Below are 144,179 nucleotides of genomic sequence, written 5' to 3'. Positions count from 1 at the left end.
GATTTTCGTTTAGTAAATGTCTATACATTAGTGAGAAAAATGGTCCAGCAATTGGCTAGTGTAAAGGTTCTATAGTGTTTTTGTTCTTATGTAGTGGTGTTAAAAGTGATCCAGCAATGCTTTTGTGTAATAGCATGAGGTTGTTTCAATATAGTGGTAATGAAAGTCGTCCAATACTTAACTTGAGGCTCATGGGAGTTATATAAGTTGAATCAATTAGTCAATCAATATTTTATGATTTGTTGGTGTCTTTGCCGATTTCACATTTAACGTGTGTTCCAGAACTCCCATTAGTCTCCTACGTGCATAACGAATAAACTCAACACAAGTTGAATTTTAATATTACAACGCTTGCTATTATCTTTAATATCGATGAAGATACAAGTGTAATTGAAAGTGAAAGTAGTAAATGTGTGTGTGCGTGCATGAATGTGTACTCAGTATTGTGCGTATGACTGGTGCATTTGTATCCTTCCAACAGAAGACCTTCAACAAAGTCTGCTACTATCTAGATCAGGATTGTACAAATTGGCTCCTCAAAAATGTGTGCGTAACTGGTATCTCAAGATGTGCCTTGCATCAGTCGTCACGAATACTTCAGCATCCTAGAATCCAATGGTATTCTTATGCGATAGCAAAACCAATTTTATTAATATAATGAGAAAGACAAAGAACAGACCGATTGAGGACGGACGGAACAACAGACATACCACTAATTTAAGAATATGCTTGCAGCGTGCAGATAAATTACACGAATAGCTATCAAATAGTTTTGTATCCTATCTAACGTTTCACTATCGTCGATGAACTGATGAGACAGCCTAATAAATTTAATGTGAAGACTACTTTAATCTTATTAATAATCTTTTGAATAATTGATAAAATTCATGTTGTCAATACCGTTTGAGAAAGGCTTAGATCATGAGTTCCAGACCCACATTAATAACACTCATGCTGCCAATACCGTTTGAGAAAGGCTTAGAGAAGTTTTCCAGACCCACATTAATAAAATGTATGTTGTCAACAAAGTTTTAGCTAGGCCTAGAAAACGCGATCCAATCCCACTTTAACAACACCACATAATCATTGTACCTGTTCAACATTTTTCCTCCATACAATTTCACTAGGAAAATATGACGACTATGTAATATCATAATAAATACAGGTGAACAGATTGGTTCAAAGAAGAGTGAAGTTTTATTACTTAAGGTATATATAATTTATATGGCAACGCACTTTTAATTGAATACAAGGTTACCATCTAACATTCTTCGAACACCATTAGATTAATAAATGATCATGTCCGGTTCCCATGACAGCTTGGTAAAATTAGTATGAGCAACAAATCTTTTTGGGTGCAGGTCATGTCTTATATATATATGTCATGTGGTTATCTGGGATACAGGTAGATTAAAATATCCTATGCATTTATTTCATGTGGTTGTTAGGGGTACAGTTAGATGGCCATGTCCCACGTATGTATTTCATGTGGCCGTGAGAGAGGAAGGTAGATGGCCATGCCCTACGTATTTGCTTCATGTGGTTGCTTGGGTTACAATGTAGATGACCATGTCTGACGTATTTATCTCATGTGGTCGCATGCAACTAAATATTCCAGGTCTCACTGGTGGTCTAGTAGATTGGTAAATTATCATTTGACGAATACAAACTTTAAAATAACATGATCACAATTTTCCATTGAAGATGCAACAAAAACTAACCAGACATGCGTGGAAGATTTTAATTTTTAGCAGAAATGACTATTTTTGTATGAACCAACTCTAGCCCAACCGCTATTTTATAGTGCTTGCTTCCGACATTTAAGACCTATTTTGAAATATTTTGTTCTGACACGGCGATTCAAACACACAATAAGGGACTTATGCACGATTACGGTTCGCTCTTATCATAACAAATTGGAAAGCTATACATTTACCAAAGTCAGTCGATATGGATATCATTTGTATATCATCTGGACCAAGTTAAGTTACCAACCCTTTATTTTAGTAGCCCTATATTTGTGCAAATATACATATGTTAAACATTCAGTTTTAACTGAAATTTACATCTAAATTTTAAGTGACCTTACGATACAGAATAAAGTACAGTTCAAAGGACATATATCCTTAAGAAACTAAGCATCGAATATTAAAATAACGTAAATTAACTCATTAGAGAAGAAAAAGGAAAGAGAACTGAATGTGGCAGTGGGAAAATAGTTCATTGAATCAATATATTTACACATCGCATTGTTCAGCACAACATTATTATAGTAGTCAGCAAATTAAATAAATTGGAGAATTGATTCCAGATTGAGAAATAAATAATTGATTTCCGTTACACTTACTCTGAAACTCGGTCGCCATAATTGGGCTAACTCGCTTTAATGTTGTCAACATATCAAATGAATTTCATGAGAGATAAAACATTACTATATTGAAACTCTTTTAACACATTCCAATGACTGATAATTTGTAAGAACTACATTTTTAATGTGATATTGATGACTGTCAAAAAATATATATATCAAGTTATGTTACAGTATTCTGGAATACGTGTGAATAGTTTGTCATTTTTGTAATGCATTCGCAGACATAGTACTGGAGAGCTGTACAAGCAAGCATGCAAATTTCCTTGTACTTTCCGGTGTAAAGAGGACACGTATACTTTTCCAGATATGACAATAGACGTAAATATAGAATATTGTTACCTGGTGTACAGCCATGGTTTATCAGGTATGATATAAATTGTAAATATAGAGTATTGTCACTTGGTGTATACATGTGCTTGGTCATATATGACATCGAACGTAAATGTATAATAATGTCACCAAAAAGGAACCAAGTTGCAATGCATATAAGACAAGCCAAATTTGAATTAAACCAGTAGATTATATGTAGTCTGCATCTTAGTTGCACATTCACAACATATAACATCTACTGAATAGGCTGTTTTGACATCCATTGCACAGTCTTCACTGACAGTATCGGACAAATAGAACATCCATTATTAATATGTTTAGATAGTATTTATCAGGCACTCACGTAAACGGGCCGTGGTTGACCAAGTAGTCAAAAGCGCTCACATTTATCGATCACTTCCAAGTAACTTCTATCAGCGTGTGTTCGAGTCTCAGGCTCAAACAAAGTGCGCATAAAGCTTGCCAGTAGTTTGCAGTGGGTAATTCGTTCTTACCGTGTTCTCACGGGTTGCTCCTTCACCAGTTTTACTGGCTGCCAAGTATATCTTATCGTGTGCTGAACAATGGCATTATAATCAGAAGAGTAGCACAACTAACTGTTACGTTGAATATACATTACACAGTTTGTTTGGACAATATCAGACGGTGTGAAAAAGAATGCTCATTAAACATTCTGTTTTGACATCATCAAACAAGTACCAGCTATAGTATCTATTATATTTTTCTTTCTTACTTTGATATAATGCGTACACATTAGCGAAGGATACACTAGTTTAAGTATTTCCTCGTTTATCCCCTATTTATTCACTCCTGTCAGTCAGAATATCATACGCTAATGTCCTAGCTCTAGTATTATTTATTTTGTTACCTTTGCAGTTAAGACAAAGTATTCCGGTTGTGTTCTGTCTTTCTATTCACTAGAGTTTTGCTCACGTTACACATGACGATATTCTGCAGTTTATTCTGTGTTTCTATGTGTATAACGAAAAGGACTGATATAGTATATATTTCCTAAATGCACAGTAGTTAAATGTCACAAAATTCACTTTTTATTGACCTTGGTGATGCAAAGTCCTTTTGGCAAATTATATCACCGTACCCTACTTTAAGTCTGGATGCATGGATAACCCTTACAATCTATATGCGTGTGCATACAATTTTGTCTCCAACAGTTCAACAGTGACATCTAAATAATTTGTTAAACTTAATCCTGTTGTTTTTGTATTCTGTTTCGTATGGTCATCATCAAAGCCATTAAAAAAGCTATCATTGATATTATATCATCATCAGCACGAACATAATATTATCATCACCATTATTAACAAAAGAAACACCATCACCACTATCGTAATCGGCAAGATTGCAGAATTTGTTGATTTCCAATAAACAATATGTAGGATTTGAAATTCTTACAGTTAAAAAATCATCTTTCTCCATCATTTTGCGTGTTATTTATTTAACGAAGGATTGTAGGAGTACATTGAGGAATTAAGCATAGCCATTGCGACGAGAAAAGGAAAATATGGAACCTGTGCAAACTTGATAGAAAATGTTGGATGAAAAGGACGAGAACCAGTCCTGGGGACATACGAAATATACATAGATGCTAGATTGGCCATGGCTTAATTTTTCAGAGAGTTTACCAAATTCTTACTTGGTACATGGTTTATATATACATTTTGGTACAAAATACAAATAACAAGCAAAGTAATGTCAAAACAAGCAAGAAAAAGGCATACTCAGAAACGAGAAACAAAGTGTCCAGCACAAACAAGCAATCGTCTTTTCTGACTGCCATCAGTCTAAGGAATCTATACTGCTCCTCATCTATGCTAACTCGAACAACTATTGGATTAGTTTACTTTCCTGTCCTTTCGAGATGGAGTAAAATAATTCAACTTTTATATTGTTATCTTTAATTATAAAGATGGTTCGGATGTTGCTCATGTTTATATATTATATAATGAGATGGCCATTATCAAAAGCACTAAGAACATGTTTTGGATTACATCCTTTCTTGCATTCAAATACATTTCCAATTATCTCTTACTACTAAGGAACGTTTTAATCCATTTTATATTTAACCTACGTAACATCTTAAACTCGTCAACTTTCCAAATCTCAGCATCAACTAAATGAATCATAGCGAAGACGAAAACAAGATAAAGCCATGATTAGCGAAGATCCTGTAAAGGTTATATCACACATAAGGATGTTAGGGTGGAACTGAATTTGGAAGACAATATTTAAAGCAATCACAGGAATTGTATGATGGCTGAAGATCCTGTAAAGGTTATATCACACAGAAGGAAGTTAGGGTAGAACTGATCGTGGAAGAAAACATGGAAAACATTCATAGGCATTGTATGATACCTGAAGATCCTATACAGGTTATATCACACAGAAGGGCATTAGGGTGGAACTGAACTTGGAAGACAAAATGGAACGCAATTTTAGGAATTGAATGATGCCTATGGCAAGATTTTAACGAATGCATCTGAGTAACACAAAATGGCGAGGCATTTTCAAAATGCAGCACCAGGTGCTGAATTAACGCAAAGTGGATGAAACTAAACGCTATTACACTATGTATTGCTTCGATAAATGCCTTTGCAGCAGGTTTAGGCATCTTATTTGCTGATCAATTAAGTTGTTTATTTCAATATCTTCAACGTTAGGTTGCAAACAAGTTAACAACAAACGATCGAGAAAATCAAAACATGTTATCCATAGAGGATATGTCAAGCGTTTGTCCACATGCAATCCCATGCCGGAAATTCGTTAGGAGAACTTTAAAATCTGCGTCAGCGTTCGCCGGAATTTCTGGCAAGATACATAAAGGAAGAAACCTTCACCAAAGAGAATGTGGAAATTACAAGTATTGTAACTTCGTTATGTCAATTCACAGTCGACAGACAGATAACGCATGGACTTTTACCTGTTAAAATTGTAAACAGCTGACAATTAATATAAAATCAAACATTAGCCTTTCACTATATATAACGGTACATGTACAAGAAAACGAAAAACATTACGAAAAACAATTAATCCGTAACATTATGCTGCCTACATTATACTTCATACAAACTATTTACTATTAAAAAAGAAACTGGTCTGCCAAAACGCTAGATACTGCATAATGAAAAAGTTCGTGGGTTTTACAACTGTTATACAACTTGGAACTGGTCTGCCATCAACAATAGTTCTTGAAGACGTTTTAAAGCGTGTAATTCCATTTTCATTTAGCCAGTTCACAATCGAGAATATGATAGCAAATGGACTTTTACATTGCATAACTGGGATTCGGTAACAGCTAAGGTAATTTTAAATATTTAAGCATCTATAATTTTAATGAGCGAAATTCAAATGGGACAATAACATAAGAATGCCTACAAAACCTTATAGCGATTACAAATATTTGATCCAAGGTCCATTATAAAGGCATGATAACTAAATATATAATTCTATGAAATTTACTCAGTATGAGGCTTTATGTACACAGGTTTAGTCTTGCTATATTTTCAGCAGCTGGCTGACATATTATAAAGATAATACAATTGTTATTCAACTAACACATACCAAATATGGTAAGTAAATATAAAATAGCCTTTGCATAACATTACCCATTTCACTTCTTTTCAAAATTCATTGTATCTTGTTATATTGACGAATTATCTCCGCTCAAATTTCTCTACCTCGTCGGATGTCTTTTCATTCAACTGATAGTTGAGTCCAGCTACAACTTTACTGAACTAATATATGTCATTTTTACGAATGATGATCTTCAATCTGATATGAATGAATTTCTAAGTCTTCAAGAAATTATTCTGTATTAACATGATGCTCTCCGTTATATATATATATATATATATATATATATATATATCATACTTTAAAATAACATGGCGTTTAAAGTGTTGGTATGAAGTCATTTGATATAGCAATGCTACTCTTATATCAGATTATGATCCGCCCATGAATAAAACGAATATACAACTATTCTAGAAACTGTGTGTTTTCATTTCTATCCTATATATCAAAGAAGAATTTCGACTCATTAATCACTGGTGAGGTATGAAAATAACGAGATAAAGTTACAATAATCCCCATTTTCTAAATGAATTTAAATGGTACACAATTTCATCGCAATTCTTTCTTTTCTCCCCCCCCCCCCGCCTTCGTGCATAAGGGACAAACTACGTAGAAATCTAGTGTGAGAGAGAAACAGTTATGGTCTGGATTATAACCTTAAAACTGAACTTGCACCACGTAACCGACACAAATATATTTTTTCGTACCATTATATATACACATTCCTTGGGATCTATCTCAAGTATTGATATAATCAATGATACAAAATTACAATAGCCTGAATTGGTTGCCGGGACACACGTAATGTAATGCATTTAATCCTTTGTTGTTGTTTTTGTTTCTGAAACCTATAATCAGGTTCTAAAAATCGATTATTAGCAATTAAATGGAGAACTTTCCAAAGGCCCCCATCTCTCTCTCCCCCTCTCTTTTAAACATCGTATCAAGATACGGATGAAAATAAATGAAGAGAGAGAGAGAATTTGTGGTCGGTAGTAATGTGAATAATATCAGAATAATGACTGTAAATATAATACAATATTTTGACAAGAGCTTGCTGGTTCGTCATTTTGTTTAGTTTATACTCCATACTCAAGTCCAAGCGCCTGTGAATGCCTGAGCGTTCAGTGTTCAAGCTTATAATGATGCGTTTGTAGTAATCTACATTCTTCATTAAAGCCATCTTTCAATTATAAATCATAAGTGTCTTATATTCATTAAATCAATGTGAATACAAATAGAAACTCTAAAAAGTCAATCAACTTATTAATATGCAATGGTGATTGTGAATAGCCATAAAATGCATAAAACTAAATTTTATCGCGGACACAGCAGGGATGAAAGTTTATTCACTCGTCAATATTAGAGTTGCCTGTAGAGTCTTAACTGCGTTCACAAGGCAAGTATGTATACTTGTATGTGAGAAAAATAAAATATATTCATAGTATATACGTTGCATCAAATATATACCAGTCGTTGCATAAATTATTCATTTAAAGTAAACTCGGTAAGCCTCGTTTCCTTTTAATGAAATGTGTATACATCACATGGTATATCAGTGATACAGCGTACATACTAGGCATATTTATGAAAGTGTTATTTTTGAATCTCAGAGCTTTAATATACATTCGGGAAAATGCTTGCCTCATTATCTAAATCTCTTGACATGGAGGTTGTATTTATTGGAACTAAACTACTTTCCTCAATATCTTAATCTGTTGACATAGAGGTTGTATTTATTGGAACTAAACTACTTTCCTCATTATATTAATCTCGCGCTACGGGTGCTGAATATTATTGATCTGAACCTTTGCCTCATTACCTAAATTTCCTATCATGAAACGGTTGTATGTATTAGAACTGACCCTTGCCGCATTATCTAAAATGCCCTGCCACAGGTTACGTGCTTTGGAACTGAAGTACATGCTAGTTTATAAATCTCAGTAAATTGCTACTCTCTAATTTCTGCGGTGTACAATGCGCACTCAACTACGAATCGAGCGACCTTACAAAATAAAGCACATTTACTTAACAGAGGGACACGATTGTCAGTTCCCTACTACTCCCAGTAAATCTACCGCTTATAACACTCACTGAACTATGCTATTATTTACGTTCTCACTGATTACGAATGCAAAAAGCTGACTGGGTGGTGAGTAACATGTACTCACTATCATTAGTAAGACGCGGTGAATGGCATTGTCTTTTCAAAACTTAATAGACATTTAATAATAGTATTAGAAAAAGTTTTAAGTGTATAGTACAGCCAGGACTGTAGAATGCGGTTTTGAACATTAGAAAAGTATTCAAGTGTATAGTATACAAACTACTGTGGAATACAATCTTAACTTTGAGAACGTTAAGTGCAAATTATAAACGCCAATATAGAATGAGGTCTTAAACTATAAAATGGTATTAATGTCTTAAATTCTGGAACATAATTTAAGTGTACAGTAGAGTCGGTGATACCAAACAAGGTCTTAAACAAGAGGGATAAACGGAGAATGAAGACCACGTACTCGCCCCAACAAAATGATGGAACACTTCAAAGTGCGCGAATGTGCAAACTCCCTCCATGGGTGACACTATGTTAGTGGTCATTACCTTTGACCTTATGCCAGTTGCCATTGATATATCTAGGGTAAGCGTTACTTTAACAATTCCACAGTAATATCGTTGTTCAAAGTGTATTTGTACCCAGCGTGTCCGCCTCTCCACAACAGGAACGTTTCTTTCTGGCGAGAGTGTGAAGCAATGTTAACCATATGGGCCTGTGACACATATACATCTTACATACATGTTTAGCATTAATGTCTCCTTGTATCCAGAGAGGTACAAGTCGAAATGGCGGTGAAGTTTTAAAACTTCTCCATGCGCCCAGGGAGAAAATACAGGTCCTTGCATCTACTTTTACATCTTTTTTTAATTTACGCATTTTTCATGATGACTTCTACAGGTAAATACTGTTTAAACCACACTGTAATAAGACTTTGTTCCTTACGTGTAATTAATAATGGCTGCTTCGGGACTTACACAGAGAGGAATTAGAACACAGCAGTATTTTGTTTGGTCCAATGTGGTCCCGCTTTGGTATTGAACACAATGTAGCATCAGTAGACACCCCACAACAAACATGCATGTATTGCAGTAATAGCAACACTAGACGCCACTCCCAACAAAGCGCATATACTACAGCATTAGCAACAATAAACAGCAATCCCACCAAAAGTGAATTTATTAAAGCAGCAGCAATACTGGCACCACCCGCAGCAATGCATGTATTATGACAGCTAGAAAGACAACAATTATACAGACTGCAGTCCCAGTAGTTGATGCATTTCCTTAAAATATAGAATTTTTATGTAAATTAGCGGTAGTAGTTGTACTAGTAATATCAGTAGTGTAGTCGCAATGGTAGTGATAGTGGTAGTAGTAGTTCTTGTTGTTGTAAAGTAGAAGTAGCAGCAGTAGTAGTAGTGGTAGTCGGGTATGTAGCTCTGAATGAAGAATGTATCGTACGGCAGGTAGTAAACACTTATTTTCTTCCTAATTCGTCTTCTGCAAATGCTGCACGATAACAACACAAACATTTTAGACGGTAAGACCCTACTCAAAATGACAGGTGTAAATATTGACTTGGTCATTAATCATAGTGTCTGATAAGGTTCTAAACGCGCACATACACAGAAAGCTCCCGTCTACAAGCAATTGGGTCTCAATGAAGCAAAAATGGGCAGACCAGATTATTATACCTCGGAACTTGTGCTCATCTTCATACAAATTAATTATCGAATCGAGCGGCAAATTGTTGTTACAAATACGCTGGACTTAAATCAGTGAAGTGCTTCTGGATGGTAATCATATAAATGTGCCATGGAATATATAGATATATGATAGGACAATAATATTATCATACCTTCAGAAGTTTGTCCCGCTTAGTCATTTATCCCACAAAGTCGTCTGTGTAATTTGTTGTAGATATTTGTTTGCCTCAAGGAGATGTACTGTAAGGTTCAAAATAAACAAAGAATATAGTTTAAAAGAAAAGACGAGTAATTATCTGCATATAATTAAAAATCTGACATTTTTTGAAATGTTTGAATGTGTCTGTGTGCCGAATGTGTTCCTTACGTGGATTTTGAAATCCAGTCGAAGTTAAGCTATATATATATATATATATATATATATATATATATATATATATATATATATGATTTATTTCAATGTGTGACAACACCATTTACAACATATTTTAATAATATTTATACTGAAGGTCACATAAATTCAAATAACACTTCAAGCCTAAATTCAAGCCACTAAACAATGTTAAGTGACCACGTAATAAAATTAAATTAAAAAAATGTCCTTATACAGAAGAGGTCATACAACATGACTCTTACATCAACCTCACCCACTAATGGAGTTCATCCCATGTCAGCGCCCCTTTATGATTTACCTAGTAAAACGAACGTGGTATAAAGTTTCTCTACCTTACGAAAGGCAATGTGTTACAAGTGCACTTTCTTCTATGTTTTCATGTAAATATACTGCGTTGCATTCCACATGTAATACGTTGACGACTTATAGATTTTTGTCCAAATGCCACCTGTTATAAAAGTGGCACGAAACGTGTGTAAAGTTTTGTCATAACTTGAGATCCAAAGTAGTATATTTAACTCTGATCTCTATACACACATCATTCAATATATGCTAACTAAAATAACCTAGAGAGCGAGGTGAGACTTTGTGTCTATCTAAATTCGATTCGCTTTTTCTTCGAGAGGCGGAATAAGGCCTTGGTATACAAAACCCGGCACAGAACTCTATTCAAAAGTACGTTTTTTTTAGCGTATTGGTTTCTAATTTGATTGCCGACAACACGACCTTATTTGAACCCATTGTTTTGGGTGCAATTCACAGTGTTTTAAACGAGTATGCGCTTTAACGAAGTAAAGTTGTATCTAGATTATTTACAGCATCATACACATAATCTTTTTAACCGATATGGACCTTGCGTGTCTTGAACATCAAATTAGCAACATAGGTAAATAAGTATTCTTTGTAACCGCTATGGCCCTTGTGTGTCTTGAATATCAGATTAGTAATAGAAGTGAATACGTATTCTTTGTAACCACTATGGCCCTTGTGTGTCTTGAATATCAGATTAGTAACATAAATGAATACGTATTCTTTGTAACCGCTATGGCCCTTGTGTGCTTTGAATATCCGATTAGTAACAGAAGTGAATACGTATTCTTTGTAACCACTATGGCCCTTGTGTGCTTTGAATATCAGATTAGTAACATAAGTGAATACGTAATCTTTGTAACCACTATGGCCCTTGTGTGCTTTGAATATTAGATTAGTAACAGAAGTGAATACGTAATATTTTCTTACGACGTCTTTTGTTGCAGCTGGTTCTGCCCATTCCATCCCGTTCCAGAAAAGAAACACCGTGGTGTCGTTCCTGTTGAGACAGCCTTCCATTCCTAATTTAGCGATAAAGACAAGCCGACATAATACTTTGAATATATTTGATCAAATTTGCCCACATTGTGAACCGAAATGTTTAAGAATTGTAGAAGATGAGCATCAGTTTCGTTTACTGTGGAATGCGTACGATGATCTGAGAAAAATTATTTACATAAAGATGGCTTAATAACACATCATTTATAGATTTTGTTAATCTTATATCCGATGTTAATCTTATGTCCGATGTAAATCTTATGTCCGACGTTAATCTGATGTCCGATGTTAATCTTATTTCCGATATTAATTTTATGTCCGACGTTAATCCAAGTACATTGACTAGTTTAGCTTATTTTCTGTAGTGTCTTCACAATATATAGTGCATGGTGTGTAATATGATCTAATATTCATATAGTTTAATTTAATTTTTAAATCTGAATTTTACATATAATGATAATTATTCTGCATTATCTACATTATTAGGAAAGGTGTCCCGAATGTATGTCATACACAAAGACACACACAATGTATGCCATACAAAAAGACATACACAATGTATGGCATACACAAAGACATACACAATGTATGGCATACACAAAGTGTCATATACAGTGACATACACAATACTTGACATACACAAAGACCCGAATGTATGGCATACACAAAGACATACACAATGTGTGGCATACACAAAGACATACACAATGAATGTCATGCACAAAAACACGAATCTATGGCATAAATAAAGACATACACGAAGAAAATTGTTACAACTCGGGTTCAGAATGACAGGTTAGACTGATGGCTGTCCAGCCAGGGCTAGCCTTTAAAGGATACTTGCATCTGGTCTGAGATTTTGAAGGTAATTTTGCAGTAAAACAAACAACCGGTATTACATTCTTCTAATGTTTTACGCTCTATCGTTATTTGTAGGGGCCACATTTGGCAAAAGGAAATGTTTGCGGAACAGTGATCTACCCGATACAGTCCTAAGTTTAGCTGGCAGCTGTATAAACTTGAGCCGACCGCTTCGGGGGCCTAAATGGTTAGAGCGTACGCCGCGGATGCGGAGGTTGCTGGTTTGAACCCGGGTCGAGTCATATAAAAGACCTTTCTAAAAAATGGCACAAGAAGCTGCCACTCTTGGCACTCATCGAGGTTAAGATGTTAGTGTTGGGACTTGTCGGCCTGGTGTCAGGATAATGTAACTGGGTGGACATGATGCTACATGTCTGCAACATGATGCCTGCATGCTAGACATCATTATTAATAAATGATGCCCCAGTGATAGACATAACTATAAGCTGTCACACTGCAGACATCAAAGCGATATGACTGAAAAATTGTTAAAACTAAGTTAACAATCCAAATCACACACACACACACACACACCCACGCACCAACCCACCGCACACACACACATACACTATCCGAACCGACGTAATAGACCAGTTCATATGACATATTCCTCCTGCTTTTGAAATAACTAACTCTATTCTCCATTATCCGTACCACGCAGACGTACATCCTGAGGCTGTAAGTTAAACTCTGGACGAATATGACAGGCTTTTATGTGCATCATGCCACCGCTGTCACAGTAAAAATATCGGATCGGTTCATGCAAACGGGAATGTCACTAATTCTGACAGGGTTCCCTACCATTGTACTTATCCCATTAAATGCATTTTACCCATCAAAGCGATCTGACGTTACCCTTGTCCGTCCGTCTATCAGTAAGTTACACTATCCTTAAATTTAGTTTTTAAGCCATTCTATGTACCGTTGTGGAGCAATCATGTTCCATGGACACATTTCTAATTATTGATCTACGGGTACCAAGACGGACCTCTACCAGTGTGGCTTCCACAAGATTTTCAATGCTGACTGATGATTGGTTTCTTCAGTACAAATTTATAATTGGGTTGTTCAGTACTGGCTTATGATCTGGTTGTTCGATACTGACGTATGATGAGGTTGTTCAGTACTGACGTACGCTTGAATTGTTTAATACTGTTGTATGATCGGGTGGTCCAGTACTGATTTATGACTGGGATGTTCAGTTCTGATGTATAATGGGATTATTTAGTACTGATGTATGATGGCGTTGTTCAAACTGACGTACGATGATGGTTAGAATGTAACGTTCGATAGATGTTCACCTTTGAAGAAAGGTAGGTGTGAATATTAAAAAGGGTGAAATGAATAGAGGAGAGTTCTTTCATTTAAATATTTTTTACATAGCTTATAAACATTAAAAGGTGTACAGCTAAGCGTCTGTTATCCGGACATCAAATATCCGGATTATTCTCTTAAGTGTTTTAGTGGCATCAACCGAAAGAAAAGTGCGAATGTGTCTCAGCTCCAGATATGCAGCCTTGCATATTTTCATTACATGTATGTGCATTGAGCGAGTACTGTTGAAAGTGATACATAGGTATCGTACTGGTTGTGTTAATATGTTTGATGTAAAGGATGTGAATCAGAAAGTTTGTGCCTGGTGATCCTAATGGCTTCAGTTTTATCGTCATTCATCTGCAACTTCACACATGTCATCGATGACTTCACATTGGAGATGCACCTTTCTACGACTTGGATGGTAGCCTCAACTTCATTTGGATAGCTACATTTGTGTATTTGAATGTCATCATCGTATAAATGGTGAGACACCGAATATCGCTCTGTGACACTTGAATGCGGCAGAGTGTATAGAATGAAGTGCACAGAACCTCGTGGGACACCACATCTCATTATCTGGGTTGGAATGTTTACCATTTACGGACACAAGTTGTGTCCTGTTGACCAAGTAGAACCTGAACTATAGCAAGGCTGTATTATGAATATCCAATGAATTCTGAAGACAGTGAAGTAATATATAATGGTCTATTGTGTCAAATGCCGTAGTCAATGAGTGTGAGGACAGTGATCTTTCCACCGTCCAGAGCTGAGAGAAAGTCATCCGAAGGGCAGTTTCAATACTAAGGCAGCGGTGATATGCAAGCTGTTTATTCCCCAAAAGACTATATTTGAATTCAGGTGAGATGCATGTTAGGATAGAACAAAACTTTCTATGAGACTTCTTAAACGAATGAGAGATTATAAACAAGGTGTTAGTTCTTGAAATCGTTAGGATCCAAGAGATGGTAGTTTACATCAGCGGTTTTACAATGGCAGCTTTGAAAAGTGACGGAATTTTCCAGACGAGAGAGCAGTATTGATAACATCAGTTAATGAAGGCAATATTGAATCTTAGCACTGGAGCAGCAATAATATCGGAATTGGATGGAGTTCATATGACTTTGGGGCGCTTTTTATCAAATCTGACTGTACCAGATCTATAGAGACAGGTTCAAGCGCTCTCACAAGCTGCAATCTATATTATGTGTCACAACTGTATGAGAACATTAAAATTGTTTTGTCAAGTTTAACTCTAATGGACTGAACTTTGTCACTGAAGAAATTTGCAAACAGGTCCTGAGGATCAACCAGAAAGAAGGTCGTGTACATGTACCTTGACATTTGGATGTTCCTAATCTCGAAGAGCTCTTTGCATTGTTAACCTTTAGTGATACTAGTCCTGTAGCCGACTGATTTTACTGCATGAACAATGTTTGTGGCATTCTTCTGTGCGGATCCATAGATCTGATCAAGAACAGTGAGGCTGGTTTTACTGTGAATGTTTCACTTGGATGGTTCCAGAGAATCGACGTTTTACTGTACATGTAGCATTGTAATAGGTTCAGATGATAAACGTTTTACTGTACATCTAGCACTGGGTTCAGATAATCGACCTTTATAGTGTACATGCAACCCTGTAATGGGTTCCGACAATAAACATATACATCAGTGTTTCCTAACACAGCGGCTTAGTTTGTGACAGAAGTGACATGTGTTCCATAACTGATGCTAAATCTCGTTAGTTGACAAAACGGTGTAGTTTCTTCACAGACCTAGAAAGTATTAAATGATTAATGTCAGCTCTTCTTAGCCGAGGGCGCTTTTGTTTCCGATAAAAACTATTAACCCATTTATGTTTGCAGAAGTGATGCTTACCAGTCACGACAATATTTCTTTATATTAAAAAACTGACTTGAGATTGTGTTATGTAATGAAGAATGATACCACAGGAGATTGTGACATGGTTTTGTCGCACATGATTATTACCATATGACATTATGACTTGGCTATGTCACGACGAATGATCACCATCAGAGATTGTGCCTTTGTCATCTCGCGTAAAATGTTTGCCATCTGAGATTGGCACATGGTTTAATCACGTAGAATTATTAACATGAGAGACTGTGACATGGACTAAGTCATGAAGAATACTGTGACACGGTTTTACAAAAGACTGATTACCATCTAATATTATTATTCGTGATAGTGAAATATATATGTGTGTGTGTGTGTGTGTGTGTGTGTTGTATGTAATTCTCGTTCTCGAGTGTTCTTTATACTTTAAGTATATACCACATAAAATATTTTGATATAAGGAAAACAGTTAAATGAAGGGAGGTTAAAGTTGCGCTGACTAAGTTCTCGGTTTTCTATATGTGCTATATGTGAGGGGAATCTTTCGATCGGGGTGGAATTAATGCCTTTTATGAGTCAAACGTCGTACTTGCACAGTTTCCAATGTGCTCTCTGAAGGTGGAATAATGCCTTCTAATGTACTCTCTGTAGGCCGGGGGAATGCCTCCCAATGTGCTCTATGTAGGTGGAGGAATGCCTCCCAATGTGCTCTATGTAGGTAGGGGGGATACATCCCAATGTGCTCTCTGTTGGGGGGGGGGGGTCTTTTAAGTCATATTTGAAATTATATCTTTTATGAGGTCAATGTAGGAAGGAGACCAACAAAACAACAATAAACGAAACTTTACAGGATACCATGCACGAAATGTTATTTTGTTTCAGACAGTGTTTAGCTAAAGTCTGAAATACAACATAGATTAAATCAGTGGTTACTACCCTTTTATTGGGCCGCGACCCTACAAATATTTTTTTGTGGTTAGCTTCACGAGCCACATTTCCACATTTTGATACACTTTACTGCCATCAAAAAGTCATGGCGACCGTCTGCGAGCCTCCAGAACGAACTCTTGACCCTGCCTTAAATGAATACGTCGTATGCTGGATAAATGCAAATTAGTGCATGATTTACATGCGAAACAATGCTATACACACCTCACGTGCGCCTTGCAAAAACTGCAGCAAGGGTGAAGTAGAAGGTAACGTTTTATGCGCTTGCCTTAAAGGTGAACGTATATTACTATAACCTCTGTGTGCGCCTGTCTGTCAATATTTATGCATGATACATTTAGTTTTTCGTCATCTACTATTCCAAACCTTTTGTATGACTTGCACTCGTGACAAGGGAGAGAACTGATTTGGTGGTCAAAAAGTTAAATAACACGGTCTCATTAATTGAATGAATTAAAATGATTTCTGCACAATAACACTAGTTCTACATCACATACCAAATGTCATACGCCTCCAACGGTATTTTTTCCAATACCGGAGAATGTAATTTAAATAGCTCCGAGCCTTCGGTCAGCAATTTCGATGATGTAGGTATATAAATAGTTCAAGGTGAAAAGTATAACAATTTAATAAATTATAGCAAATGTATTGAATAATTTCATCGACAAATTTCGTAAATGCACTTTTTTCGAACACTTACTATAAATGACCTATTCACAGTTGCCATCTATTAACCCATCACATTAAATTAAACGTCTTAAGTGAGAGTTTCCTTCCCGTGTTGTCTCTGTTACTCATCTGTCAATCCCTGTCCGCCTATAGTTTATCTTTGGTACTTCCGGTACCCTTAACAACGTGCTGTCCTGACGCTTCCGGATCTGTTCCTCTGACACTTTCAGTGCTTTATAGCAAGTGCTCCTTCTGACACTGCACCTACACACAAACTGCTGACGTCAATATAAACGTCTACCATGTGTTTTCCACGTCTCTTCCGTCGTCTCCAATCCTTAGGTGTCGAACTCTCACCTACCCGGAAAGCTTCCTGTAGAATTAGAATGGACATATATTCTTTTATTCTTACTCTAATCTCAGAAAATTTCACCACATTCTCACAGACCTTTCAAAAGAATAATGGCCAATACATTAACAGGTCAACTCACCCGTTCACATCTAAATAGTCCATATCCGTTTTGTTCTATAGTAATTGTGCTACAGTAATAGTAAGATTAACCAGTTCTACTACATGCATACACATCCTTAATTGTTAACTTCTCGATATAGTAAACTAGCATCATCAATAGCATTTCCTATGCATTTCCTACCTACGAATTATGAAAGACACATACAAATATACAAATATCTAATTATTTATGCATCAGTCCAACAATGACTGATTCCGCATAATTAATAATCTGTATATTCATTAACTGATGAAGCAATTACAAGTTCTAACACAATTCTCTAATAAATACAGTTATGCATTACGATGCAACATAATAGTAAATTACACAATCCATTTCGATTCTAATCCAACAATTTACATACGTTAAGATTGCATGCTAATGATTCGCTATATGCTACGTTACGAAATGTTGATAATTCAGCTATAAGTGGACGATTCCATCTTAATAAACTAACTGTACGTAATAAAGTATCAGTCTTGCCTGTTTATAAAAGTAAGACCAATTCTGACAAAGATATGCTATATCAAGAAGCCTTTGTCGGCAAATCCAAACCTAGAATTCCAACTAGAATTTCCTTTCCGCTTTTAACGGTTGCAAAACTTATACTGCTCGGAGTACAATCTAATGGCTCTCAACTTCTATATGATCCGCCCCTGGCGAGGATCCTACATGTGCTGAATGACAAATGGAATTAGTTCTAATATAAGCAGATGCTTGTTTTGCTTCTGCCCTAGATTTGAACATCTAAGCTTTGATTAGATACAGTCTGGTCTCTTTTAAATCTGCCTTGATTAGGTAAACACTTACCTGTCGCACTCAGGTTTCAGTTTCCCAAGCCTGAAAATGCTTTCAAGTCGATCGTAACATCACTGACGGATTGCAAAACAAACATCGGAGTCTCCACCTCATCGTTCGGGTTGTAGAATTCCTTTTTTTGAATTTACAGCGGACGAGTCGTTTCGTAATTGTTAACAATAGACATGTCTTTTCTTTGTCCAGAATCGGAACTATAGTCGCCATAGTACGTACTGACATTATCCAAGGTGTTCTCAGCTACAAATTAACTATAAGAAGATATGTATATTTGGAGCGTCAGCAAATGTTCCCACAACGTGACAGTAATTAATGCCTCATTCATGCCATTTATGAATTAAATTTACCTCTGGCTAGTCTGAAGAGGAGTCGAAATATAAAGGTTTTTGTTGTTGTTGTTTTGGGGTTTAACACCATTTTGCAGCACACGATAGGCTACGCATGGCGGCCAGTATTAATGGTGGAGGACGAACCCGGGAAAACCCCTGGAAGAACCACCGACCCACGAGAGACTACTGGCAAGCTTTCTCACATACCCACATTGGCCGAATCCTGGACTCGAACCCACGCAGACAGAGGTGAGATGGCAGTGATCCGTAAGGGAGAGCGCTTTAGACCACTCGGCCACTCGGGCCCCAAATATAAAGGTGTTTATCTACCTGCATACTCCTAGCAAACCACATTGCTGTATTTACTTGCACTTCAGTATGAGAGATCTATTAGCTGTAATGATTCTCCAGACATAGCAATATAGCCCTCCTCTTGTGACTTTTATTTTGGTTTTTAACGTTATCGTATTTGCATATTTCAAATGAAACAAAATTATTGGCCCATTACTGGCACACTTAGAAACATTATTGGCTATATGATTCAAAGGAAATGGGAGCCATGTTCCCTTCCAATAAAGATGAGGTCCACCTTGCCTCTCCGAATGAATGGTGTATCCATAGATAATCCATCAATGTTATAATGATATAACGTTTAGAACATAGGGTGGATAACTTTGATCTTACAAATGGACCTTAATGCCTTCAAAATTCAATTGCTTGCGTTATTCCATCCATTCGGATACACCATTACTACTACCACTACGAGTACGACTACAATAATAATAATAATAATAATAATAATAAATTTCAACGTGATGTAATTAATGTGTGTCATTAGTGCCATTTATGAATTAAAATTCTCTTTGAATAGTAGGAGGAGTAGCAGAAACCTAAAGGTGTTTATCTGCGCGCATACTCCTAGCAACCCACATTGCTGTATTTGCTTTCAGATCAGTATAAGAGGTCTAGTAATTTTAATTATTCTCTGAATATACCAAAGTAGTCCTCGTAGTAGTTGTAGTAGTAACTGTAGTGGTAGTGGTAGTAGTAGTAGTAGTAACAATAGTAGTAGTAGCAGCAGTAGTAGCACTAGTAGTAGTAGTAGTAGTAAGAGTGGTAGTAGCAGTAGTAGTAGTACTAGTTGCAGTAGTATTAATAGTACCAGTAGTAGTAACAAAAAAAGATAAAATTTGTGACCAAACATTCCCTTTCAAAAGGACAGAAAGAAGGAAAACTAAAAAAGAAGACCTACCAACCCTCCAAATATATCAAATTAAACAAGAATACCATGAACTGCACACTTTATGTCTGTCCCATGCATAACTGACCACAGCATGGAAACTGATAGGGCATGGCTAACTTGGGAGATTATTATGTCTGTCCCATGTATTATTGACTTCAGCATGGAAACTGATAGGGCATGGCTAACTTGGGAGACTATTATGTCTGTCCCATGTATTATTGTCTTCCGGGTGGAAACTGATAGGGCATGGCTAACTTGGGAGACTATTATATCTGTCCCATGTATTATTGTCTTCCGGGTGGAAACTGATAGGGCATGGCTAACTTGGGAGACTATTTTATCTGTCCCATGTATTATTGACTTCTGGGTGGAAACTGATAGGGCATGGCTAATTTGGGAGGTTACTATATGTTTGTCCTATGTATAATTGACCTCAGCATGGAAACTGGTAGGGCATGGCTAACGTGGGAGGTTACTGACCAGTGACTCTCAGTGACATAGACTTTTGGTCAAGGTATCTAGACTTGAGCTATAGGTACTGTGCAGAGCTATCTATCTATATAACTTACTTGACAGACACATAGACCAATGGACTTAGGTAACTACTATTACACGTGGATACTTGCATGCCAGCACTACATATTTCCGTTATTATTTGAATTTATTTTTCAGATTTATTCTCTCTATCAGCCATATTTTTTGTTCATGTACACCTGAAGAACAAGATATTCATGTCGTAACTAAAACCCTTTGAATATCCATTACAGTTGTCACGAAATTGTGTACGAGTGATATCAATATGTATATGTTGTCAAAATGTACTCGGGTTTCGTTGCCGCGTACAGCGTCACCCAAGGGTGGTATATTTTTTGGGCTCTAGTTATTTCGAAATCCTGAGCGAAATTCAGACGTGCAAATTACCTGCAGCGCGAAACCTTTAGTACCTAGCTGCGCATATCTGTCACAGCTAGTGCACATATAGTGCAGATTCTCTATAACCAAATCACATTACGCCGAGTCTTGTCAGGAAGCTTACCTCATTATGGAAGCAAATCTGCACGTGCAAATTACCTGCAGCGCGAAACCTTTAGTACCTAGCTGCGCATATCTGTCACAGCTAGTGCACATATAGTGCAGATTCTCTATAACCAAATCACATTACGCCGAGTCTTGTCAGGAAGCTTACCTCATTATGGAAGCAAATCTGCAGCTGTAGAGCTGCATTATACCTGTCTTATACATGCCGCCGTGCCTTATAACGGTTTGATGTGAAGTCACAGAACTATGTGTGGTTTCGTGTGACGTATACGCTGTGTTATAGTGACGTTGGATCGGAAGAGTATACTGGTTTTCTCGGTGCGAGGGACCAGGGCTTCGCGACCATCGGGTCCATAACTGATGTGAAGGCTCTCCATGGATCCTTCAACAGACTGAGAGGAGCGGACCGTGCATGGTTGCTTCTCTGGTCATTGACTAGAATGCGTGGAACCGGAACATCTTGGATGTCAAATGGGAGCCAAAATAATTATATAGTGTTCCACGTTATTTCCACAATTGCATTTCATAATTTCATTCATTCCTATTGTTATATCGTTATGTGAACGATGGATAGGTTCGTAATTTCATTCATTCCTATTGCTATATCGTTATGTGAACGATCGATAGGTTCGTAATTTATACTGCTTTTCAATATCGTTTTATGAACGATACGTTCATAATTACATTCTTTTCTAAATCGTTATTTGAACGATACATTCAAGACTTTCTTTATTTGGTGTGTAGATCACATTTATTTTGTTGATCGGTGTTAGGAATTCACGTTTGTTTTGAAATTCCATTTGTTAAATTCATGGTTTGAGTTTTTTCTCGTTGAGTTAATTGTTGTTGATAGTTCCATGTTATGAACTTTATAATAATTTTCTTTTCTTTTTGTTTATAATGGTGTCAGAATTGTTAATATTTAAATTGCGTTTATAAATAAACATCTTGTAAACGCAGTTGCTTTTGGGGTCTTCCCTAATCCAATCCCGACTCGGCTTCATCCTGTCACAAATGGGCATGGCATAAGGCAGCTCTACCGGGGCACATTATTTGCATGTACGAAAATGTCCTCAAAATAAAGCACAAGTACATATTTTCACTGAAATCTGAACAAGTTGTAGTTATGCGAGCTGTTTTGACCAAAAAGGATTGCTTCGGACTTTTACCTACTGGATTTGGAAAGACCATTTGCTACAGTCATCTGCCACTTTTACTGGACATTGTAATATCTCTCTCTCTCTCTCTCTCTCTCTCTCTCTCTCTCTCACATTAAGCCAAACTGATAACTTTATTTCATTAGACAAAATGCAAACCTTATATATTCTGTTAAAAATAAACATTAAAGCTGCTCTATATCAAACGCACACACGCATGCAAACGCATACAGATTCAACACGTTACGACTGTGATATTCGAATTTCCAACTTCTGTCAATCTGAAAATGTTATCTACATTTTGTGAGACAATCATTTAGTATGAAAGTGACATTCTTCTTGTCCATTGTTTATTTCTTATTTTCATTCAGATTGAACCTACCAAGAGGCACCTTTCCTTAGTGATTTCGCCTCTAGTAAGTCTCATCGCCGACCAGTGTCAAGATTTAGGCGAACATGGGACTGAGTGTGCCAGCATCTCAAACGAGCTGAAAGAAGGTGAGGTATCACATACAGGTATTATTGTCTGAACAACATAAACCAAGTTAATATGTAGATATAATCCAGCAACATGCGTCAAAACATTCGTCTGAATTATAAATCGCGGAAAATTCCAGATGATTTGGATTCATAAAAGTTGACATTATATAGCCCATATCAGACTGAACTATTAACTCATTTGTTTTGTTTCTTAATATGTTCAGGACTACATAGTTCTCTATACAGTTTGTTATAACGATTACTCAACTTGTAAACATTGTCTGACTAACTGTCGATTTCTAAGAGTAAAATGCTTACATTTTGTGTGCTTGTTTTTCTTAAGCTTTCTCTCCCAAGTTCATAGATTTCATTGTAGAGAAGACGCACACACGTACAAACACACACTTCATTTTAGATTATGCGCACAATTCACCAGTGATGAACTGTGCTAATGGTATACAGAGGAAAGAAATCCATCCAACGATATTTTAATAATGATGGAAACTTGGCAAAACAGGAGGTACATCCACTTGCTATATTTCGTTGCGAAATATTATTATTTTTTAAATATATGTTGCAGGTGAAAGTTTGGAAAAGGCCTCTGTCATATTTGCATCACTTGAAGCAATAATGTCCAGATCGTTACGGTTAGATGAGCCATATCGAGCTCAGTTATGTCTGATTGCTTGTGATGAAGCTCACTGCGTTTCAGAATGGTATGTAGTGTTTTGAATCGGTTGAAATTTAAAGCTAGAAATTTTAACCGACCAATCATCATGTTTAATCTTTTGTAGAAATGTGTAATCATTTTCATTTAAAATTAATTATATGTTATACGTCACCTAAAATATTGTACGGTGTCATGCTGGCTGATACTTGTAATGAACGAGTACATGAAGGCCATGGGTCGGAATGTATTGACACCCTTAAAAGTCAACACGCCCAATGACATTTTTTTCTAAGAGCTGAGCATAAATCATGTATCATCAATTTTATGGAAAATAACAACTGAACGTTTGATCCAATATAGTTCTTATCTTGTAGCCGGTTTTATTTTAATTGAATGTTAAGTTTTTACATTATTAACAAATTAATGATTATTTTTACCTCTACAATAATACAAAAATAAAACTAAACTAGAAAAAGAAAACAGACAAACCACAAACATAAAATCGTCCACAATTAATTTCAATTTCAATTTCAATAACGATCACTAAAAATGCTTCAACTCCATATGCTAAAACTCCTTCCCACGAAAGAAACTTACACGAGTGAAAACCTGGCATTGTAATACTGTATATACCAATGTTAAACTGGTATAGCTACCGGTCAGAATCTCTTTTTATCACAAGCCAGTTTCATGGTTTTAATGATTCAGTGTCCTGTATTGCTGTCACAAAACGAAAGACAAATTCGCAGACTATCAACACAGAAGACACCGAGACATCAAGCTTTCCATTCTGTGGAAAGTAATGTTTGTTCAGCAAAAACACAAAAATAAAAATGATTAATGTTGATCTTAGTTGATCTCTGAGAATTTTTGCCTTTATTATTACCATTCTTCGTGAACATGTAAATTATAATGTTATGTGCCTTGTACAAATATACGTGCGTACCTTTTTTAAAAATATTATCTCAATTTGTAGGATCGCTTTTATCACTGAAAATGAGTAACTCGTGAGCACGTGATTCAACGTAAATGAAACAGCTATTAAGGACTAGCTGATATGTTATCTGGAAGAATGCAATTTAGTCGAAACAATGAAAAAAGCGAAATCTTCATCTATGTTGGGGAATAAGTAAGGATTTAAGTGATGCAATGCACTCATTGCACTGTGTAAGTAATGTACTTTAAAGGTCAGCATGGTCTCCCTGGTAAACTCTACCAGCCTGCAAATTATAAAGTCTTTGTTTACATTCATTTAACTATGTGGTTGAGAAATCAGAAAATATGCACATGCAAAATAATAATAAAATCAAGCATAGTACTTTAAAACAATTTAATAATTGTTGGGTCACCGAAAGTTACAAGTTTTATACATGTATATGTCTTAAGACACATAACAAATTATTGTTTCGTGTTACAAGATTTGCAGACATTACATTAGTCAAAACAAAGACCTAAAAACTGTAAAGTTTACACACTGGCCCTTGGATAAGCCGACCCCCCCCCCCCTTCTTCCAGGCCTTTGTTTATTCTTAAATTATTCGGCTTATATGCGAGTATGTACGGTACACATTTGCTGTTGATACAATAAATAAAGTTTATACCCCATACCTATGTTATGAAATCTGACATTGTGTACATTATAATCAGCTTGATATGAATATCTTTTCAGTGACAGCTGGTTTTCAACTAACCAAAGACAATGTCCAACAAGGAGTCCATTATGACCGTGTGTGTGTGTGATTATGATTTGTAATGCAGCTTTAACAATAGTTCAGCCATATGACTACGATGTCTGCAGTATGGCAGTTTATAGTGATGTCTAGCACTGGGGCAATATGCCGTGGACATGTAGCATGATGTCTCACTCAGTCACATTATCCTAAGACCAGGCCGACCAGTCCTAATACTAACCACTTTATGCTGAGCGCCTAGCAAGGCGGCTGTTAGTACCATTTTTGTAAGTCTTTGGCATGACTCGGCTGGGGTTCGAACCCACAAACACCCGCTTCCAAGGTGGACGCTCTAACCACTAGGCCACGGTTTGTTGTCAGTCCGTTATGAGAACAACGAAGTCAGCAACCAAGCTTTACTTCTTATAGCAAGGGCATTTATCCGTTTTCACAGTAAAGCATAACGTGTATTCAGTACATCACCTATTATGAATAATTTGGACATAAACTGTCTTGCACACAATGAAATTAAATCTTAGCTGGCAGTCAATAACAGTGCTTTACTGCCTGTAATAAACTGGTTAAGAAACTAGCTTAAAAGCATGAAGTGCTGTTTTTGATTTTTCACTGGCATAACAAAATGTTAGCTGCCAAATCACACAGCTTACTCTATGACATCTGGATATTGTTTGCTTTGTGATGTTGCCAATGACAGCTTATACCACAATACACTCAACAACAAAAATTAAACTTTTTAATCTGTTAAATTAAATCTGACAAAATACACACACATATATGCTTGCAGAAACAGCTTTATAAGAATTATTGGTTCTCAAGCACTGGTGATGAATCCAGAAGTCTCCACACTGATCACAACCAATCAGTACATATCAAGATTTATAATATTCAGTCCACAAATATTCAAAACATCTTAAAGTTTTGTATTGTTCGAAAATTATCAGTGTTATAAAGGAAATAGCAAATGTGCATTAGACACTATCTGAAAAGATACTGTAAAAATGAAAATTGATATCAATATTAGTTCATGGAACTGACATATTCTCATTAAGCATCCTGAATTCTGTACGCACACAGTTACTGAAATTTGACAATTCCGTTGTCAGATACTAGGACAGAGCATATGATGGTAGCTGAATGACCTATTCCACCTGAGGATTCACAACATCAGCTTCTTCCTCCTAGTGGCCCTGACAGGTAACTGCTCAACTGGATCTTTCTCCAGGTGGATATGATGGGAGAAAGAGCTGGTTGCTCCATCTTTCCATTCTCTTTCACCATGTTACCCTGACATGTGGCAGCCTCATTATCATTCATGAACACTATAAATAAATACAACAGCTGATTGGCAATCTACTAGTTAAACAAAATAATACATTCTTAGACTTTGATAACTTATGAGCCATAACTGGAAGTAATTATGGATTACTTTAATATAAAAATACAGTAAAAGTCAATACCCCAGACCTGCCAGCACTGACAAGTCCGTCTAAGTAAGGCAGTAGATTTTTCCTTAAGTTTGAACAGTTTTCAGTACGGTGTAAAACAGTATCAAAAGCTGTTATTGTAAAGCTCAAAAACAGAATTAAAAATTAAGTATTTGAATCATGCAGCGAAAAGAAACATTATGTTCAACTGAAAAGTTTGTAAAGTAAACAGAGTAGTTGCTACTTGTACAGTTGCACTTACGCAAGTTCCAAACCCTATGCAGCTCAATGGCTTGTGACTATCTCGCAACCTGACCTAATTCTTATCTTTTTCAATTTCACATGATGATGGCAACCACATCTCTTGCCACAAGTGAAACTCAAATTGACATGTGATGTCCAATCAACGTAATTGTGTCCATTTCAGATTTTTATTCACAAAAATCTGAATAATCCTTTTTATTCTTTGGTGATGACAATTAACACTTTTCAAGAGGCTTATTTTCCCTTTTGTCTTAAACATTCATCTCTTTTAAAAATAAATTCTAAAATCAACAGTTTGATCATGACGACGCAGTTTAAAGCATCTGTAAAGTTAGTCAGGTTCGCTGAAAATTTGTACTAATTATAATATGAAACCCGGATCCAAATCAAACACAGATGAATAAATGTTCCGGAATTTTTGGCACTGATCATTTGCCATAGTGCTTGCTTGTATGGCCTAAATCTGTATTTTAAGGGTCATGTTTATAAGACTAACGACAAAATCGTAAGGGCTGGAAGGTGTGATACCCTACATGTAATTTAAATATGTTGTAAACTTTAAAGGAAATGGCTAAAGCGGACTGGTCATCACTAACCTGACTGATATTGCCATAGTAACAAGCAACACCTTTAAATGCATGGAATGCTTTCAATAAATGCTTTTGATTGAAATTTTTATGTAAACAATTATTTTCTGATAAAGTTGCATAATGGTCTTTCTATTTTTCCTAATGGTGGCGTCAGTAATATAAATGTGAAGGAACTTAAAGATTTAATAAATTCATAACATACATACAGACAGGATCCATTAAGTTATTTGGGAAAACGCTTCACCTACCACTAGTATATATAATAATTTGTATGATCGAGACACAAAATATATAGAAAATTATGTAATATATATTCAGCTGTTCCTATAATATGAATACCTGCATATCACACCAAATTTTAATTATAAATTCTTTATTAAACCATCATCCTGATGCTGGCCTTAATTGACTTTCTTTCTTGCACTTTGTACTCTGGTGTATACATGTATTTTATTTTAAGCTGCCAGCATCTTTTGTATTTTTATTGTTCATCGTCTGAACTTTTTAAACATGCTGCAACACGTTAGCAAATCTAAGAACTGAAGTATTGGCATGCCAACATTCGAACAGTACTTTGAAATAAACTGCTCTTGTAAGTATTAACAGTAAATGCAAATAATACACTAGAAGACTTTGCTATTCTGAGTACCACGCATCTCTTAAACTTAATATTTTTAAAAAAACATATACAAGGTTAACAATTAAATATTACCCTAGCCTTGATACTGCAATTGGCCATATGGCACAGCCAACTGATTATGCTTTGAATATATATTTCCACTTAAATAAATATAATTTATTTGAATCTTGTAAAGATTTCTGGCTTGGAAACATCAAATATCATGCAGCTATGTTTTTTCCTACATACTTATTAATCCATTAGCAAAACTGAGAAATAAGTCTCGATAGGTTTTCTAAATTTTCTAAATTTAAAGTTACATTAACCCACTGAGTACTGAGACCTCGGGATATGTCCACTAATCAACACAACTAGGTAGACACATACATGTATATACCAATCTGATGAAAATTCTTAAGTTTTATCATGCACATGCAATCTTATGTCATTGGAACTAACATGAATTCATTCATGATATCAATTTTAAATCTGATATTGTGCGAGCTAAGGAGACACGAATATCTCTATTATATAGATACACTTTTGACATTGTTTTCTCAGTACAATATACAAATTCAATGAAGAGTGTACAGTTAAGTCGAATTACTACTCTTGTGGGTTTAGTACCATTTTTCAGCACATGATATGCTATACATGACAACCAGTATTTACTGATTATTATTTGTTATTATGAATCACAAACTACTGAAACTTAATTTGTACATAAATACAATGTTAAATTAAGCTTTCTCATCATAACTACTTGGTTAGTACTGTCTCCAGAGATGTAATTTGATCAAAATTTACTCACTTAATTTTCAAAAGTCCCTTCTGAACTTGAAACAGGAGACAAGCACTATTTATCATGGACTTGAATACATATCTTTCAGTAACAGGATAAAATATAAACTTTAGACAATTATTATAAAAACTCATCATCTTTAGGCAAATTATCTGACAGAAACCACTCGATTTTATAAACTCAAAGCTGCTTGTGATGAAAAATTTCAATATCTGTAGCTATTTCAACTTTGAGCTATGAATTATAAAGATATTTGTTTATACCCGGTTCTTAAGGTGGCAACTATTTAACAAAAAAATCAACAGGATGATTATGACAACTTTTGTAATGCATACGGACTGGACAAAAGTACATTTCTATATTTAATGGGTCTATTCAACATGAAGACAAAATTCAATTGGATAATAGCTGTCAATCATTGGCTTTAGTAAATTAAGACATTATACATACTTCTGAATAGATAAATACTGCTTGGATATGAATGGTTAAGTGAATTTTAATAAAAATTAAAATATTGCCTTTCTCTTGTAAAAGTTTAAAATTTATCACTATATCAGAAATTTATCTGTAAATGAAAACAATAAAATAATACAACAGAAAAATATTTCCATTATTAAAGAAACAGTCTTATTCTGACTGTAGCTTGTTAATCATGCTTGTGTTGGCATTCAAAATCAACTAATACTAAGGAACAAGAAATACAAGAAAAAAGTATACAAACATAGTGTATTAATTTCTGCATTGTTCTAAAAATGACTTTAGAACCATTCGCATCTCTCAACGCTAAGTCACTTATTCACTAGAAACAGCAACATGTTTCTTTGAAATACACTATAACAACATATTGACCTAATGTATATGCATACTGTAAACACATAGCACGATAACTGTAGTAGACAAATAACAGCCAATACCATTACACGATAACTGTAATAGATAAATCACAGACAATATCATTACATGATAACTGTAATAGATAAATCACAGCCAAATCATTACAGCCTGCTAACTACAGCCATTGATAATGAAACATAACATTTATTCTTGCATGTAGGCAAAATAAAATGCATTTTTCAAACAATTCCTAAAAAAGTCTAGAAATTCAAGAAGGGTCAAAGTTTGATATCTATGTTTGCAATATGACAATGTACACATTTAAATAAAAAAGTTTATTGCATCTTTTTCTCGTAAAACAAAACAAATTAGGCTCTAATGATATGGTGATGCAAAACAAATTGCTCTCACCTACAGAACAACAGGAAATTTCTGAAGTAAGAGGACGATACATCTACAATGAAATTTTAAACATTGAAATCTATCTTTAACATGTGCTTGACTGATGGGTACAAATGAGAAAGGCAAATAAATGAAGGAATTCTTGAACAAAACAATGGTGGCAATGCAATAGGAAAATCAGTATTACCTTGGGTATCGCTGTTTGGAGAGGAAAAGTGAATATCTTTTGGCCACCATGAAGGTTGATTTTCTGGCCTATATGCTGCTTTTCCTGTAACAATTTAAGACAAAAACATTACCATAAAACAAAAAAGAAATTTACAAATCATAATACATGCATTTTGTTTGTGGGTACTCAATTAACATAAACTTTCATGTACATAAAAATCACCATGATGACTTTTTTTAAAGGCAGTGCTACAAAAATCTCATAGTCCGACGCCTGGGTCCCCTCTACTATCAGATCAGGCCTGTCCAGTATTATAAAAGAGGTGCACATTTGGGTTGTAATCAAATTTGTCAAAGAAAAATTTGAATTGATGATATGCAGAAATGTATTTTCAAGATGCTGACATACCTGCCACAAAGATTAAAATCAGATCGCTGCTGTCCTATGTGAAGTGTAGATCTGATTTTAATCAAATTGTTACTTGACATGTCATGCTAAAACATGATTTTTTGTCCCAAACCCCAACACTGATTTGTTTCGAGAAAACAATTTTCAGTAATCTTTGGAAATAAAATAAGGAAAATAACTACAACTCTCAGTAGATGCCCATTACAAGTAGCATATAAAACAGTAAACAGTCACAATTGGAGCTGATGTAAAACTATCATTTGGGCAGTTTAAAAGCGGTAATTAAAAGGCTGAGAGGTCAGGTTATACACCACCATTTCATATATTACTTAACAGGTTGACAATAGCTTGTGAGATGTGTTTGAACACTGCAGTGGGTGAGACCATTGTGCGATCTGCATAGGTATGCTCATTGCTCAGGACATGGAACAACGCAATAGGTAAATCAATGAGATGCTAGATGCATGTGATATAAAAAAGGTAATGTGTATCATGCCTTAAATGAAAATGTTTAAGCCATATATATTACAGGTTCTTGATATGTTTGTGAATAGTTGCAAATTTGAAGCCAGATTGTAATGCACAAATAACATGCAAAGCATGATCATTTCAACTGTCAGAATAATATTCAAGTGTGATTCATATCTAAAATTGATTTAAAAAGAAATTAGTTATCTATAGTATCAGCAAAGCCAAACAAAAATAAATTTAAGAACTTGCAGATGGAGTTTTAGCTTGTGAAACATGCTATTAAAAAATAAGGCAGGAGAGTAACAATGACTTCTTTGCTCATAATTTACACAATATATTTACATATATCAACTTGATTCTGACCATGATTGTCTAAGAGACACCAAAAGAGAAGTTTGAACACCAGGACAATCCAGTCTCTAGTGAATGTAGCGGGGAACACTAGCTACATCTGCATTACATTCAAAACCCCTACAAACTGCAGCAATTACAATTTTGTGTAACAAATAATATTAAAATAAGGGGAAATATTGGGTATATGGAAATTGGAGTTCAGGCTTGTTGAACGTCGGTCAGGGCTTGTGATTTTTTAAGTCTCTAGCCTTGGGTCTTGTCCAAATTTGTTTTCTTTGAGCATTGCAGGGTTGATTATAATCAATTTTTGTCGCCTTTTCCCCTGCAAAAATGTCAATATGTCACCAGCTAATGATATGCATATTTGTCATTAATAACTTCTGAATGACAGAAAAAATACGTTCTTATTGCCAAAAAGAGGACAAATTGCACACATAAAGCACATCTATGCTGTGCACATCTGGGCTTTCCCTCTATTCTTTGATCACCACACAAATTTATTCCAGGACTTAGAAATACAATTCCTTATACTCACCATAAATTCCATTTCTTCTAAGTATTGCTGGTAGTAAGAACACAAGCATATCCCAAGTGTACATTGATGACTCTGCATATGGCGATGCAAGAGGCTCCTCCTCAGTTTCTCTTGCAACAGCTATGAACATATATTTAAAACGTTTGATAAGTGCTGTACCAGACACTTCTTAAGGATTGAAATACTATTAACATGACATAACAAAAGGAACATTAAAGCACTGTAAACATGTTCAGCATCGATCTTTTAACTCGGCTTTGACAATAACCATTAACATTAAAAAAGTATGAAACTTTCAACCTACCGATTACAACAATAGTTATATCTCCATGAAGGATTAAATGGCAGTCACGTCTAGTGCAGGGCAATCAAGTTTCTAAAATTATTTTGAAGAAAACTAAATTGCAACCAACAGATAAAACATCATTTTCATAATTTTCTTTTATCTTTAAAGTAACTGTGCATGGTAAAAATATGTATGATTGCTAACCATTTCGTTGACTAAGCATGTACAGCCGACCCAAAGCAACCTCCTTGAATTTGTCCAATATGGTTTGGCTATGAACAAATGCACTCATCTGATCAGGTGCTGAAATAAAATGTATCAACAATTTAAAACAAAACAATAATGATTATATAAATCTCAAGCTAGATTTTGTATTAAAGTACTTTCTGCATCATTACTAAATTGAAAACAATGCCTCGCATCTTGTATTTTAAATCAAAGCCTAATAAATGTTATTGACCTTTATAGACCTGCCAGCACTGAAAAAATTAAATCAGGAATTTGCCCCCAAATCACAATTAAAAATCAGGAGACGGGGTAAAAAATGAGGGGGTACAATAGTAAGGTGTACATTTCATGACAAAGATGTTTACTTGTGTCATTTCAGTCTATTGTATGTTGCAGATTTACATTTCTGCAAAAGATTTTCATTTATTTGTCTTTTGGGGACAAATTTGCTAACAGGAATAGCTTTCAGTGTTGATGCTGACAGGCTGGCTCTTTGGCTGGTTCTGTTTTCTTCTGACCATTGAGAATGCTCCGTCAGCATTGCCGTATCTGTGCGGTGTTGCAAGTATTGATAGCATTACTGCCCCAAGAGTTGAAAACAACAGTTGGCCAGATTCATCCTTTCTTTCCCTGAGAGCAACCCACTAAAATATGACTTATTCATTCATGCGAGTATTGCAGATGTGTCTAAACAATCTGTAGTATCGTTTAAGGACCTGGCCTTTTTCTCCAACCGAATGGAAGAATCAATACTGATGATCTGCACTGATAATTTTAGTTTTACCAAATGTACATATTTGCAGAATTGAATGTGGAAAGAGCCAATCGTCAGTGGCAGAATGCATGATAGGCCCGGCAAGTTGATGGACGAATGAAAACAAACTGCTTCTCCCAAGCACTCCTATAGTTTTATCCGATTTCTTTTTTTTCTTGGCTGGTAAAAAGTCATCAGTTACTTCCTTTCCATCTTTTTTTCACTCCTTGCTGCGAAATGTATCCATTATCCGATTTGCTGATGGGATCAGATAAAGAGAACCATCTCTTTGTGAGAAAAGCTCTTTGCATTGGCGGATGAAAACCGAAATCAAGCCAGATATGGTAAAGTACCAAGAAATATGCCAGACCAAGAAAAGCCAGAAAAAGAAACAGGAAAATGAAGGTTTTGTATCAACAAATAAATTTTAATTTCTTTCTCAGGGAGTTGAAAAATCAGGATTTCATCTTACAAATCGTGGACTTAGGAGATAAGTCCATAAATCAGAATTTTCTTGATTTTTTCAGTATGTTTGGCAGGTCTGCTTTATATAAAATAACTTTTTGACAATTTATTATAACAAAAATATTTAATAAACGGTTTATAAAGCGATGTGCAAACTCAACAGTTACAGTTAAGTTGATAAAAAATCAAGAACTGGTAACCTACATTTGATAAACTAGGCAAAATGGATGAGATATGTACTAAAATTAAAATAAAATGGGATATCATTCATTAGGACCATTTTCAAATGCTAACTGCATAACAATCCAAATAAACAGACAAATTTACCATAGGAATAGTCTCTCTATGATGCTGCCAATCATTAGTCTTTCAAAAGTTTCAGCTTCCACGGGATACCTTGAAGGTGTGATAATGTTTTGTACAATTCTTTATTGGAAGATTTACTTATGTTTACCTTTTTCTCAGTTATTGTAGTTTTATCTACCATCCGGTACAGTAGTTATGACTAAAATTATTTTTACTGGGTTAGAAAATGTCATCAGTTGTTCTGTATCTATATTTTTGTGAAACTTTACAGATTTTACCAATGATAAATGGAGCTACATATGTAAATAGAACCTCTAAACATTTTACTTGCAGTCAAATATGAAAACAGAACAGGAGTTGATGTTAAGGAAAAGTGTTAAATTATTCTTAACCTCGCAATCCAGAAATATGGGACATATGCTTAGTATATGACTATTTTCTGTTCCAATGCTTGCTGTATATGGTATTAGGAAAATGGGAAAATAGTCAGAACATGGCAACCAGTGCAACAAAAAATCAATGCATGATGGATTGTGTTTCTATGCATAAAAACAACAATTGATCATATGGAGATTAAATGATTGCTTTCTGCACCTATATTTGATTTATGGTAATGACACACATTCTAGGTGTCTACTTTATGTAAACCCTGCAAGAACACATCCTGGCTAAAACTCTAACTCATGGGCATGAAAGTAATTCACTTAAGAAAAGCCCAAGAAATATATTTAAGAGCAGTTTTATTGAATAAAGGTGTTTATTAATAGTGAATATTTTGACAGAAATGGCTTATTAAGGAGGGATGCCTACAAAATGCATGAAACAAAAATCATATTTACATTCCACTCTATCTCCTCGCAAAACCATCATGAAAAATTTGGTGGCTGTTCAGATTCTTTGAACCATGCATCAGCCTAGGAAATGAAAAAAAAAAAGAAATAGGAGATCAGATAAAAGCATTTCTTATTGCAATTTCATTGGCATCATTTATTATTACAATTCATCTTCTGAAACACTTACAATGAATTACAAAAATCCTCTTTCAAAAGTCTACAAAATGCTCTCAGACAGCTCCGGTGGCCAAGTGGTTAGAGCGTCTGCCCAGGATGGGTGAGGTCGTGGGTTCAAATCGCCGTCGTGTTATATAAAAACTTCTAAAAATGGTACTAATAGCTGCCTCGCTAGGCACTCAACATTAAGAGTTAGTGTTAGGACTAGTCGGCCTGGTTTAAGAATAACATGACTGGGTGGGACTTCATGCTACATGTCTGCGTTGTGATGTTCCAGTGCTAGACATCACATTAAAATGCCATACTGCAGACATCGAAGTGATATGGCTGGAAAATTGTTAAAAGCTATGTTAAAAATCTAAATCACACACAAAATGCTTTCAAAGCCATATGCAACAAAAGCTTAATATAACTGGACCAAACGTACTTCCTTGCTGATGTATTTACCATATATCCTTGGACACAACAAAATAAATTATTTTATTCCTGTCCCAGAACATATGGTGAAATTTTGTCAACTAGGTCATATAGCCCCAGAATTAAGAAACAAAATAAATTTGTGTTGAATTTTTCGCCTGCCCTACCCACCACATGTTACAACAAAATAGATACACAAATTCATATTCAATAAGAAAATTAAAGAAACTTACCTTGTACTGTTAAAATGTATTATTCATCAACGATTTTTTAAAGACAAAATATGTCCAGGAACTCTGGTCATGTAATTTATGCACCCATACCATAAAGTATATAGCTTTAGAGAATATAAAATCATTTGATAAGTTCGTTAAGGACAGAAGAGAAAAAGCTGACAATTTGATCAAAAACATTGATGAAACAACAGTGTACTTTGATCATATTCACACAAAACGGTGGATCATATGTGTGTATGGGGTGCATAGGAAGGGTTTTGTTGATGAGAGGCAGATGGCATTCAGAATATAAATTGATTACACCTTTAGTTTGATTTTGTCCAGATATGGTGACGTACTTGAACAATGATATTACCTTATGTACTTCTCGGGTGTTAAATAATGACCTTTCAAAGGAATATTGTTGTAACAGGATCCAAATATAGTGAATAACTGTCATATAAATGCACTTTTATACAATTTTTAAAATAATTACACTCACCTACATGACCAGTACGACTTTTACTATAATTGAAAATACAATAATAAAATGGCAGCGACGGTGCAAAGAAATACATATCCTTTCACCAACAGATCCCACTGTCTCCTCAATTGTTTCTTCTTACTTTTTTTTTTAATTTCCTGCAAAAAGTGTGACGCATTAAAAATGTGTGTGAAATTCACTGTGCAGTAGTCTAACAATGCAATACTTATCATTGACCTGGAACCATATCATAAGCACACACAGACATGGAACCATTCCATAAGCACTATCAGACTTCAGTCTGGAAAATAGTCCTTATAATTAACACTGAAATAAATCAAAATATTTGACAAATCATACCACACTGATAAAATACCTCTGTTGACAATGGCTGACCCATAATGTCTGAATTATCCATCAATGTATGATGCACTGTCTCAGGGTCACATTTCTCAGAGGTGATAATCAATGCTGTCCATTCATCTTAGAATTTATAATAATAGTATTGAATACTCTCTAGCCCAAAATAAAATCCATATAAAATTATGAAACTGTAGTAAAGTTCTTTTCTCCACTACTAAATATACCATGATATTTCCATGACAACCATAGCAATTTATGTAAATACATCAACAATGTTATTGGTTAATGAATGGGAACTACAAAATAGTTATTACTGGTTAATGAATGGGACCACATCCTCATTATTACTGGTTAATGAATGGGGGCAATGGGTCATGTGCATTGTATCCAATGCCTCACTAATTCCTAATATCAGTAAAATAATCGTCCTGTCCTATACCTAACCAATTGCTAAAATCAGCAAAATATTTATACAGTCCTTTTCCTAACCAATTTCTAGCATCACCAACATAATTATAAAGCCTTACTCCTAATTCCTAAAATCACCAAAGTAATTATATTGCCCCATACCTAAGTAATTTTGAACATCAGCAAAGTAATTATACAGTTCTTTGTCTACTTCCTAACATTAGCAAAATAATCATCCTGCCCTATGCCTAAGTACTTTCAAATAGCAGCAAAATAATTATACAATGCTTTGAGATACCGAGGTTAAAGTCTATTAGTTTTAGAAATCAAGTATGTTCTAGGAGCAAGTTATTTATGAATTTGAGGAAAAACTGGCCATCATCCTGGTTGTTATTGTGTCTTAGCTTTTTATAAACAAAAGTTGTTTACTTCAAAATTACTCATTCGATATTGTAATATCAATATTAATGTAATCAAACTGTTTTCTGATGAGGGGATTTAATTTATCTATTTAAATTATTCATTAGAATTACAAAATGATCTTTGACATTAGGAACAAATTACATTCATGGAATTTATGTCAATTCATTCATGGACATTTTAGATTTTATCACTGTGATACATCAAGACTATTAGCAAATCAACACTATTCCAGGCTAATTACACATAACACATACAAGACTGGAATTCATTTGGAACATTGATGAAATGCATTCTGCATAATCTTTATTGTTGGACTTGTGATAAAACGTTTAGGACTATTTAAGATTTAATTCACAATACTGTTAGCTGCATTCTAAAGTTTCACTTTGTATTATATGGAAATAAATCATTTGTTGAATTTTACAAAACTTGATGGCATTTGTCTTTTTCTGTCACTTAGTTTAAGACCATAGACTCATACTAGGAAACAGTGCCATCACTGACATTTACCACATACTAACGTCTATGCAGTTTGTTGAATTGGAGGAGTGAAAATATAATTGTGTGATTTGATAAGAATTCTTCTCTTTTAGAATTATTTACCTTCAGCAACAACCTGTGCTGTACTTATATAATGATGTACTTTTTAACTAGTATTTACCTTTTGAAATAAATATATTTTTGCAAGTCATTATTTTTGTACGCAACTATTATGCGCAAATGATGAGACAGAAATAGTTTGCATTAATTTCCTTTCCACTGCAATATTATGATAAGAAAATATTACATTCTGATCAGTGAAAGATATAACAAAAATTAAATGGAAGTACTTCTTAATAGGAGTTAAGGATTTGCGAGGACATTGCATGTAAAAATGAGAGTAATGAAACAGGCAATTTTTCTAGTCTTTACGGTAATTTCACCCTGCCCAATTAGGACCAAGTCTCTTCGTCAATCACTACAATCAACGACTAACAAGATTACCACACATAACTACGTACCAGATTTTTGGAAATACCGTGAATCCGTCGCCAACCCCGTATAATGCGACCAGCAAAATCCGAGTCATGATACAGTAAGCATGACTTAATTTGATTTACAATGATTACGTTGATTATTGATATTGATTGCGGAATTAAATGAATCTTATTTCAATGCCGCGTCATTCTGGATGGCCTAACATATTTTTAAACGATAACAATTTTCTGATGGGAAGAAAAGATTTTTCAAATTACTCTAATAAAGATTGCCGGAAGTAAAGATCAGCTGATTATATATGCTTATACATGTACAGGAAACCTCCTGATGATTTCTAAAGACACAAAAGTCTGACATCATAAGGAGACATATTCTCGATGGGAACCGATTGCGGAGACAATGTGTGATCACCAGAGATGATATTTAATAGATGTCACAGCTTCTTATACAACATACTGGGTTTGATCAGATCGATCACTGCAGCTAGCCTTAATATGTCACATCCATCGCTGTTTATAGCTCATTGGACATGCGCAGGACAGGTCGAGTCTACTACGCCCGTACGGAAGGCGATACGAGTTACGAGAGTCCGGTTATGCATCGAATTGTGGATAAATTGTGAATAAAGTATTTTTCCCTGGTATTAGTTTCACCAAATATATCCCTTTCGTTGAAAATAATTTTCCTGTTTACACACGTTTATTGTCTTATGATGATTTAGTGTGGGCCTTTTTTTTATTATACCAAACTGTCCAATATTCTACACTTATTCCAAAACTCTTCAAAATTCCAAACCTTAGCTTTAGCTAAATTCTGAGTATGAAATATTTAAGGCCAGTGAATTTTCTATTGTGAATCGAACAAGCCGAATTAATGCTTTATATAAAGATAACCCTGCTAACCGTCGATTACATGTCGTCATCATTCTCCACCCTTTCTCTTTATTTGTATTAAAATAGAATAAGTATAGAACTAGTATGCATGTATCAGTTGTTAATTTCTATATGTAACCAACAGTGGTAAGAGCTGCAACAGCATCACATTATCAATACATTAATATTAATAGTAGTAGTTGTTGTAGTAATAGTGGTAATAGTTCAGACGTAGGAGTAGCAGCACGGTAGTGGTAGTAATAGTAGTAGCAGTAGTAAGATAGTAGCAGTAGTAAGAGTATATTGCAGTATTATAGCAGTACGGTGCTAGTATTAGTAGTTGTTGTTCTAAGGTTTAACACCATTTTTCAGCACAAGATAGGCTACATGGTGGCCAGTATAACTGGAGGAGGAAGTACCCTGGAAAACCCAGAGAAGAACCACCGACCCACGAGAAGCTACTGGCAAGCTTTCCAACGTCCCCACGCTAGCCGGGCCTTGGACTCGAACCCACGCAGACAGAAGTGAGATGGCAGTGATCCGGAACACTTAGCGCTTTAGACCACTCATCCACTCGGGGCCGCGCTAGTAGTAGTACTAATAGTAGCAATAGTTCATACTTAGGGGCATCAGTATGGTAGTAGTATTAGTAACAGCAGCAGTAAGATAGTAGTAGTAGTAACAGTATATAAGTATTATAGCAGTTCGGTACTAGTGGTAGTAGTAGCAAGAGTATATAAGTAGGAATAGCAGTAACGTAGTAGTATTAGTAGTGATGGTAGTAGTAGTAGTAGTAAACAGAATGATTGTGAGCTAGCTGGACGGCTCCAGTGGCTAGATGCCAGTGGTCGCGGGTTCGAACCCTGGCAGAATCAAACCATAGGTTTATAAAAGAAAGGTACTTAGCAGGTGCCTCTCACTAGCAGCTGCTACATGTCTGCTGCGTGATGCTAGGTATCACTTTAAACTGCCACACGGCATGATGCCCTAGTGCTAGACATCACTATAACCTGCCATACGTCTTAAATCGTTAAAGCTACGTTAAAATTCCATACCCCAAAACACACTCCCCTGAGTTACCTATCCAGGTAACCAAATTGACAAATACATAACCAATGGACTTAGGTAACTACTATTACACAGGGATACTTGCATGCCAGGACTACACATTTCCGTTATTATTTGAATTTATTTTTCAGATTTAAGCTCTCTATCAGCCATATTGTTTGCTCATGTAAACATGAAGAACAAGATATTCATGTCGTAACTAAAACCATTTGAATATCCATTGCAGTATTTGTCTGTACACGCCAATAGCTTGCTAGGTAAGGTCAACACTTAATAATATAGCTTGTTGTCATGCAATGATTGGTTGGTTTTGTGTGCGATAACAAGGCTTTGCTTGGAGACAAGTACAGTCATTACATAGACTACAGTCTGGTTAGAAAAGTTGTATTTTAATGGATTTATAGACATTCTGTAAGTATCAGCCTACCATTTACTTTTATGAAACATGAATACATTTTGAGTCAATGTATGAAAATAGAATAACGTTGTACTGAATGTGCAGAGTCCTACATTTACTCAAATCTAGGTCACAGAACACTTTCTGAGAGTTGTACAGTTGACGATACATCGGTAATTAAATTCACAGAGTTTTTAAATATTCAAAGATACTTTATTGATGATGCAGAGAGTTGTACAGTCTCAATGAGTCAGATGTTCACATATTGAATCAGTTAACTCAAACCTAGGTTATTTTATGCACGTAAAGTTGTTTATTTTTAGCGAGTGCGATTATAAGGTAAAACTATCATGTACACGTCATTTCCTGTGACTGTGAGGTCAATAGGAGTAGATGACTATTTAGTAGGAATCATTACTGGTATTTACACGGATTTCTAACCTCCACAATGATTATACTTACCAATAACACCCCATCTAAATTATTTACACATGCCACTAACTCCCATCTATAGATTTTAAACCCACCCCTAACTCTCCATGTACAATATTTACATCCACCACTATCTCCCCATTACATTACAAATTCCACTCACTACTCGTCTACATTATTTACAACTACCACTAATTAACTCATATAATTTAGCATTTACCCCTACAACTTATCTCCCCATTCACATCATTTACACCCGCTAACTCCAAATCTATAGTATTTTCCCACCTTTACCTCTCCATCTACAGTGTTTATACCCACAAGTAACCCCACACCTACATTATTAACACTAACCAATAAATCCCCAAACACAAAAGCACAATGCTTCGTCCAATCATTGTAACCATCAGCAACTCTGATATGCACAATATCACTAAGATCACACAACACCTCTGATATCACACCAAACCACTAAGATCACACAACACCTCTAAGATCACACAAAACCACTCAGATCACAGAACACCTCTAAGATCGGACACCGCCTCTAAGACCACATAAAACTACTAAGATCACACAAAACGAATAAGTTCATACAACACTTATATGATGGCACAAGACCTCTAAGATCACACGAAACTAATATGATCACACAAAATAAGTAAGATTACACAACATCTCTAAGATGCACAGGTTCATTAAGATCACACAACACTCTAAGACCGCACTACACCTCTAAGATCACACAAAAACACTAAGGTAACATTGCACCTTTAAGATCACACAACACCTCTAAGATTATATAGCACCTCTAAGATCACATACAACCACTAAGATCACACTACACCTCTAAGATCACACAAAACCACTAAGATTACACAACACCTCTAAAATGGCACAATATCACTAATATCACACAACTCTAAGATGACTAGGCAATTTAAAGATGATTACATTTTGCGTGTAAAATGAGTGTATGGAACTGCAGCTTTAATAAACTCTTTACACACTAACATGTTTATGCCATTTCATTTGCATAGATATTTCATTTTACAAGGAAGAATATATCTGTACATTAATTCATAAACTAAATATTAGTTTTGTATATTACATCGATACGGCTAGAATATTCCTGTTTGTATTTTGCAGCCCAGTCCTCGTGTTTGCATTGTGTTAGGTTGAAAACTCATTTCACTTGGAGTCATACCCTGAAGCACAATCATATATAAAGATAAAATGGCCACAGGAGGAGAGGAAAAAGTTGGGTATAGTCTTGCCAATGTTGGGACTCTGACACTAGAAAAAAACGGTAAGTGATCGATAAGTTACATAAACAAATCCAGTGGAGTTTGTCAGTGATCCATAAGTTACATATAAAAATCCAGTGGAGTTTGTTAGTGAATATTTTCATACTTTGCATGCTGATACTTGTACTACATTCATTACATGGAGGAGAATGTCAGTGTCTATTTTATACTCATTTGTGTTCTAAGGTCTGACATACCTAATGGAATGTGACAGTTAATAATTTAATATTTTCATAGTCTTTCTTAAATAAGTTTGGCATATTTATTCGAATATTTCAGTGAATATTTTGAATTTCGATCTTAGTTTCATGCTCTTTTTATCTAACGTCGGCCATACTTAATGGAATATGTCAGTAAATATTTTCATACCCTGCATACATATGCTTTTAATACATGTATTAGAAAGGAAACACAGGAAAGACCGTGTGTAATAGCAATGCAACAGTCAGTGGGAAACGTATCAGAGCTGGCTAAGCATAAATATGGAATTACTAAGTAACCTAAAAACTATAATGTAAAACCATAGGCTCAGGTTTTGGTAATTTGATATTCCGACTGGCTGCAATACAAGTCTTCATTGGTTATGCTTGTAAGCTTCCACCTTGACACCTATTGTACAGGCTTTCTGTAAGATGGTATAGTCAAATGGTTATACACAGAACTTGCAGTTAGAATTAACATTTTTATTTCGCTTTAAAGCGTCAAGTCATGTAGTGTCTCAAACAAACATACAAATATAGTATATACAAAGAACTAACCCAAAGACAGAGTCCGCGTCATAACAAATGCATTTTTTGTCTCTTATGAAAGAGATTAATAACTGACCCCACTCTTTGTTCAGTGTAGTGTGTGGCTACATAAAGTGTTTTCATATGCAATAGTAACCGACCGATAGCAATTGTGACTGCGTGGTGACAGATATGAACATACTCTTGTCACTGTTGGCAGGTAATCTTACCACCGCAATGCTAGGTTTTGTTTTTACCGAGCTTAAAGAATTATTTACCTTTATGTATAGCGCCAAAATGTCTGCCCTGTGGAGAGGTATTCGATTTTTGTAAGAAAAGGGTCAACTTTATATGCATTCTTTTTCTCGTACGGACGATGTACAGACTACTTTTCTTAATATGATCTCGATCTAGAAGCTGTTCTTGCGGAGCATAGATATTATGTACACAAAGACGACTGGTAACGATGACGACGATTTTGTTGATGATAGAGCATCCCCAGACAGATGTGTTGTTTGTCTCTGGCACAAAGTATATTCAAGAAAACAATGTTCCTTTTAATACAGATTTTATGCATGCGCTTTTTTAAAAGAATGGAAATTAGACGTCACAAGAATAAAACTTTGTGTACGTATTTCACCTGACGAACATCTAAACCGAAGCGTTTCATTTTGTTCATATTTGAGTAGAATTACGTTGAGGAATAATGTAGCCTTCTAGTTAAATTCTCCAAGAACATATTTTGCAAGATCATGCGTAAAATAAATCCTGTCATCCAAATCCCGTATAATTCAGTCTATAGTCAACTTTGTTTTCATAAATCTCAAATATTTATGTTAATAATATTTATTTATCACGAGCACGTGTCCTCAAGAATGCAACACAAGAATGCATTGATCGTGTAATCATATGAGGTGCCGTTTTATTATTGTATGTTGTATAATGCATTCGGTGTATAATATACGTAGTCTCGTGTATGAAAGCATAACTTCAAATTCATTACATTATTATTACTTTCAGTTTATTGTTTTATAAAATTAAATGCATGATATATTAAATTTGTCTAATGAATGATTTACATTCCGTCAGAACTGATTGAAGTGTGTTGGATATAGGCGATAGTTCCCAATATTAAAAAGAGAATTCAAGTGTGTAAAGCGGGGAGGGTATGAATGTTTTCTGGTGGTGACTTTTGCTGGGTTTTCCTTATAATTTTGGCTTTTCGTTATCTAGGGGTTGACTGCCCTCGATGTTATTGCCCGGTTCGAGTAAATGTAAATATAAGTGGTGAAACTTTTAGGTGAAATAGATAGAGATCTGAGCAGATATATGTAACAAACCAACAGAAGCCCCCGTACATGTAGACAAATTAATCAATTACATAAAACAACTGTGAAAATTCATTACATTAGGAATACACTCTGCTTTTAGAAATAAAACTTTCCCCGAATTACAACAAAACGAAAATAGGTTTAAATAAAATAGCCGATCTGTTTACTGATAGATTTAGTTCATCATAGGAGCGAGTGAACAATCGAAGTCAACGTCTTGTACGATTGCATAACCTGCTAGTCCCCAGTCTGTTCTGTTTCCACTGTAGTTGTTCAGAACCTTGGATCTCAGGATGATACTTTCCACCATCCGTCTCAGGATACTCGCAGAATACGTTGAGAGATTAATACGATGCAGGATTGCGTCACAGGATTATACGTCTCACTGCATTTCTCTCTATACTTCTCAGTATAAATCTCAGGGTAACGTCACATCATACGTCCCAGGAGCTATTTTCTCCCTTTGCTTTCAGCGTTCCTCCCTCTAATCGCCAAATTATTTCGTCGGTTCCTTTCGACAACAGTCCCCTTTTAACAGTTCTTTTTTACGGGGAATATCTCGCAAATCCCCGGAGCCTAATCTTGGGTTTCCTCTTACAGGAAAAGCTTACACTGATTAAGATTCGATGCAGTCGATATTAAAACCTATGAAATTTTGAGTGGGAAACACGCCCCTTAGCTAACGTAACCAATCAGAATTAAATATTTCTGCCGCCCTTTTTACCAGAGGCGCCAAAGTTGGGCACCTTGACCTGGTAGTTTGAGTTACAGAGTTTCTGCGATGCCTCAACTTTGACAACTTTTCCATGAAAATGAAGTTTACCGTGTCCCTAATAGTCCGTCTGGCTGCTGTATAAACAAATGCTTAATTAGGAACAAAATTATCCCTCTAAAGGACATTACCGAATACGGTAGTATGGCGATATGATACGCGCTTGTCTCCATAAATCTAATTAATGGTTATGTGGTCTCAACTACTGTATTCTTGTTAGGTCGCCAGAAATTTGCCCCTTCGCAACGTGGGAAGAAAAAACTCACAACTAAAACTTAAATTTAGAAATTTTCTGTACACTAATTACTTAAGATTATATTTTCGTCAAATATTAACTACAAGTACAGTTAACAGATATAATAAAATCAAATGATATCACAAGATAAATATAATATCATCAAATAAAGAAAAAAGAAAGTAAAATGGCGCCTCATATTGCCAGGTCTAATAATGTTCGATGACCAATACGCATTTAACACCATAACCCCCAGCCAGTTCGATGTCGGTTGGACTACAGAGTCTGACGTTTTATCATCAGGACGTCAGACTCCTGTAGTTGTATCATATCACACACACACACACACGTGTGTGTAAGTTATTGGTTTATTAAATTGTGATCCGCCCATGGCATTTAAAAACATTGTTTCGAATCTACGTCATCAATTCTATAGATCAGTCAATGATTTTCACTGATTAATCACTAGCGACGTAAGGAAATAGCGATACAAATATTAAGAATTCCCGCTCCCCCCTCCCACCTCTTGATGAAACCCTTGGAAAGGAAACGTACACCAAGTAGCCTACTATATATAACCTGGATCTTTGTAACGGCATGTGTACACTTTCCATGTGATTTTTATACAGTGTTCATAATATCAGTGATACAACATCGCAATAATCTGTCGAAATTATAAGGTATTTTTCTTGTTTATGGCACACACACACTGTAATCTATTTAATGCTTGTCTTTGTTGCTGTTTATTTCTTTCTTAAACCTATAATTAGGTTGTAAAACAAGATTATTTTTTAAATATCAAAATATCCGAAAGATGCCCCTCCCCAATATCTCTGTGTTGATTGGTCAGGCAGCAGACAAATTCACCAACAGAGTAACACATGGATTACCAAGAACAGAAATGCCCTTTGGTAATTATCCCTTACGATATCACGGTACCAATTGTTTTTCCATATTCCTCAATGCTAATGTTTTGTGAAATAAATATACTTTCTGTCGTACTTGGGCATGCATGTCACACACTGTCATATAGAACAATGCTAGATTGTCAATTTGACAATGACATAACCAGGTACTCCACTGCATTTAAGAGAGATAACTCTACTGGAACTAGACAGAGGTAACAGTTATCTAGTCACAACAAGCACATTTTCAGCCATGTGTACCATATTTTAAAAAAATCATAAAAAATACAAAATATGATCTAGATAGAAATTAACACAACTCACATGTTGCCAAGAGGCTCAACATTTTTTAAGCCAAACAGAAAGTACAACTCTTACATAATGCACCAATCACAGCTAGTGTTGTTCTTTAATTCTGAATGCAATGTTCCCTACACATTAAGCTACGCCCACCTGGACTTGCGCAATTGGTACCGTTATACCTTAAACCCCCCCCCCCTCTGGGCCACCGTAACACGCTATTTTTTAGACTGTGTCATGGGACGATGTCTTGTCCTATGAATGACGGTTAAGTTCAATGAAACTGACCAACGGAAACGGTAAAAAGAGCTATTGATGTAGGATAAGCCTCGTTTCCCTATTGGACACACGGTACTAATGATATGGAAAAGTGGGAACCAGTCTGGAAATGGGTGAAAATGGAGTATATTGGGTTTGGCTGACCAGGATTAGTTAATAATGTAAGTTATGTTTCAGGGAAAAGATTCTTTTTGAGAGCTTATCCTAGTTGTAAGTGAAAATGTTTAGAGACATTGTTTTATTGATGAAATTTCAGTCCTTTAACAGTCTTGATTTTGGAACACTCATTGTTAAAATTAGCACCTGACTCATTGGTGCGGAATTGAAAGCACATGTTTCAAACACATATAGGTCTAGAAAATGCCGCGGCTCATATCTGTTCTTTAATACAAAAGCTGACATCCATATAGGTTTGATCATGAGCACTCCAAAATTTTAAGTTATTGAATATTTAATATCATGTTGTTTGCATAGGTTTACTATGGGAACTGAATTAGTACAGTGAGTCCTTAAAGGAAAATTGATACATCTCTTGGTATATCAGTAATAAGGCGTACACACAATCTATCTCTGTCTCGGTCTGTCTGTCTGTCTGTTTGTCTATGTATGTATGCATGTATGTATGTATGTATTTATGTATGTATGTATGCTATTAAGCTGTTATCTTTGATGTACAAAGTAATGTATACATTGATCAATGAATGGAAACGAGGCTTGCTTTACTTACTATTGCTAATCATATTCAGACTGCTTTTATCACCTCTCTCTCTCTCTCTCTCTCTCTCTCTCTCTGCTGGTCTGTTTGTTGGTCAGTTTCATCGTCAGAGGTCCACATACATCGTAGCAAGCCACGGGTAAAAATCTGCTACGTTCCATTTTATGGATTTTTGCTTCTGTGTTTTGCAACTTTTCTCGATCGATAGATCCATCGAGAACTATTGAATGTAAACGAATGTGCGTGTAGACAAACCAAGGGTGGTGGAGTGGTTGGGAACTGACTGTAAGATTGGTATTGGTTCGTTGTCCATCTCGGTTTCTTTATTGGTGGAATATATATTTTTACTACCATAGAGAGAGAGAGAGAGAGAGAGAGAGAGAGAACGAAGAGTACAACAGTAGTATGTGTGTCACAGAGCGATAGACTGATTTAAGAGATTGTGTTTGTTTCGTAGAGTGACAGAAAAACTCTGGATTTTCACCCACCAGATAAAACATGTCCGTTACTCACTCGCTTCAACAAATTTAGTATATGCTCAAATGTATCAGTTAAAAATATGTTTCATAGACTGATAGCATATATCGTACTGTATCCATGGCAACAACCTCGGCGGTTTACAGTTTAAATTCTACTATGTTTTCTGCATATTTATACAGGAAATATCAGTAGAAATCTAATTCTCCTTCCTAATTCTAGGCAAAACAAATTAATACAAACAAAAACAATGAAGAAAAAATGTAAGCATATTAATTATATTTTGAATTTGGTTCTTCTGGTTGTTGTTCGTGCATGCCTACTGCTGCATTATTCAAGGACCGCTCCGGTGGCCTAGTGGTCAGAGCATCTGCCTCGGATGCTGGACGACGCGGGTTCGAACCCCGGCCCATTTATACCAAAGATTTATAAAAATGATGCAAACAACTGCCTCGCTAGGCGCTCAGCATTAAGAGGGTATTATTAGGACTGGTCAGCCTAGTGTCAGGATAATGTGACTGGGTTGGACATCGTGCTACATGTCTGCGGGATGATACCCCATTGCTAGACATCACTATAAACTGTCACACCGCAGACATCGTAGCGATATGACTGAAAAATTAGTAAAGCTACGCTAAAAATCCAAATCATACACACACACTTCAAGTTTAAAATATGAATATATATATATATATATATATATATATATATATATATATATATATATATATATATATATATTTCTGTTTTATTATTTTATAAATGATTTCATAAATGGAAATTCATAACTTATCAAGAGAAATAATCAAACGTGGAAACTATAATTATATGCGTAGTCATACTAACAGTATTGATATATCAAACTGCTTCACACCTACACTTTAAAAGTCAAGTTAATATTAATATATTTGATATATCTATGTATCTATCTATCCCGGCTTATTTCGATTTAGTACTTCTTTTATAATATATATCACGTAAAGCGCACCGTAGTTTTACAAACATATAGGTCAGAAAGATTTCGTATGCATAAGAAAAGAATCCGTGTCAGTTACCCTTTGTCGTGTGGATTCGGAACAGTGGCTATACCTGTTTGACAGCGTATTTACCGCAATGTAAAGCCGTAGATATTTAAACAGCTGTAAACAGATGACGTTTACATGTGCTCATTTCTCACGGGTTGCTCTACCCGAAATCGTAGCTTCCCCTTTTGTTGATCGATTTTACTATCTATTATATTGATGGAATCGGGGGATTAATATTGACAGATATATGGAGTAGCTCTTTACTGGAGACTGACAAAGAAACGAAAAAACAAATAGAATTATGTAGTGATATTTGCAGAATGCTCGGCAATATGGCAGGCAGGAAAACAAGTATCATCCATTATGTCATAAACTTCTTCAGCTGGAAATATGTTGTGTCAAAGGCTTATTTTGTATATTTTATTTTATATTTTGATTCTTTTATTATGGCGATATGACCTGTCACGAATCAAAAGAAAAAGTGTATCAGAATGTGATTTCATGCCTGGCTAAAATAAATTTGATCTAGAAGGGTCATTTGAACTTTATTTTAAAAGACAAGTTTAAATGTATATGGATGAAGATTATAATGGATTTGTTTAACGAGTCTAATCTTTGCTTGTACTATCGTTAACGGATAATGGAAAATAATGTACTTATGTATGATTTTTAAGTGTGTGTGTGTGTGTGTGTGTGTGATTAAGATCTTTAACATAGCTTAAAAGAATGTTTCAGTCATATCGCTACGATGTCTACACTGAAGTAGTTTATAGTGATGTCTAGTGCTGGGGCATAATGTTGCAGACATGTAGCATGATGTCCCACCCTGTTACATTATCCTGACACCAGGCCGACCAGTTAACACTAACCTTATAAAGCTGAGTGCCTAGCGAAGCAGCTGTTAGTACCATAGTTTTGGTAGGTTTTTGTTTTGACTCGTCCAGGGTTCGAACCCGCGAAATCCTGCATCAGATGTGGACACTCTAACCACTAGGCCACCACAGCGGTCAATGATTTTAAAGATATGATTTACTAACAAGATGTGATGCATGATGACAGTGGTTGTAGTATACGGTCAAATACCGCAGTGATAGGCACGACGCGGTAATAGGGCATCGTATTATCAATCGTATTCATTATTATCTGTAATTTCTGAGTTATGGGACGCGGTGGTAGCTTGACGCGGTAACAGGACGTCCTAGTCTCAATCGAATCAGCTTTTATCATTACCTTTGTTCCTGAGCTATGGGACTAGACATCCACATCCACGCCTAGGTCACGAAAACAATGACAAAATGACAACAATGACAAAATGTGTTTGCTTGGCTGTAAATTTCCTTCTCTGTTTGAAGTGTCTGGTTTAGGCTTTTGCCTAAATTTGGACATTGTTATTTTAATTTGCAATTTAACTTGTTTAAGTCGAAGTTTTGAAATTATGTACCCCGCAATATATTGCAAAACTTTACATTTATACCAAGACAGATTGTAATTTGCTGTAAAAATAGTTTGCTCATTTATAAAGCTTACCTAGAATGAACAATTCCAGCATAAAGTTTCTTAATCACAGTGTGTAGTTTTATGGAATTATTGTCTAACGTTGTGATTTAACTTGAAACAGGGCTATAACCCGTGGGATAAGTATGCTAGCGTCTCAATCGGATGATTATATCCCCATGAAATACTGTGTAATATCCAACTGGAATTTCAAAACCCTTATAAATGCCGTTGATAATACCTACTAATTTATATTTATGGTTCTGGCATCTTAATTACGGATATAAATGTTGACGCTTTTTTAGAGGACCTGTTAAAATGTATACAATGTAGCGTTACTGGAGACGATCCACTGGATCAGAGGGCATCTCAGAATTCTCTCTCTCTCTCTCTCTCTCTCTCCAAAGAATCTTGCAGACGCTGTTCACCTGTCAAAGAGCTACGGAATAATATGAAGAAAATGAAGAAAAAGAATATAATTGTTGGTAATAAAGTACCCACCATCAAATACGAACGTTGTTTTGTGAAGAAGAAAAAACTTCCCGAAAATTTGTTGCGATTTTTACATTAAAAAATAAAATAATGATAGTTCGTTTACTTTCTCTGGAGGCAATCTCTCACATATAAAATTAGGAGATGTCGCATGACTGGACTAAATGAAATAATGATCACATTGCTAAGCATTTGACATGCAAGGGACATTTGTTTATCACTGAATGTAAAATCACTTATTAGGATAACTGTGTTTGGTAAATTCTTGGCAAAGTATTTTTGTTATATTTTGCTTAATCGACATCGTTAATTTCATCAGCGTTAGTAATTTTCAGTTTCTTTTCTGAAAAGCGATTGGTTCGTGTCGATGCAATACACGTTGATACAGTCCTTTTTAAAAGAAAGTCTCTTTTCAGAAGAAAAGTGCAGTTTTCGTGTGGAATTACCTTATTTCAGAAAAAGAGCCCATAAACGTGGAAGAAAAATATTAATCTGCTTGAAAATGTGGAATTTTCATACAATGTAATTTCTGCACGAAAAGGTATTAATCTTCTGTAAGACCGGTGATTTATTTTCGTGAACATGGCGGACTCATCATAACAAGTTATTGATGAAAATCTTTTATGTTATATATATATATATATATATATATATATATATATATATATATATATATATATATATATATATATATATATATATATACCTCCAGGATGCACACGTTTAAAGTGAACGTAAGGCGATTACTTTCCTCCCAAGACAGTCACTTTCTTCGCGAAAAATTGCCTTCGTGAAGACTCACAAAGGCAATGACATGCACATTTGCTTAGTTGATTCTTTACTATTCACTGACATGATAAAATGGTGCAAGACTTTCCTTTATAGAGAAATGAAACTTGACACATATCGATAACTATATATCTGGAGTCCTTATTTTCAAGCTTGCGAGATATTTCTCATGGAAAAGGTTATAAATTCACACGAGACCACTACATACAAAGTGATAACCCCAGAGACATTCAAGGCGTCAACGTTTAAATGTCTTTGCAAATTATTACTTCGATCGTTTCAAAAGTTTACCAGGAGTTTGCACATAACAACAATGATAATATTTGGTTGAAAGCTGACGATGTATTCATGTTTTATATTCCCACAGAGTGATGTAGTTGCCGGAGTTTGTGTTATACAGTTGAAGACGCGCGTTCCTTTAAACCTCGACACAAACTCTGTCAGAATAATTCGCTACCGCTGTTTTGACCCCTGTGTCATGTAAACTTTAGTACATCGGGCTTCGTGGACTTGTAAATAAGTACTTTTCTCCATGTTTCATGTTTCCGCCAGCGTTCTTGTCAGTGCAGACGTCATAATCCAAGTCAAGCATCCCAATGTGAGAAAATGCAGCAGACAAGTAAATGGAATGAAGACATTTACTAACACGGATTTTCATTGAAATACTCAGGGTAGCACATACATGAAGAGTAACGACTAAACGTTGAGTATGTTGGGGAAATGTTAGATAAATGATTCATTATTATTATTATTATTATTATTATTTAGTGAATTTTGTTCACCTCTCCCTTTTCCCCGTTTGCATGGTCAACGATATGGTTAAACAACTTTTCAAAGAGTAAGAGAAATTACATTCATCAGGTTAAATGCTTTTTATTTTTGAGACTTTTTTCCCGGCCTTTATTTTAATTTGAAACAATATTGAAATTGAATGTTTAAGTGATGCTGTTATAGTTGTTAATTAGTGAAGTCTTTTTCTAGTTTTGTTATAATTTTGTTAAGAAATGGAAGTTAAGTATATTGTGTTTGATTTAGTGTGCGATCATTATTTATTATAAGTTGTGCTCGTTAAAATCGACAGCCATTATTCTGTTTGCAAAACAGGCCGTTTGTCCATCATTTCCTAGTTTTGGCTCAAATCCCGTTTTATTTTTTTTTGTTAGAAATATTAAAAAAAATATGTCCCCTCCTCATTTTGTTTTATGCCCGTTTTGTGTATAGTTGTTACGCGGTTGTCGAATGAAGACCTTTACTCTATAGCTTTCTAGAAATGACACTGAGATTGAGTTACTTAATGTAAGAATGGACCCAGTGTCTTAATTTCTCTTATCCATTTTGGAGGAGTATGCGAGTAATACACACGCACGATTGCACGTACGTAACATGATTAAAAAATGAGGGACAATAACAGTTTCCACACAGAACTTGTTAACACGCTATTGTTGGTCTCTTCAGTTTACTAAAATACTGTACAGAACTATAATAGTGTGATTACTGGGTCTATGTGATGTCTGCTGTAAATCTCTCTTGTAATAATAATATAATGATGACGCCATTACGACGATTGTAATGGTCAGTTATTTAGTATTTAAATTATACATTTATAGTATTTTTGTTTAGATGTTTGTCTACGTTTATATTATGCATTATTTTAATATTTATTTCACGTAAATGTACAAGGTTGTTTAGTATTTTAATATGAATATATCTATGCAAATTTAGTAATACACACGACGACAACCGCTACGACCATTGCAATTTTTTGACAGTTAAATTTAGAACAATAGGATAAGTATAATAAATTTAAAAGGAATTAATTTTTAAAGTAGTAAATATAATTAATTAAATTATTATTAACGTATTAATACTTGCACACTGCAAATGTAGATGTTATTTCATATTTTAATATAATTAGATATGTTTAATATTTTTGTGTAGATGTGTAATAATGTTTATATCACTTATTTCCACAGCCGACGAGTCCCCCTTGTACACCTCAATTGTCGTCTGCAAAGACAAGATAGTCGTCCTAGACGACATGGCGGATGAAGTCCGGATCCATCGACTCGAAGACGTAAAATTCCTGGCCACGTCAGGCAGACTGGAGTCATCGCCACGTGACATGTGTCTCATGGACGCCATGACAATTTGTGTCCTTCATGACGACGGTCTGATAAAAATGATGTCCATTGATTATACAGACATGTCACCTGTTATTAAAACGACCAGGAGTTTACGTTTACAGGGAGTATTGGATGGATATGATGGTGTTGTCAGATTCAAGGATAATCTTGTTGTCACTGGTGAAAAACAAGACAGGATGTACTGGTGCATCGTGTCACTTGATGACGGATATGTTGAGACGATTCACCAGATTTGTAAAGGGGACAGATGGAGTTCCTTGAGGGGATGGAGTAGGAGTAGAGTGACAACAAAAGACAACATTATTTATATCTCGTGTCATGCTGGTCTTTTATCCCCTGATAATGGCGTCTATGGATTCGACATTTTGAATCCCAGTAAATGTAAATATACATACAAACATCAACGTCTACAATACCTGACATCAATCGTTGTAAATGAAGACGGGAATATTTTCGTATGTAATGGATTCCGTGATTCCTGTATTCATCAACTTACAGCTTCATGTCAACTTGTTGCCATTTTCACACAGGGAATTCCACGGATTATCCAAGCCATATTCTGGGACGATGGACGTCTGTATACCACATGCAGGTGGAGTAGTGACATTACTGTATTCCAACCCGTGTATCAAGGTAATTCATATTTCTTATATTGTATTGAAATACATTTTTTCAATCACTTCGTAAATAAAATTACAATCTTCATTTATTGACAATTCTCAAAGATTTCATTTTAAATTTAGAAAGCAAAATTTAAATGACATTTTCGTCATGCAGAGCTGTCATGCTGACATGAAGTTAAATATAAATAAATAGTATTTGTTGTTATAAAATTTATATTAAGTTCACTTTAATACTCTTAAGTGATATACATTTATGTATACTATTTATTTATAATACATTCATTCATATGTAAATAAAAATAACACAGTTTTGGTAGACAAAATTTATCAACTGCTGAAGGACGACATTTTGTATCTAGTTTATCCACCAGATGTCGCTTTCTTTCCTAGCGCGTGCCATTCAGTCTGGCTTAATCTGGATTACAAAGATGGCCGTTGATGTCTTCACTTGTTCTGTAAACGGTCTTTCTTGACACGCTTTTAGAATCATTTACCAAGAATATTCATTTATATTGTTTAACCATGCTTACATGTTAACAATGTCTACAAATGCTTCCTTATTTTAAAAACGAATTCATATTTATTTATATTTTCTATTGATCAAATTTTCGTAATTGGAAATTTTTAGCACAACAACTGTCAGTGAACAAAACTGTTTTTAAAACACAGCGGAAGATGTTGCCAACAATCAGACAGCTACTCACTGTCCTTTCCGGGTTTCCGTTCGCAAGAAAAACTTCCAAAATTATGAATGCTTAGTTTTAATATTTCTAACATCATTTGTAACAAGAATTGAGCAAAAAGGAAAAAAAAAGTGGATTTGTATGAGCATGTACTAAAAGAATAAAATTCCCAAAGTTACGAAAACAAAAGAAATTATTTGTCTAAGATGGCGAACAATATGTCATTTGTCTGGTAAAATATGGACTCGACCACTTACGTATTAGGCCTTATTAGTAAGGAAGATCCTGTGTAGTGCTATGATGATGTCAGGGAGGTTTTAAATTTGAAATTAATGAATGGAATGAGCAAATTTTGTACATTTTTTTCTAAGACTATGACGTTTATTCTGCCCCTTCCCCTTTTTATTCAATGAAATGTGTAGTTGGATATAGAGGGAAATCATCTATACTTTTTAAACTTTTTCATCTTGTTACATTTTTGTCTAAAATAATCTGTTTCTGTGTGCATTGAAAATTGTGAAATAATAATTGACACTGTACTCGTGTCACATTACATAAGGAAAACGTAAGCTTCTAATTACCCAAAAACATTGCAATATGTTACTGGGGCAATTTAGTTTTCTGATGCGAAACATATATTGTTTAATTTTCATAAAGGACAAGAATAATTGTATTCAAGCTAGATGACAGCATTGTTTGTTACCCTTCACCCCAAACTGGACAACTATCATAATAATGCTGTGTGGTGGCAAAAAAAATGTTTGAAAATGTGGGGAATAACTTTATGTAAATAAAATAAACCTAAACGAAATACAGCAGCAGAAGAGGCGAATCAGACATTTTGTCCAAACGTCATTTGGTTTAATTAATACCTTCTGCACTCAGCGGATCCAGCATCGTCAGCGCCTGGTAAAAAAAAACGACGTCGTCGTCGGGGGGTAAATCGAACGTCATTTAGTTTAATTAATACTTTCTGCGCGCCGATCCCAGTGTCGTCAGCGTCCGGTAAAAAAGCGCGACGACCGCGTTGATGTCATCGCCCCTTCTGCTGCTAAGTGGCTATTTACAATGATCTTACAAACAGAGTGATCACTAACTCCTCCTCTTGTAGATCAGTTAGGTTATTTGACTGATCGGTAAGTCTGAAATTAATTCTTGTTAAAAACCGATTATGGCATCGCATATAGACCGGATTAATTGGACTCTCAACGATTAAAAATCCCGGAGGGGCTGTTGGTGAAAATGAATAAAGGATATACCCTTGTTGAGCCTGATTTGATTGCTTGGTATTCACCTGGTAACTCCATTCGATAACATCACACACTAGATTGATTGCTATCACAGACGTAATATTTACGTTGTATGGAGCAATATGCCTACCATCATCTCCGTTATCGTGTCTGAGGATAGTTGATGGGGCGAGAAAATCATTAAGAGATTTTCTTAGTTCTGGTGCGTTGTATCCTGGAAACTTGAAAATCGGGTAAATCGGCTTCTGTGATATTATACTCGGTTAGGAATTTTTGTTTATTATCATCGCTGTTAGCAGATGTTGTCTTAACGATTCGTTCATTAATATATTCCATGTCTGATATAAGTTGATTTAACACCTCAACGTGTTTTCGTGCTTTTGTTTTCCGTAGCTGTTCTAGTTGTGATTGGTAATTACGATTAATCTCGGCAAACGCACCAGTGATATCATTTAAACTAACTGTGACCACGGCGGACGATTCAGGAGTTTCCTTATACGGAAAATACCATTGCATGGTATTCCTGTCTTGAAATATAAACCTGCTGGGTAATAACGTGTTTTTTATAATAGACAAATCATCTCGATAACTGGGATTAATTTCATGATACGATTGCGCATTCGTGTGCAAGTCCGCGGAGATTTCATGAGGTGGATTCTTAGGCCATCCTAGCATGGTTCTTATTGAACTGTTATAAATATCAACCATATACCCCGGTGTGCTTATTTCAATCGTCGACGATAACGTCGGTTCATGAACCGTAATAGCGATTTTTGATTCTTTTCCTGTGATCGATTTTATCCTGCGTTGAAATTCTTTATTGATTTGTTCTATTTGGTATGACCCAGTTGGTATTGTAACCTCCTTCCAGTCTGGGGTTCCATCGGGTTTATTTGTCCATGCAAAAACCAGCGAGTTATTAGGTTGTTGTCCGTTAAATGCGTCCGCTCGGATATTAGGCCAACTGTGATATACTCGCAATTTTGTCAGTGCTATTTCCTTTACTGGAACCGATGATGGGAAGTTCACACTGAATTCGGGTTTCGTTGACGTTATGGATATCATACTTGTTTGTACCGGAGTGGTGTTCTCCGCGATCCGTTGAAGTAATTGAAACCCTTCGGGGTTCAGCGACATTATTATTATTCGCTGTTTTTAGTGTTTAATTTCAACACCGAATATTAACAACCTGCTTGTTTTCAGGAGAATTTTTAAGCCCATTGAAGTGGTTTCAGCGACGTGGTTTCCGGCTTCCAGTTGAAAATTTTCGATTTTTGACATCGCGGAGCCATACAACTGGACCATCGTGGAGAATTCAACATCGGATATGAACGAATTATCAATCGACAACGAGATCAACCCGGATAATTTCGAGTACGCGTCGGATACTATTTGATGTTTTACTGTATACTCGTTGAGTTTTTTCTGAGAACACGATGATATCTTTCTAGTGATTGCGTTGGCGACTCCAGCAATTGTTGTCGCCGCGGAGATAGTGATTGGAACAGCGATCGGGGCCATCATGGTCACCGTGGATAAAATGACACCGGTACCAGCTACTATACCGGACACCGAGTACACGGCCACGTCGATGGCGGTTATTTTTCGGCGGTATTTTTTTATTTTTGCGCGGTATTGTTCGGAAAGCGTTTTCAAGTTCGCGGAGAACTCTTTTACGGTGTCGAATCGATATTGATGTGACGTTGGTGATACCTCTGATTCAATTACCTTGGTGGTCATTTTTATTTTAAAAGAACTATTGTTTTCAATTACTTACTTAGATCCACTACAAATTCCACATACCATGTAATGTTTGTCCTAAATAGACCGCTATCAACGGCTCTAATTATAAACCGTTCGGTTGCATTTTTGTCAACGATTGTTGATATTGTGTTGTTAAACCCGGATGAACTCGACGATGATATACTGAACTGCATCGCTGAAATCAATGTCAATCGATAAATGCCCTTAACAGTTGCGGTGATATTTACTGTATTATGCGTAGGAGTCCAATCGAATGATCCGTGTTGAACCGTGTATACGCTATTGCCGATGCTCCCATGAGGTGTTTTCATTTTTTCGAGTTGCTCTGTCATTCTCGGTAGTCTGTCTTTAATCTCTGCAATATCAGTTTTGACTGTTTTTATTTCCTGTCCATGTGTGTCCATACTAGTCCTGATCGCTGTAATATCAGTTTTGACTGTTTTTATTTCCTGTCCATGTGTGCCCATCGATGCAACACTAACGCCGATTGTTTCTATTCTCCGTCCATGCGCGTCTACATTATTTATGATCGATGCAACACTAACGCCGATTGTTTCTATTCTCCGTCCATGCGCGTCTACATTATTTATGATCGATGCAACACTAACGCCGATTGTTTCTATTCTCCGTCCATGCGCGTCTACATTATTTATGATCGCTGCAACATCAGTTTCGATTGTTTTTATTTCCTGTCCATTCGCGTCTATATTCCTTTTGTTCGCTGCAACATCAGTTTTGATTGTTTTTATTTCCTGTCCATTCGCGTCTATATTCCTTTTGTTCGCTACAACATCAGTTTTGATTGTTTCTATTCTCCGTCCATTCGCGTCTATACTTTTTTTGTTCGCTGCAACATCAGTTTTGATCGTTCCTATTTCCTGTCCATTCGCGTCTATACTTTTTTGTTCGCTGCAACATCAGTTTTGATCGTTCCTATTTCCTGTCCATTCGCGTCTATACTTTTTTTGTTCGCTGCAACATCAGTTTTGATCGTTCCTATTTCCTGTCCATTCGCGTCTATACTTTTTTTGTTCGCTGCAACATCAGTTTTGATTGTTCTTATTTCCCCTCCATACGCGTCTATACTTTTTTTGTTCGCTGCAACATCAGTTTTGATTGTTTTTATTTCCCCTCTATACGCGTCTATACTTTTTTTGTTCGCTGCAATATCAGTTTTGATCGTTCTTATTTCCCCTGTATGCGCGTCTACATTATTCTTGTTCGCTTCAACATCAGTTTTGATTGTTTTTATTTCCTGTCCATACGCAGTGATATCATTTATAGTTGTTGTAATCTCATCCAGCTTGGTATTTTTTTTACCAAAGAATTTATCAAAGTTGTCATCGATCCTGTTAACATTTTTTCGTAACGTGTAAAATTGGCCCGACAGCGTTGTAAACTCCGAAATAGTATTTATTATCCCTGCAATATTCGGTTCGGTTACCGTCGGGGTCCCAAAAAAACTAGCGGTAGTGAGTTGTATATCGGTGACAGATTTTTTCACCTCGGTGACAGATTTTTTCACCTGCGCGTCAAGTTCGGTCGTCACTCTATCTAACCTTATAAAACCGTCTTGGATTAATGTTACCCTATCCGTTATCGTCAAGATGGATTCACCCGGTTTGAGTCGTCCGTCGCTGCAATACAGCGCGAAAGCGTTCTCGGCGGCATCACGCTGTCGTATTAAAACATCGTCGAGTGACACATTACTGGATTTTAATTTACCCTGGCGGTCTTGAAATACAACTATTTCGCCCGGGTCAACACTGGTTAGGTTCAATGTTTCAGCGATTTCATCCTCGATTAGTTTTTTATGTCATCGGTGGCGGGCGTTTCCGTGGATTCTTTCAGCGCCGAAATAGGTCGTCCCCAAATATCAATCATCGTTATTGTAAAAAAAAACAGTGTTCTTAATTAACCCGCCGGGCCTCTACGACCCCACTAGTGTATTCGTTTACAACCACATGAGGTGGTTTCCGCGATGATGAAATCGCCGCGAGTACGTTCAATACCTCCCGGCCACATATCGGTGGGTCACTTAATTGCTGTGTTGGCAGCGTGGAATAAAAAACCGGGGCTGAACACGCCCGGATATACCGCATGAACTCGTTCGGCGGGGCTAACCCGTATGAATCAAAATAGACGATCGCACGCGGATCAATCGCGTACGCAACCCAATGAGTTCCCGCTCCGGAGGATTTATCGAGGTTAATTATGCCGGTTTCAATATTCCTTGGTGCCGCCGGTAATTGATCCCTCATAAAAACACCTCTGAAGTTTTTTATCGCTAACACGTCGGCGGCATCTATTAAATCAAAATTAGACATAGGAGTCATAGACTCTTGCGTTAATAAACGGTTCCCGGTAGTCTTAGACCCTTTCCCGAATACCATGAATACGGGGTTCCCGGTAGTCTTAGACCCTTTCCGGCCACGGCTCGTCCTTGTTTCTTTTTTTTATAGCCTCTTCCGGTTGCCTTTTTCAATGCCATCCCCGCCGCGGTACCAACGGCCCCCAACGCCGCCGCCTTAGCCACTGCTGGTGCGGCCGCGGCAATCAACGCTGGAATCGCAGCTAACAGCGGAAATATCCCACCGGTCTTTTCCATGTTTTTAATCGCTGCGGATGAAAAATCTATTTGAATACCCTTTTTATTTTTCATTGCATCATTGAAATGTTTTATTTGACGCGCCGTCAACGATATCTTATGATTACCACCTGCCATCTGCGACGGCTTCAGCGTTATTGTGGTCCCGCATTGTTTAGCCGACTTTGATCGTATTTTTTTGACTTGACCATCAGTTAGTGTAACGCCGACAACACTATACGACATTTTATTGTAAACGCGTTTGTGTTTTCAATTACATGTTTTCCACTGGCGCATCAACGATTCTCATTCGTCCACCAACACCTTCTAGCAGCATTGATTTATCGCTGAGAATGACAGCAACCGCTCTATAATCGGCACCACACGGGGCTATACGAGCTCGGAAGTGTATATCAACGACGGATTGTCTCGTTAAATCAAGATGTTCCAACGAAAAATAATAAATCGGATACAGGTTTTTAAAATCAAGTTGTGATATTTGCAAACCAGTGTCGACGTTTTGATCACGACCCATATATGACAGCAATCGATGATACACACGTGCAATATGGTTGTCACCGTAATTAAGCTGTATATCCTGGATGGTTCCTGTTGTCCGTTTATTCTCAGCGAAACATCCCTGACTCCTAATTGATCAAATATCATATGGCTGCGTTCTTGATTACCCAATCGATTCCTATTCTGTAGCGCTATAAATATATGACGTGGGGCCGAAACGCCTTGTTTTGATGCCAAGTGCCATGTAAATGTATCAGCAACATTATCCTCTTTAGCATCAGTTGTTACCGCTAGCCAACTCAACAACGATTTCCCCCCCGTCCATAAATGATAACAATCGTGCCTCCGTGGTAACTGATGGAGTCAACACCGGCATCCACAATGCTGTTTTAGTTAAAACGACTTTACCGTTATCGACGCCAGCAGCACGCCATATTGCATTGTTATCATCGCCCGTTCGCGCTAGCACGATTGTATGCTTAGCCCCATAGATAACTTTTCTGACATTTCTATAAAATCCGAATATGTGATGGAGTGGAATCGCGCATGAAAACTGTCGGCGTGGTCCTTGCAACATCCCTACTCGTGTTGCGAATCCTAGATTAAAATTATCGTTAGTACTTTTTATAACAGTGAAATCAGCGCCTGGTTTTGCTCTGCGATCTGGATTGGCTGCTTCGGCCTGGTCAACTGCGGTATTTTCTTTCGTCAGCACGTTAATGTACTGAAGATGATCAGCGTTATTAGTGGTATCCTTTGCGAACATCATTGATGGGCCCGCCGATCTTGTATAATCATCCGAGTATCTCGCTAACCCAATTATCGTTGTTGCAACATCAACCTCGCTTTCTATTGATTCAATTTCTCGCCCGTCAATAAGATATCTGGCGCTCTCAAATAACGCCATGATACCGTTGTTGACGAAGCCAACTCGAACACGATGGTCATCTGCGTATGGTGTATTAGCGGCAACATTTGTCACGAGTTCTCCCTCAATTTCGATAAACGCTTCACACGGCAAAAAGTATTTACTGGTATCTTGGACTTGAAGTTCAATTCGCGATCGTAGGTCGGCTTGTGGTGGTTGATAGGAATAATATTGACAATCACGGACGGAATCATCCTTATCCACTGGGGCATCCATATCAAACGCCGGATCGGCTCTTCGTTTAAACATTTTTATTATTATTCATGTTGGTGTTTTCAATTGCGAAACTCTTTGAGTGGAAAATCTACGATTTTCATCAACGTCGTTTTCGTCGTAAATTCTTTGAATTTTGTTTAAGGCCACTTCCCGCTATCGCGTTCATGATAGCGCTGGTTGTTGCATCGGTGGATGACTGAGCCGCCAACGACGGGGTCGTCATCAATGACTGAGCCGCCAATGACTCTAGTTTTTCTTCCACGGCGTTATTTATTACTTTACTGACATTTGCAGGCATCATTGTCGTTGATGGCATCACCGGTGGTTTCTGTTTTCTTTTTCTCACCAACGATGCTAGTTTATCTCGTGCAGCAGAAAACGCCCTTCCGGCAACATCTCCAATAGCACTAATACCTCTATCACGAATAACATCAATAGCCTTCATTCCTAATTGTTTGGCTAACGGCGCTACTTTTGGAGCCATTCTTGTAAATAACCCCGCAATGGTATTACCGAGACCATCTCCATAGTACGCGCGGTAAACAGGCAATCGCGAGTTTACCACGTAGACGAGTACTGGTTTATCATGGTTGTAGTGTATGATCGTCTTATTATTATCATGTTAATGTTTTCCAATTAGTGATTGTGATCACCAGTGATTGATCAATCGCTGTGATGACCGTGGTCATCAAAACCATCCACGAGTTCGTTTATGAGCATTCGATATATATCAATACCCATTACGCCGCCGGCAAATAGCCGCCTGCAAATATCAGCGGCTTCATTAATAATTTCTCTGGAATTATTTCTGGCTCGTTTCCCTCCGATAAGTACTTCTAACCGTGATATATCACTGAGAACATTACCAGGACAAGTAACACTAGCGTTTCCAACTAAGCCGCTGCCTAAATATCCATCTCCAGTTGTTTCTTTAGTTGTGTCCCATTTACCAAGAAATCCAGTTGACTTTTCTTTATCCACTCTACTCAATACCATCTCTTTAAAATCCTCGAAATCATTGCGGATATTTTTTGTGATTTTAAATTTGTCACGTTTTGCCAGGTATACTTTTTTATCCAATTCTTGTCATTTTTTATATACTCTTTATACATTTTGTTTACAGCGTTTTCTCTTAGATCAGGTGAAAAATTCAGCGCGGTGAATTTAGCTAATTCAGTGACATCTAAACTTTTAATTTTATTGTATACATCGTGTGTAAATATACTTTGTGGTGAATACATTTTTTTTATAGTAACGTCTCCTTCCTCTTCTTCAGTATCACCTTGTCGTCGTAGTTCTTCTAGTACTCGTTCTTTTTGTCGTTGTTGCTGTCCAGTAGTTGTTATATCCACGGGAAGTGTTTCCAGAGACTTTTTTGTTTGTTCGGTCTCTGCTGCTATCTTTTTAAGTACAGGAAGAAGAGGCACTTCTCGTCGCTCGCCCTCCTTAGGAATATCTCCATATATTGCTCGTTCTGTTGCCGCTGTAACATCCTTAGTCGCTTTAGTTACCGGGGCAAATAACTGTTCACTTCCAACAGCAAAATCAGTTTGCATTTGTTGCCGCGTTTGAAGTTTCTCTCTCACTCTGTCTCGTAACGGTATAAACTTTTTAAGCGCTGCTAGTCTTTCACGTGCTAATCTCGTTGTAAGTGATTCACCTACCATTTATTATAAATAAAATTCTTCTAATTTTATAATACAAACCCCCAACACGTCATTGCAATTAAGTACTAAGTTATTTAATAATGTACTACCAGGTCAAAGTATCCATCAACGACAAAGTCAAACTATACGACGCAATCCGGGAATGCTTCAAAAATAATCACGGGGAGGGTTTTAAACTAGTGGTTGCTGAACACGGTGATGATAGATTCTTGCTAACACCACAGCAATATCAGCAACTACGTGAAAACGGCGGTGTCGCAGTAATTATCTGCGACCACGAACAGTTAATTCAGTAAGCACATAGTTGTATAGGAAAATCCAGATTGATAAGAATTCTTAGAGGAGAAAATCCTATGTAGAAATATACCTGCACACGTATATGACTTCGCTGATGGCAAAAAAAAAATTTTGTTTTAACGTTTTATTTTTTTTTTACTTGTACACACAAGTAACTTCAATGAGTATAATCGGTGATTTCAATTGAGAGAGTTCTCTCCTCCGCAGCGTCTTCGTCTAGAATCTTCCTGATGTTTTTAATTTTATTAGAGATTTCTCGACGCCGTTCAAAAGCCTCTCCGAGTTTTCGTCGTATTTTTTCAACGGTAGTAAACAATCCAATAAATGCATTTACGTCATTGCCATACAGGTTTTCATTGATCGTATATTGTAATCGCTTTATAAAAGAATACTCACGTGGTATATCGACCTTTCTTTGATTGCTCGTTAATAATTTCATAATCGGACAATATTTTTTGGTTATCAAGCTTATCAGATAATACAATTCCTTGATTTATTAATTTTGAAATTTCAGTTAAAATGTTATTGATGTCTTTGATATTCATATTCTTATAAACATCTTTATTTCTAATATAAAAAAAAAATGTTTTACAAAATGAACTCTAGGCACAGTTAACATCTTTACTGCCTAGAGAAAAGAAATATGTGCGTGATTATGGACTCGTATAACATAAAGTTGCCACCGCATCTTCGTGTTAACAGAGAGCATTATGATTGGACGGCACATACATAAAAGACCCGTTTGGCAACCCCGCTGGCGCCCTATGACGTCAGAGAGGCCCATCGGTTACTTAATTAAGGACATTCATCAACAACACATCTTGGAACCCCTTGGGCGCCTTCGCATCCATCTGAGCCCAAGGGAACCCCAAAACATACATCTCCGGGAGGGAGGCCTAGGGTGACAAACGTCATCGTAGACCGCCCAGAAGATATGCTTGGGGGGACATCACTACATGTACTTAATTAAGGATGGATATATTTACAATGAAATGATTGATGGATGATGGGACGGCACAAGGCAGCACAAACATAAAACGGCGGGGCGGAACTCTACGGCCAATTCAACCAATCAAAAGCAACCCAATTAAATTAACCCGGTTGCATGATTGTGAACAAAAGACAACCACACGCCCGGGTCAAGAGCGTGGGTTAGTTTCGATTAGTTGAATTGGCTTTCGAAAGCCCCAGGCTTATAACGAGTCATCTTATATATAAGGTGACTAGTACAACCGCGTCGGTCACAAGGTGTGTTATTGTATTTCGTTAAATTACTTAAAGACGCCATCAATAGCGTTTAAACAACACTAAATACTTCGATGAAACATAAAACAGAATATTACAGTTGTTTGTAAAGACAATTTATTCCATCAGTTTTCTTCCGGAACAGGCAATTTATTAATTGTAATAGACTGTAGCGTTCACACTGTCGGTAACTTCGTCACTCGGTGATATACCATCACGAGTTATCCCCCTTTGATGTTATATATGAAAATCGAATTCTGTGCCCAGTCTTTTTTGAGATCGCTGTTTGATATACTCGTTCTGCAACAAATCGTACCGAGGCTCTACAAGTGTCGAAATATTTTCCTGCCTCATTCATCGACTGAAATATTTTTTCCTCGTGCGTTGATGTATCAAACGATTTGACCCCCCTTGCTTGCTTTGAGAACTTACCAGTTTGGCCTTTTTTATTATTTTGACTAGGTGTAACAGCTCTTAGATTACATAGTCTGTTATTTTGAGGGCATCCATCAATGTGATCAATAACGAGACCGTCCTCGATTGGTCCGTTAAACGCTTCATAGATTATTCTATGAACGTAATAGCTTTTTTTCCCGGCACCAAATGTCAAATACCCGTGATTATTTACGGTACCAACTGGTTTTTTTAGTCTACGGTTTTGAACAACACCGTCGCGAGATGCCTCGTAATTAACAAGCACATGATGCGGCTGAAATTCTTGGTCCATTTGTATAATAATACTACTTGTCTAATTCATTATTTGGTTTAATTATAAACCTTTCAATGTAGTCCTGAGGAGTTTTGATGATTTTGTCCTTGATGGAGTCAGCGGTGGGGTCAATGACGGCGTTTTTTATTCGCTTGTCGTAATAACGTTTTAACTCTCTGTATCGCTTTCCGCCACAATTGATACACAACTGCGATTTTCCTCTTACACCAACGTGGCAAACCAAGCACGGGAGGGGGCCAAGAGAACCATTACGAACGCTTTGTAAATGATACCCGCAGAATTCACCTCTACATGATTTATTGCACGGGGTTGTCGACCCAATCATCAACCATTTGCAGTGATTCATTATACTATATTCTTTCATTTAAATACTTGTTTTAATTATATGGAGGAGGAGTTCAAGAAATTAGCAGCAATTAAGCCCTGGAAAAATATTAAATTCAATCTCGATAGAGCCCTCAAGGGCGCACCAAAAGCGTTAATAAACGATAGAACCCTGTTAAATAAAATCTGTGATTGTATCAATGAATTCAAGCGTGATGGTGCATCTCATAGTTGGTCAACATTTCGAATTGATGGCGTTGTTGATGCTACCATGAACGACAAACGCGCAGCAACGATAATATCACAACTTGACGGTAAAAAGTATTTTTTCAGAGTAAAATTCATTGTCCGGGTGGAATCAGGTAATTGGATCACACGTGATAAATTTGAACCAGTTCTCAGCGACAAGAAAACAGTTATTGTTAGCCGCGACTCCAAGCCGGGGATGTTAACCGGAATTGACAAACCATACTATGAACGAGCGTATCCTGAAACAGCAGTTGTTTATGGAATATACCCGTTAAATAAGAAACCTGATATCGGAAAACTAGCGCCGATGAACAGTCAACGGGGATAAATTGTATAGCAGAACGAATAATAGAGCATTTTACAAATGCATGTCGAGGAAACAAATTGACTGATCTACGGCGTAGCAAAATCAACCAGTGGGAGGAGACAGTGCGCAAGCGTGGAGCAACCATCAGCGACATAGCGAGATTAGAAACGTCGTTGAGATTTCCAATAACCATTACAACGATAACCGGTGAAGTATTATACGAAGCAAAGTACAAATCAAAGGGAGCCCCAATCAAAATTATTGATCATAACGAACACGCGTGGACGCCCGCGATCACAGTATTTCCACGGGATAGAACAGTAAAGTATATCCCGGGGGAATTCCTGGGAGAACAATTCTCCAAGGACGGTTTTCTCGCGGAGAGGAAACTATTTGATGCTATTGCCTGCTTGTGCAAAAACGACCCTGTATCAGTGTGGTTACTTCGCAGCGCTGAAAACGATGCGGATACCTTTGATCAGTTTGTAAGACCAAACGGTGAATTATATCGCACTGAAGCGTTTCACAACAAGATGAAAAAAACCGCCATGGAATTTGAAGAGCATGATGAACAACTGCTAACAAATTGTTTTACGATTCCATCGGTTGCGGCTCATGTTGCAGCAAGGAAAAATGCGTGGAGCCCAACGCGCAAGGAATTTCTACCGGATGTACAATCCAGTTGTTTGGAATACTATCACGGTGGACTATGGAACACTGAATACAACCGCGACGCTATGATTTCCGTTGATATGGTTGCCTGTTATCCAGCGAGTTTTCTCGGGTATGGATCCGCCGCTGAGTACTTTAAACGATTTGGACACCCCAGACATGAAATGACTCGTGTTGCTATTAATGGACCACTGCCTGATTTTGATTTAACCGGATTCGCTCGCATAGTATCATTTGAATTCGCGGCAGGACTTCATCGCTGTTGCTATATTTGGATCGGTAGACACATGTCTGAAAAGAAGTGGCTGCCAATAGCGCTGCTACGGTATATGATTGATTGTAAAATGCTAGTTTCGTTGATTGTCAGTGACGCGATTATATCATATCGAGCGCAGACTGAAGTCTGGTTACCAGAGCCGGAGCGTCTAGATAGCATAATTGACGAGTCCAGAAAACACATTGATGCCAACGAGGAATATATCATCGAATGGTCCAAAAAGATATTCAACCAACGAAACAGAGAGGCAACAGATCTCGGTAGAAGAATAATTGGTAAGTTCACACAAGGTGGAAAAAACTGCGATTACAAACGATATTGCTCACGGCTGATTATAGATGACGCAGAATATGATTTTGTAATCAAGGACGCAGTGGCGAAAAATAAATACGTGAACTGTAAAACAGCTTTCTTGTCCAATGGAACAAGGTTGGGTACAGTTGTTACTTACAGCGATGGAGACAGCCCAGCATACCCGCATTTGAGGGCATCTATGCTGGGTTACGCCGCTATCAATTTATTCTCGATGATAAATAGATTTCCCGACACCGCGGTTAGAGTTGCGATTGATTCATTTTATATTGACGTAAAATATAAGGAAAACATAGCCGAGTTTACTAGTCCGGACGAGAGTTGGGGCACATGGAGAATTAAAAATGAAATACGACGCGATTATTCCCCGTCAGCAGATGTCACCGTTGAGAACAACTACTTACGCGGTAATTATCTATCAGAATGGTCTAATGCACCACCGTGTTCTGATCCAATTTGTAGACATAAAACAGTTTATTTAAGCGGCTGTGGCGGGTCGGGAAAAACGACTCGGGCAATTGAATTATTTCGAACGCGGGAAAGTATAATCGTGCTTACACCAACCCATAGACTAGCGCGAGAGATAAAACAACGAAATGTTGACGCCGTTACTTATCACAGCTTTTTTCGATACAGCGGCGGTGAGTGGACTCCTGATCGAATGGGTGAAAAATTTATTCCTGAGGTTATCATCTGGGATGAGATATGTACTGTTTCGTTAGATGTTTTACAAATGTTTCTTGAGTGGTTGCTGCGCGCGAATACAGCGGTGATAATGTGCGGAGATCATGGCCAACCACCACCATTTGTCGGCGAGGGCCCACATGATTGGTTAAAGGGTTTTGTGGACTATTATAAAGAAACCGATACTGATTACCGAGCACTTGATGAACAACTGCGCGAGGTTAAAAAATTAATCAGATTACAGCCGGATAGAATTCAATGTGAAATAATCCACGAGGTGATTCCGGAAACGCCGTTAAATGAATTCTGGGAAACATGGAGACCAAACGATTTGATTGTAGCGAGTAGAAAGATAGTCAGAGACACACTTCAGCGGAAGTTGTTTACGTTGCATAAGGAAAAGTTTCCAACGCGCCCAGTGCCGTTATGCTATAGACCCGCGGACACACGGCGGCAGAACATTGAAGTTGAAATCCCGGGCCCGACAGCGTCAGGGACAAAAAAACAAGTTCTCGTGCTGAATGATATCGTGCTCGTTGATATCAGCGTCGTCGAGGACGCGCTACGTGCTGATAAATCCCCGTGGACGCTAGGATACGCAACAACAATACATTCCTCGCAGGGACTAACCATCACGGACACAATTGTTTGGATGGTTGATAATCGCATCGAATGGTCAAATCTAGTCTATCTTGCAGTGTCCCGAGTACGGAGGATAAATCAGCTTCGAAGAATTGTTATTGACGAAGCCACCGACGAAGCCGGCGACAAAGTCACCAACGACATCATCGATGCAAGCATCATCGATAGAAAACTCTCGGGTTACCGCCAACAGGATAAAAAAAAACAGCGGCGTTTTGATATTGATGCCGAATTAATAATTGCGTTACGACAACAACAGAATAATCACTGCGCGAGTTGTAATTGTGTAATGCGCTGGCGTTATTCGGATAAAGACGCCCGCCAATTTACCGTGGACAGGATCGATAACAGTCTCGGTCATGTCAAAACAATGTGAGGTTGACCTGTCTTGAGTGCAATAGACGCAACGGCGCTAGTTAAGACCACGCGGGGGTAATTGAGTATCGTCAGGTATCACTTGTAGTTGCTCGCGTGTAAACCCCCGCTGCGGGGCAGTTGAATCCAGTCTATAGATCGGTGGTCTATTAGTTGATCGTGTTATCGTTGATATGTTATGTGTGGTAACACTCCAGATAGGATCAGTAGCTCTTTTTTTACCGCCTTCAAGCTCTCCTGGTTCATATAGATATCTAACAGTGACATCGCCGAGAATCGGCTTGGAAACGCTATCTATTTTTGATCTTCCGGGTATATACTTTTTTTTAATCGCGTCGCTGGGCTTCATGTTGATTGCTCGGGTAATCTCGTTATTTAACGCGTCAATTACGCCTGGCAACCTTTTGACCCATTCACGAGATCGTTTTTCTTGGATGAATTCCTTCGCGTATTGATATCCAAATAACCGTTCAGCAAGAGTCCGATTGAATCGTTCAACAATTGCCTGATCACGATGTAGCGCAGTATGACCTCGTCGTACCGCGACGCTATGATGTTTCAGCGTTGATAAAACAGCGCCGCGAAATTCACTACCAGGATCAACTTGTAATAGATTTGGCCAGCGCAGAGGACCTCTTCGATAAATCCGCTCAAATGCATCGGCCACTTCAGTTGCTGACTTTGTTTTTAACGGCTCCGCTTGTTTGTATCGACTCGCAACATCAACTACGGTTAGCGCGTATTTGTAACCGTTGTCATGCGGCAGAAATAGTATATCAGCCTGATGAACTTCATTAGGTACGCTGACATCAAAGCGCGAGAAGTTGATTTGTTTAGGCGGTGGTAGATAAATTTGCCATATAGCCTGTTTGGATAACCAATTAGCCGCAGTGGCCTTTGTTGCCTTTGCAGCGCTTGCAAGCTTACCAATTGCGGCCTTCCCCTTCCAGTATCCTCTCGGAGAATAATAGATGGATTCCATGTTGTTATTAATTACCAGCGCCCATCATTAATTTACCTTTCATAGCCGATTTTACCAACCATGAGGCCAATTTTTCTTTGAATGATTTATCAGGAATAGCATTTAACGCGTGAATTAATTTTACGTCCGCGATATGACGCTGTTGCAGATCGCTACTTTTGTAGTAAGCAACATCATGAGCATGACACGCCTTATCGATAGCGTTTATTGGATACTCACCGGGTTTGGGCTGATTTTGATCATCGAGTCTGATATCTAATCGTGTTCCGGGGCCACAGTAACTATATCCTGGGAGGTGCTTTTCTCCTGGATACTTTGCCCACGGTGTTCCGGGGAGTTTTGATAACTTGGCTGCAATATCACCTCCTCGCTTTTTTTTAAAACATCCCCAGGTTTAATAGAAATAAATCTAAATTTCTTTATACCGCATTCTACACACTTACCAGTAAGTGCTGATCTGTTATTTCTTGTTGTAACGGTTGTCATATCATTTGTGCCAGTACGCACTCTACACTTCACACAATATAGATCCATAATTTATGTATAGAGATATGAATATAATTGATTTTTCGGCGACTAAAACAAGAGAACCAGTTAAGCATGTTGCAGCGTTACCAAACTCGATCCGGATGATTATCATCGGACCATCTGGATCCGGCAAGACGCAATTACTACTTAATTTAATAATGAGATGGATGAAGTGGGATAAGTTGTATTTAATCGCCCCTAGCGTAGATGATCAACGATGCTACGAGGTTTTAAACGATTTCAACGATAATGCATCAACGATCACTGAAAAAAATGTTATTGAGTTTATTACAGATATCAATGATGCACCAGGTATTGATGATATTGATGGCGACGTTAACAATCTAGTCGTGTACGATGATGTTATGTTAGACAATCAAAAAAACCCAGCTAGAATATTTTCCAGAGGCAGGCATAAAAACACTGACGTGATATATGTCACTCAACGATACACTCAGATTCCAAAAGTAATCAGAGATAACTGTAATATTCTTGCTGTGTTCAACGGCGTTGATACACACACGCTACGAAATATTTGACAGACATGGTGCGGCGGTGACATGGACTTTAATGTTTTTCGAAACTTTTTTAGTCATGCTCAGTCGACCCCACATGGATTTGTAACGATAAATTTACATGATCCTCGGACACGATATCGTATCGGACTTGACCAAATATTCGGTTAAATTGTAAATAATTTTCATTGTAAATAGCCACTTAGCAGCAGAAGGGGCGATGACATCAACGCGGTCGTCGCGCTTTTTTACCGGACGCTGACGACACTGGGATCGGCGCGCAGAAAGTATTAATTAAACTAAATGACGTTCGATTTACCCCCCGACGACGACGTCGTTTTTTTTTTACCAGGCGCTGACGATGCTGGATCCGCTGAGTGCAGAAGGTATTAATTAAACCAAATGACGTTTGGACAAAATGTCCGATTCGCCCCTTCTGCTGCTAATGCTGCAAAATCAAGTCCGATTTTGATTAAGGTGATTTTTGTGAATTGGGTTTGAGGCAAGTAATCTCAAATCATGTTGAGGAAGACACTAAAGCAATTTGAAAACATACACAATGACACACACACACTCATTAGGTTGAATATTAGGTCATATTATTAATGAAAGTCACGTATAATTGGAATGTGCACAGGATAACCGTGCTAGAGACAACTATGGTCAGGTTCGAAATTTGGAATTGATGCATGAAATTAGTAATTTTGTTCAGTTTTTATATGATGTTTTTCTGGTTTTGTTTGTGCGTTTGTTTTAATTAAATCTGTAGCTGGGTATAAAGCTATATGAATATATATATATATATATATATATATATATATATATATATATATAGAGAGAGAGAGAGAGAGAGAGAGAGAGAGAGAGAGAGAGAGAGAGAGAGGGAGAGAGAGAGAGAAATCATATTTTTTAAACTTTATCAACCTAGATACAAGTGAAATTTTTGTATTATCCCCCTCCCTCCACTTAAGTGAGAGAACCATCATATAAATTTGCAGTGGGGTGGCGAAAACAGATATGAAGGAAAAGGAAGAAAGAAAAGAATATCCACCCACCCAACTGTATAGATTTTATTTACAGATATATTAAGTTTGATAATGTGAGGACTAATTTTATGAAAATAAAACAAACTTAATTAAATGAAATATTGTAAAGTTAAGTCTGACTGCTATTAAGTTGATTTGTATTACATGTAATTGGTGTTGAGCCCAATAGTCTCAAATGATGTTGGTTCTAAATGAATGTTGAGCTGATCTGACAACTGGTATAACCACCATGGCAGCCATTTGAAATTTTTTGTTGTCATTACAGTTGCTGAACAGCTAGTCGTGTATGCATATATAGATGGTGTTTTCATCAAATCACGACATTGACTTGATCCTTAATGGAAATATTATCAGTAATGCATCCTGTTGTTTGCCACAGTGGCTTTTTATTTTAAAATCGTGTCATTGCTCAGAAATATCACGAGATGACCTCAACACTCAGAAGTTGACCCTTTGCCTCATAGCATCTCTTGCTGTTTAGGCTGTTGATAATCAGCTGCCAAAGGGACACAGTGCTGTGAGCAACACCTGTTAACTAAATGACACAGTGTAGGGCATGTTAAATTCAACATGGGTTTTATCCGATTCAGTTTACCTTTTTGATATAAGAACATCCGATCCGTGTAGGTGTATAATTGTTTCCACAGGATAAAATTTATATGCATTAAATTCTTGAGAAAACTCCTTCACCTTCAAATCAGTAAATTTGTGCTACCAACTGAAGCTGACATTTCACAGATCCATTGTGTTTTACTGCATCACTGTCATTAGGATTTGATAATTCTATCTTAATCTCCAACTTGTTGATGCCTGAATTCATATTTCTGATCATCCAGACTCACCAAAGTGCTGAATAAAATACACAGGCTCCATTTTGGAGAGTGTGAAATCCAACCCAACTACATTGAATAGCAGATTATGACTATATCATAAATAACAACCTTTTGATGTAATATAATGGTCATTTACCTACAGAGCTTTAGTGGGGCTCTAGTTGGCCTAGAGTTCGATATCACTCACCTTTATAGATCACTGACATTTCTCCTCTCAACTGCATGGGTTTGAGTCTCAACTCAGCCATTATGCGAATGTGAGAAAGCTACCAGTAGCTTCCTGTGGGTTGTTGGTTCTTTCCAGGGTTTTGGATTCTTCTTGCATGTCATGTATTTAAAAATGACATTAAACCCACAAGACTACAAACCAAAACCATTCCTACAGTTTTGATTGAGGGTACATTTCCCCAAATTTGGTGCTATGAAAATGGAAAATAAATTCTTGATGTTTATTTTAGGTGTCGAAACAGCTTCCATGCAGTTGTAGTAAAGGGTGTCAAAAGGGCATTTATGTGAATCAGATGGAAGCATCAAATAGATCTACCATGAGAATGTAGAAGATGAGTCCAAAAGTGCTCATATGGGGTGAAGGGTTATACATAAGAAATGGTCTTGCCTTGAATTGCTTGAATTTATTTTCAGCCATTAGAGAATAAGCCTCAGCACTGGACTCATTTAAAAAAAATTCTAGGCTAATTTACAGGCTACATTTATATCAGAGCCGAAATAATCTTGAGTTAAAACTGCTTTTAAGCTGTTACTTAAATGGAGAATTTAATATCAGGATTGTAAGAACGATGAAGCATTTTTTCCTCAAACAACATGCTTTTTCCTCACAAGGTTTGACACAGAGCAGCTTTATTTTCAAATACATTCATCTGGTACACGAGCAATGTGCCCTGCCCATCTAACTTGGGCCCTTTCCAGCAGAGTGAAGATAGATGGGATGCCAACCCTCATGAGAAATTTGGTATCAGGAGTTTTGTGTTACCACCTTATCCACATAATCTTTCGGAGCTCCTGTGCAACTGAGGTGTCAGGAATGACTGCTATAGACAGTCTCCATCTTATTGGCATACAGAAGGGTTGCAAGCACTGCAGCATGGTACATGTATACGTTCAGTTTGGTGGTAAGACTGATTTCTCTGTGGTCCCACATATTCCCACGTAGTCTCCCTAACGATGAGCTGACTGTGGTATTCTGCTGTTGACCTCCGTGTCAATGTTGACTGCGTGTGAGAGGATGCTGTCCAGACACATGAAGCTGTTAATGGCCTGGAGAGCTTTTGGCCATTCACTGGGATGCTTGGTTCAAAATATGGCTTCACATGGGCAGGTTGGTACATGGTCTTATTTGTTGCTGATTGTGAGGCTTTAGTTGTCGCGTGCCTCAGCAATCCTGTCCATGTAGGTCTGCATGTTTTCTTTTGAGCTGGCATTGAGGGTGCAGTCCTCAGCAAATAGAATTTTCCTGAGGAATGTTCCATTCACATTCGTGACTGCATGAAGTTGCCTGGGATTAGAACTTACCATCAGTCCTGTATCTGATAGGGATTCCATTACACTGTTTTGGAACACATCTGCTAGCATGGTAGAGACCGGTATGCTGAGAGTGTGTGTGCCAATGCAACCTTGTTTGATGCCGTTTGTGACTGGGAAGGCATCTGAGAGTTTGCCATCGTCCATTATGTGGGCCACCATGCTATCCTGGAAATGATTAATGACCGTGATGAACTTGTAAGGGCGGCCAGATTTTGCCATAATTTTCCAAAGTCCATCTCCGCTGACTATTCAATGCTTTGGTTTTTGTGTATGCAACAGATTTTGCAAGCATCGTCCCTATCTCCTTGTTGTTCTCAACAAACCAGTCCACGTTTTTGCATGCAGTTTGTCCCAGGTGTATGCATAGGGCTGTGGAGTACACGGCGTCTCTGAGGGAGGCCCATTTCTACAGTTGACTGACCAGTCTGCAAGTTTTCTAGTTTGCTATCCATAATCCTAGAGAAGCTTTTGGCAATTGAGCTATTTTCAGCTTCAAGATGTTAATTCTGTTTCCACTCTTTTTACATTGGTAACGTTTCTTGGGCTGAACATGAAGGTTGAATTTGGACACAATTAGCTTATGGTTCATCAAACAATCAGCACCACACAAAATAGGTGTATACTGTATTCAGTTCTGATCTATGGTATAGTTTATTGTTAACTTAGTGCATGCATACAAGAAGTGATTTTATTTGCACTGCAAGAGAATAACAATAAACTTTATATTTACACATTTGATAATTTCCTATTTAAATGTTAGTGTTCTACTTTCTTGAATGATTGTTGTAAAATTTTATTCCAGGCCCAGTCATTCCTATGGAGATTCTTCGTATGGATGATAAATCCCTTATGCTGTACAAAGAGGCTTTGCGCGATGGAAAGGAGAAGGTTTTTAACATTCGAGTAATGGTGGTTGGGCAGTATGGTGTTGGAAAGACAACATTGACAAAGCACCTCCTTGGGCAGAAAGTTGATATATCAGAGAGGAAAAGCACCGAGGGAATCGAAGTACACAAACATTGTTGCAAAATCGATATGGACACTGGTGAATGGATAGTACAGGATGAAGGTAGGCCATCATTATCCCCGAGCTTTACAATAAAAAACAGGAAATGTGCTATTCTTTCTTTCCAAACGTGCATGAGTAATGATGCATAATTTCTATAATTCCTCCATTATTGTTCAGATAGTCATTACACTTTGGATATTGCTGAGGTAAGTTGTCTGATTTCTGCCTTCCATTGTCCATCTGTCCGTTAGCAGAAGTTCGCTTTATCTGCTCCTCCTGAACTACGTGGAAGATTGCCATGATCCTTGACATTACATATGCATCTCAAGTTCTAGTTGATCCTAAATGAATCTGGTGCTCCATAGTAATATAGAATGGTTACCATAGCAGCCCTCTTGAAACAATATTGGTCTAGCTACATTTTCTAAATGGATAGTCACATCAATTTAGGATTTTCACTGCAAGACTTATTATGATGTCTAACTGGTCCTAAACGAAAAGTGCACCATTTAGTATCCCATCTTGAAAATATTATTATTTCTACTACATCTAAACAAATCGCAGGGGTTTTCACCTAAGAATTCTTATGGTTTATAATTGGTCTTGATAAAAGTAATGCTAAATTATTACACCATATGACCACTATGCCATGCATTATTATTACTACTACTACATGATCAAAGGTCATATTAACATTGGGGTTTCCATAGATAACTTATTACTGATGTCTAGTTGGTTCTAAATGAAAATTTTAGATGTCAATGTACAGTATGGCCATCATAGTAGACAACTTGAATATATCGTTATTGCTACTCCACCAGATGACTCATTATGATATCTAGTCCTGACTGAAAATAGTTGAAATTCCTTATCTCAAATATGGATGCCGCAATCACAATTTTCACTAGCAGCTTTTCAATGGTGGTTTGTCCTAATTTAAAATGGTGCCGATCTTGCATCCAATATGGCTGCCACACTTTTTAATTTGAAAATCCTTTCACTCAAGAATATCAGAGCTGGACTCAACATTCAGAAATGACGATGAATAAATGGTCTTATCTTTTATCCTGGAAATGCTCTTTCGACAAGGGAACAACAGACTCACGGATATAATTTATCTTTGAACAGCGTGTGTGTATGTGTTATGCAGTTTAGATTGTTAACATAGTTTTAACAATTTTTCAGTCATATTGCTATGATGTCTGCAATGTGACAGCTTATAGTGGTGTATAGCATAGGAGCATCGTGCTGCAGACATGTTTACATACACATGTTTGAACAGGTTTATAAACTTACATATATAATGACTGGGAACAAATGCAGAACATGTGATGCTCATGGTTTTATTTCATAAAGGATATGTTGGTATTTAAAGTAGGTTGTGGTGTGGCAAAATCATTATACCGGGCATATATTGGTGTCAGGAAGCTGTGCCAACTTTAAAATCATGACAATATTTGAGATCTTTGTTATTTCGCTCACGTGATTTTATGAATACTTTATGAAAATTAATTTTACAGCTACTAGTACTGGATTTTGCTTGACTGTGTTATTTTATTTTTTCACCAGAGCATAGAGATTAAATGGAGAGAAATTCATTGATATGTTTAGGGCCTGATGGTGTGAGTGTCAAAATTAAACGTTCTTAGGGCATTTGTTGGTGTTAGGATAAAATCTTTGATGTAGAACTTATTTGCGTTGTATGTTTAAAAAACAATGCTCATTATCAGCTTTGAACAGGATATTCCGCCAACTTGAGACAGGGGTGACGCTACCCAGGTGAAGTGTGTGACTAAGTTGCCTAAAAAAAGGACAATTTGCCTTCTTCGGTTAGGAAGAAAAATGATTTCCCCATGTGATATTTAGAGGTACATTGGGTGATCATGACTGTTGAGATGATGCCTTGTCTTGACCAGGTTATTTCCAATGTTGTGTGGTATCTCAAGGTGAAATGTAGGCATCAATCCATCAAATAACTGGTGTCATTATCTATTGTGCCAACAAGCAAACTCTTGACAAGCTTGATTTTTGATAGAAGATTGACCATTTACGCTTACTGAGTAAGATATCAACTATCACTGCCTGATACATTCTGTAAGTTAGTGATGATAACAACGTACAGGCTTGTGTTTCTCACTCTAAACAATAGTATGTAAGTGTCATTTTGTCTTTTAAGAATAGAATGAGTGATGTGAACATCTTAACTTCCATGCATACATCATCTTCTACATAAAATTAGTTTGAAACGATAAGTGAACCAGTCATGGGGAACAATGGTGGACATCACATATTGGCCAAGCCGAGACTCGAGCCCACACCGATTGATATAAGATGGCAGTAATGGGATGTGCTTTAGACCACTCTGCCACTATTGGCCCCAAATATGTATGCAGCGTAACATATACCAAATAGAAGCAGTATAACCTCAAGGACCAATAATAATAATAATAATAATAACAATAATAATAATAATAATAATAATAATAATAATAATAATAATAATAACGTATAGTAATAATCCTTTAACTAGATAATGAACATTTTTATCAGCACATGCAGGCCAGTAGTTGATGATGAAAAGATATATATATATATATATATATATATATATATATATATATATATATATATATATATATATATATATATATATATAATTGGATAATTGGTCCCATGTGAGGATTTGACCGCTCCGGTGGCCTAGTGGTTGGAGCGTCTGCCTCGGATGCGGGAGGTTGTGGGTTCGCTCCCGAGCCGAGTGATACCAAAGACTTATAAAAATGGTACTAACAGCTGCCTCGCTTGGCGCTCAGCATTAAGAGGATAGTGTTAGGACTGGTCGGCCTAGTGTCAGGATAATGTAACTGGGTTGGACATCATGCTACATGTCCGCGGCATGATGCCCCAGTACTAGACATCACTATAAGCTGTCACATTGCAGACATCATAGCGATATGACTGAACAATTGTTAAAGCTACGTTAAAAATCCAAACACACACACACACACACCTATGTGAAGATGGTGCCATCTGGCATACAATATTTTACCTAGCAGACATTTGAAAAATCTTGCAGTTACTACAAGTTAAGGGGCCCTGAGTGCCTGAGTGGTCTAAAGTGCTCACCGTTAACGATCACTGATATCTCACTTCTGTCTGCGTGAGTTCGAGTCTCAGACTCGGCTAACGTTGGTATGTGAAAAAGCCTGCCAGTAGCCTCTCATGGGTTGGTGGTTCTTCCCTGGGTTTTCCAGTCTTCTTCCTCAACCAATTATACTGGCTGCCATGTATAGCCTATCTTGCGCTGAAAAATGGCGTTAAACCCTACAACGACAACGACAACAACTACTAGTTAATAGATGGCCATGTCAACATGAGGTTTTCGCTAGAAGACTCTCTAGTATTCATAGTTTATCCTAACATGGCTGCCAAGGTGGACTTCTTGAAAATCTTATCGGTTCTTCACCTGAATGGAAGGTTGTATCAAGACTATGCTTTCCTTAAAATATTGCTTGTGATGTCTAGTTGGTCATGAATTAAAGTATTGCTGCTAATGCATATCCAGTATTGATGCTATCATGAAAATCATTTGTTATCACACTTCCTCCTGCAATTTTGAAATTTTTGTATTTTCACTCCTGAACAGAAAGGTATATTTTCATAGGGTTATCACTAAAAAAAACTTTTTCCGATGTCTACTTTGGCCTAAATAAATATGCAGATTTAGCCAATCTACTGTGGCCACAATGGCAACCATCTTGAAAATATTGGTATCTCTACTTCTGAACAGAAAGTTACATTGACATAGGGCTAAATTAGACTTTTTTAACATATTCATTTTACCCTGAATTAAAGTAGTACTGATCCAATATGACAGCCATCTTAAGAATTTACCATATTTCCTCAGAATGTCATATGAACATGGGGGTTTCACTAAATTACTTTTCATGGTGCCCAGTTGGTCCTATGCGAAAATGGTGCCCATGTGTCGTTCAGTGGGGTGTTCACTAGAAGACTCTATGATTTCTAGCTGGTCCTAACTGAAAATAGTGATGAACTCTCTTCCACTATGGTGGCCATCTTGAAAATCTTGTCATCACACTCACACAGCCATGAATAGTCATATCAACATAGAGGTTTCACTGATTAATTTCATATGATGTATAGTTGGTCAAATCTGAAAATGGTGCCTCTCTGATGTAAGTGTTACTATCACAACAGCCATCTTGAAAGTTTTCTGATTGCTACTTCTTCAACAAGAATTATTATATCAACATCAGGTTTTTACTCCGAGATATCTTATGAAGTCCAGTTGGTCTTAAATTAAATTGGTGCAGATCTGACATCCAATCGAAGTTCTTGTTGGCCCAAAACGAAATGGTACTGTTCAAATATTGCTGTCATGGTGGATGTCTTGCACATTTTACCACTTCTCCTGAATAGATGGTTATATAAACAGTATCATTCCATTAAAACATTTATGATATATAGCTGGTCATAAATAAAAATCTTGCTGCTAAAGCACGTCTAGCATGGCTGCTATACCAGCAGTCTTGAAAATCAGACATAGCTGCCATAGTGGCCAGTTTGAAAGTATTTTAGCACTATTTCTCCAGAATTGATGATCATATCAGCTTTGGGTTTTCACTAAAATACTTCTTTTAAAGCTTGTTTGACCCTAAGTAAAACTGGCACTGATGTGATGACCAGAATTTATCCATCATGCAATATTGTTTGAGCTACACCTGATATGTGCTAAGACTCTATGGTCTTAAAATAAATAGCAGAAAAAGTGAAACCAACAAGTTAAAATTTGACAAATATTTTATTGCCCCAAGATTCAATATGAACATTTAGAAGGAAACTTCAGTGTTGTGAATTAATTCCAAATAATCATGAAAGTTCTATCACATGTTGAAACATAAAATGCTCTGAATGAATTCCATATCTTGAATGTGCTGACTTTCCAGTAGCCCTCAATGAGCTGTTGTGCCAATAATTTTAATGTGTCGCTACAATTTAGAGCACTTCATAATTCCAATGAATAAGTTAAATAAATGATTCCTCTCAAATTATAACTGAACCAAACTAAATTATTGACATAAATGAATAATTATTTACTTCGTCCGTCTAATATACAGATTCTCAACTGACTTATGACACAATAACATGCACTGGAACAAGGCCAGTGGATATTTCCTTCAAATTTGTAGGCAAGGTCAGGTCTGCTTGCTTAAAGTTGTAGCAAATAACCTTACACAAATCAGGTAGACCATAATTTGTTTCAAAGGAAATTCTATTTACACATAGTTCAATGTCCATCAGCTGTGAAGTTACTGACCTTGACTCTTAATGATATCATCCCACTGCAATGGGATACACCGAAAACAAAACAGAATGAAAAATTATTATACAATACTACAAATGAAACAAATATTATACACAACCTGCATATGGGTATTTCAGTATGTAAGCTTGTTGCCATATGCATTATATCTTACCAGATTCGAAAACTCGAAATTTACAATTGTTGCAGTTCTGTCGAATGATGATTATCACTATGTGCAAAAGTAGAATGAGTAAAGTCTTGTTCGTCCAAAGATGAGAGATGCGTCAAGGGATTTTATTTGTAATAAGGGAGGCGATGTTAGTGCCCCATCATGCACTGTGATTGTCACTCACTCACTCAACTGACTTGTTTGCTCATTCATGACAAATACATACATGGGTCACACATACTTTTCTACAGAACAAAATAGAAATATATATATATATATATATATATATATATATATATATATATATATATATATATATATATATATATATATATATCTTTTCATCATCAACTACTGGCCTGCATGTGCTGATAAAAATGTTCATTATCTAGTTAAAGGATTATTACTATACGTTATTATTATTATTATTATTATTATTATTATTATTATTATTATTATTATTGTTATTATTATTATTATTATTATTGGTCCTTGAGGTTATACTGCTTCTATTTGGTATATGTTACGCTGCATACATATTTGGGGCCAATAGTGGCAGAGTGGTCTAAAGCACATCCCATTACTGCCATCTTATATCAATCGGTGTGGGCTCGAGTCTCGGCTTGGCCAATATGGTTATATAAGAAAGCTTGGCAGTAGCTTCCCATGGAACAATGGTTCTTATCAGGCTTTTATCAGATTTAAAATTGCATTCAAAAATTGCATTAAACCCAAACAACAACATAAATGTACATGGTATGAAAACTGGTTAATCATTTCAATAACAACTATTATGTAACCAATTAAATAATTATCAGTTTATTTCTTGACTGGAAAATGTATAACATAAAAAGAAGTATTACAATTTATAACAACCTCAGCTACTAGAAGGTGTTGTTGTGTTGCCATATTAGTGATTTATGCATGTATTTGTAACTAATGTAAAATCTTGCATTAGATTAGTATTATATGTTATGCAGAGACAAAGTAAACAATACTTATTGAAGTAATTGATAACTTTATTTGGCAATGCTTATTGAGTAATTGATAACTTTATTTGGCTATAAAACATTTATCATCCTTTTGTTTTTTTAAGATTCTGATCAGCTGACTCGCCTTCAACGTATTGTAAAGCTCCTGACTAATAAAACAGAGAGGTCAGAGGTCAATGATATGCAAGAAGAGCACGGAGAAATCATGTATAACTCTGAGGTCAGTGGTGAGCAGGAAGAAATCATTTATCAGAATGATTCTAGTGACAGTGGTGAGGATGATATAACATCCATCACAAGTGTCATCTATAGCAATGATTTCTGTGATGTCAAAGATGATGACATGCCAACCAGTCCAGAGTCAGACATTCACCAAAACGTTGATGTAAACTCCCAAGCACTGGAGGCGAGTCATGATGCCATTCTTGAGAGTGGAAAACCTGAAAGAGTTATAGGTGACGCAACAATGGAATTCCTTCAGTTAGTCACTGAGAAGGCAGACGAACTAAAGAAGAGTTTAGTAGAGTACGCCGCATTGGCAATATGGGATTTCGCAGGCCAATATGTATTCTACACTACACATCAGACATTTCTTACACACCGTGCGATATACCTCTTGGTTACCAATCTCAGTCAACAATTCACAGATCTTGTCAGAGATGATGAATGTTACTTTGATACAGAGGGATTAAAACTGCACCAAGTTCAAGGTAATGTTAATCAACACACAGTGACAAAACAAATTTTCGCTATTGTTTGGACAAACATTTTAATGAACACTGAATGTGTAGCACAATTTGCTGTTCCAGACTAGATAATATCTACATATAAAGCCTGATAAATGTTTAAAATGTTTGCGCTATGACCCTTATGGAAAGTTGAGTTTGTCTAGAATATGAGAACATGATATAAAGTGAAAGTTATCAGTTCAGATTAACTACAAAGAAGAAAAGATAATAATTAGTCCTAAAAACTGGTCACAACATAAAACACTTTGACTTCTCAAGTGTTATGGCAAGAATAATTATTATTGCTTAATACATAAATATTAAGTCTTAATAAAATGCAAACATATGTCAGGATGTGGGTCAATCCACTGGAAAAACCTAATTGATACATGTTATTTGTAACATATTCCAAGTATGGCTTCAATTCAACTTTATAAATCTTACTCCAAGTAAGAATAAAAGTAAAAATAGAAAAAGTTGTTTGCTTCAATATTCACTGATTTCTGAATCAAGGTCAGGAACTAGGTCAGCATTACATACAAAGTTTCTATTATTAGTGTTTACGAAAAACAGTCATGTCAAACTGAACTGAAATTCTGGAAAATAAATTTCTGGAAAATGTCAAATCCAGTAAATAAAATTACATTACAATAACATGTAATGGAATAAAAAAAAATTAATACCAACAAACAAACATTATAAATTAAATCAAATATACATAACAAAAACTAATCCTATAAAAAATAAATGATTATGAAGACCTAAGTTGCTATTTGAATGTATGTTTTATTCTAGAGTACAACCATTTGAATGCATACTTTCTTCAAGGGTAATGGAACCAAGATATATATAATTATACTATAATTATAGAATTGATTTTTCATGGAGTGCAGGCTAAAAGAATGACCCACTTGCCTGTAGAAGGACCACTGTGTTATACAGTATAAAATTAATTACTATTATCTTTAATGTCTGTCTTTGCTCCATTTTAGAACTGGTTGAAGTTTGGCTCAATTCAATACATTGCTGTTCACCATCCCAGGCAGATGGTTCCCAAGTTACATCCCCTGCAGGTGGCATCAGTGTGGCTTCCACTGCAACTGGAATCACAATGATTTCAACTGCACCTGGCATCGTGGTGACATCATCAACAACTGCCATCACAATGACATCCCCTGCAACTGGCATTACATTTACATCTGCTGCAGCTGGTAGCACAGTGACTTCCACTGCAACTGGAATTACAATGATTTCAACTGCAGGTGGCATCATGGTGACATCCCCAGCAACTGGCATCACAATGACATACCCTGCAACTGGCATTACATTTACATCTGCTTCAGCTGGCAGAACAGTGACTTCCACTGCAGCTGGCATCATGGTGACATCACCAGCAACTGGCATCACATTTACAAATCCTGCAGCTGGCACCACATTGACTTTTTCCACTGCAATTGGCAATACAATGACATCTGCAGCAGCTTCCAGTACAGGGGCATCCCCAGCAATGGGCATCACTATTACATCCTCATCAGCGGATACCATAGTGACATCCCCTGGAGCTAGTACCTCAGTGACAACCCCAGATGTTGCGATCCCATCTGCTCCACCTGTGATTCTTGTTGGTACACATGTGGACAAAATACAGGAGGTAGATATAAATGTTATTTAAAATGCATTATTTGCTTTATTCTGCTTACACTGGCTTTGTGGCTTTGATGTATCAGCTATAAAAGTTGTACTGCTTACATTGCCTTTGTGGTTTGATGTATCATCCGTAAAAGTTGCACTGTTTACATTGCCTTTGTGGTTTGATGTATCAGCTATAAAAGTGGTACTGCTTACATTGCCTTTGTGGTTTGATGTATCAGCTATAAAAGTTGTACTGCTTACATTGCCTTTTTGTTTGATGTATCAGCTATAAAAGTTGTACTACTTGCATTGCCTTTGTGGTTTGATGTATTAGCTATGAAAGTTGTACTGCTTACATTGCCTTTGTGGTTTGATATATCAGCTATAAAAGTTGTACTGCTTACATTACCTGTGTGGTTTGTTGTATCAGCTATAAAAGGTGTACTGCTTACATTACATTTGTGGTTTGATGTATCAGCTATAAAAGTTGTACTGCTTGCATTACCTGTGTGGTTTGTTGTATCAGCTATAAAAGGTGCCTGTGTGGTTTGTTGTCTCAGCTGTAAAAGTTGTACTGCTTACATTACCTGTGCGGTTTGTTGTATCAGCTATAAAAGGTGTACTGCTTACATTGCCTGTGTGGTTTGTTGTCTCAGCTGTAAAAGTTTTACTGCTTGCATTGCCTGTGTGGTTTGTTGTATCAACTATAAAAGTTGTACTGCTTACATCGCCAGTGTGGTTTGTTGTATCAGCTGTAAAAGTTGTACAGCTTATTTTGCCTGTGTGGTTTGATGTATCAGCTATAAAAGTTGCACTGCTTATATTGCCTGTGTGGTTTGATGTATCATCAGTAAAACTTGGCATGAAACAGTAAAGCCATGAGTGACTCGGTAGGTTATTAAATACAAGTCTGCAATTACCAAAGGAGATGCTTTCTCTCTATTTGAACCATACATTGGTATCAATGTTTGTTGCACATTACCCAACCGCATGTTGCCTTTCTGAAGTGCTTTTTCTCTCCTTGCAGCTCCTTTCAAAACCTGATTCATCTTCATTGTCCAGTTTCCAAGCTGACTCACAAATATAAGAGATAAACCACTGTTTTTTCATGACCCTCGTATATGCTTTTCCACCACATTGATCTGAAACCTTAATAGTTTTCTGACCAAACATCCAATATACTGTCCAATATGGACTGCATGGTGAACTGATCAATCCAAAAAATGGTTCCTCTATTAATTTTTGACATGCTTCGAGCCTCCCATATGTAGAAAAACTGAATTCACTTGGGTATTGCAATCAATGTGTTATCTTCTCCCTCGACATCACCACACTGCTGCTATGCATTTTAGAGGACTTTGCTGTTTGTGGCTACTAATCTCAACAGTCAACTTTTTCACAGTTCTGATCAAGTGAAGTGGATTTGGAGTTTGTGAAACTGAAACAGGATCACATCAAATTAGTCTATGTTATATGTTTGCTGCGCATTACCTCTATCAGAATTTATAAAATAGTCCTTGTACTAACCCATTCTTATGTTACTCAAAGTGGTAGATAGCTTTGTGTAAGTTGTATTTCTCAAATGGCTGATATAATGCTTTGTATTAGGTTACACATTATTGTGTTTATCAAATGGCTGATTCTTATAGTGATTTGTTACTGAAATGGTAGATAGGTTACACAGATTTGTATATCTCAAATTGCCGATAGGTTGACATTGATACATATATTATGTTGCATAATATTATATTAATCTAGTGTAGACAGAATCAGTTATTTACCTCAATGTACTAAGAGCCATAACACCCTAAATATCATTGTAATCTTGTCTGCAATCCTACATTCCAAACATTTTTTAGTGTAATTACTTAATTGACACATGCAAGATGTCTTTACAGTCCTACTTCCAAAACAAATTTTAGTGTATTTACTTCACTGGCACATGTAAGATGTCTTTGCAATCCTACTTCCAGACCAACTTATAGTGTATTTACTTCATTGACATACGATGTCTTTGCAGTGGTATTTCGATAACAACTTTTAGTGTATTTACTTCATTGAGACATGTAAGATGTCTTTGCAGTCCTACTTCCATAACGTTTAGTGTATTTACTTCATTGACACATGTAAGGTAAGATGTCTTTGAAGTCCTACTTCCATAACAAAATTAAGTGTATTTACTTCATTGACATGTGTAAGGTATATTTACAGTCCTACTTCCACACCAACTTTTAGCGTATTTACTTCATTGACGCATCTAAGATGTCTAAGTTTGCATTCTTACTTCCATAACAACCTTTAGTGTATTTACTTCATTGACACGTGTAAGGTGTCTTTGCAGTCCTACTTCCATACCAACGTTTGGTATATTTACTTCATTGACACGTGTAAGATGTCTTTTCAGCCCTACTTCCATAACAACTTCAAGTATGTCCCATGCTATGCATAGCTCTCAGTATGTCCCATGCTATACATAGCTTTAAGTATGTCCCATGCTATACATAGCTCTCAGTATGTCCCCTGCTATACATAGCTCTAAATATGTCCCATGCTATACATAGCTGTAAGTACATCCCATGATATACATAGCTCTCACTACGTCCAATGCTATACATAGCTCTCAGTATGTCCCATGCTATACATAGCTCTAAATATGTCCCATGCTATACATAGCTCTCACTATGTCCCATGCCATACATAGCTCTCAGTACGTCCCATGCTATACATAGTTCTAAGTACATCCCATGCTATACATAGCTCTTAGTACATCCCGTGCTATACGTAGCTCTAAGTATGTCCCATGCTATACGTAGCTCATCTAGATTTTATGTCCTTTCCTTGCAGGATAAGCGAAAAGAAGTCATCAGAATGTATTTCCCACAGATTTGCCAGATTTTGAATGATAAGCCAGCTTTATGTCATGTGGCAACATTTTTTGCCATTGATAACACCCATCATGAACCTCAGTTGCAAGAATTGAAAGACAGGATTTTCCAGTTGGCTAAAGAGCAGCCATATTGGGGTGAGGAAGTGCCGACCAGTTGGGTACCCATGGAAGATGCACTAATGAAACTTAAATCCGCTGGAACAAAGGTAAACTAAAAGGAAATAATACTGCAGAAATGTACAGCTAACCAAGCTTATAACTTGCTTTCGTCATATATCATTCATCCTGCTTATTCATCTACATGTTATGCCCCTACTATTTGCAGATGGGACATATTGATTTGTAAGTCTCTGACTGTCGTTATATATTTCTGAATATCTGCACATCTGTATGTTGCAGTGAAAACAAACACCCTTCAATGTGCTTTCTTGAGGTAGATTTATTTTTATGGTAATAATCTTTCGAACCTAATGTAACAAACTCTAGTCCTGGGAAATAGCAACAGGAACTGTTAAGAGCTCCAAGTGGCAATAAAATGAGCCAAGAGGATGCAAGAACAGGAGCTCAGAGAAAGCACTATGAGGATGCACTAATAGGCACTCTAAGGAAGAACTCACAGGCGCTCAGAGGAAGAACTATGAGGAAGAACTAACAGGCACTCAAATGTTGCACTATGAGGAAGAACTAACAGACACTCACAGGGAGAACTAACAGGCACTCTGAGGAGAAACTAACAGGCACTCTGAAGTTGAACTATGAGGAAAATCAACAGGCACTCACAGGAAGAACTAACAGGCACTCTGAGGAAAAACTAGCAGGCACTCACAGGAAAACCAACAGGCACTCACAAGAAGAACTAACAGGCACTCACAGGAAGAACTAACAGGCACTCACAGGAAGAACTAACAGGCACTCTGAGGAAAAACTAACAGGCACTCACAGGAAAACCAAAAGGCACTCACAGGAATAACTAACTGGCACTATGAGGTAGAACTAACAGGTACTCACAGGAAGAAATAACAGGCACTCACAGGAAGAACTAACAGGCACTCACAGGAAGAACTAACAGACACTGAGGAAGAACTAACCGGCACTCTGAGGAAGAACTAATGGGCACTCTGAGGAAGAACTAACAGGCACTCAGAGGAAGCAATGAAAAGAAGCAATAGTAGGGAATAAGTAGTTATCAAAACACATATTAAAGAAGAAATTTCTTTTTATTTATATGTATTAAAAACACATTTTATCATGATATATGCAACTCAAAAAATCAAGACAGACAACTCTTTGTATGCAGTGTGCTAAGACTGCAAGCATTATCAATCTTTATCTGTGGAAGTTTTATCAACGCCTCTGTTGCTAAGGTACATAAGTGAAGAAGATCATGGTCATATGTTCCGTAAGTACACACTAGAAATTTGTCATCCAGCTGTTGAGACTTAATCACATTGAAAAGATTACTTTACAGTAAATGAATAATAACTAATAGTATGTGAACAAAGTGAAGCAAGTAAATATGTACGATTTAGGTCAAGTATGAAAACTTTTGACAAACAACCATCAGTGATAAAGTATCATTTATTCATACTCGACATAAACTGAAATGATGAAGCCAAATGTTCGTCAATCGCATACGAGTTATTCTGGCTCAGATTTAATATAGACCACGATCAGATGTTCTTTAGTTGCGAATGAGCTATTCTGGCTTAGATTGGTGGCCCTGAGTGGCCGAGTGGTCTAAAGTGCTCACCCTTACGGCCATTCTGGCTCAAACCTGATACAGTCCATGATTAAATGTTCCGCAATCACATTCTGGCTCAGACCCGACACAGGCAATGATTAAATGTTCGATAATCCCGTTCTGGCTCAGACTTGATCCAGGCCATGATTAAATGTTCTCTAATTTCATTATGGCTCACACCTGATACAGGACATGATAATGTTCTCAAATCCCATTCTGGCTCAGACCTGATACATGCCATGATTAAATGTTATCTAATCCCATTGTTGCTCAGACCTGATACAGGCCATGATTAAATGTCCTTCAATCACATTCTTGCTCAGGTATGACACAGACCATGATTAAATGTTCGTCAATCACATTCTGACTCAGACACGATACAGGCCATGATTAAATGTTCTCTAATCCCATTCTGGCTCAAACCTGATACAGGCCCTAATTAAATGTTCTCTGATCTCATTATGGTTCAGACCTGATACATACCATGATTAAATGTTCTCAAATCCCATTGTGCCTCAGAACTGATACAGGTCATGCATAAATGTTCTTTAATCCAATTCTGGCTCATATCTGATACAGGCCATGATTAATTGTTCTCTAATCCCATTGTTGCTCAGACCTGATACAGGCCATGATTAAATATTCTTCAATCACATTCTTGCTCAGGTCAGACACAGGCTATGATTAAATGTTCTTTAATCCCATTCTGGCGCAAGTCCAACACAGACCATGATTAAATGTTTTTCAATCACATTTTGGCTAGAGGTCAGACATGGACCATGATTAAATGTTTTTCAATCCCATTTTGGTTCAAGTCCGACACAGACCATGATTAAATGTTCTTCAATCACACATTGGCTCAGGTCAGACATGGACCATAATTAAATTTTCTTCAATTACATTCTGGCTCAGGTCCAACACAGAGCATGATTAAATGTTTTTTTAATCCCATTTTGGCTCAGGTCCAACACAGACCATGATTAAATGTTCTTCAATCACATATTGGCTCAGGTCCGACACAGACCATGATCAAATGTTCTTTAATCACATTATGGCTCAGGTCCGATACAGACCATGATTAAATGTTCTTCAGTCACATTCTGGCTCAGACCCGACACAGACCATGATTAAATGTTCTTTAATCCCATTTTGGCTCAGATCCTATACAACAATCAGATCATGATTAAATGTCCATTATCACACTCAAGTAAATTTCCAGTCATATGGTATTATTGATGATGTTATTTATTGAGCACAATTTACATTGCACGACGAGTCACAACAAATATTATGTACGAGTTAAGCAATCCAATATATATATATATATATATATATATATATATATATATATATATATATATATATATATATATATATATATATATATATATATATATATATATAATTCTATACCGAGTTGCACTTCACTCATTTATTTTCTTGGTGTTTTCTTATTCAAGGACTTTGCTCGCATCCTATGGTTCGGCCTTTTAGCGATGGTTTTTTATACTTGTCTCAGTATACTGGCCATTAGAAGAGGTGACATTCTCATATTTCTTTTCTTTTATTTGAACAGTCAAAACCTTTGTAAAGTATGCCTGATTTTCATCTTTAGACATGGCATGCCACAATGCCAGTGTCAGTTTACACTTGCCAAATCTTGGAGCTGAGCTGAAGTTGCCCATATCATATATGGCACACCACATTTTTGTCTGGACCTTTATGACCTTGTAGAGCTTTAGTGCAAGTTTGTCCGGACCTGTATGACCTTGTAGAGCTTTAGAACACGTTTGTCTGGACCTGTATGACCTTGTAGAGCTTTAGCACAAGTTTGTCTGGACCTTTATGACCTTGTAGAGCTTTAGTACAAGTTTGTCTGGACCTGTATGACCTTGTAGAGCTTTAGAACAAGTTTGTCAGTTATATTGGGATCCACTGTATGGAAAGTTTCATTTGCTGATTCATGGACTATTATTAAGCAATAAAGTGGTCTGCAATTTATTGTTATATGTATTTCCCCTAATACTCATAAAATGTTCATGATCATTTCTAAAGTTTACCTTTAATATGAAATTTTGAGTGTCAGAAGAAAAACATACATTTCTAGATGGTGTGTACACAAGGGTGAGGTTAGATAGGTACATTAGACTGTAGACAGTCCAATAAATGTGGCATAGTAAACATATTTCGTATTTGATTCTGGATTGAAAGGGTAGCTTGTAGAAGTTACAGGGCAGGTGAAGGTATGGTCAGTTACAGGGGAGGGGGAGGTATGGTCAGTTCTTCGTATTAAAAGATAATTTGAGTAGCATTTTTTATATTAATATTTTGTAGTAGATATAGTGATGAGCCAGATGGAATTGAATTACAATAGTCTAGACTTAAAAGTACTAATGGACACACAATTTCTTTTAGTGGCATGAATCAAAAGCTCTAGATATGCAGCATTACATATGTTCATTATATGTTGGTGTAACAAAAGCACACTGACGAGAGTGACATATAGGTTTCATACTGTGTAAATTTAATGTTGGTATTCTTATGCTTATTGTTTGAGGTAAAGGAAATGAATGAGAAAGTCATTATGTGTTGATCTGGATAGCTTCAGTTGCATTATCATTCATCTGCAGCTTGTTACGTGTCTCCCATGACTTCACATTGGAAATGCACCCGTCTATACCTTGGATGGTAACCTCAGCTTCAGCTGGGCAGGTAGACTTGTATATTTTAGTGTCATCAGCACCTGATGTCAGCCTATGACACTTGAGAGCAACTGTGTGTATAGAATGAAGAGAATGGGGTTGAGATAAGATCCTTGTGGAACACCAAAACATAGATCAACTGGACTGGAATGTTGTTCCTTGTATAGACACAATAAATCAACTGGACTGGAATGTTGTTCCTTGTAGTCACAACAGATCAACTGGGCTGGAATGTTGTTCATTGTAGGCACAGTAGATCAACTGAGCTGGAATGTCCTGTTGACTAAGTAGTATTTGAACCATGATAGGGCTGTATCGTAGATACCACATACATTCAGGAGATGATGAAGTAATATATCATGGTCTGTTGTGTCAAATAGACAAGTCAAGGAGGTTGAATACTAATCTTTACACTATCGTATGCAGTGAGAAGGTCATTAACTAGCCTCAGAAATGCATTTGATGTACTGTGGCAGACTGTACCTTGCTAAAATGGCTCAGGTCCAACACAGACCATGACTAAATGTTCTTTAATCCCATTCTAGCTCAAGTCCGATACAGACCATGATTAAATATTCTTCAATCACATTCTGCCTCAGGTCTGACACAGACCTTGATTAAATGTTCTTTAATCCCATTCTAGCTCAAGTCCAATACAGGCCATGGTTTAATGTTCTTTAATCACATTTTCCCTCAGGTCCAACACAGATCATAATTAAATGTTCTTGTACAGACACAATAAATTAACTGGACTCGAATGTTGTTCCTTGTAGACACAATAGATCAACTGGGCTGGAATGTTGTTCTTATACAGGCATAATTTATGCCCTGTTGACTAAGTAGGATTTGAACCATGGTAGGGCTGTTTCGTAGATACCAAATACATTCAGGAGATGATGAATTAATATATCATGGTCTGTTGTGTCAAACAGACAAGTCAAGGAGGATGAATACTAATCTTTACACTATCGTAAGCAGTGAGAAGGTCATTAACTAGCCTCAGAAATACATTTGATGTACTGTGGCAGACATATTAGAATCGATGGAATTATCACAGAAACAGACTAACTTAATATCAATACTTCAGATACCTTTGTCAATCGAAGTTTTTCATGCAAGACACCTGATGATCAGGCTGTGCTTTTACAGTAATTGATCATTTAGAAATGTCAAGCAACATATGAAAACAGTATTTGAAGCTAAAAATGAAAATCAGCTAAGACTTTAAAAAGTCCAAGCTCTCAGCAAAGAATATTTATTCATGTGTTTGGCCACACTTTGAAAAACAATAGGAGAGGCAACAATTGGTTTCATTTGACATTTCATTTCTGTGTGTATGTTGCCTACAATGAGATAGATGATAGTGGTCTAAATCAGTTGTGTTTATTGGATGACATGTCATTTCCATTTGAATGTTGTTTAGATTGGGAGAGTCGACAGCTGCCACCACAGGAATTAAAAATGTAAAGATCATGTTGAAATGAGTGATGTAGCAAGAAGTAATTGACCTTGTGTCCGGAACTGCTGTTTCTAAATCTGAACTGGAGGTCATCAAGTCATGTCGACTCACTGTCAAGTGTTTTTTACATATCTGTTAGTTGGAAATGATGATGCCATAATCTGTTCCTTGCATCAGACCCGATTTTCAAAACTTTTCAGATACAAATTGTTCAGGTCACAACTTACAGACGATTGATCTAACGTGTGAAACAAATATTGCTGGCCTCAGTGAGACATTCTTGGTAGGGCTAGCAGATATATGTAACAATTGGCATTGAAGAGACAAGCCACTATCTTAGTACACAAGACGTTTTGAAAATATGTACTGCATTTTATATTTTGAATACCTTCCCTGAACACATTGACATTAGGAATATAAGTGTTGTTACCTCCTGAATGTATATATCATATACAGCAGTTGTTCTTAACCCATGTTAAGTTGTGTCTTACTGATCGATTAGCAGCATTGGATGATGCTGATTTCCTCAAAATAGTCTGATCCCATAAACAAAATCGCCAACAAAAATTATATTACTGTATTTCCTGTATATGTTTGGACAACATTTGTGTTGCAACATCATCTATGATGGGAAATGATAAATTATTTTATAAAGTTTTTTGTACTGTATCTTGTGGTCTAGGAAGAACTTTGAAAAACCCCAACAAGAACCACCAATCGACAATGATTTCTCTAAAATAAGTTTTACAAGTTCCAGTTTTGTTAATTTCAATTTCAGGTCATTCCACTCAGTCTGGTTGAGGAACTGAATCAGGCAGCATCTGTACCAATTAAGACTGCAGAACAACTGGATTTATTCCTCAGGTTCCAGCACGAGATAGGAACCATTCTCTATTTCAGGTAAGCAAGACAATTCATGTTTATTTTGGGTTCAATAATTGTTGCACCACTGCTGCATAGGACCTTAAGTTTTCTCAGTTTGATTTAAGGATGGGAGTAGTAGTGTGTTATGTCACGCTATGTTTTAAATTCCACGAGTTCATGAGGTTGTATATATCTGATGCATTCATACATGCATTTTGTTCTACAGTTTTGTATACAGTATATATTTAGCATCCATTTATATGCTATTCTCGGACCGCTCTGGTGGCCTAGTGGTTAGAGTGTCCACCTCGGATGTGGGAGGTCGTGGGTTCAAACCCTGCCCGTTTCATACCAAAAACTTAAAAAATGGTACTAGCAGCTGCCTTGCTTGGTGCTCAGTATTAACAGGTTATTTTTAGGACTGGTCAGATTGTTTCAGGATTGTCTGAGTCGGTAGGGCATGATACTACATGTCTGCAGCACGATGACCTATTGATAGACATCGCACACACACAAACACCCCCCCCCACATATGCCATTCTGATCCATGACAAGATAACAAAAATGCTTTGGAACAGACTACCTGTCAGTTGTCATGATTTTATTTCAACCTTTTAGGTGTTTCCTAGATCCACCATTTGATCAGATAAATGATCCATAATTGAATATAGTTCTAATTAGTGGATATTGTTTACTTGAGACTAGAACAAACCATAACCACCAGTTAAACCTCAAATTAACATATTTCACTGTCTGACACACTGGACGAATAACCATCAATTTAGAGAAGACAAGATACAAATCAAAAGAGTATCTTCTTTTAAAAGGGGTGATGATGAGTAATGTGCTTTATTATAAATGGAAGACACATTTGGAATACCTCCTTTATGGGTGACACATTTGGAATGCATCATTTAAAAGGGACACATTTGGAATGCCTCGTTTATGGGGGAGACATTTAGAATGCCTCCTTTATGGGGGACACTTTTGGAATGCCTCTTTTATGGGGGACACATTTGGAATGGCTCTTTATGGGGGACACATTTGGAATGGATCTTTTATGTGGGACAAATTTGGAATGCATCCTTTTTTCTGAATATGCGGTTAGGATCAGATAATTAGGGTTGAATCAGTGAGGTGGGTGGCTGAGGGACATTACCAGCCACATCACCTTGTTGTTTTTGTAGAATATTTAATTAACATAAATGAGTACATGTGATTGAAACATATGTCTCAGATGAAGTAAAATAATACAAATGTGCTCAAAAAATCTGATAGCCCAACTCCCTTGGCCCCTTTAATTTTAGATCTGGCCTGTCCTGTATGAAAAAGTGAGGTGCCCGTCGGGCTTGTCAAAAACTATAATTTGCCTGAGGAACTTTGATTGTGTAGATGAAATGTGTACATTTTGAAGATGTTAACATACCTTCCATAATACATCACAATCTAAATCAGATCATCACTGTCCTATGTGAAATTGATATCTGATTTTAATCAAATTGAAGTATGGCGTGTCATGCTAAAAATACAATTTTGTACTCCCATACCTTCTGACTTGGTCGTCTTTTGAGAAAACACAATTTTCAGTATTCATTAAATAAAACCCAAACACTTTCAGTATATGCCTGTTACATGTTGCATGTAAAAATGGTAACAGTCGTGATTGGAGCTGATATTAAATTAACACTTAGACAGTTTAAATAATGGCAATCAAAGGAAAAGAAGTCGGGTATAAACCACCGTTTCACATATTAATTGGCTGACAATAGCTAGTAATATGTGTTAAAAGTCTGCAGTGGGTGAGCCCAGTGCTCTTATTTGCATACATGTACTAGGTAGGATCAGGAAATGGAACAGTTTCTTGTCGGTACTTCAAAGCGATGATAGATGTGTGTACAATAACAAAACTTATTACATAGTATTGCCTTGTGTGTACAATAACAAAACTTATTACATAGTATTGCCTTGAATATTATGTTTAAGCCATATCTTTTTTTTTTACAAAGTTTGTGAACAGTGGCAACATTTCTTTGAAGTAGGATTTTACTGCATATATAGAATGCAAAGCATGACCATTTCAGTTGTCATAATGTTATTCAATTATACTTCATTTTTTATGCCAATTTAGGAAGCAATTAGCTTATCAGCCAGGCTCACCAAAACTGCATTTCAGAGCTCTTGGTTGACGGAGTTTTCTTTGTGAAGCACACCAGGTAAAAAGAGAAATAGAAGGGGGAGGGTATTAATTCTATGCAAATACTGCAAACAACACATTGACATAATGTCTGCTCGGTTCTGACCAGAATTCACTCAGATAAACCGGAAGAGAAGTTTGAACACCAGGACTATCCAGTTAGACCAGGACCATCCAGTTACTACTGAGTGTAGTGAACACTAATGACACTTGCGTTATCTTCAAACCTATTTAAACCATAATAAATATATATATGAATTGTAGCAATTTCAACATTGTGTGACAATATTAAAAAGGGGGAAATTTAGGGCTTGTGAAACTTGAAGTCCTGGCTTGTGGAATTTCAGTCAGGGAAAGTCACCAGCCCAGGGCCTGTGTCGAAATCAGTTTCTTTCAGCTCTGATGACTAATAACAGTATTGATGACTGATGAATATTAAAGTAACTTGTATAGGCTAGGTATTGTTTTGTATCAATTGCCACCTCTTATTTTGAGATGTGTATGGTAAAATTATAGATGCATCGATATATCAATGAATTGTTTCATACCTAACTGTTATCACCAGATGTATGGATAGCTGGTTGTATCCACATGGAACTTTAACCAAAAGTTTTCTTATGTTGTCCAGTTGGTCTGATATATCAATGGTTTCAATTTAGCCACCATGTCAGCCATGTTGAAAACGTTCTAGTAAGTGGAAACCATTTTGACATGGGTTGCTGTTCCCTGTAAAGCTTTATATGATGTCTAGTTCCTCCAAAATTAAACCGATACTGATCTAACATCTGGTATGGGTACCTTGATGTCATCTCCAAAATGAAACCAATACTGATCTAACATCCAGTATGGGTACCTTGATGTCATCTCCAAAATGAAACTAATATTGATCTAACATCCAGGATGGGTACCTTGATGTCATCTCCAAAATGAAACCGATACTGATTAAACATCCAGTATGGGTACCTTGATGTCGTCTTGTAAATCCTGTTATTGCTACTTCTTCTGAATAGCTAAATAAATAGACAAGGTGTTTTCACCAAAAGACTTCTTATAGTATATCAATGAAGATGGTACAAATTACGACCAATATGGTTGTAATAGTTTCAACAGTTAGACAACTTAAATGAAGATACTGTATTTTCTTGGATTTCCTGAAATTATTTCCATCCAGTGGAGAATCAGTCCCTCTGAGAGACTCTTGTCTGATAGTTTTTGTGCTTCTGTCAATTTCAGATGTGCATATACCTTGTTATTCTACAATGTCACAACATATTTCCTCTTTTCATTTGTTTCTTAATTTGACATAAGGACTTTGCTGTAAAACCTTGAACACTGCAATGACAAGACGGTTACTGTAGATATTTGCCTCATAAATAATTTTCCATATCTACTCAGGCTTCCATCTGTTATACCTGTGAATCAAGCTATACCTGTGAATCAAGCATGCAGATTGGCAAACAAATCATTGTTCCACACATTGCAACAATTTTAATTTATTTATATACTACAGGTGTGGCCAGTGGACTTTGCTAAGAGTTGACCTATGTATACATGTCACTTGTTTGACATTGCTCTGTTTAGTTCATAGTAAAGAATTAGCCATATCACCATCATATAAGGTGTTAGTATGACATATTCATACAATTTATTTTAGAAAAGAGTTGAGATTGATTTAGCACAAGCACAAACACAAGTACTTAAATAAACTTTACAAAATATTGGAAACAAAAGAGATTGGAAATCAAACAGAGGGAGGGAGAGTCCACACTGTTGGGAAATGGCTTTATGATTTATTGAAAATGTTATATATGATAAACATGACCCACATGGCAGTCACAATAACCACTAACATCATGAATCCAAATGTCTTCCCTTTGCAGTCGCAGTAGCCACTAACCTCATGAATCCAAATGTCTTCCGATCGCAATCACAGTAGCCAATAACTTCATGAATCCAAATGTCCTCCCTTTGTCATCACAGTAGCCACTAACCTTATGAATCCAAATGTCTTCCATTTGCAGCCATAGTAACCATTCACTTCATGAATCCAAACATTGTCTCTTTGCAGTCACAGTAGCCACTACCCCCATGAATCCATGTCTTCCCTTTGCAGTCACAGTAGCCATTGACCTCATGAATCCAAATGTATTCCCTTTGTAGTCACGGTAGCTACTAACCTCATGAAATCCAAATGTATTCCCTTTGTAGTCACATTAGCCACTACCCTCATGAATCCAAATGTATTCCCTTTGTAGTCACATTAGCCACTACCCTCATTAAATCCAAATGTATTCCCTTTGTAGTCACATTAGCCACTACCCTCATGAAATCCAAATGTATTCCCTTTGTAGTCACATTAGCCACTACCCTCATGAATCCAAATGTATTCCCTTTGTAGTCACATTAGCCACTACCCTCATGAATCCAAATGTCTTCCCTTTGTAGTCACGGTAGCTACTAACCTCATGAAATCCAAATGTATTCCCTTTGCAGCCACAATAGTTGCTAATCTTGTGCATCCAAATGTCTTCCCTTTACAGTCACATTAGCCACTACCCTCATGAATCCAAATGTATTCCCTTTGTAGTCACGGTAGCTACTAACCTCATGAAATCCAAATATATTCCCTTTGCAGCCACAATAGTTGCTAATCTTGTGCATCCAAATATCTTCCCTTTACAGTCACATTAGCCACTACCCTCATGAATCCAAATGTCTTCCCTTTGTAGTCACGGTAGCTACTAACCTCATGAAATCCAAATATATTCCCTTTGCAGCCACAATAGTTGCTAATCTTGTGCATCCAAATGTCTTCCCTTTACAGTCACATTAGCCACTACCCTCATGAATCCAAATGTCTTCCCTTTGTAGTCACGGTAGCTACTAACCTCATGAATCCAAATGTCTTCCCTTTGTAGTCACGGTAGCTACTAACCTCATGAAATCCAAATGTATTCCCTTTGTAGTCACGGTAGCTACTAACCTCATGAATCCAAATGTCTTCCCTTTATAGTCACGGTAGCTACTAACCTCATGAATCCAAATGTATTCCCTTTGTAGTCACGGTAGCTACTAACCTCATGAATCCAAATGTCTTCCCTTTGTAGTCACGGTAGCTACTAACCTCATGAAATCCAAATGTATTCCCTTTGTAGTCACGGTAGCTACTAACCTCATGAATCCAAATGTCTTCCCTTTGTAGTCACGGTAGCTACTAACCTCATGAAATCCAAATGTATTCCCTTTGTAGTCACGGTAGCTACTAACCTCATGAATCCAAATGTCTTCCCTTTGTAGTCACGGTAGCTACTAACCTCATGAAATCCAAATGTATTCCCTTTGTAGTCACGGTAGCTACTAACCTCATGAATCCAAATGTCTTCCCTTTGTAGTCACGGTAGCTACTAACCTCATGAAATCCAAATGTATTCCCTTTGTAGTCACGGTAGCTACTAACCTCATGAATCCAAATGTCTTCCCTTTGTAGTCACGGTAGCTACTAACCTCATGAAATCCAAATGTATTCCCTTTGTAGTCACGGTAGCTACTAACCTCATGAATCCAAATGTCTTCCCTTTGTAGTCACGGTAGCTACTAACCTCATGAAATCCAAATGTCTTCCCTTTGTAGTCACGGTAGCTACTAACCTCATGAATCCAAATGTATTCCCTTTGTAGTCACGGTAGCTACTAACCTCATGAAATCCAAATGTACATGTATGTATATATATATATATATATATATATATATATATATATATATATATATATATATATATATATATATATATATATATATATATATATATATATATATATATATATATAATTCAGAGTATTAAAATAATGGTATGAAGGTGCCTTTTGATATTCACAATTTTTCATTTTCCGTGTTTTTATTATTTGTTGCTATCTCTTTATCAGTATATCAATCCATCTAACATTTACATTTTGTTTCCAGGGCAAAACTCTAAAACTATTTGAGATTTGATGCACATTTTACATGCATAGTGTTGATGTGTCTTGTGTTATTTAAAATTCTTGGTACCTGCATTAGATTTAGTAGTGTTCATGTGCCTAGTAGTGTTGATGTGCCTTGTGTTATTTACAATTCTTGGTACACATTAGTCTAGTAGTGTTGATTTGCCTTGTGCTATTTACAGTTCTTGGTATACATTAAACTAGTATTGTTGATGTGCCTTGTGCTATTTACAATTCTTGGTACACATTAAACTTGTAGTGTTGATGTGCCTTGTGCTATTTACAGTTCTTGGTACGCATAAACTAGTAGTGTTGATGTGCCTTGTGCTATTTACAATTCTGGGTACACATTGAACTAGTAGTATTGATGTGCCTTGTGCTATTTACAATTCTTGGTACACATTAAACTTGTAGTGTTGATGTGCCTTGTGCTATTTACAGTTCTTGGTACGCATAAACTAGTAGTGTTGATGGGCTTTGTGCTATTTACAATTCTGGGTACGCATTAAACTAGCAGTGCTGATGTGCCTTGTGCTATTTGCAATTCTAGGTACGCATTAAACTAGTAGTGTTGATGTGCCTTGTGCTATTTACAATTCTTGGTACGCATTAAACTAGTAGTGTTGATGTGCCTTGTGCTATTTACAATTCTTGGTACGCATTAAACTAGTAGTGTTGATGTGCCTTGTGCTATTTACAATTCTTGGTACGCATTAAACTAGTAGTGCTGATGTGCCTTGTGCTATTTGCAATTCTTGGTACACATTAAACTAGTAGGCATTAAACTAGTAGTGTTGATGTGCCTGGTGCTATTTACAATTCTTGGTACGCATTAAACTAGTAGTGTTGATGTGCCTTGTGCTATTTACAATTCTTGGTATGCATTAAACTAGTAGTGTTGATGTGCCTTGTGCTATTTACAGTTCTTGGTACGCATTAAACTAGTAGTGTTGATGTGCTTTGTGCTATTTGCAATTCTGGGTACGCATTAAACTAGTAGTGCTGATGTGCCTTGTGCTATTTACAATTCTTGGTACGCATTAAACTAATAGTGTTGATGTGCCTTGTGCTATTTACAGTTCTTGGTACGCATTAAACTAGTAGTGTTGATGTGCCTTGTGCTATTTACGATTCTTGGTACACATTAAACTAGTAGTGTTTATGTGCCTTGTGCTATTTACAATTCTTGGTACACATTAAACTAGCAGTGTTGATGTGCCTTGTGCTATTTACAATTCTTGGTACACATTCGACTAGTAGTGTTGACATGCTTTGTGTTATTCACAATTCTTGGTACACATTCGACTAGTAGTGTTGATGTGCCTTGTGCTATTTACAATTCTGGGTACACATTAGTCTAGTAGTGTTGATTTGCCTTGTGCTATTTACAATTCTGGGTACTCATTAAACTAGTAGTGTTAATGTGCCTTGTGTTATTCACAATTTTTGGTACACATTGAACTCAGGTGTCCAAGTGGTCTAAAACACTCTCCGTTATGGATCACTGCCATCTCACCTCTGTCTGCATGGGTTCGAGTCTTGGATTTGGCTAATGTGGGTATGTGAGAAAGCTTGCCAGTAGCTTCTTGTGGGTGGGTGGTTCTTTCCAGGGTTTTCTCGGTTTCTTCCTCCACCATTAATACTGGCCGCCATGTTTAGCCTATTGTGTGCTGAAAATTGACGTTAAACCCTACAACAACAACAACACATTGAACTAGTAGTGTTGACATGCCTTGAGCTATTTACAGTTCTTGGTACACATTAGTCTAGTATCGTTGACGTGCCTTGTGCTATTTACAGTAATGTTCTAGGTGCCTTGTGCGACACAAATTAGTCTAGTATTGTTGACGTGCCTTGTGTTATTTAAAATTCTTGGTACACATTAGTCTAAGAGTGTTGATGTGCCTTAAGTTATTTACAGGTCTGGGTACACACATTAGTCTAATAGTGTTGATGTGCCTTATACTATTTACATTTCTTGGTACACACGTTAGTCTAGTAGTGTTGATGTACCATATGTTATTTACATTACTTTAGTTTCAATATTTTTCAGTTTTCATCCATTCACTATTAACACCTTTGTTTCCAGTATAAAACCCATAATGCCTGTCTCTTCCCGGTATTCTTTGTAAATACAACTTTCCTATGTATGTCATCTTCATTGAATCTTAGCAAATAGTTTGGAATGCCAAGAAATATATATATATGTATGGATGGATGTATGTATATATGTGTGTGTGTCTCCTGTTTTTCTTACCTTTATAACTATAGTCTCCAACTTGTTAACATTGGTAGCAGTGATTTTGTATGCATGTATTCTTTATTCATAGTTTAGGTCCATATACAACAACATTTAAAAAACCTACAATGGAATATGTTTTCACATGACCTAGTATTTATTGACTTAGATTTCACAAGCTACACTACGCTGTAACTTGTTAAAGTTCTATCAGTGCATTGCTTCAAAATATCAAATGGTCTACATCGACAGTACAGTCTTTTTAATTGTCCATGTCTACAGTGCAGCCTGCTTAATTGTCCATGTCTGCAGTGCAGTCTTCTCAGCTGACCATGTCTTCAGTGCAGTCTGCTTCATTGTCTATGTCTATAGTGCATTCTGCTTAATTGTTTATGTCTAAAGTGCAGTCTGCTTAATTGTCCATGTCTGCAGTGCAGTCTTCTCAGTTGACCATGTCTTCAGTGCAGTCTGCTTCATTGTCTATGCCTATAGTGCATTCTGCTTAATTGTTTATGTCTATAATGCAGTCTGCTTAATTGTCCATGTCTACCATGCAGTCTGCTTAATTGTCCATGTCTACCATGCAGTCTGCTTAATTGTCCATGTCTACAGTGTAGTCTGCTGAATTGTCCATGTCTACAGTGTAGTCTGCTGAATTGTATATGTCTACAGTTCAGTCTGCTTAATTGTCCATGTCTACAGTGCAGTCTGCTTAATTGTCCATGTCTACAGTGCAGTCTTCTTAATTGTCCATGTCTATAGTGCAGTCTGCTTAATTGTCTATGTCTACAGTGTAGTCTGCTTAATTGTCCATGTCTATAGTGCAGTCTGCTGAATTGTATATGTCTACAGTGCAGTCTGCTTAATTGTCCATGTCTACAGTGCAGTCTGCTTAATTGTCCATGTCTACAGTGTAGTCTGCTGAATTGTCCATGTCTACAGTGTAGTCTGCTGAATTGTATATGTCTACAGTGCAGTCTGCTTAATTGTCCATGTCTACAGTGCAGTCTGCTTAATTGTCCATGTCTACAGTGCAGTCTTCTTAATTGTCCATGTCTACCATGCAGTCTGCTTAATTGTCCATGTCTACCATGCAGTCTGCTTAATTGTCCATATCTACAGTGTAGTCTGCTGAATTGTCCATGTCTGCAGTGTAGTCTGCTGAATTGTATATGTCTACAGTGCAGTCTGCTTAATTGTCCATGTCTACAGTGCAGTCTGCTTAATTGTCCATGTCTACAGTGCAGTCTTCTTAATTGTCCATGTCTACAGTGCAGTCTGCTTAATTGTCTATGTCTACAGTGTAGTCTGCTTAATTGTCCATGTCTATAGTGCAGTCTTCTTAATTGTCCATGTCTACAGTGCAGTCTGCTTAATTGTCCATGTCTACAGTGCAGTCTGCTTAATTGTCCATGTCTACAGTGCAGTCTGCTTAATTGTCCATGTCTACAGTGTAGTCTGCTTAATTGTCCATGTCTACAGTGCAGTCTTCTTAATTGTCCATGTCTACAGTGCAGTCTGCTTAATTGTCCATGTCTACAGTGCAGTCTGCTTAATTGTCCATGTCTACAATGCAGTCTTCTTAATTGTCCATGTCTACAGTGTAGTCTGCTTCATTGTCCATGTCTACAGTGCAGTCTGCTTAATTGTCCATGTCTACAGTGCAGTCTTCTTAATTGTCCATGTCTACAGTGCAGTCTGCTTAATTGTCCATGTCTACAGTGCAGTCTGCTTAATTGTCCATGTCTATAGTGCAGTCTTCTTAATTGTCCATGTCTACAGTGTAGTCTGCTTAATTGTCCATGTCTATAGTGAAGTCTTCTTAATTGTCCATGTCTACAGTGTAGTCTGCTGAATTGTCCATGTCTACAGTGCAGTCTGCTTAATTGTCCATGTCTACAGTGCAGTCTTCTTAATTGTCCATGTCTACAGTGCAGTCTCCTTAATTGTCCATGTCTACAGTGCAGTCTGCTTAATTGTCCATGTCTACAGTGCAGTCTTCTTAATTGTCCATGTCTACAGTGCAGTCTGCTTAATTGTCCATGTCTACAGTGCAGTCTGCTTAATTGTCCATGTCTATAGTGCAGTCTTCTTAATTGTCCATGTCTACAGTGTAGTCTGCTGAATTGTATATGTCTACAGTGCAGTCTGCTTAATTATCCATGTCTACAGTGCAGTCTGCTTAATTGTCCATGTCTACAGTGCAGTCTGCTTAATTGTCTATGTCTACAGTGTAGTCTGCTTCATTGTCCATGTCTATAGTGCAGTCTTCTTAATTGTCCATGTCTACAGTGTAGTCTGCTTAATTGTCCATGTCTATAGTGCAGTCTTCTTAATTGTCCATGTCTACAGTGCAGTCTGCTTAATTGTCCATGTCTACAGTGCAGTCTGCTTAATTGTCCATGTCTACAGTGTAGTCTGCTGAATTGTCCATGTCTACAGTGTAGTCTGCTGAATTGTATATGTCTACAGTGCAGTCTGCTTAATTGTCCATGTCTACAGTGCAGTCTGCTTAATTGTCCATGTCTACAGTGCAGTCTGCTTAATTGTCCATGTCTACAGTGCAGTCTTCTTAATTGTCCATGTCTACAGTGCAGTCTGCTTAATTGTCCATGTCTACAGTGCAGTCTGCTTAATTGTCCATGTCTATAGTGCAGTCTTCTTAATTGTCCATGTCTACAGTGTAGTCTGCTTAATTGTCCATGTCTATAGTGCAGTCTTCTTAATTGTCCATGTCTACAGTTTAGTCTGCTTCATTGTCCATGTCTACAGTGCAGTCTGCTTAATTGTCCATGTCTACAGTGCAGTCTTCTTAATTGTCCATGTCTACAGTGCAGTCTCCTTAATTGTCCATGTCTACAGTGCAGTCTGCTTAATTGTCCATGTCTACAGTGCAGTCTTCATAATTGTCCATGTCTACAGTGCAGTCTGCTTAATTGTCCATGTCTACAGTGCAGTCTGCTTAATTGTCCATGTCTATAGTGCAGTCTTCTTAATTGTCCATGTCTACAGTGTAGTCTGCTGAATTGTATATGTATACAGTGCAGTCTGCTTAATTATCCATGTCTACAGTGCAGTCTGCTTAATTGTCCATGTCTACAGTGCAGTCTGCTTAATTGTCTATGTCTACAGTGTAGTCTGCTTCATTGTCCATGTCTATAGTGCAGTCTTCTTAATTGTCCATGTCTACAGTGTAGTCTGCTTAATTGTCCATGTCTATAGTGCAGTCTTCTTAATTGTCCATGTCTACAGTGTAGTCTGCTTAATTGTCCATGTCTACAGTGCAGTCTTCTTAATTGTCCATGTCTACAGTGCAGTCTGCTTAATTGTCCATGTCTACAGTGCAGTCTGCTTAATTGTCCATGTCTACAATGCAGTCTTCTTAATTGTCCATGTCTACAGTGTAGTCTGCTTCATTGTCCATGTCTACAGTGCAGTCTGCTTAATTGTCCATGTCTACAGTGCAGTCTTCTTAATTGTCCATGTCTACAGTGCAGTCTGCTTAATTGTCCATGTCTACAGTGCAGTCTGCTTAATTGTCCATGTCTATAGTGCAGTCTTCTTAATTGTCCATGTCTACAGTGTAGTCTGCTTAATTGTCCATGTCTACAGTGCAGTCTTCTTAATTGTCCATGTCTACAGTGCAGTCTGCTTAATTGTCCATGTCTACAGTGCAGTCTGCTTAATTGTCCATGTCTACAATGCAGTCTTCTTAATTGTCCATGTCTACAGTGTAGTCTGCTTCATTGTCCATGTCTACAGTGCAGTCTGCTTAATTGTCCATGTCTACAGTGCAGTCTTCTTAATTGTCCATGTCTACAGTGCAGTCTGCTTAATTGTCCATGTCTACAGTGCAGTCTGCTTAATTGTCCATGTCTATAGTGCAGTCTTCTTAATTGTCCATGTCTACAGTGTAGTCTGCTTAATTGTCCATGTCTATAGTGCAGTCTTCTTAATTGTCCATGTCTACAGTGTAGTCTGCTGAATTGTCCATGTCTACAGTGCAGTCTGCTTAATTGTCCATGTCTACAGTGCAGTCTTCTTAATTGTCCATGTCTACAGTGCAGTCTCCTTAATTGTCCATGTCTACAGTGCAGTCTGCTTAATTGTCCATGTCTACAGTGCAGTCTTCTTAATTGTCCATGTCTACAGTGCAGTCTGCTTAATTGTCCATGTCTACAGTGCAGTCTGCTTAATTGTCCATGTCTATAGTGCAGTCTTCTTAATTGTCCATGTCTACAGTGTAGTCTGCTGAATTGTATATGTCTACAGTGCAGTCTGCTTAATTATCCATGTCTACAGTGCAGTCTGCTTAATTGTCCATGTCTACAGTGCAGTCTGCTTAATTGTCTATGTCTACAGTGTAGTCTGCTTCATTGTCCATGTCTATAGTGCAGTCTTCTTAATTGTCCATGTCTACAGTGTAGTCTGCTTAATTGTCCATGTCTATAGTGCAGTCTTCTTAATTGTCCATGTCTACAGTGCAGTCTGCTTAATTGTCCATGTCTACGGTGCAGTCTGCTTAATTGTCCATGTCTACAGTGTAGTCTGCTGAATTGTCCATGTCTACAGTGTAGTCTGCTGAATTGTATATGTCTACAGTGCAGTCTGCTTAATTGTCCATGTCTACAGTGCAGTCTGCTTAATTGTCCATGTCTACAGTGCAGTCTGCTTAATTGTCCATGTCTACAGTGCAGTCTTCTTAATTGTCCATGTCTACAGTGCAGTCTGCTTAATTGTCCATGTCTACAGTGCAGTCTGCTTAATTGTCCATGTCTATAGTGCAGTCTTCTTAATTGTCCATGTCTACAGTGTAGTCTGCTTAATTGTCCATGTCTATAGTGCAGTCTTCTTAATTGTCCATGTCTACAGTTTAGTCTGCTTCATTGTCCATGTCTACAGTGCAGTCTGCTTAATTGTCCATGTCTACAGTGCAGTCTTCTTAATTGTCCATGTCTACAGTGCAGTCTCCTTAATTGTCCATGTCTACAGTGCAGTCTGCTTAATTGTCCATGTCTACAGTGCAGTCTTCGTAATTGTCCATGTCTACAGTGCAGTCTGCTTAATTGTCCATGTCTACAGTGCAGTCTGCTTAATTGTCCATGTCTATAGTGCAGTCTTCTTAATTGTCCATGTCTACAGTGTTGTCTGCTGAATTGTGTATGTCTACAGTGCAGTCTGCTTAATTATCCATGTCTACAGTGCAGTCTGCTTAATTGTCCATGTCTACAGTGCAGTCTGCTTAATTGTCTATGTCTACAGTGTAGTCTGCTTCATTGTCCATGTCTATAGTGCAGTCTTCTTAATTGTCCATGTCTACAGTGTAGTCTGCTTAATTGTCCATGTCTATAGTGCAGTCTTCTTAATTGTCCATGTCTACAGTGCAGTCTGCTTAATTGTCCATGTCTACAGTGCAGTCTGCTTAATTGTCCATGTCTACAGTGTAGTCTGCTGAATTGTCCATGTCTACAGTGTAGTCTGCTGAATTGTATATGTCTACAGTGCAGTCTGCTTAATTGTCCATGTCTACAGTGCAGTCTGCTTAATTGTCCATGTCTACAGTGCAGTCTGCTTAATTGTCCATGTCTATAGTGCAGTCTTCTTATCTGTCCATGTCTACAGTGTAGTCTGCTGAATTGTATATGTCTACAGTGCAGTCTGCTTAATTATCCATGTCTACAGTGCAGTCTGCTTAATTGTCCATGTCTACAGTGCAGTCTGCTTAATTGTCTATGTCTACAGTGTAGTCTGCTTCATTGTCCATGTCTATAGTGCAGTCTTCTTAATTGTCCATGTCTACAGTGCAGTCTGCTTAATTGTCCATGTATATAGTGCAGTCTTCTTAATTGTCCATGTCTACAGTGCAGTCTGCTTAATTGTCCATGTCTACAGTGCAGTCTGCTTAATTGTCCATGTCTACAGTGTAGTCTGCTGAATTGTCCATGTCTACAGTGTAGTCTGCTGAATTGTATATGTCTACAGTGCAGTCTGCTTAATTGTCCATGTCTACAGTGCAGTCTGCTTAATTGTCCATGTCTACAGTGCAGTATGCTTAATTGTCTATGTCTACAGTGTAGTCTGCTTCATTGTCCATGTCTATAGTGCAGTCTTCTTAATTGTCCATGTCTACAGTGCAGTCTGCTTAATTGTCCATGTCTACAGTGCAGTCTGCTTAATTGCCCTGTCTACAGTGCAGTCTGCTTAATTGTCCATGTCTACAGTGCAGTCTGCTTAATTGTCCATGTCTACAGTGCAGTCTGCTTAATTGTCCATGTCTACAGTGCAGTCTGCTTAATTGTCCATGTCTACAGTGCAGTCTTCTTAATTGTCCATGTGTACAGTGGAGTCTTCTTAATTGTCTATGTCTACATTGCAGTCTGCTTAATTGTCCATGTCTACAGTGCAGTCTGCTTAATTGTCCATGTCTACAGTGCAGTCTTCTTAATTGTCCATGTCTACAGTGCAGTCTGCTTAATTGTCCATGTCTACAGTGCAGTCTGCTTAATTGTCCATGTCTACAGTGCAGTCTGCTGAATTGTATATGTCTACAGTGTAGTCTGCTTAATTGTCCATGTCTACAGTGCAGTCTGCTTAATTGTCCATGTCTACAGTGCAGTCTTCTTAATTGTCCATGTGCACAGTGCAGTCTTCTTAATTGTCCATGTCTACAGTGCAGTCTGCTTAATTGTCCATGTCTACAGTGCAGTCTTCTTAATTGTCCATGTGTACAGTGCAGTCTTCTTAATTGTCCATGTCTTCAGTGCAGTCTGCTTAATTGTCTATGTCTACAGTGCAGTCTTCTTAATTGTCCATGTCTATAGTGCAGTCTTCTTAATTGTCCATGTCTACAGTGTAGTCTGCTGAATTGTATATGTCTAAAGTGCAGTCTGCCTAATTGTCCAATGGTAATAACTGCCAACCCATTTTACCCATTTCTTCAGACTACAGAGCTAGGCATACCAGCTAGTTATATTTTTGTCCAAGTTATAATAATTACAGAGCAAAGTTAGATTCACGTGAAGTTTATATGTCTTAATACATGTCACTATAACTTTCAGTGTTGAAGGATTGAAGGAGGAAATTATATTGGACCCACAATGGTTCATTGATGCCCTGAAGTCCCTCATCACTGCTGAAATGTTCATTCTTGACAAATATCCTGCCATCAGGAACAAGTGGTTCGAATTGAAAAATAAAGGAAAACTTACCCAAGAACTGATAGGTTGGTAATTATTTTTTAAGTAATGGTATCTAAGAGTTCTTGTTAATTTTAATTAAGGTATACTAGATCTTAATGTAATATTTCTTATTTAGATCCTATGTCTGTTGAGGAATCTTTATGCGTGGAAGTCATGACCAGTTGTCTATAATTTTGTCTTACAGCTTTATGGTCCACATGAGATTATCAGTGCAAATGCCACACTATAACTGTCTGCCATTGTTATGGTCCATATGAGACCATCAGTGGTAGTTTTAGCAAGTTGTCTATCACCATGTCTGACAGTGTTATGACCCACATGGGACTGTCAGTGTTAGTAATAACAAGTTGTCTATCACCATGTCTGACAGCATTATGATAGCATTATGACCCACATGAGATCATTAGTGGCAGTCTTAGCAAGTTGTCTATCACTATGTCTGACAGTTTTATGGCCTACATGGGACTGTCAGTGTAAGTTATAGCAAGGTATCTATCACTATGTCTGACAGCATTATGGTCCACATGAAATCATTAGTGGAAGTCTTAGCAAGTTGTCTATCACTATGTCTGACATCTTTATGGTCCACATGAGGCTTTTTAAATCATGTTTTTTTTTGTCTGAAATTTCAAATATCATGGATTGGGAAGACATGCTTATGTGTTTTATGATTGCTACAACTCATTCCCCCCAAAATGCATGATCCAGTGTTGAAGGATCCTCATCTGAAATATAGAAAAAATATCAGTAACTGTCACTCATCTTTAGAGAAGCAGGTTAGCATGCACAGACACACACACACACACACACACACACTAACACAAAATAAAGACTGAGGACAGCATGAAAGAAACAAATGGTAACAGTACTGGTTGTAGATTGGAAATATTTGTCTTAAGGCAGAGTGCATTGTTGTCATGTCCTGCCATCCAGATATTACTAGTCTGGTTCCCACACAACTTGAGCTCCAATCTGGACATTGCCAGTCTGGTTTGCGTACAACGTGACCTGCCATCCAGATATTACCAGTCTGGTTTCCACACAACTTGACCTGCCATCCAGATATTGCCAGTCTGGTTTCCATACAACTTTAGCCTCTTACAAATATTACTAGCCTGCTTTCCACACAATTTGAGTCCCATACATATATAACCAGTTTTTTTCCACACAATGTGAGCTCCCACCCAGATATTACCCATCTGTTTTCCACACATCTTGACCTGTCCACCATCTACAGTTATCAAACTTTGTGGATGGCTTGTACTTAAGTTGAGGAAGACACCTATCAGTTGCAGGATGTATAATGTGCAATTCACAATACTTAAATCTATGTCTGGAATAGTGTATGCATTAGTGAGTATGTCTCTGATAGTGTGAGCATTAGTGACTGGAAAATGTGTACATTTGTATATTTGGGATAGTGTCTGCATTAGTGAAGTGAGTATTATGTCTGGAATAGTGTGTGCATTAGTGAGTATGTCTCTGCTAATGTGTACATTTGTATATATGGGATAGTGTCTGCATTAGTGAAGTGAGTATTATGTCTGGAATAGTGTCTGCATTAGTGAGTATGTCTCTGATAGTGTGAGCATTAGTGACTGGAAAATGTACATTTGTATATTTGGGATAGTGTCTGCATTAGTGAAGTGAGTATTATGTCTGGAATAGTGTGTGCATTAGTGAGTATGTCTCTGTTAATGTGTACATTTGTATATATGGGATAGTGTCTGCATTACTGAAGTGAGTATTATGTCTGGAATAGTGTCTGCATTAGTGCGTATGTCTCTGATAGTGTGAGCATTAGTGACTGGAAAATGTGTACATTTGTATATTTGGGATAGTGTCTGCATTAGTGAAGTGAGTATTATGTCTGGAATAGTGTGTGCATTAGTGAGTATTTTTGGGATATTGTGTGCTCTTTAGCTGTTTAGTGACAATGTCTGGGATAGTGTACATGTGTATTAGTGAATATGTCTGGAATAGAGGGTGAATTAGTGAGTAGGTCTGGAAAAATGTGTGCATTAGTGAGTGTAAATGGGATATTGAGTGTGGTGTAGTGATTATATCTGGGATAGTGTACACATGAATCTGTGAGTATATTTAGGATAGTGTGCATTAGTGAGCATACTAATAGAGCAGGTTATATAATGTGAAAGGATAAATATTGTATACATAATTAGCATAATAAAGGGTTTGGGTTCTTGTGATTGTTCTTAGCATCAAATAAAAATAATATTTTGTACTTGTGTGTGTGAAAGGGTAATCTTTTATATTATGTCAGATTTTTAATAAATTAACTTTTCTTGATGTGAAACAAACACACGTATATTCTTAGAATGATGTTTTAAATCACAGCTCTTAATGAAGTGCATTTTCGTGTGTTGGCTAGTAAGATAGTCACAAATGATATGAGATATGCAAGGTCAGTATACATGTATTTTTACAATTAAGTCTTTATATTTGAAAGGTGAGACAGAGATGTGGTGACAGAAATAGTCAAGCTGTGAATAATATTATACTACTGTTTGGTCTTGAACGTTTACTACATTTTAGTTGTTAAAAGACAATCAGATTGACAAATTTGCTTCTATGAATGGAACATCAGCTTATCTTATCCTAGAAACTTGTTACAAATTAATTTTATATTGTTAAAATAATTTACAAATTGTATATTTTTAAATTTGTAGATCTTGAATATAATACTACATAATGAAAATTTAATCAGTGTATTGACTACTATGATGCTTAATGATTGATTACTTACTTTTAAAATACCAATACTGTAACTAATTAAGTCAATATAAAGCAGCCTGCTAAGCATATTCAGTCCAGTATCCAATGCGTTTGACAGTCATATCTGAAGAATTTCAGAGTGGTTTTGTTGTTAAACATTGTAATGAATTTTACATGACTTATTGCATGCACTCATTGGTATTTGGCACCTAAGATGATGACTTGTGATATGATTGGTACCTATGGTGGTCACTTGTAATATGATTGGTGCTTACGATGGTGACATGTAATATGATTGGCACTAACAACATGTGATATGATTGGCACCTACGATGGTGACTTGTAATATCATTGGCATGAACAATGGTGAGATGTGATATGACTGACACCTAAGATGGTGACATGTGATATGATTGCCACCAAAGCTGATGACTTGTGATATGATTAGCACCTATGATTGAGACTTGTGATATGATTGTCACACAGTTTGGTAAAATTTGTTTAGTTGAGAGAGCTTAACTCTGTTGCACTTTTGTTGCAGGCTGTTAAATTGAAATATAGATTGGAGAAAAACTGAAATGAGACTGCACCATTTAATAATTAAATTCTAATTAAAAGATAAATGTGATTTCAACAGACAAATTCACAAGTCTAATTCAGTGAATCTAATTCAAAGATTAAGTCTCTTCAAATAGATAAGTAAACAGATCTAATTCAAAGATAATTACCGTTGTAACCAATAAATACACAAGTCTAATTAAAAAACAAAGCCATTTCGACATACAAGTCTAATTCTAAGATAAAGCCACTCCAACAGATATGCAAGGCTTATTCAAAGATAAATAACATATCAACATATACATCTAAAAGATTAATTAAGACTAAACGGTTGGTAATAATAGTAAATGACAGGTCAACCATGTAAGACTCAATGGTTGGTAATAATATAAAATGACAGGTCAACCATGTAAGACCCAATGGTTGGTAATATTATAAAATGACAGGTTAAGCATGTACGATTAAATGGTTGGTAATAGTATTCGATGACAGGTCAACAAAGTAAGACAAAATGGTTGGTAATAGTCTAAAATGAGAGGTCAACCACGTAAGACTAAATGGTTGATAATAATATAAAATGACAGGTCAACCATGTAAGACTAAATGGTTGGTAATAGTATAAACTGCAGGTCAAGCATGTAAGACTAAATGATTGGCAATAGTCTAAAATGAATGTCAAACATGTAAGACTAAATTGTTGTTAATAGTATAAAATGACAGGTCAACCATGTAAGACTACATGGTTGGTATCAGTATAAAATGAATGTCAAGCATGTAAGACTAAATGGTTGGTAACATTATAAAATGACAGGTCAACCATGTAAGACTAAATGGTTGGTAATAATATTGAATGACAGATCAGGCATGTAAGACTAAATGTTTGGTAATTATAAAAAATGACATGTCATACATGTAAGACTAAATGGTTAGCAATAGTATAAAATGCAGGTCAAGCATGTAAGACTAACTGGTTGGTAACAGTATAAAATGACAGGTCAACCATGTAAGACTAAATGGTTGGTAATAATACTGAATGACAGATCAGGCATGTAAGACTAAATGGTTGGTAATAATATAAAATGACATGTCATGCATGTAAGACTAAATTGTTAGCAATAGTATAAAATGTCAGGTCAAACATGTAAGACTAAATGGTTGGTAACAGAATAAAATGACAGGTCAACCATGTAAGACTAAATGGTTGGAAATGAAATGAAATGTAACATCAACCATGTGAGACCAAATTATTAGAAATAGTATAAAAATACAATTGAAGCATGTAAGACTAAACGGTTGGTAATGATGTAATATTCCAGATCAACTAAGTAAATGGTTGGTAATAATATAAAATGACAGGTCAAGCATGTAAGACTAAATGGTTGGTAATAGTATAAAATGCCAGATCAAACATGTAGTACTAAATGGTTGGTAATAGTATAAAATGCCAGATCAAATATGTAAGCCTAACTGGCTTGTAATAGTATAAAATGACAAAATAGCCGTGTAAGAATAAATGAGAATAAGATAGTACAAAACCCATGTAAGATTAAATGAGTATAAGATAGTACAAAATCCATGTAAGATCAAATGAGCATAAGATAGTACAAAAAGCTATTAAGATCAAATGAGTATAAGATAGTACAAAAATCATGTAAGATCAAATGAGTATAAGATAATACAAAAACCATTTAAGATCAAATGAGTAAAATATAGTACAAACCCATGTAAGATTAAATGAGTATAAGATAGTGCAAAAACCATGTAACATCAAATGAGTATAAGATAGTACAAAAACCATTTAAGATCAAATGAGTATAAGATAGTACAAAACCCATGTAAGATTAAATGAGTATAAGATAGTACAAAAACAATGAAAGAATAAGTCGGTATAAGATAGTACTAAAACCATGTAACACCAAATGAGTTTAAGATAGTACAAACACCATTCAAGAATAAGTCAGTATAAGATGGTACAAAAACCATGTAAGAATAAATGAGTATAAGATAGTACAAAAACCATGCAAGAATAAATCAGTATAAGATGGTACAAAAACCATGTAAGATAAAATGATTATAAGATAGTACACAAGCCATGTAAGAATAAATCAGTATAAGATAGTACAAAAACCATGTAAGACCAAATGAGTATAAGATAGTACAAAAACCATGTAAGCTCAAATGAGTATAAGATAGTACAAAAACCATGTAAGGTCAAATGAGTATAAGATAGTACAAAAACCATGCAAGAAAATATGAGTATAAGATTGTACAAAAACCATGTGAGATCAAATGAGTATAAGATAGTACAAAAACCATGTAAGAAAATATGAGTATAAGATTGTACAAAAACCATGTAAGAAAATATGAGTGTAAGAACGTACAAAAACCATGTAAGATCAAATGAGTATAAGATAGTACAAAAACCATGTAAGATCAAATGAGTATAAGGTTGTACAAAAACCATGTAAGATCAAATGAGTATAACGTAGTACAAAAACCATGTAAGATCAAATGAGTATAAGATTGTACAAAAACCATGTAAGATCAAATGAGTATAAGAATGTACAAAAACCATGTAAGATCAAATGAGTATAAGATTGTACAAAAACCATGTAAGATCAAATGAGTATAAGATAGTACAAAACCATGTAAGATCAAATGAGTATAAGATTGTACAAAAACCATGTAAGATCAAATGAGTATAAGGTAGTACAAAAACCATGTAAGATTAAATGAGAGTGATAGTATGAAGACCTGACATGTATCAGTTGACAGGCTTAAATCAGACCTGACAATTTGGTGATATTCTAACTTAATAACTGGTAGAAATATTCTTTTGCATCTGTATTATACCCAAGTTCACATTTTAACTGGGTGGCTAGTTCTCAAACGGTGCACACATTTTGATTGAGTGGTTAGTTCTTATACAGTGCACACATTTTGACTGGGTGGTTAGTTCTCATAAGTGCACACATTGTAACTGGGTGGTTAGTTCTCATATGATGCACAAATTTTGACTGGGTGGTTAGTTCTCATATGGTGCACACATTTTGACTGGGTTGTTAGTTCTCATACGGTGCACACATTTTGACTGGGGGGTTAGTTCTCATACAGTGCACTCATTTTGACTGGGTGGTTAGTTATCATATTGTGCAAAAATTTTGACTGGGTGGTTAGTTCTCATACAGTACATACATTTTGACTGGGTGTTGAGTTATTTACCAGACTACATATGATGAATAGGTTATGAGATTTTGACCTGAGTACACAGCTTGACTAGGTAATGAGTTCTTGACCTGAGTACACAGCTTGACTAGGTTATGAGTTCTTGACCTTATCACACAGCATGACTAGGTTATGAGGTCTTGACCTGAGTACACAGCTTGACTAGGTGTGACTTCTTGACCTGAGTACACATCTTGACCAGGTTTGAGTTCTTGACCTGATTACACATTTTGACTAGGTGTGAGTTCTTGACCTGAATACACATCTTGACTAGGTGATGCATTCTTTACCTGAGTACACATCTTGAATAGGTGTGAGTTTTTGGCCCTGAGTAACCTCTTGAATATGTGTTCTTGACCTGAGTAAACATCTTGACAAGATAATGCATTTTTGCCCCGAGTACAAACCTTGACTATGTGATGCACTCCTGACCAGAGTATGCATTTTGACTAGGTGTGAGTTCTTGATCTGATTACACATTTTGACTAGGTAGGTTTGAGTTCTTGGCCTGATTACACATCTTGACTAGGTGTGAGTTCTTGACCTGATTACACATCTTAACTAGGTGATGAGTTCTTGATGAGTACACATTTAACTACGTCATTCATTCTTGAAGAGAATACACATCTAGACTAGGTGATGCATTTTTTACCTGAGTACTCGTCTTGAATAGGTGTGAGGTCTTGAACTGAGTACTAATCTTGACTAGGTGTGAGTTCTTGAACTGAGTACCCATCTTGACTATGTGATGCATTCTTGACCTGAGTACACATTTGGACTAGGTGATGCAGTTTTGACCCGAGTACACATCTTGACTAGTTTATAAGTTCTTTCATTCTTGAGATGAGTACACATATTGACTACGTGTGATTTCTTGATCTGAGTATACATTTTGACTAGGTGATGCATTCTTGACCCGAGTACACATTTTGACTAGGTGATGAGTTCATGACCTGAGTGCACATTTTGAGAAGGTGATGCATTCTTACTTAAGAAATCATCTTGACTAGGTGATGCATTCTTCACCTGAGTACTAATCTTGACTAGGTGTGAGGACCTGACCTGAGTACACATCTTGACCAGGTGTGAATTCTTGACCTGAGTACACAATTTGACTAGGAAATGCATTCTTGACCTGAGTACACATCTTGACTAGATAATGCATTTTTGACCTGAGTACACATCTTGACTAGGTGATGCACTCTTGACCAGAGTACACATCTTGACTAGGTGTGAGTTCTTGATCTGATTACACATTTTAACTAGGTTTGAGTCCTTGGCCTGATTACACACTTTGACTACGTGATGAGTTCTAGACTTGAGTGCAAATTTTGACTACATGATGCATTCTTGACCTGAGTACTAATCTTGACTAGGTGTGATTTCTTGACCTGAGTACACATCTTGATCAGGTGTGAGTTCTTGACCTGAGTGCACAATTTGCCTAGTTGATGAATTCTTTAGATGAGTATACATCTTGGCTAGATGCGAGTTCTTGACCTGAATACCCATCTTGACTCTGTGATGCTTTCTTGACCTGAGTACACACTTCGACTAGGTGATGCAGTTTTGACCTGAGTAAACATCTTGACAAGATAATGCATTATTGACCCGAGTACAAGTCCCGACATCTTGACTAGGTGATAAGTTCTTGCATTCTTGAGATGAGTACACATCTTGTCTAGGTGTGATTTCTTGACCTGAGTGCACATTTTGACTAGGTGATGCATTCTTACTTAAGAAATCATCTTGACTAGGTGATGCATTCTTGACCTGAGTACTAATCCTGGACTAGGTGTGAGGACCTGACCTGAGTGCACATCTTGACCAGGTGTGAGTTCTTGACCTGATTACACATCTTAACTAGGTGATGAGTTCTTGACTTGAGTACACATTTTAACTACATGATGCATTCTTGAAGAGATTACACATCTTGACTAGGTGATGCATTTTTTGCCTGAGTACTCATCTTCAATAGGTGTGAGGTCTTGATTTGAGCACTAATCTTGACTAAGTGTGAGTTCTTGAACTGAGTACACATCTTGATCAGGTGTGAATTCTTGACCTGAATACACAATTTGACTAGGAGATGCATTCTTGACCTGAATACCCATCTTGACTAGGTGATGCATTCTTTACCTGAGTACACATGTTGAATAGGTTTGAGTTTTTGGCCCTGAGTAAACCTCTTGAATATGTGTTCTTGACCTGAGTAAACATCTTGACAAGATAATACATATTTGCCTGAGAACAAATCTTGACAATGTGATGCACTCCTGACCAGAGTATACATCTTGACTAGGTGTGAGTTCTTGATCTGATTACACATTTTGACTTGGTAGGTTTGAGTTCTTGGCCTGATTACACATCTTGACTAGGTGTGAGTTCTTGACCTGATTACACATCTTAACTAGGTGATGAGTTCTTGACTTGAGTACACATTTTAACTACGTGATGCATTCTTAAAGAGAATACACATCTTGACAAGGTGATTCATTTTTACCTGAGTAGTCATCTTGAATAGGCGTGAGGTCTTGACCTGAGTACTAATCTTGACTAGGTGTGAGTTTTTGAACTGAGTACACATCTTGAGCAGGTGTGAGTTCTTGACCTGAGTACCCATCTTGACTAGGTGATGCATTCTTGACCTGAGTACACATTTGGACTAGGTGATGCATTTTTGACCCGAGTACACATCTTGACTAGGTGACAAGTTCTTGGATTCTTGAGATGAGTGCACGTCTTGACTAGGTGTGATTTCTTGATCTGAGTATACATTTTGACTAGGAGATCCATTCTTAACCCAAGTGCACATTTTGACTAGGTGATGAGTTCTTGACCTGAGTACACATTTTGACTAGGTGATGCATTCTTACTTAAGAAATCATCTTGACTAGGTGATGCATTCTTGACCTGAGTACTAATCTTGACTAGGTGTGAGGACCTGACCTGAGTACACATCTTGATCAGGTGTGAATTCTTGACCTGAATACACAATTTCACTAGGAGATGCATTCTTGACCTGAATACACATCTTGACTAGGTGATGCATTCTTTACCTGAGTACACATGTTGAATAGGTTTGAGTTTTTGGCCCTGAGTAAACCTCTTGAATATGTGTTCTTGACCTGAGTAAACATCTTGACAAGATAATACATTTTTGCCCAAGTACAAATTTTGACAATGTGATGCACACCTGACCAGAGTATACATCTTGACTAGGTTTGAGTTCTTGATCTGATTACACATTTTGACTAGGTAGGTTTGAGTTCTTGGCCTGATTACACATCTTGACCAGGTGTGAGTTCTTGATCTGATTACACATCTTAACTAGGTGATGAGTTCTTGACTTGAGTACACATTTTAACTACGTGATGCATTCTTGAAGAGATTACACATCTTGACAAGGTGATTCATTTTTACCTGAGTGCTCATCCTGAATAGGTGTGAGGTCTTGAGCTGAGTACTAATCTTGACTAGGTGATGCATTATTGACCTGAGTACACATTTGGACTAGGTGATGCATTTTTGACCCGAGTACACATCTTGATTAGGTGAAAAGTTCTTGCATTCTTGAGATCAGTACACATCTTGACTATGTGTGATTTCTTGATCCGAGTATACATTTTGACTAGGTTATGCATTCTTGACCCGAGTACACATTTTGACTAGGTCATGAGTTCTTGACCTGAGTGCACATTTTGACTAGGTGATGCATTCTTACTTAAGAAATCATCTTGACTAGGTGATGCATTCTTCACCTGAGTACTAATCTTGACTAGGTGTGAGGACCTGACCTGAGTACACATCTTGACCAGGTGTGAATTCTTGACCTGAGTACACAATTTGACTAGGAGATGCATTCTTGACCTGAGTACACATCTTGACTAGGTGTGTGTTCTTGACCTGAACACACGTCTTGACTAGGTGATGCATTCTTGACCTGAATACACATCTTGACTAGGTGATTCATTCTTGACCTAAATACACATCTTGAATAGGTATGAGTTTTCAGCCTGAGTACACATCTTGAATATATGCGAGTTCTTGACCTGAGTACACATCTTGACTAGATAATGCATTTTTGACCTGAGTACACATCTTGACTAGGTGATGCACTCTTGACCAGAGTACACATCTTGACTAGGTGTGAGTTCTTGATCTGATTACACATTTTGACTAGGTTTGAGTCCTTGGCCTGATTACATACTTTGACTAGGTGATGAGTTCTTGACTTGATTGCAAATTTTGACTACGTGATGCATTCTTGACCTGAGTACTAATCTTGACTAGTTGTGATTTCTTGACCTGAGTACATATCTTGATCAGGTGTGAGTTCTTGACCTGAGTGCACAAGTTGCCTAGTTGATGGATTCTTTAGATGAGTATACATCTTGGCTAGATGCGAGTTCTTGACCTGAATACCCATATTGATTATGTTATGCTTTCTTGACCTGAGTACACACTTCGTCTAGGTGATGCAGTTTTGTCATGAGTACACATCATGACTACATGATACATTATTGCATTCTTGAGATGAGTACACATCTTGACTAGGTGTGAGTTTTTTATTTGAGTACACATTTTGTCTAGGTGATGCATTATTGACCCAAGTACATATCTTGACTAGGTGATGCATTCTTGACTTGAGTACACATCTTGACTAGGTGTGAGGTCCTGACCTTAGTAGACTTCTTGACCAGGTGTGAGTTCTTGACCTGAGTACACATTTTGACTAGGTGATGCATTCTTGACCTGAGTAATAATCTTGACTAGGTGTGAGGGCCTGACCTGAGTAGACATCTTGACCAGGTGTGAGTTCTTGACCTGAATACACATTTTGACTAGATGATGCATTCTTGACCTGAGTACACATCTTGACAAGGTGTGAGTTCTTGACCTGAGTGCACATCTTGTGTAGGTGATGCATTCTTGACCTGAGTACACATCTTGAATAGGTGTGAGTTTTTGGCATGAGTACACATCTTGAATATATGCGAGTTCTTGACCTGAGTACACATCTTGACTAGATAATGCTTTCTTGACTTGAATACACATCTTAAGTACACATGTTGACTAGGTGATGCACTCTTGACCAGAGTACACATTTTGACTAGGTGTTATTTCTTGATCTGATTACACATCTTGACTGGGTGAGTTCTTGACCTGATTACACATCTTGACTTGTTGTGTGTTCTTGACCTGATTGCACATCTTGAGAGGGTGTGAGTTCTTTAACTGACTACACATCTTGAATATATGCAAGTGCTTGACCTGAATACACATCTTGACTAGGTGTGAGTTCTTGGCCTTATTACACATCTTGACTAAGTGTGAGTTCTTGACCTGATTACACATCCTGACTAGGTGATGCATTTTTGACCTAAGTAAAGATATTGATTAGGTGATGCATTCTTGACCTGAGTACTAATCTTGACTAGGTTTGAGGTCCTGACCTGAGTAGACATTTTGACCAGGTGTGAGTTCTTGACCTGAGTACACAATTTGACTAGGTGATGTGTTCTTGGCCTGAGTACACATCTTGACAAGGTGTGAGTTCTTGACCTGAGTGCACATCTTGTGTAGGTGATGCATTCTTGACCTGAGTACACATCTTGAATAGGTGTGAGTTTTTGGCATGAGTACACATCTTGAATATATGCGAGTTCTTGACCTGAGTACACATCTTGACTAGATAATGCTTTCTTGACTTGAATACACATCTTAAGTACACATGTTGACTAGGTGATGCACTCTTGACCAGAGTACACATTTTGACTAGGTGTTATTTCTTGATCTGATTACACATCTTGACTGGGTGAGTTCTTGACCTGATTACACATCTTGACTTGTTGTGTGTTCTTGACCTGATTGCACATCTTGAGAGGGTGTGAGTTCTTTAACTGACTACACATCTTGAATATATGCAAGTGCTTGACCTGAATACACATCTTGACTAGGTGTGAGTTCTTGGCCTTATTACACATCTTGACTAAGTGTGAGTTCTTGACCTGATTACACATCCTGACTAGGTGATGCATTTTTGACCTAAGTAAACATATTGATTAGGTGATGCATTCTTGACCTGAGTACTAATCTTGACTAGGTTTGAGGTCCTGACCTGAGTAGACATTTTGACCAGGTGTGAGTTCTTGACCTGAGTACACAATTTGACTAGGTGATGTGTTCTTGGCCTGAGTACACATCATGACCAGGTGTGAATTCTTAACCTGATTACACAGCTTGACTAGGTGATGTGTTCTTGACCTTAATATGCAACTTGACTAGGTGTGAGCTCTTGACCTGAGTACACATCCTGACAAGATGTTATTTCATGGCCTGAGTACTAATCTTGAACAGGTGTGAATTCATGACCTGATTACAGATCATGACTAGGTGTGAGTTATTGACCTGAGTCCTCGTCTTGTCTAGGTGATGAGTTCTTGACATGAGTACACATTTTGACTAGGTGATGTATTCTTGACCTGAGTACACATCTTGACTAGGTGATACGAACTTGACCTGAGTATACATCTTGACTAGGTGATGCATTCTTGTCATGAGTACACATCTTGACTAGGTGATGCAGTCTTGTCTTTTGTATTAATGTCTTTTCTGAGAGATAATCTGTTGAACGATTTTGTTTTCAAATAAACAACGAAACATTTATGCCAGAAATTATATTACGTTCTAGATGCCATCTGGACAAGAGAGAACAACCCCGAATTCTATGAGAATAAGGAACATGTGTTGCTTGTGATGGAAAAATTGAATATTATCGCAAAGCCAAGAATATGTATTGAAGGAACTGAAGAGTTAAAGGTCAGTTTATAGAGCATGCCTTTCTTTTAGGAAATTTATCTTTCTTGAAATTTGTTTGAGAACTAATAAAACTCAGTGGCAGGAAAGGAATTGGAAATAATATGCAGATATGTGTAAAGAAGAAGCAATGGTAATATTTATATAAAGTATCAACTACTTTGATATTGTGAATAATTACAAACTAAGGTTTCTTTGCAAAATCTACATTTTTGCAATGCTTTATCAACTTCGTGATACAAGTTTATGTTTGATCAGGGGACCTTTTTCAGCATTTGGTGGTAGTTACACAGAAGAATATTAATCACTGGCACCTTTTTATCTGATTACAATTATTTTAAAAGGTTAAATTAATATGCTCACCAAAAGAATATGGAAAACACACACACACATATATATATATATATATATATATATATATATATATATATATATATATATATATATAGTTCAATAGATTCCCCAGGTATATTTTTCACATTGGTGTACTGTATGTTCATTCCAAATTAAACAGTTTTAGCTTTGTCCAATAACAATATTATAAATTAATCCATTCATTTATCAGGTGGAAAATTACTTCCTTGCCCCATGTATGCTTAGGCAGAAAACACCAGTTGAGGTCATCTGTCCAAAACCAAATGAACAAACGGAGAGTTCATCAGTCCTATGCTACATGTTTATGGGACGATTCATGCCATCCCCAATCTTCCATAGACTTCTTGCTGCCTGTGTAGCTCATTGGCCCATCGCCACAAGGAAGAAAGATGATGAACAAGAGAATATGATATTTTGTGGCTGCTGTGTTTTTCAGCTAGACCAGCATCACAAACTGATTTTGTACTTTAGAGAGCATGTCATCTTTGTAAGAGTCGTAAGAATGGGGATCAGGGAAAAGACTCCATCTTCAGAGTTGTGCATTCAGGTGAGAGAGTTCGTCACTACCAATCTCCTGAAGATTATTGGATACCTTGGTCAGAGTCTGAACTTTGAGTATTTCATACAGTGTCCTGAATACAATGGTGACAGTATTAATAGCCTGATCCCTGTTTCCCTTCTCAAAGAGAATTCAGAAGTACGCTGTGATTTCCATGACAACATAATTGAGTCAGGCAAACTGTTGAACTTCTGGTTCAAAGATCAAGTAAGTACTAGTACATTAACGTGTTCAGTAAAGATTTATACAAGAGTTTTATTAACAATTGAAGATACACATGTATTGAGTTCAGTGAAGATTTATACAAAAGTTTTATTACCAATTTAAAATACAAATGTATTGTGTTACCTTAGCCCAAATGAATGTTTGAGTTTCATTGATACTTTTCATCTCTGTTTTGCATTTTAGATTTACTGGTCGTAGACCAGAAGAGCTTATGGAATGGTCTTTCATCTGTCGTCAAAAATACCTCTGTTAACACATGTTTGTACTCTTCCAAAAGTACTTGGAGGATTGCTATGAACTTTTACACACACACACACACAATACACATAAATCTCGTGGTCTAAATGAAAATTATGCTGCTGATATTTAACATGGCCACTACATTGGTCATTTTGAAAAGTCTGTTATCACTAACACTCATGATTGGAAAGTTGTACTGATATGTGGTTTTGACCAGGAGACCTTTTGTAATGTCAAGTTGGTCCTAAATGAAAATCATAATGTCATAATGCCCAGAATGGCCCCCCGGGCGGCTATCTTGAAAATCGCTATATTTGCTCCTTCTAAATGGATGGTCGTATCAGAATGGAGCTTCACTTGTTAAAAATGCTTATCATTGTCCAGTTTGCCCCAAATTGGATGGTCACATCACAATGGAGATTCATTTATTAAAACTTATGATTGTCCAGTTTGCCCTATTTGAAAATGGTGCCAATCTGACGGCTACCAAAATAGCCATCATGAAAATATTGTTATAGCTATTCCTCCTGAATACTTCTTATGATATCTAGTTGGTCATGCATGAAAGTCCTGTTATAGGTATTCCTCCAGAATACTTCTTACGACGTCTAGCTGGTCATGCATGAAAAGCTTGTTATATTTATTCCTCCTGAATTCTTTTTATGATGTCTAGCTGGTCATTCATGAAAATCTTGTTATAGGTATTCCTCCCGAATTCTTCTTATGATGTCTAGCTGGTCATACATGAAATCTTGTTATAGCTATTCTGCCTGAATACTTCCCATGATGTCTAGCGGGTCATACATGAAATCTTGTTATAGGTTTTCTGCCTGAATACTTCTTATGATGTCTAGCTGGTCATACATGAAAATCTTGTTATAGGTATTCCTCTTGAATACTTCTTATGATGTCTAGCTGGTCATACATGAAAATGTTGTTACAGGTATTCCTCCTGAATTCTTTATATGATGTCCAGCTGATCATACATGAAAATCTTGTAATATTTATTCCTTCTGAATTCTTCTTATGATATCTAGCTGGTCATACATGAAAGTCTCGTTATAGGTATTCCTCCTGAATACTTCTTATGATGTCTAGCTGGTCATACATGAAAATCTTGTTATAGTTATTCCTCCTGAATTCTTTTCATGATGTCTAGTGGTCGTACATGAAAATCTTGTTATAGGTACTCCTCATGAATTCTTTTTATGATGTCTAGCTTGTTATACATGAAAATCTTCTTATAGGTATTCATCCTGAATTACTTTTATGTCTAGCCGATCGTACAGGAAAATCTAGTTTTAGGTATTCTTCCTGAATAATGTTTATGACGTCTAGCTGGTCATACATGAAAATCTTGTTATAGGTATTCCTCCCGAATTCTTTGTATGATGTCTAGCTGGTCATGCATGAAAATTTCGTTATAGGTATTCCTCCCGAATTCTTGTTATGATGTCTAGCTGGTCACACAAGAACATTTTGTTATAGGTATTCCTATACTGCATACTTCTTGTGATGTCTAGCTGATCATACATGAAAATCTGATCATAATTATTCCTCATGAATTCTTCATATGGTCATACATGAAAATCTTGTTATATTTATTCCTCATGAATTCTTTTTATGGTGTCTATCTGGTAATACAAGAAAATCTTGTTATCTGTATTCCTCATGAATTATTTATATGATGTCTATTTGGTCATACATGAAAATCTTCTGATAGGTATTCATCCTGAATTCGTTTTATGTCTAGCTGATGAAAATCTTGTTATAGCTATTTCTCCTGAATTCTTCTTATTACATCTAGCTGGTAATACATGAAAATCTTGTTATATTTATTCCTCCTGAATTCTTTTTATGATGTCTAGCTGGTCATACATGAAATCTTGTTATAGGCATTGACCCTGCATACGTCTTGTGATGTCCAGCTGGTCATACATGAAAATCTTGTTATAGGTATTCCTCCTGAATACTTATGGTGTATAGCTGGTCATACAAGAAAATTTTGTTATAGGCATTCCTTCTGAATTCTTTTTATGATGTCTAGCTGGTAAATACATGAAAATCTTGCTATAGGTATTCCTTCTGAATACTTGTATGATGTCTAGCTGGTCATACATGAAACTGGTGTGATAGGTATTCATTGTGAATTCTTTTTGTGGTGTCTAGCTGGTCATACATGAAAATGGTATTAGCTACACAGTCCAGTCTTGAAAGTCTTGTTTTAGCTCATATCAACACAGTGTTTTATTAAGTAACTCCTGAAAATCTCATATATGTCTGGTCATATCGACTTTGTTTTTCACTAAAAGAGTTCTTATTATTTAGACAGTAGTTTATCCAAAACATAAAGTATGGTCACCTTAGCACCCATCTTCAAAAACGTGTTATATTTACTCCTTCAAAACAAAGTCATGTGAGCATGGGGTATCCAAGAAAGACTTATATGTTTTGTTGGTCTTTTCAGAAAGTGGGGTATCCAAGAAAGACCTTTAGACATTGTTGTTCTTTTCATAAAGTCATTTGAACATGGGGTCTCCAAGAAGGTTTCATATTTATCTTGTTGGTCTTTTCATAAAGTCATATGAAAATGGGGTCTCCAAGAAGGTATTATATTTATCTTGTTGGTCTTTTCATAAAGTCATATGAACATGGGGTCTCCAAGAAGGATTTATATTTATCTTGTTGGTCTTTTCAGAAAGTCATATGAACATGGGGTCTCCAAGAAAGACTTATAGGTTTTGTTGGTCTTTTCATAAAATCATAGGGGCCTCGAGTGGCCGAGTGGTCTAAAGCGCTCTTCGTTACGGATCACTGCTATCTCACCTCTGTCTGCATGGGTTCAAGTCTAGGATTCGACCAATGTAGGTATGTGAGAAAGCTTGCCAGTAGTTTCTCGTGGGTCGGTGGTTCTTCCCGGGTTCTTCCTCCACCATTAATGCTGGCCGCCATGCATAGCCTATCATGTGCTGAAAAATGGCGTTAAACCCCACAACAACAACTACAACAACATAAAGTCATATGAAGATGGGGCCTCCAAGAAGGACTTACGGTCTTGTTGTTCTGTTCATAAAGTCATATGAAGATGGGGTCTCCAAGAAGGACTTATAGGTCTTGATAGCCCTTTCATAAAGTCATATGAACATGGGGTCTCCAAGAAGGATTTATTTATATCTTATTGGTCTTTTCATCCAGTAGAGCATCTTATTTAAAAATTGTATTTTCAAGAGAATAACTTTGATTTGGATTTCTCCTGCATTCCACCGACATCAACGTATAAAGTTTTCAAGAAAGGGGGATTGATAAAGATAGAGGATTCCAACAATATCGCATGACATTATACATTATAAAGGCACTATACTCTAAAATCGCCTTCATGCTATGTAATATTCCACTGAGCCAAGGCATGTGTTTTTTAAATAACCTTTTTTTTATTAAAAGTGAGAATCAAATAATAGCTTAGACTGGAAGACAATTACACGACTTTTATATATCTGAAGGAATAAAAACTTTTAATTTTGCCCTATATATATATACAAAGATTGCTTTTTGTCAGAGTTTAATATATCAAACAGAAAATATCAAACATACACAAAACATAATTTAAAATGTCTTTATAATTCCAGGGACAATCTGGAGACTGCAATGCTTGTAAGTATATTACATTAACTTCTTCCTAATCGCTAGGAAATAATATGAATATAATCTATTCTTAACCATTATTCATCTGTTTTAGTCTCCTATGCAGCTGAAGTTATTATAAGCTGGAATTTGGAGTGCTTATGATGTGTTCTTTGATCAGACAGTGTTACACCCCGGCTGAGCAATGAGGGGTACATATCATGTATTTATGTCTCATTAATGACTATGATATGGTGATTTAAAAAAAAACTGTGTGTGGACACTAGCAGTTGGGGGGAGGGAGATTTCCTTGGTTTGATCAAGATGCAGTAGTTATCGGGATGATATGTTTAATTATCACCAGCAGTGAACATTATAATAAGCTCGAACTTGGTACTGTCACATGTTTTCTTGATCAGGATCACCTGTTTTATTATTGCCTTCAATTAATGTTGCAACACATGAGACAATATGAAATGTAATCCTATATGTTTGTCACGTCTGTCATTGTGTGTTCATCTATGTATCCATCCTACTATTTTGGGATGAAAGATATTTTATAAAGAAAGATCTCCTGTTTTTATCGCTGGTTGAAAATTAGAGCTTGCCAGGTCAGAGGTCAAATTTGCATGAGTGTCCTTAGTCAATATAAGGAACATCTCTGCAGGCAATTCAATTAATATTTGTACTTTAGCTCACGTGGCAGCTGGTTTCTGTCCTGGTAACCTTATTTTATGGCCTTGCATCCACTGTATGATGACCGTCATTTGACAAGACCTGCTTGTGAACAATTCGGGTTTCGTTTCTAATCGATCAAATTTGTTGTATATAATTATATCATTAAGATCTTTGATTCTTTTCATTCCAATTTATATCTCCCCGAAGCATTTCTGTTGATTGATTAGCTGATTATGTCAACTCTACAATAGTATTATATAAAAAAAATCATTTTCCTTGAAGTATGTCTTCCAGATTTGCAAACATTGTTTCCTTTCACTCCACGAATGGGGATGTCTTGGTTTTATTTCATGTGGTGCTTTAGGGTACAGTAAAACACTTTGGCAATTTAGTGTGAAAGCAAAGTGTTTTGCCGAAAGCCACACCACAGTAGATGACCATGGCTAGTCTGATGGTATAAAAAGATAACCATGTCGGATTTTGAATTTACAACAGAACACATTTGATGGTGATACAACAGCAATTTTTAATAACGAACAACTTGAATGAGCAATTAATTATGATTAATATGTGCATGTATATGATCCAAATATTGGATCAACTAACATGAAATGCACGGATTTACAAATAAATGACTTTACACAGTACAAGGACAAGGGATGAATGATTCAGAATGACTTCACAACGAAAAGATTGATGCATTTTACACCAATAGTAAAACAAATGTAGTATTTTACTCATATAGTAAACTGTATTCACTCAAATAGTGAAATTATGTAAACAAAAAAGGGACAGATATACAAATTATCTTTATAATCCCCAAAACACACTGGGTTTTACAAACCCCAAAAATTAGCCCACGGGTAAATGATTACATGTATGAGTTACACACTCTGTCACCAGCACACTCGGCCACCAGTCACACTGGCCAGTCAAGCTGTCAATATTCCAGGTTGGTTTATCAAGCATTAAGCATTCACCAATCTCAGCAACACCCGATCACCTGCTACTCGATCGGCAACACCGTTTCTTCAGCTATATGGCTGCTATGCTTCAGCTTCACAGCTGCTATGATTAGCTCTGCAGCTGGCACCACGTTGACTCCGATAACTTGAATCGCTCTGGTCACTTGGGTCACTCAGGACAGCTGAAAATACACCTAACACCATGTACTGTGCATGACACGGGCATATACGATGAAATATAATAATGTTATATACACTAAATTATACAGATTACATTATTGTCATGATAATTACAAAACAACAAACAGGTTCAGAAGTAAACCAAACCGTGTCCGACAAGAATCCTACGGTACTAAACGTTTCTTAAAAATGCAGCTTTATATTGCTAATACAAATCCCTTGCTAAGTCACAAACCAGAATATAAAATATTTGCATTATACTACGTAAACCGAAGCTACATAATAAACGTGCAAAAATAAAAAATAATTATAACTTATACACAAATTAACAATTCACTTACCTCTACAGGTGAAGATGTGCAATTCCTTGAAGTAGTTGTTGACATCTTAGCCCAGTGGTAGGCAAACTTTCCAGTGCAAGTGCCGCATACACGAATTTACACCTTGTCGCGGGCCTCATAGTTCATTAAGTAAAATAATTGATATTTGAAATAGCAAAAAACAAAATGTTTTTCTAAATAACATCATAATTAATTTTCAGTTGTTAATATTTGAAAACTTAAACTTAAACTTCAAGAGAAGAACATTTATTTGATAATCTGAGTAACATAAACAGTCAGTGCGAATGATGACTTGTTGCTCTGCCGCATGAAAGCCCTTGGTGGGCCGCATGCGGCCCGCGGGTCGTACTTTGCCCACCCCTGCCTTAGCCCCACCTCAGCTGGTTAGGATTTAAAAGTGACACCCTGATTTTCCAAAAGGGTTATGTAGTGAGTGTTTCCCTGTTCAACCTTTTGATGTTATAAGTGTAAGTGTCTTAAGAAGAAAAATAATAAAATAGGTGTAATTAGTCAAGGTTGTTCTCTGTTTTGTTCGTCAAATAATAGAGTTTTACGTTACCCCAATAATGCTTAGGTAGTTATTCTTTCTTCCCTCTGCCTGGTCTGGCAATGGGCCTGATTTCTAACCACTCTCGCTTGAACTTATCATAGTACTAGCTTCCATTAGGACTATTATGTCCATGTGAGGGGTTCCTTTCCTTTTTTCTTTTTGTTGGTTACTCGTTTTAAATTGACTCTGCCAAAGATTTTAAAGTATATTCAGATTATTAAAGGTCTTTATCAAAATAAAATAATAATAGTAAGTATTGCCAGTAATAGTAAAGAGTAAGTCTTGCTTCGGGAAATAAAAGTAATTAAATCGAGGTGAATTGTGAAAATCACTAGATGGTAGTAAAAATTTAAGTTGTTGTAATTAATATTTATAATCAAATTCTTGGCTGTGTGTTAAAATGCCGATACTATTATTTAGTATGTCTTGCTTCGACAAATTGAAAGTAATTAAGTTGATCTGAAATGTGAATAAAACAATTAAGTTGTTCTAATCAATGTTTATAATTGAATTCATGTGTTTTGAATAAGAATAAGTGAATCCTATAGTAATTTTGAAAGTAATCCATCAAAATCATTATCCAATATGTTCTTCTTTCCTTTCATTCATTTTTCTGGGTTCAAAATTCTCCTTTATTTTGGGTTTTCTGGGGATTGCTCCATTCAGGGCTAAGCAGGCTATACTTCAAAGTACCATAGGATTTTTTTTTCTAATTTCGTTATTTTAGAATGTCTTGTCCATGTATATTTGTGTTGGTCCAGAATTTTCCGTGTCTTGAATCTGTTTTCCATATGTTTAAGTTGTTTGTTTGTTTTGTGTTTTATACTCCTTAGAAGTATTAATGAATCAATCTGAGGTCCACGTTGCTGACGTGTCAGGCCCGTCTGCAAAATCCGACATTATGTCTACTATGATAGACACAGAGTAATATTTTGAGTTCCAGGATCTGAAATCACTTTCCTAAATCGAAATCCTTGTTTGTTTCCATTTCTGCTCCATAGGATAAATATTTTGTTTGGTGGTTTATACCCCTTATGGGTATTAATGAATCAATCTGAGGTCCACCCTGCTGACGTGTTTGGACATCTCCCCAAAACCCGACATTATGTCTGCTATGGTGCACAGATTAATTCTTGCATCACTATAGTGCAAGTCCTTAAAGAAGACCGCTCACTGACAAGACCTTCTGTAATGTGAAGATTTAATCTTACTGCGAGGCATTTATACACAGACGAAATCGTCTTCTATTGTATGTGTACTGGAAGCATTTGGGTTTTCCCATTGAAAGAACTTCACACGTGCGGCATAGGATGAACCACACTCACTATTTCGAAATATTGTACAATATACATAAATCACCCTCGGGTATTGTTGTACACAACAACAAAAACCTGAGTACATATATTTAAAAACTAAAAGCATTTATTCAATTCCATGACAGATGGTAGGATCCAAACCACCATAATTTCAGTCGCCAATCTAGCATGCTAGTGAATGATCCACAGTGTCTCCCAGAGATGTCTTGCAAGGGCAATCCAGAGTTCTGGATTCTTCTGGTCCACCCTAATGGCAGGATGAAATTTGTATCATTCAGTGGGGAATTTTCCTCTTGGAAAAGTATTGGCTATGCAGCAGTGACAGATATGGTTTAACTTTATAAACATTTCTGGTTATCAGATAATCTAGGGATACTAAATATAATCGACAGAAAAAGAAATTACACATGCACTTATGTATGTGGAACAACATCTAGGTGACATGGACTTTATGATATTACAGTATTTTGTTCCTGTTTACCATGAAACTAGAAACTGGTTACATATTAATTATTAAGATCATTTTTGAAGAAATTGGTCATTTTTTTTACCTTAGCAGTATATCTTTCAATGTTCTTATGCATTGTAACTATTTTTTTAAATAATATTATTTTTCCAAAACAACAAGAAATTTCACAATCTTCCCAGTTGTTCACTATCTAAAAATGTTTCTTGTTTGGAGCAATGTATAATATTTGAGCAGTAAGGTGCAAAAAGTTAAATAAAACGGTACCAAAACTGTGAAGTAATATTGCAATCATAAAAGGGACACTCTGTACTTTCATTTTCACTCTTACAGAAAATCATTAGTAGCGATTATTATCTGGATTAATTTAAGGTTAAAGAGCTCAACTTGGTATCGTCGGTACACATTTTCACCCGGCCTTAAATCTCAGACCTCTCCTCACTAGTTATATTTTAATTAATTACTTGCAGCCAAGAATCTTGCTTAGCAGTGTGTTGCCATTTAGCTTTCATTTAAAAAGATTTTTGCAAACAAATTTGAGTGAATTTTGTTTTTGCATATCCATTATTTTATCCTCCTGCTTATCAAAATTATTATGTACTGAACTTTTTTATGGCGTCTTTTCATGCTTTTGGAATTTTTCATAGTAAGGAGAATTATTTCAAGAAATCATCGCTTCTAGTTTTTTTTGGGTTCATTATTTCAGGAGGTATTAAATTACCGTGATCATCTACTAGATCATTCAGAATTTCAAAACTGGCTTCTGTCCAGGATTTGTATTGATAGAACATTTTTTTTTTTGGGGGGGGGAACAAAATTTAAAATTCTCATGAATAGATACTGCCAAAATTACCTATCTCCAAAAAGTGTTTTTAACGAACTTACTAAATTCTTTTAATTTCCTTCTCACTAAATTCCAAATATCCTTTTTATTTCTGAGTATAGTTTTATTGACTAAGTTCTGCCACGTTCCATTTTCCTTTTCCAGCAATATTTTTACCATCTCATCTTAATATACCTAATGAATAAAGATATGTGTATAATATTTGTTTGTCCTCCCTCATTTTCTGGGGATACTAGTATATCACATTTTATTCTCTCTACTTTTCCACCCCATACAAATTTTTAAAAATGTGCGATTTAGATGTTTCAACTTTTACTGATGGATTTGGAAGTGCTGAAAAAAGAGGTATGAATATTGGTAGAACAACAGTTTTTTACAACCATTGTCTTACCAACTATTGACAGATGTCTTTAACTCCAGCTTGACAGTATTCATTTTGCCTTTGTTAGTTTCTTCATATAAATAATTTCCACCATTTGTTGTAAATCTGGAGAAAAATCTATAACAAGGAGTGTAATGTTAAAAGAGGACAATATTAGCCGCATTTCAGGACATATTCTTTCATTAGAAAATGTATGTTTCCAATCTAAATAGCTTTTGGGTTTGTTATGTTACATTTAAGTCCAGATAATAGAAAAAAACCTTGAAAGTTATTCATAGTTGCTTTAAGAGAAAGTTGAGATCCATCAAGAAGAATAGAAGCATCATCAGCATGCTGACACTATATTCACTGACATCAGAGATCAATCCCCCCATACATCGACATTTTGTTTTAAAGTTATAGCTTAAATCTCAACCCCATGATAAACAAATAAGATGCAAGAGGATCTTCTTGATGACATCCTCTTTTAAGTCTAAAAAAGATGACATGTCCATGATTTAAATTACAAGGACCAACTTGATAATGAAAATATGTATAGTTTATTATTGTTAATAGACTTTGAAAAAGTCGTTGACTTAATTAACTAGACCTTTGTGGAAGATTTTGTTGTAATTCATTCTACTTCTGGATAATTGGAAGTTTACAATTCAGACTCCAGAATTTGATTGTCAAATAAGTATAGTAGAAGGATTTGAAACAGAACAGACGAATTAGACTAGTAGAGGATTTGACCAGGATGAATACTGAACTTATCAATAAATTATCCAGGCATCAAGAAATTGACAGTGCATGATACTTTAATGGATGTGTGTATGATATTTAAGTATGGATGACTGATGACAAACAACACACCATGCCATATTAGCTATTTCAGTCCATGACAGATGGAGGTCTAAGTATGGATGACTGATACAGACAATACACCATACCATAAACTCTTTCAGTTTATGACGGATGTCTAAGTATAGATGATTGATGACGGACAACACACTATGCCATGAGCTCTTTCCGTTGATTACCAGTAGAGCTAAAATTAATGAAAAGTACCACTGCATACTTAAAATGATACAAGGTGGTGATGGAAGATGCTCCTTAAATTCAAACCATTAACTGAACTAACTTCACTGTAAATATGAACATATGCTTTACAGATAATAAGGACTCCTTTATCAACTGCAACTTACATGCCATAGAAATACCAGTAGGTATCTCCAAATGATATCCATATACTTATATGTTTATCACAGAATCACTGGCCTTGGTTGTCCCTGTCAGCCTGGGATCCTATGCACAGCCACTATGTCCCTGTTATCCAAATTAATTTTTGTGACTTTCTTCACCAATTTTGGAATCCTTTCTCTCAGACTTCATTTTCCTCCTCCTCCAGCCATCAACTTTAACGTTCAGCTTCCTTGAATAATGTTGATTTGGTCTGAAGCTGCACTTCCTTGCTTTGATCTCCTGTCAGAATCTTTCATGTCACTCATTTTATCATTTTCCTTCTTTGACTCTTGTAATTTGTCTCACAATTGTTGGTTTTCAAATTCTAGTGAATCCATCTTATCCATGGACTCTCCTGCCCTCTCCTTTACTACACTTTCACTTTCTATAACTATCATCTTATTTTACTGCTGTTGCTAAAAAAAGACCTTTAGATGGCTGCTTTTAAAATAAGCTAAGCTCAAAAGAATGTTACATTGGACAGAATGTGCCTGGAATCAAGGCCATCAAAGCTTACACAAAGGATGCTCAGCTGGCACACAGTGTAGTTTCTATTGTAAAAACAGGGAAGGCCTTTTAGAAGATTTTAAAAATGTGTTAAACAGAATTTGATATCATTTGCAAGATGGCATCTTACCATAAAGATAGGCATCAATTTTTTAACCAGTCTTGCTGACTCATTTACATCTATGGCTATTATTCATTGGACAAGTTGCATTTCATTATTGTACATGGTTATTATTCATTGTACAAGTTATGCTGGTTTATTACTATTCATGGCTATTATTCATTGTACACATTATAATGAGTCATTATCATACATAGTTATTATTCATTGTCGAAGTTATGCGGGTTTATTATTATTCATGGTTATTATTCATTGTACAAGTTATAATGATTCATTATAATACATGGTTATTATTCATTGTACAAGTTATGCGGGTTTTTTAGTATTCATGGCTATTCATCATTGTGCAAGTTACAATGATACATTATCATAATATGGTTATTCAAAAATATATAGAGGAAAACAACTTCAAAGATTTTTATACATAAATTCCACAAAAGAATTTGTCTAAATATGAGAGTATACTGGCATTATGTTGTTTGAAGTTCATACAAATAATGCAGATCTGCTTTCAAATTTGGATGCTTTCACTAAATAAAGGTGGGAAACTTTGAAAAGACATTGCAAAAACTGCTGACTGAATTTGGTATAATGCCTCCTTATTTAAAAGTCTTTTTAATTTTTACAATTATGCAGACTTAATATTCAATATGTCTGCTGTAAGAAAGTATTCATATTTTAAAGGCATTTACATTTCGTACTGATCATATTGATCTGTTTCCAATGTATGAAGATGCTTTGAAATAGACAATTCAATAACAGTCAGGTGAGCAATTTCACACCCACTTGGGTCCATTGTGTTTAGCAAAAGAAGTTCCTATTTTATCTTCTTTTTTCTTTCTATGATTAGCTTTGCTGTCCAATTCACTAGCCACTCATTCAAGTGTAACCATGCCTGCCATAAATGATTTAACATGTGTTGAAATGGCTTTGAGTAATGTGAATAAATCTGACATCAGTTGATGTAGCTTAGAGTGTTATGAAAAGGGCTGACATCAGCTGATGTAGCTTTTAGTAACATGAAATAGACTGACATCAGTTGAAGTGTCTTAGAGTAACATGAAATAGACTGACATCAGTTGAAGTGTCTTAGAGTGTTATGAAAAGGACTGACATCAGTTGATGTTGCTTAGAGTAACATGAAATAGACTGACATCAGTTGAAGTGTCTTAGAGTAACATGAAATAGACTGACACCAGTTGAAGTGTCTTAGAGTGTTATGAAAAGGACTGACATCAGTTGATGTTGCTTAGAGAATTATGAAAATACTGACATCAGTTGAGGTGGCTTAGAATTATATGAAAAAGTCAAACATAACTTGAAATGGCTTAGAGTGTTATGAAAAGAACTGACATCAGTTGATGTGGCTTAGAGTGTTATGAAAAGGACTGACATCAGTTGATGTGGCTTAGAGTTTTATGAAAAGGACTGACATCTGTTGGTGTGGCTTAGAGTGTTAAAAAAGGGCTGACATCAGTTGATGTGGCTTAGAGTTTTATGAAAAGGACTGACATCAGTTGGTGTGGCTTAGAGTGTTACAAAAAGGGCTGACATTAGTTGATGTGGCTTAGAGTGTTATGAAAAGGACTGACATCAGTTGATGTGGTATAGTGTTATGAAAAGAATGGACATCAGTTGATGTGGCTTAGCGTGTTATAAAATGATTGACATTAATTGAAATGGCTTAGCATAGTAATAACAAGACCAGCATCAGGTGAAGTGTCTTATAGTAACATGGAAAAGACTGAAATGAGTTGAAGTGTCTTAGAGTGACATGAAATAGACTGACATCAGTTGAACTGGCTTAGCATAGTAAGAAAAATACTGGCATCTGTTGAAGTATCTTAGAGTAACATGACAATGACTCATCAATTAAAATGGTTTAGAGTAATTTGATAGTGTGTGTGGGGTGGTGGTGGCTAGACTACTCCCAGAATTATACATGGATTGGATGCAGGTGTTTGTTTGGGTTTTTTTTAAACTTACATCTGATCTTAAAACATATTTTCTGCAGAACAGATTTTTTGATGTGATCTGTATAAAAGATAATCTATTATACTTTCAGTCAAATCTGATCTCAGTAGTTGCTTCATTCTGTTTACATCATTGGTCTCATATAATTTAAATTGACGACATTACCAGATTGGATTAGTGCACGTACATGTAGTCCAGTAACAAATGCAACTAAATTGACAACATCCCCAGATTTAATTAGTAAATATACTTGTTGTCCAATTAACAAATGTAATTAAATTGTCAACATGGCTAGATTGAATTAGTAAATGTAGTGGCCTTCTTTTCTTTTACTGTTAGGGCACCAGTCATAAGTTTATGTGATGTTATATTAGGTCACCTGGCTATAGGTTTATATTCTGTTGTATTTTGGTTATGTGGGTGGCACGTATCAATGCATCATCTGTCATCAGTCAGGTGCCTTTATAAAAATGATTGCATATTTCAATGTCACAAAAGCTTCACAAATAAATTTAACCACGTTTGGCATCCTCTTCCTCTGTAATGTGTTAATTGCCAACCCAACATCCAGTTGTCTCACCAGTGTTAAAATTAGAAACATTGTTGATTATTTGGGAACATAGTAATCCATATTTGTTGGTCAACAGCCCTTGCAGAGCACTGGCTTTTAGGTAAATATTACCAAGATGAGTGGTCTCAGGCCTGCTGAGGTCTCTTGTTTTGGAGAATCCCTTACAACCAAGAAACAATGAAATAAGGTGCAGACCCTGAAATGGATAATTTTACACAGGCCTCATGTTTTGGAAAATCCATTACAACCAAGAGACAATGAAACAAGGTGCAGACCCAGTAAGGAGTAATTATACATTTTAAGAATGAATCAAATAGGATGCAGAATGAACACAAACAAAACGATAAGTGCATTTTGATGTAAAGGTGAGGACAGGTGCAAAGTGGAGTATCCGAGGAAAGGTGAATGAAACATGAAAATGGATCACAAATGCTGTTCCTGAACCGGTTTTACAATTGTTTTCAAGCAGCAATGGATTTTTTATGATCAAACGCAATTTCACAAGAATTAGATTGTTTTCCACTGATAACATTGACCTTTTTTAAGCATATGTAAATAGCCTCCTAGAATGTGATGACTGTATCACTGGAGACTACATCTGAACAATTTTAATATTGAATGAAACAAAATAATATTTTCAGACCAGTACATTAGTCATATTTATATATCTTACACATCTATTGCAGCATAGTTTGTAAAGGTTTCATCACAGCAATACAAATCTGTTATTGTTGAGGCTATTATTATTATTATTAGTAGTAGTAGTAGTAATATTATATGCTAATGATATAGCTGAAGGCATTATGTTGTGATGGTGTCTGGGTGTCTGTCCATCCATCCAACCACAATATGTTAACAGTTTTTTACACAACATCATTTAATTCTCCACAACCAATCAGTGTGACATTTTGTGGTTACCATGTACTTGCATAAAGAGATTTTCAGCATGGGAAGGTCACTGGCCAAGGTTGAAAACTGAGAATAAAGAAAAATTGTTTCCTTACAATGGCTTGAGATATCCACCATCAACAGTTCCTAAACTGTGTGTATTGCTTGCACATGGAAAACGGAAAAGCTCTGTTGATTTGAGGTTCAAAGGTCAGGGTTAATCTAACTGAAGAACGGTTTATGTACAATAACTTGAACATTCCATCATCTTCAGTTACCATTTGAGGAAGGCATGCACTTATTGCAAGGAAGAAAGCTATTAACTCTGGAGTCAAAAGGTCAATGGTCAAGGTCACTACTGACATAATAAAAATGATCCCAGCACAATAAATCCCTTAAATATTTCCTCGAATTGATAAGTGGTTTGCCAGCAAGAAAGGAACACGATGCAAGTATAATTCTTTGGTCATATAAAACAGTGTTGGAATGGATACGTGAGATCGTTAATACTGATATTGGTTGATTCCAACAATTTTATTCATATCTCTACAATGTCTGCATTATGGCAGTTTATTGATATGTATAGGACTAGGCATCATGCCGCGGACAGGTAGCATCATTTCTCACCCATTCACATTAGCCTGGCACCAAACCAACCAGTCCTAACAATAACCCCTTAATGATGAGCACCAAGCGAAGCACCTGCTTGTACCAAGCCTTTATTGTAACTCAGTCAGGGTTCGAACCTGCAACCTCCCATATCTGAGGTGGATGATCCAACCACTTTGAGTAGGCTTTGTACATCCATGATCAGGTTTTGCATTTAACACATGGTTTTTTCCACACTATATATATTATGTTATGCCTGGAATATTGAACCTTGACGAGGGATGCATCTTGATGTGCACTACACATTCCTCACGCAGTGACCTATTTTTTTATTTACTGACTTTTGTTATATTTGTAGCACATTTATATGTCAGTTGCTGTTCATGATACAGTTATATGATCTCTATCAGTAGCATGCCCTTGCCAAATTTGAAGGTCATTGTGACCTACATTTCAAATTTAGGTTAAGTTTTTTGTCTTTAGCATTCAGCGCTCTGATGTAAACTGTTATACCTAGTCCATTGCAAATGTAGATTACTTTGATATATATATATATATATATATATATATATATATATATATATATATATATATATATATATATATATATATATATATATATATATATATATATATATATATATATATATTGCATGCTTCACTGACATTGGGTATATTTTAAGTTGGTTTATCAGACTTTTCTCATTCTACAAATGCCAAACATCTCTCTAACTAGCATTTTACCGTTAATGCAAACATATCACTGAGACTAACATTTCACATTTTACTTGCATAATTAAATTCTATGTGGCTCATGACCAAATAGGTTGTTGCACCCTATACTGTGATATATAGATTCATTAAACTTGTTAGAGAATGCATCTTAATAAGTACTACACTTTTGGCATACAAGTAGGTCACTGTGACCATTAATTCATGCTTCACTAACTTCGGTTTAATGTGGCTTTAAGGTTATTTATCAACCACTCTTCATGCTAGAATTATTGCATGCATCTCATATAGTTCCAGGGTTAGCTCTACATATATTTTTGATGAAAACCCAAATAATTCGCCTTGAGTAAAATCCCATGACATGTTTTATTGACAAATATGCATTTTCTTTACATATTTCACTGCTGAACACTGTATAGCATTATACCAGTGTTGGGTATTTAATGATCACATGTTGATAACCAGCTTGTTCATTTGAAAGTTTGTTGTTATTCACAAATTAATTTCTTGTCACAGCCACAGATGATTTCCATATGAACAAGCAAAAAGATATCTTGCAGTTTGCATGATCCAATTAAAGTCAATATATTAAAGCCATTTGAAATCTATATACACAAATGAAAGTCAGTATATGAAAGTCATTTGAAGACTGTATACATAAATAAAATTCAAAATAATAAAGACATGTGATGTCTTTATACACAAATTAAAGTCAGTATATTAAAACCATTTGAAGTCTTTATACACAAATGAAAGTCAGTGTATTAAAGTCATTTGAAGTATGTAGACACAAATAAAAGTCAGTATATTAAAGCCATTTGAAGTCTGTATACACAAATGAAAGTCAGTTTATTAGAGCCAATTTGAAGACTGTATACAAAAATACAAGTCAGTTTTGGTTTGTTGGACTTTATACAATGTTACATGATCAAATGCAATGGAAAAGATTACTGAATTTACTCAACAGTTACAACAAATTTCTCAATATAGAACTCACCATAAAATAGGATTGGATGAATTTGTTTTGGTAAAATAAATACCCATGTGTTTTGTGACCAGCATGAAAAGCTAATGATTATATGTTTCATCTTACAAAATCCAAGGCTAAAGTCATATATGAAGCTTCATATCCAGTATGGTCTATTCATGCCAATTAATATTTCATATGGTAATGTGATTGTATATTTTGACAAAGCACAGACATGATTTTCTGTTTGTTTTAAATGTAACCTTTGTTTTCTGTCTTTCAGCTTCTGTTGGTCCCATGCAATCCACACCAACCAGTGACACAGACAGGTTCATGTGCATTGCATATCTGTTGAATGATGTTGGGTCAAAGGTTTTGAGAAAACTTTTCCATCATATGGTCATTACTCCCACCTGCACTCTGGACCAGCATCTGGCCAATAACAGGAGTACCATAGACAGTCTTCTTAAGAAAAGAGTGTTGAATCCATCCCAGATGGACATCATGTTCCCACCAAATGGAGATGATACAAACCTGGATGACTATGACATCACCCTGCTGTCAGCACTTTTTAATAACATTATGCCATCTCTGGGTCATCAGGAAATGAATCTGGTCAAAGGTCTACGAGATGACAGGAACAAATTATATGGGCATACAAAGTCATGCATGATGAATGCCAATGACTTCCAAAGATGTTGGAGTAACATCAGCTCAGCACTGATAACACTCAGTCAGCAATGTGGAGACCCCAATTTTGAGAATGAAATGCTCAAGGAAATTCAGTAGACTCGAGTTCCGGATGCATCCTACCTCAGTATACTCCAAGCATGGTTTAACAGGATAGAAAGAGTTGAGCAAAGACTAAAATCAAGTGAAACATCTCCCACAAGTGAGACAAAGACGTAAAAATGTTCGACTTGAATGAACAATCTGAAACTTGAAACTTTTGAACATACATGTATGTAAACGTAAAAGAAAAGGCTCAAAATTATGTTCAGGGTCATGGTTTATATTCTTGAATCAATAATAAAATGTCTAATTTATATGCACAGACATTTCAAACAGTAGGAATGTTTAATTGTGTTGATTGAGTTTCAAAACTAGTATGTCCAATAAATCGGTCCCATTCCACATCTGTGATAAACATATAATTACGTGGGCATCATTTGGAGATGCTTACTGGCATTTCTACGGCGTGTAAGTTGCAGTTGATAAAGGAGTCCTTATTATCTGTGAAGCATATGTTCATATTTACAGTGTAGTTATTTCATTTA

At 36.5% G+C, this 144,179-nt stretch overlaps 2 protein-coding genes across 3 annotated transcripts; one reads left to right on the top strand and one right to left on the bottom strand.

Moving 5' to 3' along the window:
- Positions 1–24,965: 24,965 nt before the first annotated feature.
- Positions 24,966–39,075, bottom strand: LOC149789818 (uncharacterized). 2 transcript variants are annotated; one of them, XM_089971814.1, is made up of 6 exons: positions 39,009–39,075; positions 35,094–35,168; positions 32,706–32,804; positions 32,216–32,335; positions 30,466–30,549; positions 24,966–26,662 (listed from the first exon to the last, which is right to left on the bottom strand). In XM_089971814.1, exons 2-6 carry the CDS (start codon positions 35,122–35,124, stop codon positions 26,508–26,510), a joined length of 489 nt encoding a protein of 162 aa, XP_089827940.1. In that variant the 5' UTR covers positions 35,125–35,168; positions 39,009–39,075; the 3' UTR covers positions 24,966–26,507. The 2 variants fall into 2 exon arrangements, with proteins under 2 accessions (XP_089827940.1, XP_089827939.1); XM_089971813.1 differs by having other exon boundaries at positions 36,399–39,047.
- A 15,348-nt stretch (positions 39,076–54,423) lies between these two features.
- Positions 54,424–143,962, top strand: LOC149789817 (uncharacterized). Its single transcript, XM_089973361.1, has 11 exons — positions 54,424–54,947; positions 76,914–77,180; positions 83,715–84,320; positions 85,331–85,989; positions 88,815–89,063; positions 95,538–95,659; positions 111,095–111,258; positions 124,446–124,573; positions 125,136–125,711; positions 129,596–129,620; positions 143,186–143,962. The coding sequence occupies exons 1-11, from the start codon at positions 54,491–54,493 to the stop codon at positions 143,689–143,691; spliced, it is 3,759 nt and encodes a 1,252-aa protein (XP_089829487.1). The 5' UTR covers positions 54,424–54,490; the 3' UTR covers positions 143,692–143,962.
- Positions 143,963–144,179: the final 217 nt, after the last annotated feature.

This window comes from Sinohyriopsis cumingii, chromosome 10, assembly GCF_028554795.1.
Source record: "Sinohyriopsis cumingii isolate HCF-2022 chromosome 10, ASM2855479v2, whole genome shotgun sequence".
Classification (NCBI taxonomy): Eukaryota; Metazoa; Mollusca; class Bivalvia; order Unionida; family Unionidae; genus Sinohyriopsis; species Sinohyriopsis cumingii.
Note: the sequence above shows the minus strand (reverse complement) of the source record. Positions and strands in the feature narration are given on the sequence as shown.

Coding starts and splice junctions, on each gene's coding strand:
- LOC149789817 (XM_089973361.1), top strand. CDS start 54,491: ATGTACTGGTGCATCGTGTCACTTGATGACGGATATGTTGAGACGATT. Junction 89,064..95,537: donor TTAAATCCGCTGGAACAAAG/GTAAACTAAAAG, acceptor TTTCAATTTCAG/GTCATTCCACTCAGTCTGGT. Junction 125,712..129,595: donor ACTTCTGGTTCAAAGATCAA/GTAAGTACTAGT, acceptor TTATAATTCCAG/GGACAATCTGGAGACTGCAA.
- LOC149789818 (XM_089971814.1), bottom strand. CDS start 35,124: ATGATGGTTTTGCGAGGAGATAGAGTGGAAT. Junction 32,336..32,705: donor CATGCTTAGTCAACGAAATG/GTTAGCAATCAT, acceptor ATATGTTCATAG/CTGTTGCAAGAGAAACTGAG. Junction 26,663..30,465: donor TCCAAACAGCGATACCCAAG/GTAATACTGATT, acceptor ATTTATTTATAG/TGTTCATGAATGATAATGAG.